At 37.1% G+C, this 122,188-nt stretch overlaps 8 protein-coding genes across 16 annotated transcripts; 5 read left to right on the top strand and 3 right to left on the bottom strand.

Annotated features, from left to right (window-relative positions):
• The first annotated feature begins 9,760 nt into the window (after positions 1–9,760).
• Positions 9,761–38,477, top strand: LOC306864664 (brother of CDO-like). The gene is made up of 19 exons (XM_079408808.1): positions 9,761–10,349; positions 23,485–23,609; positions 23,779–24,060; positions 27,908–28,054; positions 30,134–30,277; positions 30,361–30,654; positions 31,672–31,944; positions 32,836–33,095; positions 33,197–33,362; positions 33,734–33,793; positions 34,101–34,310; positions 34,601–34,779; positions 34,897–34,996; positions 35,084–35,206; positions 35,322–35,504; positions 35,600–35,802; positions 36,695–36,783; positions 36,991–37,151; positions 37,299–38,477. The coding sequence occupies exons 2-19, from the start codon at positions 23,501–23,503 to the stop codon at positions 37,430–37,432; spliced, it is 3,117 nt and encodes a 1,038-aa protein (XP_079264934.1). The 5' UTR covers positions 9,761–10,349; positions 23,485–23,500; the 3' UTR covers positions 37,433–38,477.
• A 463-nt stretch (positions 38,478–38,940) lies between these two features.
• Positions 38,941–47,573, bottom strand: LOC306865219 (basic helix-loop-helix domain-containing protein USF3-like). Its single transcript, XM_079409693.1, has 5 exons — positions 47,515–47,573; positions 46,973–47,004; positions 46,783–46,865; positions 46,568–46,664; positions 38,941–46,370 (listed from the first exon to the last, which is right to left on the bottom strand). The coding sequence occupies exons 1-5, from the start codon at positions 47,559–47,561 to the stop codon at positions 39,508–39,510; spliced, it is 7,122 nt and encodes a 2,373-aa protein (XP_079265819.1). The 5' UTR covers positions 47,562–47,573; the 3' UTR covers positions 38,941–39,507.
• A 1,289-nt stretch (positions 47,574–48,862) lies between these two features.
• LOC306864877 (N-alpha-acetyltransferase 50) lies at positions 48,863–60,395 on the bottom strand. 8 transcript variants are annotated; one of them, XM_079409148.1, is made up of 7 exons: positions 53,752–53,908; positions 53,393–53,675; positions 52,472–52,604; positions 51,857–51,993; positions 50,880–50,999; positions 50,581–50,647; positions 48,863–50,385 (listed from the first exon to the last, which is right to left on the bottom strand). In XM_079409148.1, exons 3-7 carry the CDS (start codon positions 52,540–52,542, stop codon positions 50,208–50,210), a joined length of 573 nt encoding a protein of 190 aa, XP_079265274.1. In that variant the 5' UTR covers positions 52,543–52,604; positions 53,393–53,675; positions 53,752–53,908; the 3' UTR covers positions 48,863–50,207. The 8 variants fall into 8 exon arrangements, with proteins under 8 accessions (XP_079265274.1, XP_079265275.1, XP_079265273.1 ...); XM_079409149.1 differs by having other exon boundaries at positions 51,857–51,990; XM_079409147.1 differs by lacking the exon at positions 53,393–53,675 and having other exon boundaries at positions 53,752–53,917.
• Positions 59,830–67,600, top strand: LOC306864876 (V-type proton ATPase catalytic subunit A-like). The gene is made up of 15 exons (XM_079409144.1): positions 59,830–59,945; positions 61,169–61,261; positions 61,504–61,632; positions 61,737–61,951; positions 62,338–62,475; positions 62,552–62,703; positions 63,541–63,703; positions 63,784–63,892; positions 63,987–64,109; positions 64,202–64,316; positions 64,448–64,511; positions 64,644–64,847; positions 64,949–65,043; positions 65,137–65,308; positions 65,979–67,600. Exons 2-15 carry the CDS (start codon positions 61,180–61,182, stop codon positions 66,069–66,071), a joined length of 1,854 nt encoding a protein of 617 aa, XP_079265270.1. The 5' UTR covers positions 59,830–59,945; positions 61,169–61,179; the 3' UTR covers positions 66,072–67,600.
• Positions 67,601–68,167: 567 nt separating this feature from the next.
• LOC306864892 (protein Aster-C-like) lies at positions 68,168–79,225 on the top strand. The gene is made up of 18 exons (XM_079409175.1): positions 68,168–68,357; positions 68,855–68,956; positions 69,267–69,402; positions 69,539–69,639; positions 69,781–69,876; positions 69,996–70,076; positions 71,823–71,947; positions 72,058–72,217; positions 72,612–72,771; positions 72,857–73,003; positions 73,495–73,613; positions 74,709–74,851; positions 74,961–75,064; positions 75,954–76,124; positions 76,946–77,015; positions 77,614–77,733; positions 77,804–77,909; positions 78,120–79,225. Exons 2-18 carry the CDS (start codon positions 68,864–68,866, stop codon positions 78,186–78,188), a joined length of 2,001 nt encoding a protein of 666 aa, XP_079265301.1. The 5' UTR covers positions 68,168–68,357; positions 68,855–68,863; the 3' UTR covers positions 78,189–79,225.
• A 577-nt stretch (positions 79,226–79,802) lies between these two features.
• Positions 79,803–86,291, top strand: zdhhc23b (zDHHC palmitoyltransferase 23b). Of its 2 annotated transcripts, none has more exons than XM_079409706.1 (5): positions 79,803–80,072; positions 80,697–80,880; positions 80,961–81,641; positions 83,943–84,101; positions 85,079–86,291. In XM_079409706.1, exons 2-5 carry the CDS (start codon positions 80,744–80,746, stop codon positions 85,350–85,352), a joined length of 1,251 nt encoding a protein of 416 aa, XP_079265832.1. In that variant the 5' UTR covers positions 79,803–80,072; positions 80,697–80,743; the 3' UTR covers positions 85,353–86,291. The 2 variants fall into 2 exon arrangements, with proteins under 2 accessions (XP_079265832.1, XP_079265831.1); XM_079409705.1 differs by having other exon boundaries at positions 83,934–84,101.
• Positions 86,164–100,054, bottom strand: LOC306865227 (coiled-coil domain-containing protein 191-like). The gene is made up of 16 exons (XM_079409704.1): positions 99,821–100,054; positions 99,328–99,366; positions 98,851–98,980; positions 98,623–98,763; positions 97,621–98,017; positions 96,856–96,991; positions 96,583–96,773; positions 96,122–96,365; positions 95,617–96,050; positions 94,333–94,424; positions 89,824–89,906; positions 89,648–89,749; positions 88,531–88,674; positions 87,803–87,955; positions 86,675–86,829; positions 86,164–86,514 (listed from the first exon to the last, which is right to left on the bottom strand). Exons 1-16 carry the CDS (start codon positions 99,893–99,895, stop codon positions 86,343–86,345), a joined length of 2,688 nt encoding a protein of 895 aa, XP_079265830.1. The 5' UTR covers positions 99,896–100,054; the 3' UTR covers positions 86,164–86,342.
• A 1,770-nt stretch (positions 100,055–101,824) lies between these two features.
• Positions 101,825–118,581, top strand: LOC306865081 (queuine tRNA-ribosyltransferase accessory subunit 2-like). The gene is made up of 9 exons (XM_079409447.1): positions 101,825–101,903; positions 102,150–102,418; positions 103,499–103,554; positions 105,830–105,906; positions 106,122–106,331; positions 107,578–107,777; positions 109,388–109,539; positions 114,061–114,157; positions 116,633–118,581. The coding sequence occupies exons 2-9, from the start codon at positions 102,219–102,221 to the stop codon at positions 116,868–116,870; spliced, it is 1,230 nt and encodes a 409-aa protein (XP_079265573.1). The 5' UTR covers positions 101,825–101,903; positions 102,150–102,218; the 3' UTR covers positions 116,871–118,581.
• The last annotated feature ends 3,607 nt before the right edge of the window (positions 118,582–122,188 follow it).

The following is a 122,188-nucleotide window of genomic DNA, read 5'->3' as shown; positions in this document are numbered from 1 at the left end:
GGGGTCATTTATAGTAAATATCCTTCAGCGCTATCCTCTAGTATTTTTATCTAAAACTAATTTTTATCTTTATTCAAGCCCCCTCTCTCTCAAAAGAATCATATAGCCTAATTATAGCCTAATTGGGAAAATTGTAGATGGCTAGGATAGTAACTTTTTTGCTCAAGATGAGAACGTTTTGATTATTGTAGCTACTTTGTTTCTTGTAGATAATGCTTTTAAGTAAAATATTAAAATATAGATTTCAGGAGCATAACACGTACAGAAAAAAACAGTATTTTATTCTCTCACATGGCCTTGCATGGATCTAAATGTAAAAACACAATAAAAAAGGTTTTTTTAAAATTATTTTTTTAGCCTTTTTTTTGTTTTGTTGTTGTTTTTGTCCAGACCTCTGCTTGGAAAATATAGAAGCCATGCCTCTTGGAACTTTAATTGAATACCCTTGACTTATATCATAAAAAATACTTTATTTGTATGGTTTTGTAATAGCTATCTGTGCCACATATTTCCTTATGTGTCGTGGTAGATCGGACTCTTATTATATAATTTGATTACAGAAAAACTATAAATGGGATTTTTTTAAATTATAAATGGGATTTTTTAGCAAGCCATTAAATGACTTGAGACTCGACTCGTGACCAAAGACTCGAGACTTGACTCAGACTCCAGGTCAAAGACTACAGACTTGACTCGGACTCCAGGTTAAAGACTTGTGAACATCTCTGATGGGCATTATTGCACACTTTAGTGCTGAATGCTGGAACTGATCATTCAGAGTCAAGTATTTCAGCCAGTCGCGTAATAATGAAAATGCACAAAAACATGAGAACAGTAACAAAACCCCATAAAAATGTTTGTTATTAAGTATATTTACAACTATATAGTTGTAATTTCGTTTGATTAACTTACATCCAAGCTGCAGTCTCTTTATGACAGGCTAAGCAAAAAACTTACTGGTAAGAATTTAGTTGGATTGATGCATTTCACGACAATTAAAATAGAGAAGTTATTGCTTTACTGCGACTGAAAAAAAGCTATTACGATGTGTGTGTGTGCCTTTACAAGCCTGCAAGGAGGAAAACTGTGTGCCAGGTGTTTCTGATTAGGACGCCTATCAGAAAAAGCCAGAGGAGGGGGGAGTAATGGTCCAAAAGAGTCCAAAACTCTCCCTTTTAACTCTGTAGCCCATAGATCAAACTCCAGCCGGCTCCCCAGATAGGCTCATAAATACCTCCTCCAAACTCTCATCCCTTATCATACTGTTATTTCTACACTGATTGCAGTGGTTACATGGAAAAGGCCTGATATGTGTCACACTGTGACAGCGCTGACGCATATCCTCAACAGAGTGTGTGTGTGTTTGGGAGAGGATTTGATGGACCACAGTGTCTGTGAGGAACATGATGGTTGAGTTACAGAGTTCTGTGTCATTTGTGTAATTTTTTAAACGTTCTGTTCGGTAATCCTTGTATCTTAATTAGGAGACAAATATGGACAAATATACACTGGATCATATAAAAAATGACAAATTGCTCACAATTAAATATGTGTGGCATCTGAGTTTGTTTAATTGAACCAATTGAACTGATTCATTTGAACTGAGATAAAACATTTAATTTGAATTGAATTCAAATACAGATGAACTGTGTAATTTTTAGTAAAGAATTACCAAGAACACTAAGAAAAAGAGTCTGTAGAAAAACAGAAAAGTTACTGTTAATTTTCTTCCATGAAATGTTATGTTGAGCTTACAGACATTTCCTTTAACCAACACAACATAAAACATCATTCAAAATATGGGAAAAACACCTGTGAAAAATCAATACATAAAATTCCTTCATGTTAACACAGTACATTGGACCCAATTTTATAGACTTTATTTTGTGGAAAATATATGAGGTTCTCCCAGAAACATTATACATTTATTTATTATACATTTATATAATAAATTACCTTTCATTTTATTGGCTATGGTGAAACAACACCTTATTTTCCAGCTCTATATTTTACCCTCAATTAAAGTAATTTTTTTGCACGTTTAAGTCATTTTGTAGATTACAATGTTATTTTAATTTAAGGCACTTATCATGTAAGTGTGACAGCTGATTTCATTCAATTTAATTTCTGTGTATAGCAGGGTTGAATTTAATGATGTAGAATTAATGTATACATTTGTACATTAAAAATTTTAAAAATGTTTTCATTTAAGTAACTGATTAAAGTCATGTAGACTTTATACTTGACACTTGTATGCTTGTGTGCATTTGGCTCTGTTCAAAAATAGGTAGCGTGTGAGTGTGTGTGTATGTGTGTTTGTTTGTCTGTATGGGCTTCTGTGTGGTTTTGGGAAGCATTGATTTGTGACACTGAGTTGGAGTCAGGGGCAGAACCAGAGCGTGTGTGAAGCCTGTTGTTGGACAGCGCATTGTAACTCTGTCTGCTTATTTGATAAGAACTCGTCCATCTGGTAGGAAAATAAACAGTTGAGCTGTCTGTTGCGCAGACTTCAGAAAGGAGCTGTTACTAGAGCACAACACAATATTTACATCACTGTTTACATCATATTACACACCCCTCTCTCTTTCTCTCACTTCCTCTCTGTCTTAAAAAAGACTAACTGATAAGAGCAGATTTGTTCAGATCTCGCTGCTAACACTGCTATTTGACACTACACAGTGTGGTAATTGGCAGTATAAAAAATATGTATATGTTATTGTAAGAGCTTTACTAAGGAAAAAATCTACCAAAATGACCATTTTAAATGAATGATAGCAAACAAAGGTATTGTCATTATCTATAATATGGTCTAAAAGGGCTGTGTGGATAGCAAATTAAAACTGGTACTAAGATTGAGCCCTGTGGGACCCCACAAGTTAAGAGAATTGATGAGAAACAAATAATTCTAGTGACAATGTAATCAGTCAAAATGTTTGTCTAGGAAGTGTTTCAGGTGACTTTATGCTGGTCTGTGTAACCCTGCCTCTGGCTATGAGTGACAGATACAGATCAGAGGGGCTCTTATCAGTCAAGTTGCTCTGGAATGGTCAGACTGTTCTACAGTGCAGGGCCTCGGGAAGTCGTGCCGAGATGTTATTATGATGGCATTTCACTGAGTTCCGTGCCAAGACTTAAATATCTCAACACAAAGGAACATTCACAATTCATACATATTCAAAACAGTCTCTAAATATGCAGATTACCTACAAACTGTAACTTCATACCTGAAAAACAACATTGAAACACTCACTTGTGCATATTCCATTACAAGCTAAAGAATCGCGCATACATTTGTAAAATAAACAGTCTGCAAGCTCCCTTGGTGCTTATGGCCGGCACTTAGATTGAATGCTTTGTCAAAAGGTAATTTTGCTTGCGTGTGAGCCGTTGCTCCCAGGTTGTGTGTGAGGCTCTGTGAGAAGTCATTTTCCGAGCCTGTTATTTGTAGCGGGTGAGATCATGCTCCATTGCTGACACTGAACATAAAGAGGCATTGAGTAAAAAAGAAACCTAGTCCAAGAGTAGAGGTAAACACACACGTACGAAGAGAGGTAGACTTACAGAGGTCTGCGCACACACTTGCTCAGGTACACAACCATACACACAGACACAAGGCTACATTTATTCACAGAGGAGGACACACATACTGGGAGTGGACCGTCAGTGTAGTGCAGAACCAGAGGACCATGGGGACTATCGTTTTCCTCGTTAATTATGACCGTCTGGCAAGCCCAGGGTCCAGGAAGTGTGAAGGGGGGAGGAACGGAGAAAGAGTGAGGGTAAGACAAGGAGGGGCGGCACAGGAGAGACAGGAATCAAGATAGAGAGCTCTGTGTAGGAGGGCAGGGAATGTGGACGATAAAACCAGGTGTGTCTATGGAAAAGGGTAGAAGACAACTTAAATCTCCAGCAAATGTCGTCTTTACTCCCCTCTAATGCCTTCTGCAGTCCACCTTAAATCTTCTAGACTGCAACTTCCCCAGACATCCAACCTGGAAACCAGACTTCTTCCATCATGGGATAAACATTATTCTCCTATCACAGCCCCTCCAAACCGAACACCATCCTTTATTGTTCAAAGATGGTCAAAGATAGGTTCTTTCTTTTTTTATTGACCAGCAATATTGAATATAATGTTGAATGAGGGATAGTTCACATAAAAATGAAAATACAGCCATCATTTGCTCACCCTCATGTTGTTCCAAAATGGTATGATCTTGTGTGGAACACAACAGAAGATATTTTGAAGAATGTTTCTGGTTTTGTCTATATAGTGAAAGTCAACAGGGTCCAAAACGACATTTTTTATTAAAATAATAAAAACTTAAATTAAAATTAAAATGATCTTGTGTTGTTAATCCTGTTTGTTTGTTGTTAATGTATGTATTTGTAGAGCAAGTGTTATTTTAGTATAATCTATATAATGTTTAAGTATTAATCATTTTTTTATTAGCTTTTATGTTTTCACTTAAATTTTAGTTGAAGTTTTATGTGCTTTTGTAATTTTTTATTTTTTTATTCAGTTTTTTTTTCTGTTTAGCATTATTTTTATTTCAGTTTTAGTCTGAGTAATTTTACTTCTTCAACTTAAACTTATTTCAGTTAGTTGCCAAGACAATGTTTTTGAAGTTTCAAAGTGTTATTTTTAATGATTCTTTGTCTAAAAATTAAGCCTTTATTGCTCATAATAAAAAATAACCAATAAAAACACAGTAGGAAACACAATAACAAATGCGTACCACTTGATGAACGCAACATAAAAAAGCTAAAACCACATCATTATTTTTTGCAACCAGGCTGCAAATGAAAACAACACCTTTCTGTGAAAAAGGTCATTAAACCAGGTTAAGTCCAGGCTAGACCAGGTCAGGGTTATTCTGAAATGCTCACCCCATTCCTCTGCTCCGAGTCTAGTGGAGCGACACTGGGATTTGAACGGCTCCAGGTCCAATTACTGCAGTCAGCCGCATCTGGAGCAAGTTAACAGGCCGATCCAATCCAACCGCGCCACGGCAACACACGCCCCAGTTTTGACGACACAAGGAATAATAACAATAAAAGCATATTGTGCACACACACATAAACTCTTCCATCCAGAAAAATAATAACAGCAATAATACAGCAGGAAATGAAGAGTCACAGAGTCCAGGGCACAGGATCACAGAGTTTTGCGCAGGCCGTACTGTGTATGCATCAGCATGAAATGGGGCTTCGTGAAATGTTTTGCTGAGAGGATTGTGATTTATATGTTTTAGTAGTGTGCATACATGAACATTTGTACAATTTTGTTTGTTTACATGACCTTTCTAAGCTGCAATAATGTAAATACAATATATTTCAGCTATTTTTACTAATAGTTGGGTTAGTTCTATACATGAAGACTTGGCATAAAGTCTAGTCCTCAGTCCAGTTCAAGCTATAACTTCTCTTTTCTTACTCTTTTACTGTATATGATTAAATAAAAAGTATAAAGATAAAAGATAACATTTATGATATTATATTATCATGATATTATATTGATATTTTCATAATCATTATATTTTAAAAGTCCAATTAAAGGGACGTTCCCACCTAGAACGATAACTATAAAGATAACTGTACCTAAACAGTTTAAATAATTGTTGTCACGGTACGTTCACACCAAGGATGCTAACTATAATTATAACTATAACTTTAAAGTTTAAATAATCATAATTGTTGTAAAGGGACAGTTCAGACCAAGAATGATAAATATATTTATAACTATAAAGTTGAAATAATTGTTAAAAAGAGACACTAAGGATGATAACTATAACTGTAACATTTTAATAATATAGACATTTTAATACCACCAGGAACGATAAATATAAAGATAAATAATATAAATATAACAATAACTACATTAATGCCCACACCAATTCATTCTGTTTATTATAAGGCTTTCAATATTTTTTAATTCTGAAAAAAATAAATTCTGAAAGTGATTCTATAGTTGTGATGTGGACTTCCCTATTCTCATAGAATTATAACAGTTAATAAAATTTTATAGTTATCGGCCCTTAAGTGTGTAAATGTTTAGGGCAAGAGTTTAAATGTACCAGTAAACAGTGTTGTTTAAGCACTAAGTGTACTAGTGTGAGGCACTGAGAGCAACTCATTCTCAGTTTTGTCACACCGAGGAAGTGACACAGCTGCTAAGGTCAGCGGTAGACTCGGTGCCTGGGGGTCGTTGTCATGGCGCCCGTGTCGAGTAATAAGGTTAGACCCTGAGACTCTTAGCATTCCTCCAAAGGCACACGAGTACACACATGCACACTTCACAAATACACACAATTTAATAGTGCTGAATACTTTCAGACTTGCCACACTGCAAGTACTGTTCCACAACTACACAAATACAAGACACACACACACATACCGACACATTTATTAGACAAAACTGCCTTACATACCAGTGCTTTAAGCAACGAGTGTGAAAAGCCTTAGGCAACAAGAGCCCTGCTATTTTAAACGTATCCTCTATAATCACTGCAATCATCTACATATCAATCTGTTGGTCTTTATTATGAAGCTGTGAAGTTGATGGAGGTATTGGTGAGAGAGAGAGAGCAATGCATGCTGGGAGTAATGCATGCTGGGCCAGAGGCATTCTGGGAGGCAGCTCCCCTGCAGGCTTGGCCTCTGAAATAGCAGCATGGTTAATGGCCCTTTCATGGCTGGGCCACAAAGGCTTTTGTCTGTGCCTAATTCAGCCTATGGTGCACAGGGCAAGGAGGGAAAATGGCACCCAGGGCCTGAAATCCTCCCTGCACCTCTCTCTCTCTCTGGAATGAGAGACTTTTCACAGGTCTATAAAAAAAACCTTTAATATTTCAGCCAAGGTAAAGGAATAGTTCACCCCCCAAAAAATGTAATTTGCTGAAAATTTTCTCATCCTCAGGCCATCCAAGATTTAGATTAATTTGTTTCTTCATTGGAACAGAGAAACGTATAATTACATCACAGTGAATCCTCTGCAGTGAATGGGTGCCGTCAGAGTCCAAACAGCTGATAAAAACATCACAAACAATCCACAAGTAAAGCACACAACTCCAGTGAAGTGAAAAGCTGTGTGTTTGTAATAAACAAATGCATCATTAAGATGTTTTACATCAAACGGTTATATATGAATCCTCTGTCCATAATATTGCTTTCTCCAGTGAAAAAGCTGTCTCGACTGAATCAGTAGAGAAATATTCACATATCAAACATTGTTTACAAGTGAAAACAGTTCTAACAGTTTCACTGTAAAAAAAAAAATTTGTTGAGTCAACTTAAAATTTTAAGGCAGCCAGGTAACAAATTATTTTAAGTTGAAACCACTTTTATTTTTTTACAGTGTTGGTGGATTTTGGTGTGAGATGATTACAGGGGATGAACTTTTTCACTGAAGGAAGCGTTATTGGATTATGACTCATATTTTGTCCAGAAGTGACGTTTTAAAGTTAAAATGCCTTAATGATGGATTTGTTTCTTACAAACACAGATATTCACATCACAAGACATTAACTAATGGACTAGAGTTGTGTGGATTACTTGTAGATTATTGTGATGTTTTTAACAGCTGTTTGGATTCTCATTCTGATGACACCCATTCACTGCAGAGGATCCATTGGAGAGTAAAAAATGTAAATTTTTTCAATAAAGAAACAAACTCATCCACATCTTGGATAGCATGTGATTGAGAACAATTTCAGCAAGTTTTCATTTTTGGGTGAACTATTTCTTTAAATAAATAAGACATGTACTAATATCTTTTATATAGGCAATACAGAAAAAATAATAAATACATTAATTTTTCTAATAAATACATAGGATTTGTGTATACAGCAGCATATATACAAATGCTGTAATCCTGTGCATATGCAACCTCAGACCACAGATGCACCCACATTTATTTGCACTGCGATGAACCATAAATTGCAGCATAACATACACACTTCCAAACATCCGTAACTCTATCGTCAGAGAGCCAAACCGTGTACATCACCTATAAACTTCACAAAAACCACAAAAGACAAGCCACAGCCATTCCTTATTACTGCTGCCTCTCAGTTGTGGAATTATTTGTGTAAAAACAGCAAACTAATTATACATTATCACAGGCTACATATGACATCAGATATCTCCTATTAAAATTTACCTGAGACCAATCTAATTAGAAGAAAAGGGCAACAAGTCAAACTTGTCATCACTGCACACCAAATTAATGGTTATAGTAATGATACTTAATAATTTGAGCTTTTGATTGGCATCTGTATTTGAATTGTACCAAAGCTTCACGACCAAAAAAAAAAAAAATAAAATAACATCCAGATACATCATTCAGAGTTATCAACCCATGATCTTGAAGTTACTATTGCTATACTGTACTATTTGATTTCAGTTTTTTTTGCAGTCACTGTGTAGCCCCGCCCACCATGGCATCTCATTGGTCCAAAATCCAACTTCTCATAACTGTTCATGAAACATATTTTTTTAATGATTTTTTAATGAAGAAATGACTGAAGCTAAAACTGGAACAATTTACTGGAACATCAATTTGAACTCAAACACTTTCCTGGGTGTTATGGTAGAGTATGTTACAGCTAGGTCCTTTATAATATTGTTTTTATTAGTGGTAATAGACCCACCTGCATACTAAGACTGATGACATGATTAGAACAATGAGCAGTATTGAGGTTCCTCTAATTACTGGAGCAATTACAGCATGTGTGCATGCCAGCAGAGTGTGTGTGTAAATTGGAGAGGGTCTGATTGTTGGTGTGTCAACTGCAGCTGTGTCCACATGGGCAGAGAGCCTGCACAGCTAATAGGCATGGAAGTCTAATTCATCCTCTGCTATAACATCAGCTCTCATGCCAAGCAAACCAAAAAGAAAAACATGTGGCTCTGACATGGCATGCAAAAACCAGGCAAGGCCAACCACACACATCGCCATATAACAGACTCAGAGACGTTTACTTTCACCTGAGGAGCAACAGGTGACACGCAAACAAGGTATTTAGTGTTTTTAACGTACTAGTTTCTATTTTTATGCTACTAGTGTATATCCTAGTTAGTCATTTTCAGCAGTATCTTTTCACTAAAGATCTCTTCACTAAAGATCAGGGTGGGATTGACTTTGAAACTATTTTCTCACAGAAAGTGCTAATAAGTTTCACAAATAACTAACGCTGAATTAAACATGAAATTTTGACATATAAAACATATAAATATATATTATAAAGCAATTGAATTGTGATTCTATTCTACTAGTTTCCTGTACGACTCTCTCTCTCTCTCGCTCTCTCTCTCTATATATGGTGTCTTACATTTCATTTTATATGTAGCCTATACATTACAGTAGCAGGAAGTAGTAAAGGAAACTAATGAGAAGTGGTATTAGTACAGTAGGAAACATAGGAAGTAGTTCAGGAAACCAATAGGAAGTAGCAGTAGTATAGTTAGAAGTACTATTAGAATAGTTACTAGTAACTTAAAATATGTTTACTATTGAATATAATGAACTAGGTGAGATAAAAAAAAAAGTTATGAAAATTGTAGGCATTTAATATATATATTTTAATAATTTCATTTTTAGTTTTTAAGAAATACATATTAAAACACTTTGCCATAATTTTCCATGCTGAAATAACCGTTCAGGTAAATGGTGGGAGGTCTTGTAGTGCTTGACCGTGTCTGTAATAGTATGATGTTTGCCAGAATGGTCGGTTATTATGAATGAACCCGGTGGCTCTGAGAGACACATGCGGGGGTCCTCACGGTGAGGTTTTCCTGCACAACACGGCACAGCTGCGCTTGCGGGACTGTCGCTTCAATAGACGGGGGTCAATACAAGCCCTGCGGGGACGAGCGCATACCAAATCAGAGAGGCAGCGGGAGGGAGAGGGGCTGGGTATCCAACTTTGCGAACGTTTCGGTTTCGCGCGAAGATAACGCAAAGTTCTCGTCACGAACGTTCCACTCAAGCTATAAAAGCCTATTTCTTTAGGCGAGACAAGCGTGAACTGCGCTGAGATTTGGGAAGGAATCTTTATTGTTCAGATCCCTCCTCCTTCTTGGGAAGTGGGAGGACCCGAGAAGTTCCTCGCAAAAGGGAGAATTGTTCCAGGACTCAGTCATCCAAAAACGTCCTTTCAATGCAAGAACTTGGGGAGCCGAAGAAAATGTCGGTGCTGCTGCAGCAGTGAATTACTGAAGCAGTCGCGGTTTGCGGGGAAAAGAAGGAGAGGAATTGCAGTTTTCTTGGATTAAACAGCGAGAAACATTGGAAAAAGACGACCAACCAAAAACTAGTGGATTCAACTCCAAACTACTGCACGTTTTTGGTAAGTCTCTCTCTCTCCTCCCCCCAAAACATCTCTTGTTTTTAGGAACCCCACCATGCTATTCTAATAGCTTACTCGAGTTTCCTTCACTTTTCATAGTATTTCCTACATTTTTGCACTTTTGAGAATACTCACCCTGTAGAAATGATCGCGTGTTGTTAATCTCAGAAAGATGATTTTTATATTTTTTGGGGGAAAAGATGCGGGTGTTAGCTAACTAACGTTAGCTATTTTGTTTCGACGTTCTCTTATCAGATTGCTGTTATAGATTCCCGACTCTGCGAGGTTAAGTTTGTTGTTTTTTCTACTTTAAAAATCATTTAGTTTTATTTGTAACGTTGTTTCAATAAAAGACGGCCAAATGGGCTTTGGCTGCGGCTGTGATGTTCATTTGTCCCCCAATGCTAATCATAGGCAAAATAAAAATACGTCTGTATTTATGAGATTTGTAATATGTTTGTATCAACGTATCATTGTCAGAGTGTCAGTAAATGTGTTATGAATTCTCTAAGAAGAATACATGAAAACTTTTGCATAGTTTACAGGCCTCATTCATCTGTAGTAGTTGACATTACTGTTCTCAACACAATTTTACACTGAATAAATCATGTTTGTTTATATATTTTGTCATTCTATTAACATTCTGACTTTTTATTTATTTATTTTACTTTTGAGTTTTTTATTTTTAAAAAACAAATTGGTCAAATGTTGATAATTGTTGGTCATTAGGACATTGTGCCCCAAATATTAAAGCTATTCGTTTGTAAACAATTACAAAGAAGTGTTGTAGCAGTTATATATAAAATATTTGCTTTATTGGTATCTCGTTTCACTTCATTGGGTCTAAAAAAAGAAGTTTTTATAGATATTAACACATTTTCTTCTTAATCAGTTATCATTTTGTCTGTTAGACGTAGCTAACTGTTAGGAAAAAAATACATTTGTGATTATTTAGACTGGAAAACAATATAATATAATGGATAATAAATATATAGCAATTAATGAATATAACAACAATAATAATAATAAGCAAAATGTTCATAATGCATATTATGTTTTATTGTTGTAGTCTAATGATTTACTTATTATAAAAAATGTCAATATATGTCATGAAAATTATACTGTTGATCTGTAAGATGTAATTTTGCTCAGAAAGCCTTGCTGTATTGTGGAGACAAAACCAAACCTAACTGATGAACTACTAAAGATTTGATTTCTGACATTTGATTTGCAAAATGTTCATACAGTCCCGCATGCTTATTATAGAGTTATAACAGGACAATACTGTTACAAAGCTGCTAATGTAGTTTATCAGGACCCCAAAATGTTAGCACCCAGGAGCTGCATTGTTCCCGAAAAAGAAAGAAAACAGGCCAACTGAGAGAAATGCTGGCTGACCTTGCATTTGTTTCAAACTAGTTGATAGATTCTTGCGAGCCAGATTGCTCTACTCGAATGCCAAGAATTCAATTTGAGGAAAAACTGTGGTAGCTGGTTTTTGCTCAAGATGATTGGTGGTCGGGTGGATCAAAGTTGTTCCATAATTGATTCCAGTCTGATTATCTTGTTGGCTTTCATAGTGCTCTGACCTTATTTGGTTATTACGCTGGGAAGGCCTATTAGCTATGCACAGATGGATGCATATATTTCAGATGACATGCCCTCACTGCTCCGCATTCTTTCATTGTAACAGGTATCCCATAGCTGAGCCAGAGAGGCTCGTCTGGGGATTTGGAAAGGTTGATAAAGGCATATAGACGGGTATCAGCGTGGTAGAGATGTCAGAGATGTGACATATGTCTTTAAACGCTCTTGTTTTCATAGAAAAATAGGCAACGAGGCTGTAGGCGTCAGCATTATGAACTCATTTCTAGTGTGTGTGACCAAATGAGAGCTGATTAGTCTTGTTGGATGTGAAGGATTTTTGTTGCCGCAGAGGTTTTTGGACCAGCTTATTGTTTTCTTAAAGGGTGTAACTTTTCTGTTAATTTGCAGAAGAAGCCTGTGTAATAAAAAACTCCTCCAGGTTGGCTTTCATGTCTGTTTCAGCGGGTATGTTCATGCAGTCATAACAGCCTGGAGGCAACAATCTGCGGGTTTGTGTGTGCGTGCGGGTAAAAGATGCTCTCCAATCAGGATTATCTTCTCATAGTGGAATGCATGGCGTGACAGTCTGCTATTTCCAAACATGCTCTGAATTATCCAAAGCTCAAAAGTATGCAGCTGTCAAGAGGCAATTTTTAGCCCGCAGTGAAGAATAATCATCTCTGAAGTAAAAAGTCGCTGTTGGGCCGCACCTGGTCGAGGTAATTTAGTTTCAGAGCTTTCTCCACTTCATTAGGCACCTGATAACACCTGGATGTCCAGGTGGCTGGTTGACTTTCCCACTTTCTCATGTTTGGTTCCTCTTGTTTTCTTGTAAAAACCCTAATTGTTAAAGGGATCGTTCACCCAAATATGAAAATTTGCTGAAAGTTTACTCTCCCTTAGCCTGCCCAGAATGAGTTTGTTACTTTATCGGAATAGATTTTGGGTGCCGTCAGAATGAAAGTTCAAACCGCTGATGAAAACATTGCAATAATCCACAAGTAATCCACACAACTCCAGTCCATCAGTTAAAGATTTGTGAAAAGCTTCATGTTTGTAAGAAACATTAATGGCTATTAATGGGCAAAATATAACATTAGTTATAAATAACTATACAGGTCCTTTTCAAAAAATTAGCATATTGTGATAAAGTTCATTATTTTCTGTAATGTACTGATAAACATTAGACTTTCATATATTTTAGATTCATTACAACACAACTGAAGTAGTTCAAGCCTTTTATTGTTTTAATATTGATGATTTTGGCATACAGCTCATGAAAACCCAAAATTCCTATCTCAAAATATTAGCATATCATGAAAAGGTTCTCTAAACGAGGTATTAACCTAATCATCTGAATCAATTAATTAACTCTAAACACCTGCAAAAGATTCCTGAGGCTTTTAAAAACTCCCAGCCTGGTTCATTACTCAAAACCGCAATCATGGGTAAGACTGCCGACCTGACTGCTGTCCAGAAGGCCATCATTGACACCCTCAAGCAAGAGGGTAAGACACAGAAAGAAATTTCTGAACGAATAGGCTGTTCCCAGAGTGCTGTATCAAGGCACCTCAGTGGGAAGTCTGTGGGAAGGAAAAAGTGTGGCAGAAAACGCAGCACAACGAGAAGAGGTGACCGGACCCCGAGGAAGATTGTGGAGAAGGACCGATTCCAGACCTTGGGGGACCTGCGGAAGCAGTGGACTGAGTCTGGAGTAGAAACATCCAGAGCCACCGTGTACAGGCGTGTGCAGGAAATGGGCTACAGGTACAGGTACAGGTTCCCCAGGTCAAGCCACTTTTGAACCAGAAACAGCGGCAGAAGCGCCTGACCTGGGCTACAGAGAAGCAGCACTGGACTGTTGCTCAGTGGTCCAAAGTACTTTTTTCGGATGAAAGCAAATTTTGCATGTCATTCGGAAATCAAGGTGCCAGAGTCTGGAGGAAGACTGGGGAGAGGGAAATGCCAAAATGCCTGAAGTCCAGTGTCAAGTACCCACAGTCAGTGATGCTGGTGTTGGTCCACTGTGTTTTATCAAGGGCAGGGTCAATGCAGCTAGCTATCAGGAGATTTTGGAGCACTTCATGCTTCCATCTGCTGAAAAGCTTTATGGAGATGAAGATTTCATTTTTCAGCACGACCTGGCACCTGCTCACAGTGCCAAAACCACTGGTAAATGGTTTACTGACCATGGTATTACTGTGATCAATTGGCCTGCCAACTCTCCTGACCTGAACCCCATAGAGAATCTGTGGGATATTGTGAAGAGAAAGTTGAGAGATGCAAGACCCAACACTCTGGATGAGCTTAAGGCCGCTATCGAAGCATCCTGGGCCTCCATAACACCTCAGCAGTGCCACAGGCTGATTGCCTCCATGCCACGCCGCATTGAAGCAGTCAATCCCGACCAAGTATTGAGTGCATAACTGAACATAATTATTTGAAGGTTGACTTTTTTTGTATTAAAAACCCTTTTCTTTTATTGGTCGGATGAAATATGCTAATTTTTTGAGATAGGAATTTTGGGTTTTCATGAGCTGTATGCCAAAATCATCAATATTAAAACAATAAAAGGCTTGAACTACTTCAGTTGTGTTGTAATGAATCTAAAATATATGAAAGTCTAATGTTTATCAGTACATTACAGAAAATAATGAACTTTATCACAATATGCTAATTTTTTGAGAAGGACCTGTATATAAATAAAATATAGTCCATGTAACCCATAAAAATGCTTCCCCTGTTGTCCTCTTACATCAAGATCCACCTATATATTTGTTTAAAACTTGTAAATGGTGTTTGCTCTGTGCATATTTCTCTCCTGATTCAGTCGAGACAGTTTTTTCACTGGGGAAATTAATATGGATAGAGGTTCGAAATTAAAAGACTTAATAAAAGATACATTTATTACATTACAAAACATACAGCTTTTTGCTTCACAAGACATTACTCAATGGACTGGATTTGTATGAATTACATGTAGGTTATTGTAATGTTTTTATCACCTGTTTGAACTGTCATTCTGACGGCACCCATTCACTGCAGAGGATCTATTGTTGATCTAGTGATGTAATGCAAAATTACTCCAAATCTGTTTTGATGAAGAAACGAAATCATCTTGGATGGCCTGAGGGTAAGTGTATTTTTCAATGAATTATTCCTTTAAGAGCAATATGTGCATTTACTTTAACTCTAAATCTTGTGAAATACTCGGTAATGTGTTACCTTGTCTCTTCACTAGTCGTTGTGAAGACTATATTAAGTCAAGCGCGTGTTTGACCCGAGTTGTCTCTGACATCAGGGAAACGCTCAAACATAGCGGCGCGTTGCTGTTTGTGTCAGTGTGTCTGTTGCAAGGTGGTGAGATCATTGATAAACTCCAGACCCTGGTAAGTAAGCAGCAACTGTTTGCAGGCAAACAGCTCAGTGTGTAAAGCTGATATTTGTACAAAGATTAAGGATCGTTTGACAATCACAGTGTAATGGAGACATTCTCACAAGATCATTCACACTCTCTCGATAAATCGTTTTTAGAGACTTATAGCTCACTGTCAGAGTCACACACATGCTCTGAAACGGTTCTGCAAACACATACTCCATTAGTTGTCTTCATTGTCTGTCCAGGGTAGATTATATGCCACTTTCATGTTCTGATAATTGGAATTTTATAAATAATTCTTAATTTACATCAAATTTACGTTTTTTTTCTCTCTCAAACATAAGGAGGTTTTAAAAGAGCTTTTTAAATAAACTTTTTTGATTTGCAATATACACTACTTTTCAAAAGTTTGGGATCTGTAAGATTTTTTAAATGTTTCTTGTGCTCAACAAAGCTGCATTGGTTTATTCTATTAATAGAATAAAAGAGGTATTAGTATTATTGATATAGTATTCCAATTTTAAACAATTTTTCTATTTTAATATATTTTAAGGTATAATTTATTCCTGTGATTCAAAGCTGATTTTTCAACAGCAATTACTCCAGTCTTCAGTGTCACACAGTCCTTCAGAAATCATTCTAATCTGCTGATTTGTTGCTTAAAAAACATTTCTTATTATTATCAATGTAATATTTTTTGTGGAAACTCTTTGGATTATTTTTAATAGAAAGTTAAAAAAACAGCATTTACATGAAATAACAAATCTTTTTAACATTATAAATGTCTCTCCTGTCACTTTTGACCAATTTAATGTGTCGTTGCTAAATAAAAGCATTTATTTCTTTCAAAAACAAAAATCGAACTCACCCCAAACTTTTAAAGGATTTTGTATAAACACCTGTCCTTCAGCATGAAATAAGTAGGATGTTTTCTTCATCTTTATGCTTTTTGGACTCCATGGTATGTTCAAAAGCCAAAGGCTACTGTATTGTTTTGCAGTTTAGGGTTTGTTTATTATGTGGTTGGTGTTGCTTTTGATGTGTCTGCAAACTGTGTGGTCATGGATGTTGCAGGTGTTTACAGTTGACAAGGGCTTCCTCTGCCAAAGCCAGACCTTTGGCTCTGAAAGACCCAGTTATTTGACATTCACCATACTAAACCTGTGTTTAAAAGATGTTTTAGACAATTTTCAGCTTTAAATGTCCTATTTTGTTTGCTTTTTGGCTGTTTTGTATCAGTGCTGTTTACAGCCATTCACTCAGGCAACAGAGCATTATTGCATGAGTGCGTTATAAATCGTTTTATGATGTTTTACTTTTATTATATATTTTTATTCCCCACCCCTTTCTGCTTGTTTTTTTTTTCGATCTTTGGAACTGGACTCTTGCTGGCGAGCACGCAGGCAGTCTAAGCTCACTGAGTTCCTGTTGAATAATGTGGAGAAATTGCTTTAGATTTATAATTGGTTCCATTCACTATGATGGAAAAGCTGCCAGAGCAACGGGGGCCCCTCCGTCCTTCCTTCTCTCCGCTCATCTGCACAGCTATAAGCTCTGTGTGATTTTACAAGAAAATATGTTCAGTATTAATTTCTATTCTTTATTTTGTAATGAACTTCACAATGGCTGCATATGTTTGAGAATTTGAAACATTTGTCCTCCATCCTGATTTGAAAAGTGTTTAATTCTGTTAGATTTGTTTTTTTATTATATTGTAGTTTGAACCGTATTCAAGCAGTTGGCTCTAAAAGTGATTATTTATTTGAATTAAAACAGGTTTTGGGTCCTTGTGCAAATGAGAATGTGCAACACACACACACACCTCACATATAACATATATCTTGTTAAAAATAACTGTTTTTGGGCCAATGGCTCATTTTCTCTTTGTAAAATGTGTGTGAAATGATCTAAGCTCATTGAACCCATTTACTGATTGACAATATTTTCCTAATAATCATCACCAAGGCAGTTTTGTAATGGATTTTTGGTGAACTGAACCTCTTATAATATCTGCCTTGGTGGGGAGCAGCATGAAAACAGGGTCAGTCTAATCCTAACTGACAGTTCCCATCGTCTGGCCAAATGGAGGTATGCAGTCATGTGACCATCCTGCTCAAAGTAGCCGAACTCAATAATTAGCATGTACTATTTAATGCTGCCTTGTTATATGAATTATGCAAATATCAGGGTGCTTAATTGATCAGAGCCCCTGAACTTGGCTCAATCTTTTGCTCGTTAATCCATTGAGTGGGTCTCGTTATTGTATTTTTTGGGCAGGGGTGGATGTTGCTCATTAATAGACTGAAGGGTACGGTGATGGCAGGGGTATTGGCCTTGTTAGTGGTGCTTTTGATGTTTAATTTTCCGGCATGGGAACGACTGATGTCTTTTGCGGTGAATTGTGGGAGTCTAGGCAGACCTGGAAAAGATTCTGCTTTGCTTACACCTGCTAATCTGTTCTGAGAGCCATGAGAACGTTCCAAAGGATTAAGTGATGGTGAAGAGCCCTGAAGGTAAAGTCATGGCTGTGGCAGCTGGTGAACTATGCCCAAAGTTTAGTTTGGGTGATATTGAATATTCATGATTTTGCTGGGGATATAATGACGCAATATTTTAAATAGTACAATCATTTCAGTGGCCTTTTTATTTGGCCTAAAGACTAAAAAATGTTGTTAGATTAGTTTCACAATTTTTCTGTCTTTCTACATGATTTTGTAGTTGCGCCACTGATTTAAACTTCAGGTCATTTTGAAGTATGAAATGTTTCTGTGAAAAAGTTCAAATGGTTCAGTAAATCACTTAAAAAATCAATTATCCGTTTACATCATCAATCAGAAATGTTCACTGAAGATTCTGTACTGCATTTGTTTACAATGCTTTTCCAAAAAAAAAAACAAGTTAAAAATTACTGTTTTTGGTGTATTTTTAGATTAACACATAGAAATGAAAATTCATTCTTCTGTTAATTTACTAAAAAACTTTTCTTTTTTTTTTACTGTATCTGTTTGGAGTTAATCATTTATTTACTTATTTTTGAAAGAAGCTATTCTATAATAGGCAGACATGCACTCTTTGTATGTTATAATGGACTGAACGCTACCTGCTTTGTCATTTGTCATAAACATCCTTTATTGTTACATATTGTTACATAAAAACATAAACAGAAAATATATTGTATGAATATAAATATATCTCTGTGTTCAGACACCAATGACAACAACATCTCGACATCCATATTCTTTGTATGTTGGTTGAAAGTCCTCTACTTCTGTGTTTTTACGCTCGTGCTCAATACAGTCTTCTGAGCTTTTAGCGCCACCGCGTTGACCTTTTGGCCTGGGTAACAGCAGTTTCTCTGGCCATGTGATGTAATGCTCAAATCTTATTGCACGGCCCGTGTCTTCACTTCGCGAAACTGAAAAGACCCGTCGGACTGGTTCGAAAAAAACATTCGCATGTGGAAGCATCCATAGGATTCTGTTGTTTTATTCCAGAGCGTCAATATGTCCGATATTCGTTTCTCTTTTTCGCGTTCAGTGTAATTTTGTAATAATATTTCGCAGTATTGCTTTTTTTTACTGGTATTTTTTATCAAATAAATGCAGTCATGGTGTAAGTATAAGTGACTTCATTCAGAAACATAAAAAAAAAAACTTTTGTACTTTTATCAGTGGAAGTTTGGTCAAAATGGTGGATCCTCTGATTGCAGAGAAATATATTTTCAGCCATTACAGAGCATAAATATTGAGATATTCTGTTTATAGAACATTCAAGTGTGCTGTTAATCTATAAGGAGGCCAAAACTTCAGTAAAACTCTCCCTCTGAACTGTACTTTCTGCATTTTTTGACTGCTTCAGCCAAATGGCCAGCAAACTTCAACCATCCACCATCTCAATTTCCCCCCTCACCGGTTAATCACCAGTTAACATCCACTCTCTAATTTGGATCCCTAACGCTTAGATCCCCCCTTCACCCACCCCCACATCCACTAACCACTTTTGGCTCTCCAACTCCCCCAGCCCAAAACTGCAACCCTCACTTGTCCATTGAGCTGCCCCCATCAGCTCTTCCTCTGGCCCTTCTGAGAAACGTCTCTCCTTTCACAGGGGGCCATAGGGTTATTGTCCGTGCGCCGGCTCACTGCTTTACAATGACTCTCCACTCTATTAAGGTGCGTTCTGCCTGTTACCGTCGCCCGGAGCAACGGGCCTCCCGCATGACAGATATGCGCTGTGGCATTGTGGGCCATGGGCCCGCGCGGGCAGTTGAACCCAGCACTCCTCACACTTGACACCGCATGTGTTTATCTAAAGGGGGGGTATTGTGATGTTTGGAGAATCGAGGATGGGTCGGGGGGGTCTGAAGGACATAAATAGGGTGAAGGGAGAGAGGGGTGATAAATATTCAGAAGGAGCTAAACCCCACCTCCTCCCCTCGCCTCCTCGTTACTCTTCTCTTCCCTCTGTGCGGAAAGCAGATGGAATGTGAACGGTACGAGGGAGGCCCACGGGCGGCCGAAAGCGGTTTTATCCAATTAGTAGGGTTGTCAAAATGAATTTCACACAGGCTGGAGGACAATAGTGACCAGAGTGGCCCTAGAAGAAAGGACTCCATTTAGTGACAAAGAGGCATTATGAAGTTACTTCAGTATTATGCTTTTTGTCTCTCTTTCTTTCTCCCTTTCTCCTATAAACAGTCTAAACGCACATGCCTTTGTACAGCCCTTAACCAGATGCTCAGATCAATGCGATCTCTGCTCTCTAAAGGGGTCACATACTTACACCACAGCATGATTTTCGCTTACAGTATCATTTGACTCCCCCTGCCTGTGCATCGTTGGTGAAGAAGGAAAAAAAATGGCAGTGCTATGAATTATTTACCGTTACAGTTGTGACTTGATATGAATGTGAAGTGTTTGTCTCAGAGGTGATGACATGAGCTGGATTGCACATATGTGTCTGAGTGAAGCATGTGTGTTCAAGGAGATAACTTCTGACGCCTGAGACAGGTGGCTTGACAGCCAAGGAGACGCTATTGCCGCCTTTTCCAAACCTATAGGGCAGCTGTCCTGTTCCTGTTGACAGCACAGCTTTATTGGCTCCAACAAGCCTGATAGTCTGAGTAGATGCAGTAGTTAATTTGATGCAAACATGTAGCCCGATTTTCACAATCCAGTGGGATTGATGAGGCTCGTCAATAAGAATGGTTTCAGGTTGGTTGACAGAGCTGTCATTTGCCTAGTCAAATCAGTTCTACGCTATATGTATGGTTTATGCCTCGCAAACATAAAGATTTTGTAGTTTGTGATGTATTGAAGGTGGTTGTTGTTACAAACTCTACTGATTTAAATATTTGGACAAGGTAAAGTTAGCTAGCTGGTTAACATATGAGATTTTGTTGGAAACTGTGGGAATTATGTTCATAGTCATCACGTAATTCTTAATTATTTAAGAAAACTTGATATTTAAAAATATTACATACAAATATAAAATATGTTTATTTATTTATTTAGGCTAAATATTTTTAGATAAAACAAATCTGAACTATGTTCTCAACCGGTCTAGAAGTTCTACCAACAGTTTTTGTTCACTGAAAGTTTGTTGAAATGCATTTTTAATGTTTCACAGGCTGAATGATTGATACTCAGGTACTTAACAGCACATGGTAATTGATTTAAATATGTGGTCATGGCAAAGTAATATAACTAGCTGACTTGGATAAGTTTGTTTTTTGACAGTTGAGAGAATAATTGAGTGGGTTTGAAAATATAAAATTATTTGCGATAAATATATATTTTGCATTCAGTATTAGGCTGTTTTTGACAAATATAAAATATTGCTAAAGCTATATATATATATATATATATATATATTTTTTTTTTTTTTTTTTTTTTTTACTTTTATATATTTATATATGTATTTTCTATATTATTAATATGTATTTTTTATTTTTATTTTTTTTCTGATAGAGAAAATAATGTAAAGGCTGCTTCTAATCTGAACTTTGTTCTTGACAAGTACAGCAGAAAAAAAAGAGTTCTACCAGTGTTTTGCCAGGTTTTTGTCCATTGGAGGTTGTAGAAAACACATTTTCAGTGTTTAATTGTTTGAGTGATTGACACCCATGTTCACAACTGCACCTGACTGTACTTCCACACCCCACAGTCACTTGCTGTGGTCAAAACACAAGTGTAACAATCATCTACACCTACAGTAGTAGTAATGGATGTAGTTGTAGTATTAACTGCAATGTCAACAGTTGTAGTATTAGTGTTCTTAGTAATTGCAATCAGTATCAGACATGGTGGTAAATCATTCATTTTAGTAGTAATATTAAAAAGAGCAGTGACATGAGCCAATCATTGACCTGATTAAAGCTGATGATTTACAGAGCTTTAACGAAGCATGGAGAACTTGACCAAGTGTTCACTTAAAGTGGTAGAAACTAGTTGCTTGTCAAGTTGACTGTTTGCTTAGGTCAGTATGATCTTGGGTTCCCCCGATGTGCCTGGAATCAGCATCACGCCGTTTCCACTTCAGAGACAAGAAACAAACAAGCTAATGTTGTAGCGGACAGCGGAATCCATCAGCATTTTAACACGTATGGTAATTAAAATGATGAGTCCAACATTTCCAAATCAGTCAGACTAAATAACATCTCTCTGCAGCGTTATGTAGACAGCATAACTTGTTTATTTCTGGTGTTGGAAACGGAAAAACATTTATTTAGGGCCAACCCCAAAGTCTGTAAATGGCACACATTCTATTCCGTCAGCAGAGTTTGGCTAATAGCTAATGGCTACATTATGTACCTACCAGCTCCAGAAAAACAACTCCAGATCCCAAGACGCAGACTTCATTTATTTTTGCAGGGTTTTTTCTAGAGTTGTGTCGTGTGGTACCCTCCCATGTTTGAGCTCTCAATCTTTCTGTGAGGTTTCATTAATCATTACTTATAATTGATGGGAGTAGAGTTGTGTGTGTTTGTGTGTGTGTGTGAGAGCGAGAGATTTGCAGTCTGGGAGCAATGGACCACCCTCCTCCTCCTGACGGGAAGTTGTTAGTTTAACCTGACAGGAAAGAATTCGGGAAACTTGGCAGTAAGAGTCGAGGGAGAGAAACGCTCCCTTTCCTGCATTAACTGTTAATACATTAACCATTACTCCTTTTCTCCTGCTTGCTCTTTCTCCCTTGGTTTGCGTCTTTGTAGGGATCACATTACACTACTCAATATTTCCAGAAAATACAAATTATATCACCCCCACCCCATTGTCCTTTGTGTGCAGGGTTTTTTTCTTTTGAACCCGCCTGTATCAGTTACACCTGAGTGAGGGGGCTCAGATTTCCCCCTCTTCTTATCCGGGCACCCGTCTCAACAGTTGCACCCGCTGAATGTGGGTTCAAGCAGATGTGTGTTTCAGCATGTGCTCTGTGAACTTGTAAGGAAAGATTGTTTCATGAGTAGCAGAACACCATTTTTGCGTCCTTAAAGTGGACCATGGGATAGGAAAGCTTCTTGTAGGGTCATTAATAAGATTTCATGTTTTTGAAATAAATTTTATTAATGCTGATCAAGGCTGCTTTTATTTGATCAAAACTATAGTGAAACTATTATATAATATAATAATAGTATTACCATTTTAAATAACTGTTTACTGTTTTAATATATTTTTAAAAAATAATTTATTCCTGCAGTGACAAAGCTGCCATTACTCCAGTCTTCAGTGTCACATGATCCTTCAGAAATCAGTCTAATGTGCTGATTTAGTGCTTAAGAAACATTATTTATTCATCAGCATTGAAAACAGAGTTTGGTTTTTCAGGGTTTCATAAATAAAAAGTTAAAGAACAGCATTTTTTTTTTAAATATTATAAACCTTTTGTTACATTATAGGCTAAATGTCATTATTTTCACTTATGATCAATTTAACTGAATAAAGTACTATTTCTTTCAAAACAAAAAAGTACTTAATGGCTCCTGACTTGTAAATGCATTTCACTCTAAATTTGGTCTCTTTTCTTGTTTTTGGCAACTGTATGACTCAGGTTGAGGGTTGTGTCATTATTATACTCACCACATGCACAATGTAATGTCACATTAACTACATTTTCAGCTGATAACCTCTTTCTCTTTCTTGCTCTCTCTCTCTCTCTCTCTCTCTCTCACAGGGGTAGTATATGGAAAATGTCTGGGATATTGGATTGGATACCCTGGGAAAGAAAGCGGAAGATTCGAGTGCTGTGTGCCCTGGGTGCACTGCTGTGCTGCCTGCAGGATAGTAGAGCTGTTAGAGGTGGGTTTCTGACGTCTTGGTGCTTCTCCATCCCTTACAAGACCTATTCCCACCAAAACGTCATAAAGTTGGCTTCATTTGAGTTCAGATCCGGCACCTGTTATAGCCGTTTGTTTTGGACAACTGATATATTTGTTCACCATTATTATGTCCCAATTTCTCTTTCTAGATGACGTCCCAATCTTCACCGAGGAGCCTCCCTCTTTGGTACAGAAACTGGGGGGCAGCGTGACCCTGCGCTGCAGCGCCTTGCCTAACCATGTCACCATCAGCTGGCGTCTGAACGGCAGAGAGCTGCCAACTGGGGAAGACAAAGAGCTGGGAGTGCTGGTGCGGCCCGGTTCGCTCTACATCCCCTCCCTTTCTAACCTCACCGTGGGCAGATACCAGTGTGTGGCCACCACCAGCGTCGGGTCCTGCGCTAGCGTGCCAGCCAATGTTACTGCAGCTAGTGAGTACACACACTTACATTTGTTGTATACATATTTACACACAATGTTTTGAACTTTTCTGTGCTGAAGTCAAAGGGGCATTTAGTGTGTGGTTGTGTGCCAGCTGTACTGCTAGTGTGTGTGTGTTTACCCTAAGTTAGTCAGTGTTGGATCACAGGAAGGGGTGTGTAATGTGACCCACCATAATGCCTGTGCATGTGTGTACGGTTGAACCACGGGCCCCGTTAGTGAAAGGGCCTCCTCCCTGTTCTCCATTGCTTCCCTCTTTTCATATACATAGACGAAACGGAACGAGAAAAAAAAGCCAGAAAAAGAAACATATACTACACACTGCATATACTACCATTTAAATTTGGGGGGTTGTTGTAATTTGTAAGAATATTTTACAATAATACTTTTTTACTGTATTCTTAGAGTAATATAAGAGACTCAATAACCTAAAAGAATGTAAATCCTTAAACTTTTGAATGAGGGTATGCATTGGGGTTAAAAAATCTGTTATCTCTACTGAAAGTGATTCTATTTTGTATTTTTCTCATTTATTACAGTGCTTTAATTACGAATCATATTACTAGCATAATAATTTGAGTGAAAAGTTGAACAAAGTCTTTATGTCTTAGTATTTGGTTTGTCTCCCTTTTACTTTAAAGTGTTAGTTAATCCAAAAATGAAAATTCTGTCATTAATTGTCCCTCGTGTCATTCCAAACCCTTCGTTCATCTTCAGAACATCTTCAGAAGATATTTTTGATGAAATCGAGAGCTTTCTGTCCCTGCATATACACAGCAATGCAACTACCATGTTCAAGGCCCAGAAAGGTAGTAAGGACATCGTTAAAATAGTTCATGAGTCTTTTTTTAGACATGAGGGTAATTAATGACAGAATTGTCATTTTTGGCTGAACTAGCCCTTTAATCGCAGCAGCACTAAAGCTGAACTCCCCAAGTTTGTGTAAAACTAATGATCATCTTCTCCAGCATGATTTGAGATAATCTTGAGCTTCAGTGGAAGCGAGAGCAACTGACCGTCTGTACAAAAGTATACACATGATCACAATTTTTTTTATTTGTGGTCTATAAAAATGCTGAATTTCTTGCTAATTTTACATCATAATAAATGTCAAAATCCTAATACCTTCAATTTATTTAGTTTTATTTTCATAAACTGTTTGTGAATATGTGCCACATATGAAATTCTAAAGAACTGTGTGCATGCATGCGTGTTTGTGTGATAGTGTGAGCAGTGTAGGTTTGGCAGGACTAGTCGAGGCAGGATCTTCTGTCAAGATGAGACGCGACATGAGATTCTTGACACCATCTTCACCTCCCCAAAGCAGGCTTTACATCATCCCCACCCCCCCGATTTCCCTCTCTCAAACTCTGCGTTTCTCCTCATGGCATTTTATGGTGCATTGGATTTCAGTCCTCTCAAAGCTCATTTGCTTTGTTCTGACTTTGAGCCTCCCTCATTTAACTTTGACTCTCGTACATTTGCGAGATGTAATTGATAAGGACTATGAATTAGAAGTTGAGGGCTAGGGGCGCGCAGATGCAAGCTCTTAGCTGGGGCCCCCCGTCTCTGATGATCCCACGTTGGCCCCTCGCGCTAATTTAATAAAGACCTCCTCCCTTAGTCAGCCAGGGTTTGGACGGTTCCTCGGGGAGGGCGCTGCGTGTGATCGCGAGCCTGTAGTTGTCTCACGTCTCCCATATTTCAAAGCTCTACCCATTTGTTTTTGCTCTGTGAAAGAGCTTGGCTCTCCCTGGTATCTGTCTCTGTAGGAATCCTGTCTGAAGCGTCTCCCATCGGGGAGGCTGTTGCCTGCCTGAGCATTATTTCAAACTCTCCTCTTAAATTCCTCCACAGACAAGCGAGCCTCCCATGTCCTTCCAGCCAAGAAACATTCCTTCGGCGCTCTCTCTCCCTTTTCTTCCCTCTCTCGCGCACAAAACACACACCTCTTCACATATGTTTTTAATACATGGTAACTAATTCTCAATAAACTCTTGGGCGAACTTGTTTTTCTTTGTCATCTTTTAAGGCTACACGTAGTCTGGCCAGCGATATTCCACACAATAGTTACTGTATCATATCAGTATGATTTTAAATGTCATACAAACATGAGCACTCAAACACACACAGGCTCAGCGGCCCCAGACATAAAAATGATGAATGCTAAGTAACCATGCAGCATGTATGAAAGTATTGCCAAGTGGAGTTGGAAACATGTCTGATCTATTTTATAAATACTATTAATCCTGAATGGCTCCCAGCATTCCCTGCTCTCCAGGCCTCCAGGAGACTTAGAAAGTAGCGTATGCACGCAAACAAATCACACATTCACCCTTTACCTCCTCACATGCACTCACAAACATATTAGAGGCATATAAACATTTGTTTCACAGTTTTTCCTTGTAGTCTGCCACTGTTCTTTCATTTATTCTTGTGAAATATTACAATTAAAAATAACTGTTTTTTATTTTAATATTTTAAAATGTATTCCTGTGATGCAAAGATGAATTTTCAGCATCATTACTCCAGTAGTGACACATGATTCTTCAGAAATCATTCTAATATGCTGATTTGGTGCACAGAAACATTTCTTCTTATTGTCAATGTTGGAAACAGTTGTGCTGCTTAATATTTGTGTGCAAACCCATTTTCTAGGATTCTAGGATGAATAGAAAGCTAAAAAGAACAGAATTTATTTACAATAGAAATCTTTTGTGAGTTATTCAAGTTTTTAATCTCACTTTTGATCAGTTGAGAATTAGTATATATGACTTTTATTTTTGTTTAAAAAGTTTAATGTTACTAATTGAATGTTTTCTCCCTCTTTCCCCTCTTGCACACCTGAGGAGGGGAGGAATCTTTCAAGGACAGGGAGGTGAAGGGTAGTCAGTCAGAGGAGGGGTTAAAGGTGTGCACTAAGGAATTTAGGAGAGGTGTGGGGTGGTGGGGGATGCTGGCAGGGGTGGGCTGTAAAAAGACCCTGATTGATTTAGCAAATGGATCGTTTCCCCCCCAAAAACATTCTCCACCCTGCTCTCAGCCTCATATCCTGGAAATCTCATCTCCCAAGAAATGATTTCAAAAAGAAATTTGACTTCAAAAACCAAGCGATGCTTTCTTTCAGAGTACAGATGCATCTGGTGTCAAAGAGTTTATCAGATGCTGATTATTTAAGTGCTCATCTCATCCATCATTGCATGTCTTTTGGTTCCAGGAATACTTAACAAAAAGCTTTTTTTAATCTTTACCTCAGATCTTTTGGCTCTGTTGTACATAACTTTGAGACGTATCAGACGCCAAGGAATATAACTAAACTCTGGAGAACAATGAAACGATTTGATTTGTGAGAGGAGTAATGAACAGTTGGGGAGATATTTGATTAAGTTTGGGGTTTTTTCAGGACAGCACTGTGCAATTTTCCCCGTCTGCCTTTGGAAAATATTCCCTTCACAGAATGACACACAGACTCACTTAGACGGAGTTATTCCATTTTATTGAAATCCAAACTACTTTTCCTCCCTTGAAACTCAAGAGATGGCTGACCTTTAGCCTTTGACCTCATTTTAGCCTGGGCTGAATTGAGCTTAAGGAAGCTAGACTTTCTGTCTCTGTTTTTCAGAGCTATTGGGTGTCTGCCCATTTGATATCCCAGTAAAAGTCCTAAGCATATGCACTCTAAAGCTTCTCAGTTTCCTGAATGGAATACAAAGAGGCTTTCAACTTCGAAATGCTCAAAACCAACACTTGGACTTTTGAGATTTCTTTTGCTTTTCTTGGTTTAGTGTATATGCTATATGGTTGAAAAACTAATCATTCTTGTGTGTTTGCGTGCAGAGTTGCGTGATTTTGAGCCAGATGACCAGCATGAGATTGAGGTGGATGAAGGCAACACAGCAGTGATCGAGTGTCATCTGCCTGAGAGTCAACCCAAAGCTCAGGTCCGCTACAGTGTCAAACAGGAGTGGCTGGAGACTTCTAAAGGTACACATTACTAATTTTATGGCTTAACATAGTTATTCACAGTTTTGCTCAATAAACATCAGTTGTTCTTAATCAAGCGGCCTGAGACCTACTAGGAAGCTTCAGAACACTTTCACTTGATTTTCACAAGATGGTAGTCATGTAAATTAATTGAAAATGAAAAGTTAAAATCTTTAAGAACATTGTTTTTGAGATTATGGAATTTAATTGTTTTTATTTTTTATAATTATTTTGGTAACACATCAGTATAGGGACCAATTCTCACTATTAACTAGTTGCTATTAGCATGCCTATTATTAACATATTGGCTGTTTATTTGTATGTATAAAGCACATATGACCCACATTCTACATCCCTAATCCTACTCAATACCTAAGAGAATTAGACCTCGAATTGTGTGACCGTTATTTTAATATATTGCCACTCCTAGTTTCTGTAAATGAGTCAAAAAGGTTGAGAACCACTGCTCTGTTTAAGTACATGATTGCAAATGCACAAAGAAAGTTTCATTCGGAAATGTCAGATTACAAGGTACAATACAATGTAAATGTTTGCTTCCTATCTTCCTATCTTTGCCACAAGAGGTGCTATAATCACTATTAATGTTGACAGTCTTTTTTTCAACTACTGAAGACAATGTTGTTGAACAAATTAGTTAAATTTGTCATGATTCTTGCTAGCTACCTTAGTTATAATAACACATCCAGTTCAATGACATAGACATTTGACTGTAACTCTATAGCATACTCTGCAGAGGTCACAAGTAAGTCTCGAGTCTTTGCATTCAATTCTCGAGTCAAGTCCCGAGTCAAAATAGGCAAGTCCAAGTCGAGTTGCAAGTCCTCAACTTTTAGCTTCAAGTCTTAAACAAGTCATTAGTGCTCTTTGCCCAAAGTCTCAGTATTAATTACTATATCAAATTTATAGTAATTTATATCAGGAAGTCAGGTAGAATATGTTTTACATAGTTTAATTTCATGTGAGATGGGTGCCCTTAATCTTAATAATTATTTTGCAACAAACTTTAAACCTTTAAAAATAAGCAGGTCCTGGATCTTGATCCTGGATTTAAGTAGCCTAATAGTTGCACCATAACTTTAAACTCAGATTTAAATCTTGATTATGGATTAACTTTAAACTTAATGGAGGTTTAAATAAAATAAAATGCACATGCAATTAAAATATGCAACTGATTGAACAAAAACAGTGAAGATCTGACAAAAAAAAAAAAAAGGTCTTGGAGGTGTTTACCAATAAAAATGAAAATTAAAGCACATGGAGTTGGTAGAGCTGCGAGGGTCGTGGCGGGATGCGGATCCATCACTCATGGTGCACCTCGGTGTCGGACAAACAAAAGAAGTGAGGAATATGTTTAGCATTTCACAACAGCGGTCACGGTGATGATGAGGCGAGCACCAGTGATCGCAGCCGCACCTCTCGTTCTTCATGCCCCCGTCTAGAGTGATAACGACGCTGATAAAGTCGTTCCGAGTCACAGGGCTCAAGTCCAAGTCAAGTCTCGAGTCATTGCTGTCTAAGTCGAGTCTCAAGTCTTCTTTAACTGTCGAGTCGAGTCTCAAGTCATCAAATTTGTGACTCGAGTCCGAGTCAAGTCTCGAGTCATGTGACTCGAGTCCACACCCCTGATACTCTGTATTAACTATATTATGCGGTTCACATTTATGGCTAAAATTGAAGCTCTGTTTTACCTGAGCCATCATTAGGTCTGTTACAATCCACATAATGGAATTCAAATACGATTTGCTTGAGTTATTTCTGCCATTTTTTAAATGAACACTAGTTGATTCTGATATTTGGGTGTTTGACAGCTCTTGTCTTGTTGAGAGTCATCAAGTCTTTGTGTGTTTTCTAGTCTTGTCCACTCAACAAATCGCTGACTGTTAGCATGATTGTCTTTGTTGCAGTTACTCTTGCTATTCGTATATTTAGTTAAGTGATGAAGATTACAGCTTAGATTTAAGAAATGTTGCAGATTCTTAAACTAGATTCTGTTGACAAATCTGTTTATACTAGCTTGTCCTAAAGATGCCAATCATTGGTTCTCTGATTGTGTCCTAGGGAATTACTTGATCATGCCATCAGGAAACCTTCAGATAGCCAATGCTACACGGGATGATGAGGGTCCCTACAAATGTGCTGCTTACAACCCTGTCACACAGGAAGTAAAAACCTCCACCTCTACCGATCGTCTTAGAATACGACGTAAGTGGATACCAGAAAACACACACGCACAAAAATGCATTTTTGTTGATATAAAATTGAGTAAAATGTATCATCCCATCTAGGTTCGACATCTGAGGCAGCACGTATCATCTATCCACCTGCGTCTCGGTCCATTATGGTGAATAAAGGCCAACGGCTTGTGCTTGAGTGTGTGGCCAGCGGCATTCCCACTCCACAGGTCACATGGGCTAAGAATGGTCTGGACTTGCGAAATCATAACAACACCCGCTTCTTGCTCAGCAACTTGTTGATTGATGCTGTAAGCGAGAGCGACTCAGGCACTTACGTGTGTCATGCTGATAACGGCATCGGCTCTGTGAGTTCTGCTAGGGTGCTGTACGACGTGCAGGTGTTTGGTGAGTATGATTGCTAGAGAGGAAGAGTCTCACACTATTGTGCTGCAGGAGTCATATGTTAATTTCCATCAAATGTTAATATTTTATCGAACACTTTACAATACACTATCAATTAATGCATTAAAGCATTTTAACTAACTTTGTTTATAGAAAAACTAATATTAATTAAATATTTTAAAATGCAATTTATTATTGTGATGACAGCTGAATTTTCAGCATCATTACTCCAGTCTTCAGTGTCACATGATCCTTCAAAAATCATTCTAATATGCTGATTTGATGCTCAGTAAACATGATACAGAATTCTTTGATGAATAGCATTTATTAGAAATATAAATCTGTTGTATTATAAATGTCTTTACTGTCACTTTTGATAAATGTAATGCATCCTTGTTGAATAAAAGTATTGATTTCTTACTTGAAAAAAATCTTACTGACCCCAAGCTTTTGAATGGTATTGTATCTAGATTAATAGATAAAAAAAAAAAAACCATTACATTAACTGACATGAAGTGGGGTATAAAAAGCAGGAACCAGGGCAGTGGTGGAACATTTTATGTGTGTGATGACACAATTTAAATTTCCAGTAATTTAACGCTGATTTAAGGTAATAAGCATCTATCGGAACCAGAGAGAAAATTGTTGATAATAAGCATCCAAATGAACTCACAGTACATTTACTGAACAGAAAGAGTGTGTTTATGAGTGTGCGTAGGATTGAGTTTCTGAGACATTGATGAGGTTGTTTTTGTGGGATCGTCTGACGGCAGCTGTGATTAATTAAGCCGCTCTTGCTGCTGCGCTAATGAGCTCGAGCTGATTCACTGCCAGCCAACCATCAAGTTTTGGAAGAGGGTGAGAGAACCCAGTCTATCCCAGACCCCTCTGCGGCAGCATGCCATCACAAACAGCACTCATGCTTTGTGCTGTTAAGCCATCAACATGCTTGTTGGTTTATGCCATTCAGCATTTGTTCTGACATACAACTGTCTGAAACTCCTTTCTTTTGTCTTTCAGAGCCTCCCCAGGTGCGTGTGGAGCTGCAGCAGCAAGACGTTGCATGGGGCGACACAGTGCGTTTCAGCTGTCAGGTGAGGGGCAAGCCAGCACCCACTGTGGTGTGGCTCCACAACGCTCAGCCCCTGAGCCCGTCATCACGGCATCGGATGTCCTCACAGGTGCTGCGTGTGCTCAACGTCGGGCCGCAGGACGATGGCATGTACCAGTGCATGGCGGAGAACGGTGTGGGCAGCTCGCAGGCAGCCACAAGACTCCTCACTGTGCCGATAGGTATAATACTTCATTAAAATATTTTATTTTATATTATTTAACTATTTACTTATTAAAATAATTTTATTTTAATGTCCATTTATTTATGCTACTACTGCTACTACAAATAAAAGTAATGATGGTTAGTTATTAAATTAAAAAGGTATAAATAAAAATGAATAACAATTATCGCTTAATTTATAAATGTTATTTTATTAATAATATTTTATTAATATTTTATTTTTATTGCTGTTAGTAGTTGTAGTAGTACTATTTGTTTATTTTTATAATTAAAAGTTAATAAAATAGTTAAAATGTATAAAATAATAAAACTTATTATTACATATTACGTTTCATTATATTAATTTTATTTATTAATTTTATGATTTTTTTTAATATTAGACAAGGCAAGTTTATTTATATAGCACATTTCTTACACTATGGTAATTCAAAGTGCTTTACATAAAAGGAACTAAAACAGTTAAGAATACATAAAATTAGCCGTTTTATTCAATTTTATTTTTAATTAAAAGATAATAAAAATAGTTCACAATTTATAAAATAATAAAATGTGTAATAAAATTTGTATTAGTATAATAAAAAAAATATATTATTACATTTTATTTTATTTACATTATTTTTATTAGTAGTATTATCATTTGTTTTATAATTTTTTACTTTGTAATTAAGTAAATAAATCATACTTCACAATTTGCAAAATAATAAAAAGTAATATTAATACAATTAAAATGAAATTGCATTAAATTGATTGTATTAAAATTAATACAATTTATATTTTTTATATTTTATAATTTATAAATGCATTTACTTTAATAATTTATGGGCCATTACATTATATAATCATTTATGGGACATTATAAAAATGTTCTGCTTTGCTGTCTCTGGTTTCAGTGCCCTCACGATCAGGTAAGCTGCCCCTGATTCGACCGCTGAGTCCAGATAAGGTGTTGCGGGAACAGCCACCCTTGAAGCCTGTGGCCACCAGTGCTGTGCTGCCTTTCGACTGCTCTGAGATCAGAGTCTCTGTCGCTGAAGCGCCAGTCATCCTGAGTCAACCACGCACGGGAAAGGCCGACTACTATGAACTTACCTGGAAGCCCCGTCATGATGGAGGAGCCCCTGTGCTGGAGTATGTCGTCAAGTACAGAAAGGTACAACACAGCTCCGTTCATTCTTACAGTGTGATCTACTTCATTTCACTCGACAGTGTGTTTGTCATGTGATTCATTGTGTGTACTTTTCTCTCTCACAGGCTGGAGAATCTCCCGGAGAGTGGACCACTAACACCATTTCAGGCTCCCAGCACAAGCTTACACTAACCAAACTGCAGCCTGCCAGTCTCTATGAAGTGGAGATGGCTGCTAAGAACTGCGCTGGACTTGGGCAGCCTGCGATGATGACTTTTAGAACAGGCAAATGTATGCAGACATATGATTAGTTCAAGATTACCCTTCTCCATTAACATCTGAAAACTTTTTTTATTTTCTTTTATTTTTTATTTATTTATTTCTTTTAATGACCAATATTTCCTGCATATTGCTTGACTACTTTACAAATAACTAAATAAATTAGCAACAAATATTGATTTGAAATTTAAAGTCATGCCTAAGACAGCTTTTTTGGACAGCAATCAATTATATAAAAAAGTATTTTGCTGCAGAATTTGCTTTTCAGAATCAAGTAAGAGTTGTGCAGACAATGTCACTTTTTTTTCTCTTTGTTTTTTTAATATCTGTTCAAAAAATAATTAAGTAGTGAAATAAAATGTCTCTTTAATGTTGGTCTGCAGGGCGAAGAGGAGGACCCATAGGCCCCCAAAAAACACCAGTGGTGCCACCTCGTCTGTCGCGTGAGTATACTTTTGCCAGTGAGCTGCAGTAAAGTAGTGAGAAACTGTAATATTAAATACACACACGCGTATATATGTGTGTGTGTGTATTAACATTTATTAGTCCCTAAGAGTTCTGATCAGTACTATTCTTATTATTAATTATGCTAACATGACTATTCTCTTGATTTCTTTCAATCATAAATGAAGGATGACATTACAGTAAGTGTGTTATGTTTTAGTGTTTGTGTATGTGCAGTGTGCATGCATACACACACTCACTGCAAGTATGTGTTGTTTTATTGATAACCTTTTTTTGTCTTTTCAGCTCCAGAAGCTCCAGACAGACCCACTGTCTCCATGGCCACAGAGACCTCAGCCTATGTGACGTGGATCCCTCGTGGGAACCGCGGATTCCCCATCCAGTCGTTCCGTGTGGAGTACAAGAAATTGAGGAAAGGCAGTGGAGAGTGGGAGGTGGCTGTGAACAACATCCCTCCCTCTCGTCTCTCGGTCGAGATAACAGGCCTGGAGAAAGGTGAGATTTGCGTCAGTGAAGATGATCAGTTGATGTTTTCAGTGGCTGATGCAGATAGCGATAACTAGGATTATCACTTATGATGAAAGAAGCAATTTTCAGTTTATTAATAAAAAATGAAAAAAAGTAAATAAATCAATCAAGTTCAAAAATTTATGAAATATAAAAAAACAAATACTAAAAATATATTTAATAATACGTAATGTATTTAAATAAATAATAAATTGAGAAATGCCAGTGGACACGTGAGAAGTTGACTTTGTATGTTTTTCTTTCCATTGCATTTGCAGGAACATCATACAAGTTCAGAGTTTTGGCTGTTAATGTGTTGGGAGCGAGTCCACCAAGCGCTCCCTCTAAAGCCTACACAGTGGTGGGCAGTGGTCCACCAAACCGACGTCCCATTGATGGACCCTACATCACCTATAATGAAGCCATTAATGAGACCACAATCATCCTTAAGTGGACGGTAAGCATTTTCTTTATGCATAACACTTTTCCATGGTCAAATTCAAGAAATGTGAGCTGTTTGTTGTCACAATGGCATTGTCAGACCTTGATCTAAATATTTATATTCTTTCTACAGTACACAGCGGTCAATAACACTCCCATTTATGGCTTCTACATCTTCTACCGACCCACCGATAGCGATAATGACAGTGACTACAAAAAAGACGTAGTGGAAGGTAAGTCATGTACTTCCTTTATTCTTTAATTTTCATATAAATATATAGTAAAGAAATATAAAATATAATTGTGTGATGCTCTTTTAGGTGACCGATATTGGCATTCCATCACTGACCTACAGCCTGAGACAGCTTACGACATTAAAATGCAGTGTTTCAACGAAGGAGGCGAGAGTGAGTTCGGAAATGTCGTCATCATGGAAACTAAAGGTTTGTGTCCTTTTCCTCTCAATCACATTGCGAACTGCACCTCAGCCAATTTCTAGAACAAAGCTCTCTTCTGACAACACAGATGTTAAGTGTGAACATCTGTGTGTAATTACAGCTCGCCCTCACCAGAGGACCACACCTCCAGAGACCGCGTCTTCCAGGCCTGACCATCCAGGAAACCCAGTTCCCCGGCCTGGTGATCTGCCTTACCTCATTGTGGGCGTTGTTCTCGGGGCATTTGTTTTCATCATTGTGGCCTTCATCCCAATCTGTCTGTGGAGAGTTTGGGCCAAACAAAGTAAGTGTCCTTTTAGAAACATGAAAACTTAAGAATCCAAAAATAAGATAGAAGCATGCTCATGAACCATGAATTTTGTATTTATTTTATTTCAGAACAAACTTTAGACATGCGCTTTCCAACATTGGCAGCTACAGTTTCTCCATGCCAGTACACCATGGTACCTCTGCCAGGATTGGCTCTTGGTCGACCCTGTCCTGTAGACCCCCACCTGACCCCTGCCCATACAGTCTATGCTCCAAAAGGAGAATACATTCCCAATGGGAAACACACTACACAGCACCTTCCTGGACGCCAGGTAATTTTGGCACTTTCAGTGGTGCTTAATAGGGGTTTGCGATATGACCAAAAATTTATATCAGAATATATCACGAAATAGTTATGTTGCTTTAAATAAGGTCTTTATGATATCAAAATATTTGATACCATAGAAATAAGATAATCAAATGTTTAAAAACACTGCATATTCTTCACTGTGTAAATTAATTATATATTTATTCTTATTAAAGTTACTAAAGTGATTGTCAAAAGCAGTGAGAGATTTCTCTTTTGTTGTTTGATTAAAGGTGGGGTAAGTGATTTCTGGTAGCCAATGTTGATATTACAAATCACCAAAACAAACACACCCCTACCCCAAAAGAGTCTCGCACCTATTTTGATAGCTCCGTCCCACACATACATACGCAACCCAGGCAACGATTAGTTCTGTGAAACAAAGCAAACTGTCACTTTAAGAGCTGCCCAGATCCAGTACTGTTAGGTGTTTTCTTTGTCAGCTGTTAGCTTTCAGTTAATACTCCTGTGCTCTTTGAGTCTTCACGTGTGAGTGCTCAAAAACCGTCTCTCAGACAGCGCGCGCACATATAGTGACTCCTTTTTACTGCTGATTGTGTTTCAATGACTTAAAATCACTCGTTTCTGACCACAATGCTTAAAAACGTGAGTAAATAATTTTTTGTGACACGCAGCACAGCAATGTCTCTTGAGCGTTTAACTACGATAGAGACGATAGTCCAAAATCTCTACCAGTTAATTGTGTCTGTTGATATATCGCCCACTCCTAGATCTTAATGTTTTGTGTTGTCCAGCACAGTGGTTGTAAGAATAATAAACCTCTTCAATTGCTGTTTTAGGCCAGTGAATGAAAATATTGCATTGCATTGATATTTAAACTCTTGTCTCTCGTGTAGGAGGATGCTGACTATGAGCAGGAGTGTGATGCATTGTTGCCACAGAAACTTCCCAATCGGCAACCACGTGTCCACAATTACTGTAATGGGTAAGAATTCTAATACTGCTTTCATTTTATTATAAAACACCCACTTTTAAAGTGCCCCGTATAGTATGTGTTCTTGTATGTTCATTATTGAATATTGTTTGTCACATTATGGAAGTAAAATGGGTTGCAAATGGTGATTTGTTATACTGAGACATTTAAGTTTGTTAGGGAAACAACTATAATTTGAACTTTTTTTCTTGTTCTCAGGGTGCCTGGCTGTCCTGAAGAGGGATGCTGTGTGTCTGATGATTCCCCCTTGCAGGTCCTTAGTTTATCAGATCCTACGCAGCCATCTCAGAGTCCTGACTCCATGCAGGTTGATCACTCCCTCACTGAAGCAGTTCACATGGAAGGGGAGCTCACTGCTGGTACGTTCAGTTACTTCATGTATTACAATAAAGGTCAAAAGTACCTGCAAGAAACTGTCAAGCTTAATCAAATTTAGCTTTTGAAAATACACCAAATATTTTATTATTTTGTAAAAGTTGTCTGAATGCAATATGTTTTCCCCACAGACTTGTCCGTGTTGACAACAGTTGATGCGGGAATAAACCGGTTGCTCCAAGATGCTGAACAACAAGAAGTGGGAGTAACTCAGAACATGAAACAGCTTGAGGAACAAGGGACACATGATCCAAAAGATGGATAAAACTGTAGAAAATACACAAGAAAAAAAGAAAATATTTATTTTTGTATAACAGATGCTATATTTATATATTTATGTATTTGTACATAATACAATTTTTTAGAATTTGTATATATAGGTTGTTGCAATACATATTTTGGTATGTTTGTCTGTTACCACCAGGACTTTTTATAAGCATGCTGTATAAATGATCCTCATGTGAGATGAGAACAACCTGACACCTCAACACCATACATACAGTATCAGTAATAAGCTCCATATTTTCCACTGGCAAGCATCTGTTGATGTTTGAAGTACAGCTAGTGGGAAATATAATGCTTTTAGGGCATTATGATTATGATCCATTCATTATGAATGTTGTAATATGCAGTGCTTGGGGACAATTGACTGTTTAAAGACACTTTGCATCAAAAATATTTGTAGAAAATGTACGCCTTATATGCATACATATTTTATGCACAGTATGTTGTATCCACATACATTTAGTGGCTTTTTGGCATGTAGACTCTACTGTGAGGTTTAAATACTCAGATACACACAACAAATAAACAGTTTAAGAACCTTGTGATTGTAACTTGTTCCAGGTGCGTCCTCAGTTTTAAATAAGGTATTTTGATTGGTGTGCATCTTGTCGGTACAGTGTTTTACAGCTTTGTACATATGTTACTAAGATTTATCTATTTTCATCATTAACAAAAATGTTAAATATATGCAAAGTATATGCATTCTGTGTGTAGTAATATTGACTATGAAAAAGAGACCATATATTGTAGGTATTTATTTTGTTTCAGTAGCCTGGATGCGAGACATTCTTAAAATGAACATGCCTACCTGCAATATGGTGATTTTTATATTTTAAACTGATTTGATGTAGTCTGCTTGTATAGTTGTACTTTTGGAGACCTGCAGTTCTCCTGCATCAGTATTAGCTTCTTCCCACTGTTATAAACATGAAGGAAATGATCAATCTCCAACATATTCTAGAAGTGTAGCTGCATGGTTACATGGATTGAGCACTATTGGCTGTAAATAAAGCAAGAGAAATCGTATTTTCTGTTGTCATTTTCATCTATGTTTTTACTTACAGTAACTAACACATTTGATGGCATACTGTTTGAGCATGATTGGTGTCAAGGTGTATTTTTCCATTATTTTTAAGTCAAACTTAGAAAAGTGCTAGTCTGCAGTTTTGATATTCAATAAACTTACCTGAACCTTTTTTTTTTTTTTTTACTTTTAACCAGCTGGTCTCAAGGTCATGTTCCTCTCAAATTCACAGAAGTAGAATAACTAGCTTAAGTGGCTCTAGTAGAATTGACCGTTTTTATTTTTTGTAAGACCATCCATAAGTAATAAAGTTGAACGACAAAATCTTTGAAAGGTACTGACATCTGGTGGATTTAACACGCTAAAACAAGCAATCTGGGGGGGGGGGGGGGGGGGGGGGGTACCTTATGCCCTCCGAATCAACAGGTCACAAAATTGGAGACAGGTCACAAACATTTCAATTTAGATTAGATAGAAACTTTAATAACTTTTAAATTTTTTACAAATATCTACAGACCACACATCCATTTTCATAAATAAGTGAAAGTTCTTCTGGAATGATATTCTGCAGTAGAAACATTTTACAGATGGAAAAATATTTATAAACCTTTGAAAACCAACTGATATATCTACTGTAGCAATAAATGCAAAATCATAACTTTTTTTTTGCTTTCACATTTCATTATTGTTGCTACAAAGTAAAAGAACAAAAACGCATTAATTTTTCTATTAAACAATGTGAGCTGTTCTAAAGAAAAATAAAGTTATACATCATGTAGAACCATGACTGCCCAAACTATCCACAAACAAGCAAAGCAAAAGAAACCAACCCAAGGCTAATAGACAATCGTTAATATATTACTTTCCCCCATAGTTCCGGAGTGATCCTGACTAGGGAGCTGAGAACATTCCACGCTTTATTTGCTTTTGAGGAATTAAAAGTCTTTACAACATGGCCATCCTCTACAAAATATATGCAGAGGTGAAGGCAACTAAGTTCTGTGGCAAGGGATGAAAAACCCTTTAAAACCTTAAACAGCAGAAGTCCCATCATGACCCAGGATATGACTGATGTTGTGGGCTGGGCGATTAGATTGTTTATTTGAGTCTGAGGAAGTAGTGTTGGCAAGAGACAATAAAGGTGACATTGGCATAGAGGAGCCATCCGGAGGCATTGCTGTGGCAATTTCAGGGAACAAAGAGGTCAGGTTAAAGTTGGATAAATGAGGTGTGATGCCCGAAGAGTTTGAAATCTGCATTGGTGTTATATCTGTGAGAAGTGGGAAGCTAGCCTGCGCAAAACCTACAGGTCGAGGGGGAGAAAGAATAGAACCGAAGCGGTTGTTCAGTGGTGCACTGCCACTCTTGTCAGTGCTTGGACTTGTAAACATCTGGTTTGAGAAATACTGTAAAGGAATCTCACTTGAAAGGCTATGAGCTGCAGGAGAATATGAAGGATAAAATGAAGGTAAAGTGTTCTGAGGTTCTACAGGGAGGAGGGCTGGGGTGCGAGAGGCACTGGGCTGTGTGACTGGTGGGATGAAAGATGCGTTGGCATTGATGGGAGGCGGTGGGTTCATTCCTCCTTCAGCAATGAAAGGAAAGCCAAAGTTCTGGGTGAGATCAGACATGGCACAGCGATCGGACACTAAATTGTTGTCACTGCTGACCTGTGCACCATCTGCCATGAAACGCACAATGCTACTTCTTCTAGCTTCACTACCTGTTTGTGTACGGCCGAGAATCACTCCTCCACCTGATGGAAGGGGCAAAGAATTTTCTGGTTCAAAAGGATTTCCAGGTCTCAAGTTGCCTGACCGTGGTCGATCTCCTGGACGAATCTTAGTGCTTTGTGGATCTGGTCCAATATGATGGGGGCGTTGACTAACAGAGAGTGACCTGGTTGAGCCTTGAGTACGTCCTGTGTCTGAACTGCTGTGTGGTGTTGGGGGATGGGGTGGACCTGTTCTCACAGGTGGACCATGCAAATTTGCACTGACCTGAGAAATATGCCCTTTGTTGTTGTCCCCTAGACGTATGGGAGCAGCTTTTTGTCCAGGATGCAAATTAGGACTTGAGGATTTAGCCTGAAGTTCTCCAGCAGAGGTCCCAGGAACACAGTTGTATTCTATACTCCCTGGGGTACACCCCTGGGCTGCCCTTTGGTGCCCATTTTGTTCAGGGATATGAGGTGCCAAAAGGCTTTGCATAAAGCTCTGGTGGCATCCCTCCTGTTCTCTTGTCAATCCTGCTCCAATGTGCACACCTTGAGCAACAGGATGCGGACCTGAATATGTTCCACGTGAACGCCCATCCCCTGTAGGCCCTGCACCCATTCTAAATCCTGTTTGTGGCTGATGACCTCTCTGGATTTGAGGTACAGACTTGCTGGACATGTTTTCACTTCGAGACACTTGCACTTCAAAGTTACTTGGCTGATGCCCACTAACCAGAGCTTTGAAAGGTCCACAATCTGGTATTCTTTGGGTGTCTGTGTTATTAGCATGGTCGGGTGGTAACCTGCTCTGAGAATTATGAGTAATGTTACTTTTACCACGTGATGAATCTACATAGCCTCGCAATTCTGACTGGTCTTGTGCATTGCTTCGAGGTGCTTGCAGGTGCACGCCCATACGTTGTTCACCAGTAGCAGGGGTCTTGCCTATCAGAGCCTCTGCTGAGTAGCTAGAGAGGCGGTGGCGCTCCTGGCGTGATGAAGTACAAGCAAGATCCGAAGAACGCGAAACAGAATTACTAGCCTGAGAGGTCATCTGCTGCTGTTCTATTGAACGAGACCCCATTAGTCTTTGCATAGCCCCATGATCCTGTCCAGATGGACGTTCTGGCTGACCCAAGTGATTGTTTTGATGTGCCCTCTGACCTGCCTGTTGGGCCTCACAGTTTTTGTCCTGTCTAGCCCCAAAGTGCTGCTGCTGCTGAATCTGCTGCTGAAGATGCTGATGACGTGAATGTGAATTCTGTGGTGGCATCTGTTGCTGTTGTTGGTGTGACTGTTGCTGCTGTTGAATCTGTTGTGCTTTTTGCTGTTGTTGCTGTGATTGTTGCTGTTGATGGTGCTGTTGTTGTTGTTGCTGGGATTGTTGTGGATGCTGCTGTTGCTGTTGTTGGTGTTGCTGAGGAGGCTGCTGTTGCTGATGCTGCACGCCACTCTTTTCCAAATGATGTTGCTTCTGCAAACCAACATTTGGTCCGGACTGCCCACCACGCACTACTCCTCTCTTTTTTTGCACATGCTGGTCTTGCAGCAGGTTTCTCTGATGAATACTGTGGATCTGAGATTCTGGTTGGGTCAGGTGATGGTGAAGCTGGTAAAGGTGTCTTTGTTCTTGTTGTTGTTGATGTTTGAGGTAGGGGTTTCCCACTAAGTTCTGCCCAGATTGCGGTGCATTATGTTGTGTGTGTCCTTGCTGCAGGTGCACCACACTTTGCTGAGTTTGTTCATGTGTTGGAACCTGAGTAGAGCAGTGTCCATCAGTAGGGCGGAGCACAGTGCTCATGAAAGTATTAGCAGAAAACAGAGCCCCAACACCATCAGAGTGATTTCTTGGCATAACTGCAGAAGTACTTGAGGGCATCTGACCAACCATCATTTGCACGTGATCTGCACCCTTGATGTCCACTCTTGCAACATTCCCTGCTGGGCACGGTTTTGAACGCTTATTTGGAAGAATAAGGTCATCTTGGGCAGACCTTTTTGGCATATCCTTCTGATGACGTTCAACCATTCCAATACCAGCATGTGTCCGCATCAGAGCATTCTTTAAAGGTGCATATTCATTAGGTTGAGAACAGGTTGGGGGAACTTGTGAGGAAGACTGAGTCACCATGACAGCAGCACCTCCTGACGACGGAGCAGAAACCTGCTGTGTAAGATTGGGTGATCCTGGATAAGGTTGGTTAGAGCTTGGTCTGATGAGGTTATTAACATTAAGGCTGGTGACAGCACTAGGCTGAGACTGAGAGTAAGCTATGCTCTGTGGAAGTCTGATGCCAGTAGTACCGCTGGCTAAAGGCTCAACTGGAGGTACTCGAGCAGAGACCTGAGATGACGTTTCTGACACCGGTAAATCAGCCTGCTTTGTCAGTTTAACCTGCTGGTCAGTCAAACTACCCTTGTTAGAAGGGACTGGCTGCATTTTTGGAAGATCCCACCCTGTGGAAGCAGTACTTGTTGGGTTGTCAACACTGCATCCTGAAGTCCTCTTGCCTGAGCTGTCCTGTTCAAATATGGCTCTTGCAGCCATTGCTAATATTTCTGCCTGCTCAGAAGTGAAGGTGAATGCACCAAATGTACTTGAAGAGGCATTGATATTGTGGCCTGCTGGAAGCAATGATGCAACAGAAAACCCTCTGCCACCTGAACCTCCTGCAAGAGGTGAATCAGTCTGTCTATTGTTTCCCAGTGTAGGATCAAAGGAATCATTTTCCAATGAACATACTTGTTGAGGAGTAACTGTCTCTTTTTGAGCAAAAGCACCCATTTCTGTCAAACCCTTTTCCGTGGCACCATCAGATTGTCCATCCTTGCCAGGTTGTGTGTTCATATTTGAATCAGGCAGTTTGAAGTCTGCACAATTCCCTTGGTTACTGGTTGTCATGGACATATTCATTGTGGATGGTCGTTTTAGGGACTTGAAAGGATCTGACACCCTAGAAGTTTCTGGAATCTGAACAGGTTGTGTCGACATAGTGTCTGAGCCAGGAGTTGAAGTTGAGGGCAAAATAAATGATGTCTGATTTTGAGAAGAGTCAGTCAACTCTTCTCTTCTAGCAAACTTATCTTGTGTTTGTGAAATGGCCTGACTTGCCATGATGGAAACCATTGACCCACCCTCTGTTGAATTAGCACTGATACCTAATTGTTGACTTGGTGTAGATATATTACTTGGAAATGGAGGCAGACAAAGGTCTGAATTGACAGATTTACCTTTTGAATTGTTTTGGGCAGAGCTTACAGTGATCAGTGGAGAGGAACTCTTTGTAAAACTGGGTCTTGATTCTGTTGATCTGCTTTCGCTACTGGTGAAAACATTACTGCTACTCACCTTATTCTGCTCAATAGTTTTACTACAAAATGTCACACTGCATGAAGAGTTAACATCAACTTCTGATGAGGCAACTGATAAAGTTGCAGCAGTATCCACAGAGCTACACTGCGACAAGAGGGCAACACTAACAGCTGAACAATTAAGCTGGGGACCAATATCTGGAGTGAAGATTTCTTTACTCAAGCTGCCACAATTTGTAGAAACAACCACGTTACCCTGAGTAGAACTTACAGTACTGATACTACTAACTGTTACATTGTTATGCAAGTGGACATCATCTATAGATTTTGCTTTAGTCTTTGAAACTTCTCCACCAGCCAATGTGGGCATGGCAATGGACCCATTTACTGAAGGCATGACAGAACTGTCTGCTGATTTTTCACTGGAGGATCTGACACTAACGATTGCAGAACTACTGCATGTGGAACTAACACTGTTTGGGGCAGGTCCACTCTGCGTGTTAACATCATGAGTAACCGTATCTTTATCTGAAGAACTAACCGAATCAACACCTTTTGCTACAGTGGATAACTCAGAACATGTATCATTTACAACAAATGCCTTGCTTTTGACAGCAATTCTATGCAAACTTCTCCCAGGTTTAGGTTCCTTTCGTTTCACCAGTTTGGTTCTCCTGACTGAGTTTTGTCTGGTTCGATTTCCAGAAGTCCCACAACCTTTCTTTGGCAGAATTTTAACTGCACTGCCAACAGCAGTTGATGGTATATGTACAGAGGAGGAAAGAACAGTTTCAGTAGAAGCGCTGACCTCTGAACCACATGTCGGAAGAGGTTGCACAGTAGTGTATGAAGGTGGAGCAATGGAGTATATCTGAACATTGCTTTGACTTGAGACCTTTGAAATGCTCTGACTAAGACTAGTTAGAGCACCTAAACAATTCATGGCAACATTGGAGGTGGGTTCCTCAAAGGTGGGCTGAAGTATCGGAGTTACACTTTGACCAGATTGAGAGTTTCCCTTATCTGGTGACTTTGCCGGCTGCAGAACATAAACTTGTCCATTCACAGTGATAGTCTGAGGCGCTTGTGCTTGCAACTGGGTTGAGGGCCGTGGAAGAATATGTACCAACTGCTTTGTACCAGCTGCCTGCATGCTAGCTGTACAGGTAGTGTTTGAAGTGGTAATTTGACTGGATAACGTTGGGGTTGCAGTTGACACAATGGCAGTGTGATGACTCTGTGGCGCAGGGGTCAAAGTAGGTGCCTGAATTATGACAATGTGCTGGCAGGGTGTCTGACTAGTGACATCCTCTCTGAGAACCTGTGGTGCTGGACATGAGCCTCCCTGTTGAAGAATAACAACATGTGAGTTACTTGGAGGAGAGGAGGTTACAGCAGCTGGTGTTTCATCAGAATTCACCTGCAATAACTGCATTGTCTGTAACACTGGCAGTGTGGCAGCTTGTGGTTGAGGCACAAGGGCAGGCTGAGTTGGTGGATTTATGATTGGCTGAGCTTGAGGCACCACACTGAGATGCAGTTGAGGCACAACGGCAGACTGAGCTTGGGGCACCACTGTAGGTTGGGAATGAGGCTGGCATGGCAGAGCAGGCTGAGCTGGAGTTTTAGGTTGTAGGGTGGGGTTGCAGGTGGTCATCAGAGTGGTGTTGAGTTGGGGTTTTGGTAATAATGCAGGTTGTGCCCGAACAGATGATTGTGGATGGGTCAACTGTGCTGTCTGTGTTTCAAAAGGCTGATGGACCACTACGGCTTGGGATACAACGGCTGGCACTGATAAAATTGAAGACTGTTGTGCTACTGCTCTCTGAGGGCATGGCACAACTGCTGAATATATCTGAGGAGGTCTTGGCCCAGATGGCTGAACAGGAATGCATGTTGGTGTTGGGGCTTGCAGTTGCACAGAAGCCTGTGGTTTCAAATGGGTAGAAGCAGGCTCCTCAAAGTGTTTTGTTCCAGTTGAATATACAGAAAGTTGCTGAGGATTATGTGAAATGCTGGCACCGTCTGTGACGAGTGCCTGAGACACAGGTTGCACTGTATTTCCTGCAAGCTGTAGTGTTGTCCATGTAGTCTGAGTGCTACTAGTTGCACTGGTTCTAAGAAGGGTAGAGCTTGATGGTAATATAGTACTAACAGATTGAATTTCAGTGGATGGAGCAACAGGAACCACTGAGTTACTGATCACAACTTGAGGCAGCGAAGATAGGCTAAGCATATGCTGAAGTCTGAGGGGGGTGGTTGGACAGGTAACAGAAGTGAGACTGGGGATTGGGTTATCCGGTTGAAGTTGTGGAGGGACTGGGGTGCTGACAACAGGCTGGGGACATACACCTTGAAGAGCAATATAATTCATAGGAGGGTTTAATCTTGGAGTAGCAGGTGCCAGAGGAGAATACTGTTCCAAGACTGTAAGACATGGCTTTGACACAGCAGGAATAAGAGTTGCTACAGGTATGTGGGAAGATGCAGAAGAGACTACAACTTGATTTACTGGTGCTTCGTTCGTAATACCAATAGACTGGCCCATACCCAGTGTTATATCACATGCAGGTTGGACTGTTACAGCATTTGCTGGTTGTTTTTCAAGATGAGAAACTGTATTTGGTGGCACTGGGCCTTTGCTTGTAGGACAGGAGCTGTTGCCATTAGAGTAGACAATTATTCCCTTTGACATCAAGTGAGTTGGAGTGACTTTGGCTACTTTTGCACAGCGCTGCTTCCCTTTCCAGTGTATAGTGGGGTCATCCAGGAAATTGATGCCATTAGCTTTGAGGAGTTCAATATAATGAGCACTTTCCTTGCGCAGGTCTTCCATCTGGTGCCGTAAGCGCTTTATCTCTTCCGCTGTGGAGACATATTTAACACAGATGTCAAAATGAATGACTGCACATAAGCTTACAAAGAATGCATTGGCTGGCATTTAATTCAGTACTTATCTTAATAAAACTATGTCCCCATAAGGAATACATAAAATGTTCATGGATCACATGTAAATGCACTTAAGTTATAGAATTAACTACTGTAATTAGGTCATGGCTTACCTTGGACTTTGTCTCCTCCATTAAGCAGCATTTCATCATTTTGTCGCTTTAGCTCAGTGATGTAACGAAAAGCCTCTCCCAGAATCATATTTTTACTCTATAAGAAAAGTCAAAATATTACAAAGTGAAAACTCAGTAGAAACAATAAAAAAACAGCACTTTTTGTTTAAAAACAGCACTTTAGTGTTTAGTTTCTAGTTCTATTACACATTTACCTGCTTCAAGGCCTGAGAGCAAGGCAAAAGTTCTCCAATCCGATTTATACCAGCATTGATTTTCTCTTTACGATGTCTTTCCACTGATGTATAAGAAACAGTATACAAAATATTACTTATAAAAATATTCATTTAATATTAAAATGAGATCAAGAAAAAAAAAGACATTTTTACCATAATGTTTTCTCACCTGCATTATGGATCTCCTTGTTTTTCTTCCGCCTAACATTTCACAGAAAATTATTAAATGATAAACAACTTGAGCTCATAAGTAAATAAAAAAATAACAGTAAACATCAGAACACTACTACCTAACTAATTAAAGTCCATACAAACATAAAACTGCAATACTTTCCTCTGAGAGTCAATTCGTTAACATTAATGCATTAGGTATGATGAACTAACAATAAGCAGCTATTTTTATAAGTATATTTATTCAAGTATATGTTCATTTATACATGTTCTTTCATAATGCATTTACTATCAAAACTTTATACAACAATAATGTTTAATAATAAATGTTATAAAGTGTAGGTTACTGTTACCTATTGCATTTACTGCATTAAAATAATTAAATTACAGAACATTAAAATACAGAATCTCATTGTTAATTGTCAGCTATAAAACAAACATAGCCCAAAAACTGTAAATTTAATGAAGGAATAATTTACTGAGTTATATCTGAACTGCCATGACATTCAATACACTCTTTAAGCAGGAACTGATCAGTACCGTGGCGGTTTTGTTTTTTTTGTTTGATTCTGTACTATCTCCGGCATCCTGGCACACTTTACAGCCTGTTAATACCAAAACACATTAACAAAATCTTATTTGAAAAGAATGCAACTCAAAATATATGTAAGGGGATATGTTGTGGTTGGGGGTAAATGCAAAATTACCTTCCAGCACTAAGAATGCAGCTATGGTGTGTGAGCTCAGCAATGTTGGAGACCATAGATACATGCACGTCCATGCTCCATAAGAAACTGCAAAAGAAAAAAGAAAATAATTCTAGATTATGACATACATGACACCACTTTACATCAAAGACTATTACAGGATTGTGAGAATGTTATTGTCTGCTTGTCTTCTATATTCTTCACAGATTGTTACTGACACTGTGTTTTTACATAAAGGCTTGAAGATTAAATGAGATGGACAATGTATTTACTTGCAAGTCCTCAAAACAATAACTAGGAATCAAACTGTCAAGTCAGGGGTTAGCAACACAGACTAAATACAGATCGCACCTAACTGAGCTTGTTTATTAAATCAAAATTCCTATGCATGTAAATACAGTACAAGAAGGCCAATTTGACTCTTCTGTCACAACTAGCATGAAAAGCTCTTTAACACTGAGCTGGCTAACAGACTTAGCTTATTAGCTTTGAAACCTAGACTATATCTGTTGAGTTCTGAGCCTGAATAGAGAAATTGAATACAACACAGACTGAGGAGAACAAACCTGACTGTACACCTATAACGGAACGACTCTTTAGTTCTATCTTTTTGTATGCCCTTAAGGTACAAATATGGCTTGAGTGGTTAACTGGCAGCGAGCTAACACGACAGCTAACACATTAACGTTACCATGGTTTACGATTACTAACTGCAACACTTATCTTTAACACAACATGTCAGAAGGTCTGTCACTTCAGAAGGACCTACCGACTGCTTGTCCATCCTTCGAGCCGATGATATCCCCGTCAAAACTTTGTTGATCCTAAACAATTTACTCCATCTCTGACCTAGCATGAAACTGCCAGTCAAAAAAAAGTGAGGCGGGATTTCCGTTCTGTCCAATCACAGCGAAGACGAGTGAGATTGTATCCAATCAGATCACGAAACTGTGCTGAAGGGGCGTTATCGTTGACGAGGACATCGGAAAACGCACACAACGCAGGAGACGTGAATGTTTGTTAGTGGGGTCGTTTTGTGGACTTTGTAACCTCTTAAAATAAAATAAAAATTTAAAGAAATCTTAAGAAATATAAAAATATTTTAAGTAAAATACAAATTTCTATTAAACACTGAATACAGGATAGCATTCATGTCCACAAAAATAATGAAAAACGAAAAATAATGCAAATAGTAATTTTTATTTAGAGGTTTAAAAGTCATACAATATAGAGCTCCAGAAAAAGATAAAATTTTCCAAATAAAGGAGGAACAAAACATGCTTTTACTACAATGGAGAGGGCATGTCTCCTCTGGCATGCACTGAGTCAGGGCTTTTCCTGGGATCTGGTTCTGTAAGTCCTATAAAATAACTTGTAGAACTAACCTGTAACACTCCCACGTTGTGTATGGGAAATAGGTGGTGGTCAGTGAACATCACTGAAATGTAACTGTTGTATTGTGGGAGGATTATTTCTGCTGCGGTAACACGTGAGAAGCTAGGATTCAAATGTAGAAACACTCTGGCAGATAATGGGGAGGGAGAAAGGAAACGTTCACATCAAAAACATGACTAAACTCTAACTTCAGTCCCGGTGGACTAAAAAATTATTAGGGAACCACATTCACTGTAAACAATGCAACTGTCAAGGCCCATAAAAAGCCATTCCTGTTTGTTATATGAAGCCTTACCATCTCACCAGCAGCAAACTGTAAACCCTAGAAAAAGCCCAGACTCAATCCACAAAAAAAAAAAAAAAAGATGGGGATTTTAAATAATGGCTGAAAAACATAACATTCACAAACAAGTGGAGTTTACTCCGCTTAACCTCCCCCTTATTAAAACAGTTGTACCACTCTCTTCCTCGAGGGGGCTCTACGCTCCATTTCCTCACTGGTTTAGCCTCAACTCAGACTGAGGCGGCTGACATCACAAGGAGCCATTGCATCACATGCAACCCTCCAACATTGCATATTGCCTGTATGGTGAAGTAGGAGGTCTCAGCCACCAGTAGATTCCCTTGCCGTGTGTCCGAGGGCTCAGGTGGCAGGGTGATGGACTTCTGCGGATCCCACATGCCCCTAAGACGATTCAAACAATCCCTCCAAGGTTGCCAGCTGGGACGCATCGAGTCATATTTGAAAAGACTTTACCTCTTTAGTTCTATTGTTTTGTCCGAGCAAAGCCATGTCCCCTTACCTTAAACAAATCTAAAACAAATGCAAACGGTATGCTCTGAAAACATAACCTTCACCATATCAGATCAATAAGTCAGCAGCTTTTTGGAGCACTTATGAATTCTGCTTGAAAACCTCCATGTAATTTCAACTCTCTAAATGATGAAAAAAAAAAAAAAAAAAACAATTGAGGGGGGACTAAAGTTTTTGCACAATAAATGCAGCAAATACGTCATTGACTTTTTCTGTCTAAAATGTCCTCTGAAGAAAGTGGTGAGTGTGTCAACCCTGGGGCATCTGTTACAGTTCCATTTGGGGGAAGAGACCAATCTGGTGTCGCGCTTCGACCCCTAGTCGGCTTTCTGCAGCTCTCCTGCTGGGGGCGCACATGGGCTACGCAGGCTTTTCTGAAGAACATGGGCATCTGCTGGCTCTATCCTCTTGTAATAGTTCTTTTTTGTCTCGATGATCTCGAAGCCAAATTTCTGGTAGAAGTCAATTGCAGACTCATTGCTGATCTGCACGTGACTGCGGAGACACAAAAGAGAAAGCGAAAGCATGTTACTTTAGCATAGAGAAGACTCCTTAATTTTTCAGTGATTAATTTTCCAGCAGAGACTTGCAATTATGTGGTTACTTGAGTTTCAACATTAAACATTATGTGAATGAGACACAGATGGAGGTTTCACGACAAATAAAGCACAAGACTGTCTTCAGACTCACAGGTAAATGTTGTCAAAAGTGCCATCCTTCTCACAAATGTTCAACACATGGTTCAGCATTTTTGTTCCTTCAAACAAACATGGCAAGATAAATATCAGTAACGGGAAAAAGTGCAAAGATCAAAATTCAAACATTACTGCTCTAGTGGATTATACAAATCTTCATGTCAGGCATCACTCAAAGACAATAAAACTGATTATGCACTCATGCATTCAATCCAAGGGAATCTGACCCCTTTCTGCCCTTTGGAAAAAACGAGGACACACAAATGCATAAAACATCCAGAAAAGTGATCTTACCTATGCCAAGTCTGCGGTAAGGTGCTAGGCAACCCAGGGTCATGATGTAGAGTCGCTTCTGGTTCTGAGAGTGATCCACTCTACAGCACACGGCACCAACTGCGATGTCGTTGAAATACGCTGTAAAGGTTCAAACGGTTAGCAGGAATCTATTTATACTACCCACATGAAAAAATACTATAGTGCTTTTGAACCATACCATAGTAAAGTACTTGAATGAATTTGTTGTGGTAATTCTACAATTGCTGTGGTAATATAACAACTATAGTAACAAACAAATTACTCAATACTATACTAAGTTTTCTACAACTATAGGGTATATTACACTACACTACAATACACTAGTTTACTGTAGTAAAAACTAATGAATACTACAGTATTTACTACAGTTTATCGGTTCACTACCAAGTATGCTGTAGCATTCATTAAAGTGCTGTTACAGTATAATACACTACTATAGTATGGTTCAAAAACACTACAGAATTTACTATAAATTACTCTAGTATTTCTTCATGATTGGGTAAGCAAGTTTTTTTTTTTTAAAGAAATTAATACTTTTATTCAACAGCGATGCATTAAATTGATCAAAAGTGATAGTAAAGATATTTATAATGTTACAAAAAAATCAAACTTTCTGGTGTTTCTTTTAAGAATGTTTAACATTCTTGCACCAAATTAGTATCTTATAATAATATCTGAAGAATCATGTGATATTGAAGACTAGAGTATTGGCTGCTGAAAACTCAGTTTTGCCATCACAGGAAATAATTACATTTTAAAATATATCAAAATAGAAAATAATTTAATATTTAAAAATATTACTGTTATTACTCCATGTCTGTGCAAATAAAGGCAGCTTTCCAAAATAATAATAAAAAAAAAATCTTACCAACCAAAACTTTTGAACAACCTTTAACATATGACCAATATCAAAACTATCAACAGGAAGTCAGTACAACAGTAGCTTTGTTTCTTACCTAGTTTGGCAAGCTCTCCTACTTCAAGGACATCTTTGTAGAACTTGTCGTTGTAGCTGACAGGGAAGATCACTTGGTTCAGACGCTTCAACTGTTTAATGTTGTGGGGTGTAACGTCCCCCAACTCGATCCGGCTACTAGAACAAAAGCAGAATGGTCAACTAGCTGTGCACAGACTCTACACATCAGAAGAACATACAGCCTCTAAAAATACAGTAATACAGCTTTACTAGTAGGGATGCACAGTATATTGGTACCATACCAGTTGATATTGGATATATAGCAAATGTATGCATGTTTATAATTTTCCCTATTTTAACATTTAATTACCTTTGGCATCATGTAACAGTCACTTTAAGTCATTTAAATAACTGTTTAGAAAATCTCATAACGAATATGCAGTTTTTATACAATAGCAAGTTGTGATGCCTAAATTATATTGAGATGAAAAGTAACCCATTTATTTTTGTTCAGACCAAATAGCATAGAATTATAATATCAGCCATAATTAAATTTTTGGCTTATTTTATCAGACTTTTTTTTTTTTTTTTTAATATAAGTGCATCCCGATTTACTATTTTCTTTCTAGCTGTGACATCCAAACAGGGCACTCACAAAAAATGTCTTGAGTCAACTTGACAGTAAACTAGCAATGTGTAAAGTTGGTATTTATAGGAGGTCAGCATGCTGAAGCCCAACACCAGCACCAACACAACAGCTGCTGGTCATGTGCTCACCGCTGCCACAACTAGTATGAGGTGACAGGAGAAAAACACGGACGCTAAATATGGTTTACAGAGGATGACCATTACTATTACACAACAAAACCTTGTGATTCAAGATCATCAACTCAAAATGCATCGTTTTAAATGACAAGCTTGAGTGGGGATAAAGTCTCCCATTTTTTGGGTTAAAAAAATCATGACATTTCATATAAATACTATCAAACAGCCTTCTAGACATAAATACAAACTGTTAAAGCAGCGGATCCCCAACCTTGCTCCTGGGGGCCCAAACACACCTGATTCACATCAGAGACCTGTAATGGGTGTGTCAGATAAATGTGTACTGCTGGAGGCCCTCCAAGAACAGGGTTGGGTACCACTGTGGTAAAGATTTAAAATGATAATACTTAAGATGAAAGGTACTTAAAGAAAATTAAACAAGCAGCATTCCTTAATTTTATCTTTACACATCGTCAAAGCAAATCACTTCAGTGAGATTGCACTGTGACGCAACAGTGTCATAACGCAACATTGTGTGTTATACATATTTATTACGATATATGTATTATTTCATACACCAAACTTCAAGCAACAACCTTCATGATGCGTCTTAAAACCATACGAACTTGTCATTTTCAGTATGCTATGCGGCTAAGCTCACTCCAGCACGTGTGTCACATATTTCCGTTTTTACATCACACTATTCATACATATTAAACTCAACGTGACAGCAATAAGCTTTAATGGCAAACTAACGGCCTCAGGATCCATGTGAGCTCATTTCAGAAAGATATAAGCATGGCAGGCTAACCAAGATAGCAACTTGAAGACTGACTCAACATTTTCGGATTTAGATTCGACACACGATCCAGTTTGGCACGGACTTATTTTTACTGGCATATGCTTTAACCTGACGCTAGATTATATGAGGCATTTTAATGCGTTTTCGCAACATTGGCGAAAAAAGTGATGGCAATGTCTAAAGGCTGGGTGTGAAAATGCGGCGCAAATGTCTCTCCTCCACATTAAGCGCGCAGAGAGCTAGCAGCTAGCATAGAGCTAGCAGCTAGCATTAGACCAACTCCACTGCCCCCCTGCTGGAAAAAAGAGAGAATAGAGAGGGGAAAACTTTACTTGAGATGAAAAGGCCCTTCGTAGTTGTTTACTCACCCTTTCATGTTGAAGAAAACACGTTTGTTGTGAGGGATACAGGGGCAATTGGCGGTATTTGGCAGTCTAAAGGGGAATTTGGGCAGAGTTTGGGATGTGATCCCCTCCACATGTATGTTACTAGCACACTAGCTAAGCAGTCCGCATTTGCCTCTGTGCTGTGGCCGACGGTTGCCAGGTCTTTTTGATTAAATCACCACAATCAACTTAAGTCAGATTGAGAACCTAATTAAAATACTTTATAGCTGTTTTGAAATATAACTCATTTACTAAAATAGTTAATGTAATTTGGATAGATGTGAGCATGTATTCAATCTTTGGAAATGCACTTAAGTGGTCGATGGTTGAATAAACAGAGGATTTGGCAACACTAGTTCTGGGAGGCTGCTTCTGTCAACCTTCACCACTGACAAGCAACAGGAAACAGAAAAACGGGAAATTGCGTTAAGGTAATTTTATGCCTTAAATACAACTCATGTCCTATTATATTAATCGAAATAAAACAATGTTATTATTTTAAACAAGACTTATTATTATAAAAATAGATTTCCAAAGGTCTCTTCGTGTACACAGTGTAATAAAATACATATGTACTATAAAATGAATAAAAATTAAATTAATGGAAATATTTAGTTTTTTTTATATATATATAAAAGTTTTAGAGTCAAATAATTTAATTCAAATTACATTTAAACACAAGATTTTTTAGACTGTGTTCAATTTAATAAATAAAAGCCTAGGTTCCAGCCTTTGAATGATTTGATTGAATGATAAAACTTCTTTGTATTGTTTAGATGTTTTTATTCAGGAGACAATACTTATATAGCCTTTTTATATTTCTAAACAAAATCTGAGGAGCTCCAATGGGATAATTTGCAATGTCTCTTGTCCTCCTCCTCTCGTCTCTTCTGTTCTGCCTTTTCTTGCTCTTCAAACTCTTTTCTGAGAGTCTCCTCTTTTTCTCTGAACTGATTCACCATTTTCATCCTTTCCTCATCTGCTTTTATTTTCTCTTTGTCTAGTCTCTCCATCATGGTTTCCATTTCCATGTCGAAATTTGTCTGGATTTCACTTTCTTTTTCATTCAGTATTTCATTTCTTTCAGTATTTCTCATTTTTTTAATGGACATCTCTTCTTCCTCAAACATGCTGTTTGTGAAATATTGCCCCTTAGATTTTTTTCACCTCTTCTATCATATTTAAAAGCCAAGTAACTTTTGCGTCATCTTTTCTGTCTCTGTTATTAAAAACTAGAAACCTGTTTCCACAGTCCCTGATCAATTTCTCGAGATCTGCATTTTTACTTTTCTCTACATACTGTTCTATTGTTTCATTTTTCAGATCATCTCCTCTAGTGAACAGAACAATGCTGAACTGTGCAGCACTTGGACCAAAAATCATTTTTATCAGATCCACAGTGTTTTTCTCTTCATTGGTAATGAATCTCAAGACAATAATGAAGACATGTGGTCCAGGTGCTGACAGTGAAACACATTTGACAATTTCTTCCTGCACTTTTTCCTTTCACAGTGTGGTGTCAAAAAGACCTGGAGTATCAACAACAGCTACTGATCTACCCTGAACATTTCCAACTCCTTTCATGAAGACATTCGTCACAGAATCTGAACTGAGTTCAGTATGAAACTCTTCTCTCCCCAGGATGGTGTTTCCTGTTTCCCTTTTTCCATTTCCATTCTTTCCAATCAGCACAATTCTTACATTGTAATAACCTCTGTAAGACTAACAACTGTTCGAGATTCTGTGGTTGTCACAGAATGTCTCACACTTTGGTCAACAGTGAGATCTGTAGTGAAGAGCACCATGAATTGCTCTTTGTAGTAAAATATCTTCTGGATTTTCTCTAGTTCTATTTTGTCTTCATCAGTAAGTGGACCAACAGGAATAATGAGGAAGAAAATATGAACTCCAGAATCAAAGAGAGACACACAGCGGAGAGTCTGGCACATCGCTTCCTCTTCTGAGTGAGAGCTGGAAGCTCCACCACAGTGATGTGCCGGCCATGTACCTTCACCTCTGTCTTTACACAAAGTAAACTAGACTCTCTCTGATGTGTGGATGAAGTTTTGCCTTGTAACATATCAGACATGGAGGCCTTTGGCTATGTATTTCTTCCACACAGCACCAAGTTCAATTTTGCTTTTTCAGAAGACTTTGACTTACTGTTTGGATGTTCAACATTTAGACTTTTCCGCCTTATAAGCCCTAATGTAAAACACACAGAGAAACTGTTTTTAACAAATGTTTTTTTGTGTTATGACTGCATTGTGTGAGCCAAAATCATCATGACTGACTTTGAATCGAATGTGTAGACAGTACACATTTAACAGATTTAAAACTGTAAAGTGATAGTTACCAAGAAAGATAGTTGAAATGATAGCTTCAAGACTGTGATTGTTTCCTTTTTGTTGTTGCTATTTTCAAGATTTATAAACACCCACTTTGACAAGTAATTCTCTGTTTTTCACATAATTCTGTTTCAAGTCTAGACAAAACCAACCAGAGCCCAAAATAAACACACAATAAAACAAACACACTACTAAAGCAGGATAAAAATCAAATTTTTGCATATTAAATTCAACAGATTTATTGCTATTTTTACCCATTGTGGACGGTGATTTCATCCTCATTGCCTTCAAGTCTTCAAACTGAATGACAGTGGGGGGGGGGGGGGGGGGGGGGGGGGATTATTTGATCCCCTGCTGATTTTGTATGTTTGCCCACTGACAAAGAAATGATCGGCCTATAATTTTAATGGTATGTTTATTTGAATAGTGAGACACAGAATAACACAAAATCCAGAAAAATGCATTAAAAAAAAATTATAAATTGATTTGCATTTTATTGAGTGAAATAAGTATTTGATCCCCTATCAATCAGCAAGATTTCTGGCTCCTAGGTGTCTTTGGCAAGTAGCTGAGATTAGGAGCACTCTCTTAAAAGGAGAGATCTCCTAATCTCAGCTTGTTACCTGTATAAAAGACAACCTGTCCACAGAAGCCATCAATCAATCAGATTCCAAACTCTCCAGCTGGGACCATAGTCACCAAGAACACAATTGATAACACTGCGCCTCTGTAACAGAGCCAAGGAGATGTGAGGCGTACGGATCCATGTGCAAGCTTTTATTAAACAGAGACATGGTCAAAACACAGGCAGGGTTAAACATCAGTTAACAGATATGTTGAGGACAAGACACAAGAATATTCAGAGGGCATGCGTGGGTTGTCGATAGGCGAACAATATCCAAAGGGTTTAGACAAGGGGTAATCCGAGAACACGAGCAATAGTCCAAGCAGGGACAAACAGAGTCCAAACGGAAAGACGAAGGGTAAATCCAGCAAACACGGGCAAGAATCAAAACACGAGAAAACCGACAAGGCAAGACAAAGACAACTAAGCGGGTTCCGTATCGCAGCTAACACTAGGGTAGTGCTATACGCAGAACAATACTCAGCAACTAGATCAGGAACTGAATGTGTTTTATATGGTGTGTGTAGTAGTTCTCAGGTGAGCGTGTGATTAGTGCAATCAGCTGTGTGTGTGTTGTCAGTGCAATAGATGATGGGAATTGTAGTCCGTGGGTGACGTTCGACAGTAGTGTAGTGCAAGAGTCAATTCGATGGAAGGGCGACCTCTGGTGGCTATCAGGCAGAAGGCCACAGACCGGATTCGTGACAGCCGTGAAGGACTGAAATCCTGCAGCGCCCGCAAGGTCCCCCTGCTCAATAAAGCACATGTACAGGCCTGTCTGAAATTTGCCAATGATTCAGAGGAGAACTGGGTGTGGTCAGATGAGACCAAAATCCAGCTCTTTGGCATCAACTCAACTCGCCGTGTTTGGAGGAGGAGGAATGTTGCCTATGACCCCAAGAACACCATGCCCACTGTCAAACATGGAGGTGGAAACATTATGCTTTGGGGGTGTTTTTCTGCTAAGGGGACAGGACAACTCCACCGCATTAAAGGGAAGATGGACGGGGCCATGTACCATCAGGGCCAAGTCATTGAAGCCAGCCAGGACATTAAAAATGGGTGGATTGTATTCCAGCATGACAGTGACCCAAAACACGGCCAAGGCAACAAAGTAGTGGCTCAAGAAGAAGCACATTAAGGTCCTGGAGTGGCCTAGCCAGTCTCCAGACCTTAATCCCATAGAAAATCTTTGGAGGGAGCTGAAGGTTTGAGTTGCCAAACGTCAGCCTCAAAACCTTAATAACTTTATGAGAGGATGAGAGGATCTGCAAAGAGGAGTGGGACAAAATCCCTCCTGAGATGTGTGCAAACCTGGTGGCCAACTACAAGAATCGTCTGACCTCTATGATTGACAACAAGGGTTTTGCCACCAAGTACGAAGTCATATTTTGCGAAGGGGTCAAATACTTATTTCTCTCAATAAAATGCAAATCAATTTATAACTTTTTTGAAATGCGTTTTTCTGGATTTTTTTTGTTGTTATTCTGTCTCTCACTGTTCAAATAAGCCTACCATTAAAATTATAGACTGATCATTTCTTTGTCAGTGGGCAAACATACAAAATCAGTAGGGGATCAAATAATTTTTTCCCCCCACTATCGTTTTACAACATAATGTAGGAAACACACCTGTAGGAGCATGAATGCCTAAATCAAACCTGTTTGAGCCTCCTTAATACTGTGGGTTTTGAATGTCATCTGACACACCTATTTCTTGTCTTGGAGTCTCTAGAAATAAAGACCTGAGTCAGGTGTGTTTGATTAGACAGACATACAAACCGTGCACTTTTGGGGACCACTTTCACAGGGAGATCGGGTATGGTTATAACATGGGGAGAGCTGTAACAACACCATTTCCACCTATCAGGGATAAGGAGTCCTATGATAATGTCATTATTTACAATGATAAATTACCCCCCCCCCCCTCCCCGAAAAATGATTTTGGTGTAAGAGTCCTTTTTTTGTTTGACCAAAACTATATTTTGCTTAGTACTTCAACTGTTGCAGATTAAATCATATAACTTACACTAGAATAAATTGTAGATTCTCAGGCAAAATGTGATGCATTTTTAAACTGCTAATTTCAAACCATTATGCTAATACAGCTAACTAAATATTGGATGACAGGGGTGGGGTAAGTTGTTACATATTTTAGCATTCCCTTGCATAGAACTGAGATATTTCATGTTTGGCAGCTCAAAGCCAAAGGAAATGTGGGTAAAATGAGCCCTATGCAGTTTCTGGATCCACCAAGCCTGCACTCTAGGGTTAAAAACATTGGTTTAACACCATTGTGAATCTGATTGAGAAAATTCATACACAATCTCACACACAAATTTACACAGTTTTTGTTAGATCTACATGTTCTTTACCTCTGTATACTGGAGTTGAGTGTTCAGTAAGCATATACTGTTAAGGAGGTTTGTACTAGTAGTCTGATTTACACACACACGCACACACACTCCTGCATCAAACATAAAGTGGATTTGAGGTGTGATCATTCGTAGAAAGTGTGACATTGTATTGTATTGTTCTTTTACATTGTTTCAGTAAACCTGTTTTTGAAGCAAACTTCATGAGGTGGCTGCTGTTTTTGTCTGACTGTTACAACTTACCCCAGTATGTGTTCCTTACAACCTACCCCAGCAGTGCGGTAGATTGTAACAAAGGCACTCGTGTATTTGACATAAATTTATAAGGTCTGTGATATTCTTGCAGAGGTTTGAATTTGTGCCTATTGTAGTGAACAAATGTGGGTGTTTTGTATAAAAGTTTGAGCACTCCAGCTCATAAATTCAGCGAGTTACAGATGCTGAAACAAAAAGTGTTACAACCATACCCGGTCTCCCCCTAAATGAACATTCATAATCATCAACATGTTTTAAGTGGAGATTTTGACCAATTCTCAGCCTTAGAAACGAAATTATTTAAGTGTGAAGAAGGAAGATTTTGGTTTGTTTGGTGGATCGGTATAGAGCTACCATACCATGGATATTTATGCTTATTATCTCGAGGTAAATCACAGAAGTAACACTCTTTTCTTCACACAGTAGGGGCGATAGAGAGTTTTCTGCACGCGCTGTTCACTCTGCAGAGGGAGAGCTTGCTGTGACGACAGCTCTCGCTCTCGACTGAATGAAATCAGCTGACTTTTCTCATCTCACCAAAGCGTCTGGACACAGGACTGTCTCATTATCTGAGGTATTTACACATTTTTTAATTATAATCATATAGTTTTTTTTCACGCTGAGACCACTGTATTGCAGAACTGTAGTTGTTTGGTTAATCAAACATAAAATATGATTTTCTCAGATTCTCTTTGTAATTGTTTCTTTAATAATCATATTACAGCTAATTTTACTGATGCACATTGTGTGTTGTGTCGCTGAATCTTTGCTCGCTTGGCCTCTGCATGCAGCTCATTCGTATCGTTAACATTGTATGTTTATTTTGCCTGCAGCACTGAGAATAATAACCCACTTGGATGCTAAACAGAAGAATTTCATTATATTATCTGTATAATCATTTCAAGTGTTCACGAACACATGAGATGGATCACATTACTCGCTTTAATTGATGGGAGACAAAAATTACCTTAGATTTTCAGCAAAGGTCAAATTCTGCGTCGTGATCATGTGATCATGCAGCAGCATCTCTTCCAGCTCGATATCCAGTGCACATAACAGATACAAGCATTAAACGATCTTTGAATGCATCTGGTCTCTGGAGAATATATATTTAATATCCTTTATTTAATCCTCTAATCTTTGTCTCTGTAGAAATGATTCGTCCCCAGTAACCCAGATGTCATAGGAGCATCACGTGATTATAAATTCACAAAAACCTGGAAGTTAGTTTGCTTCCTCTTGAGGAATAACAAGAAATATGGCTATTTTTATGAATGAAGGTGTCGGTGTCATGCGTTGTTTTTACAGAACATTTGGGGTGTTTAGTTGGCTAAAAAGGATTTATGTCATAAATTGGCACTAAAAAACTGTTTTTCCAGAATTGATTAACTGTCTGTTTTCCTGACTTCCTCACATGGTTTCATGTCAGTGTCATGTGCCCTTGGTCATGTGACTGTGTTCCATGTTAATCCTACATATAAATATAAATGGGCTTTTTACACAAAAGACAACCTCCTGTCCTGGAAATTTCTATTGTTACTACTGCAAGTCTTTCTGAAATAAACATGAAAAGGAAACATGATTAATTGAAAAATAGTACATAAAACACATTTATTCATTTTTAAACATATTTAATCCATATTAAATATATAAATGAATCACAATAATAAGCAGTTTGTGTAAGTGAGCAGAATGTTCAGAAGTGTAGAAATAAGAATAGAAAGTAAGTTTTTTTTTTTTTTTTTTTTTTTTTTTTTTTTTTTATTAATTTATTTATTTTACTTTATTTTGTATCAGACACATTCAAAATGGACTTCTCCAAGCTTCCCAAGATCCAAGATGAGGAGCAGGAGGGACAATTCGGATATGTGCACGGTGTATCTGGACCTGGTTAGTAGGAATTCAGATGTCATAGTTTTTATTTTATTATTTAGATATTTAATTTAATTTAATTTATATATGTATATATTTTAACTTGGCTATTGTTTAACTGTTCAATTATATATATATATATATATATATATATATATTATTATTTTAATTTTTTCATTTTTATTTAGCTATTGTTAAAATTTTACTGTTTACAAGTAATTTTTAATGATCACTTTACATACTCACTAATTGTGTTATAGTGGTGACGGCCTCCAGTATGGCAGGAGCTGCCATGTACGAGCTGGTGCGAGTGGGCCACAGTGAGCTTGTGGGAGAGATCATTAGACTGGAGGGTGATATGGCCACCATTCAGGTCTATGAAGAGACATGTATCCTATTCTTATCTTAGTACAGGACATACTTTCTGTGATTTGTTGTACACAATGCGTAGAATCTGTTAAATAGTATTGTAGTCTTCCTGAGCTTTCACCAGCTGGTGTGTCGGTTGGTGACCCTGTCCTGCGCACAGGGAAGCCCCTCTCTGTGGAGTTAGGACCAGGAATCATGGGCTCCATCTTTGATGGTATTCAGCGTCCCCTCAAAGACATCAATGACCTCACCAAAAGCATTTACATTCCTAGAGGAGTCAACATTGGTGCCCTTAACCGTGATCTGAAATGGGAGTTCTCTTCATCCAAGAACGTGCGAGTAAGTGAAAGATTAGTTTTAAGTTAAGATACTGAATTATTGGTGTTTGACCAGTTTAGTTTTGGTTATGATAGTTGTGATGTATGTTTTTTTTTTTTTGGTTATGATTTAACATCCTTTCAGGTTCCAAGAAGGCAAATCACTCAGTAGCTTTAAGGGGTCATATCATGAGTGTATCAACATTTTTTGTAATCTTTTCCGATTTTAAAAAGATCACTGTACTACAAAATCTTAGAAACATGACAGTTTGTGCTGTTCCTGGCTGTGTGTAGCACCTACAGCTCTGCGTATATCCCAAATATATAACCTCTTTTAAAGAAACTCCAATGGTGTCAGGTGATTAATCAAAAGATTTAATGATTTTAAGCTGTTGTTTCTGTGTCCAGGTTGGCAGTCACGTCACTGGAGGTGATATCTATGGTATGGTGTATGAAAACTCTCTTATTAAACACAAAATAATGTTACCACCAAAAAGCAGAGGAACTGTCACATACGTAGCACCACCAGGAAACTATGATGTCTCGGTGAGGCTAATAAAATGTACATGTTTTTCAAAGACAATAACTGTGACAGAAGTCAATGGGAATGTGTGTTTGTCAGGATGTGGTGTTGGAGTTGGAGTTTGAGGGGGTAAAAGAGAAGTACACCATGGTGCAAGTGTGGCCAGTGCGTCAGGTCCGGCCAGTCACTGAGAAACTTCCTGCAAATCACCCTCTGCTGACTGGTCAACGGGTACTGGACGCCCTCTTTCCGTGAGTCATGCTGTGTGAAATGATTCCATAGGAAGTTAAATAATATAAGTTTTCTATAAAATTTTTTTTTAAAAATAAGTGATTTTAACTGTATTTTTTCAGAATAATAGGCACAATTTTCAAATGAAACAATGGACACATCAAGTATTTCTAAAACTTTATTTTCCCCAAAGGATTTTTTTATAATAATAGAGGACTTTTCATAAACATCAACCAACAGAAATGGTAGTGAATAAATAATTGATTTAAATAATTATAAGGAAAAAATATGCAGTAGTAGTAGTATTGTGAAAGTGGATGTTTTAAACATTGCAGAGATAACAGATATACTCTACCATTCAAATGTTTGGGGTCATTTGTTTGTGTTTTTAAAATAAGCCTCTTATACTCCCCGAGGCTGCATTTATGTGATCAAAAACAGTAAAAACTGCAGTATTGTGAAATATTACAACCCTTTGATAAAAATACAACAGTTTTCTATTTTCAATTTATTTTCAGCATCATTACTCCAGTTTTCAGTGTCACATGATCCTTCTGAAATTATTCTAATATGCTGATTTGCTGCTTAAAAAACATGTATTGTTATCAATGTTGAAACCATTTATTCTATTTAATATATTTGAGGAAACCTTGATACATTTTTTTCAGCATTCTTTTAAATGGAATTCTTTTGTAACATTTTAAATGTCTTTACTGTCACTTTTGATCAATTTAATGCATCCTTGCTGAATAAAATTATTAATTGCTTAAAAAAACCTGTGAACAGTAAATGTGTAAAAAAGTGTAAATGGCTGATAGTTAAATAGATCTTTCGACTTTCACTGTTTGATTTAACAGGTGTGTGCAGGGAGGGACCACAGCCATCCCTGGTGCTTTCGGTTGTGGTAAAACTGTGATCTCTCAGTCCCTGTCAAAGTACTCCAACAGTGATGTCATCATCTATGTGGGTTGTGGAGAGCGTGGTAACGAGATGTCTGAAGTACTCCGAGACTTCCCTGAGGTAAACAGCACTGTCATTGTACCAACAGCAAAAACACTGTAATAGATGGTAGGGTGATTGATAGCTCTCTTGCCCTATAGCTCACCATGGAGGTGGATGGGAAAGTGGAGAGCATCATGAAGAGAACAGCCTTGGTTGCCAACACATCCAACATGCCTGTGGCTGCCAGAGAAGCTTCCATTTACACAGGTTTATTCAACATTTGATACAAAAATAATGTGTGCTTTAAAACCCAGCAGCTGTGATGTCATTATTAATGGGTGTTTAATGGGTGTCCGTCCAGGAATCACACTGTCTGAGTATTTCAGGGACATGGGCTACAATGTGAGCATGATGGCTGACTCCACCTCTCGATGGGCAGAAGCTCTGAGGGAGATCTCCGGTCGTCTGGCTGAGATGCCTGCTGGTATGTGTGCCGTGACTATCTCAGTCATGACAGCAAATATTATAAAGTACAAATTCTAAACTAAATTTGTGCTGGTGTGCTTGTGTTTTCAGATAGCGGTTATCCTGCCTATCTCGGAGCACGTCTGGCTTCATTTTATGAGCGTGCTGGTCGAGTTAAATGTCTTGGCAACCCAGAGAGAGAGGGCAGTGTGAGCATTGTGGGAGCGTAAGTATATCTGTTGGACTTGTTTAAATGCTTTTTCAGACTCAGTCATTTGCTTTTGTAAAGTTTTGATTTATTATTTACGACTGCTGCATTGTCTGCAGACTCACTGAAGCTTTTTGTTTTGATTGCAGTGTGTCTCCCCCTGGTGGTGATTTCTCAGATCCTGTGACATCTGCTACTCTTGGTATTGTACAAGTAAGTGTAGATTTCCTTCACACAGCAGTCTTAACACACTGGCTCAGAGCAAAATAACATTATTTGTTCTTCTTTCAGAAATAAACGGTCCTTTTTTGTTATTGTAATCCTTCCATCCTTTCTCACTTCCAGGTGTTTTGGGGTCTGGATAAAAAGCTGGCTCAGAGAAAGCACTTCCCTTCAGTGAACTGGCTCATCAGTTACAGCAAGTACACACGAGCATTGGACGAGTACTACGACAAGCACTTCCCTGAATTTGTGCCACTGCGTACCAAAGCCAAAGAGATCCTGCAGGAAGAGGAAGACTTGGCTGAGATTGTGCAGCTTGTGGGGAAGGTGGGTTTGTGGGTTCATGCATGTTTATTGTTTGTATACATCACTTTTTGTGGTATTATTGCAGGACTTTTTCATTGGTAAAGCACATTTATTTTTTTTAGGCATCTTTGGCTGAAACGGATAAGATCACGCTGGAAGTTGCCAAATTAATCAAAGATGATTTCCTGCAGCAAAATGGATACACGCCATATGACAGGTATTGAACTGATTGAAACTGAGGATCATTCAACTGCTTTGTCAAATGACATGTGACAGTATGGATCTGAAATGCTCAATTTCTCATTTTCAGGTTTTGCCCGTTCTATAAGACGGTGGGTATCTTGTCCAACATGATTGCGTTCTATGATATGGCACGTCATGCCGTAGAGACCACTGCACAAAGCGACAATAAGATCACCTGGGCCATGATCCGGGAGCACATGGGAGAAATTCTCTACAGGATCAGTTCTATGAAATTCAAGGTACAGGATGTAAACATTGTTTGTGTTTTGGTCTCCCATGATAAAATTAATCATGCCTTGGTTATGTCTAAACTAATAAACACTTTAATAAAATTATTTGAACACATTATTTTATGTAATTAAGTAAACTTGCAGCCCTTTTGGAAGTTTGCTGCGGTTCCCAACTAGTGTCCACTCCTCTACCACTTGATTTATGACTTCCATTATCTTGGTTTGCCAATAGCTTGGTTCCTCTTTTATAGTGATCATTCACAAATCTTGTGAACATGCTAAACAGTGCAGTTTAATCACATTATATGGCCAAGGGTCAAATATTATGTCTTGGTATTATTTTTTAAAGCTAAAGTGTGTTCTTTTTGCGAAGATAAAATACTTTCTTCTATCCCAGCTTAACATGCTGCCAGTTATAAGTATTCTGTTTGTTGACTTACACATTTGAAAAGAAATGACACTTGTCATTTTTAAATTTCATTGTTCATTAAAGTTGTAAAAATATTGTAATTGTTTGTAAAACAGAAAAACATGCATTAATTTAGGAAACCGTTTCTTTCAGCTAATTTAATTTAATTTAATTTAATTTATATGTTATCTTGTTTTATTTTAGCAATTAAAAAAGTTGTCATTTAAAAAAAATAAAAATTGTCTTTCAATGTCTGTAACTGTATTTCAGGACCCAGTAAAAGAGGGTGAGGAGAAGATCAAAGCTGATTACGGTCAGCTCCATGAAGACATGCAGAACTCCTTCCGAACACTGGAAGACTAAGAGTCTGTCCTTTTAGCCATCATTCTCAGGGCAGGGCAGCAGAACCCCACATCCCCTCGTACGCACACACTCAATGTCCTTTTCCTTTGTCTTATTGCTGTCTAATACATTCCACTGCTTTTTGTTCATCTTGTGGTGTTATAGATGCTCTAGTGTTCTTGAGGTGTCTCAAAATGCCTTTGTTTGTGTGTGTGCGTGCATTTGTGTATATGTGCAATCTGTATGATCCTCTTCAAAGCCTCTGCTCTGCCCCAGTTCTTTATATTTTACAGATCATCCTCTCGATAGATGTTATTAAATAACTTGATTATTGTTCTATTTTCATCTGTACAGAAGACTGGAAGTCATGACTTCAGAGATTCACTATATTTACTGCTGGAATATTTACAGTTTCAATGGTTGCCAACATATTTCTTGTTGTTTTTGGTATGGATGTTTATTGCAGTATTGTCCTGTATATTTCTTTGAGGACACTTCCTCTTCATTGCTCGCATGAGTCCTGGAAAAATATAAATAAATATTGATGAATTTACAAGTATTGTGAATAACAGTATTTAAGTGGATGTGTTTTAGGGTCCTGCATTTTTTAACAAAATGCTTTTTAGTAGTTAGTTTTAACCAAATATATTTGGTTAACAGGGTTTTTTCCCCTTTTTTTGCATAGATTTTTTTATCCTTTTCAGATAAAACATGAGCAAGCAAGATTATCATGGCTATTAATATGAAATATGTGGAAATGATTCCTCAAAAATGGAAAACTGCTGCCCTACTTTCAAAATTTCTTCTTCAATTTCTCCAAATGAAGATGTTTTGTCACTCTTAGTCATGTGCTCATCATTTTAGGTATGTACTGTGTAAACAGTGCTTTAAAAATAAATTGGGTGGTGGTGTGTTTGCAGCCTTTTCATCACTCTGGAGAAAGCAGTTCCTCAAGTATTTCTAGCTTTGTGCAAGTCATTGTGCATCCAAAACCTATGCACTTCTTACCGATCTCATAGGAGCTGGCATGTAAAATGGCATATCATAAAAGCAATTATTCCCCATATTTATAAGGTAAAAAACAGTTTTGTCATAAACTTATATCTATTTTAACATCTAGATTACAAATGTAGTTATTACGATAGGAATGTCTCAGATTTAGTATCTACCTGCACCTGTACTATTCATCCAAACAATTGATGGGTCTATTTTTTGTGGCAGTGTTACACCTTTCTTCCATTTCTTATCTTTTAAGTTTGGTTTGGTCTCAGAGGTTGATTATCATGTTCATGCAGAAGTGTCTGCATTTAAATGCAATCTATTTACCTAAGTATGTGTGCATGTTAATTATGTAAGTTTGTTTAACTGGTCTTGCTGCATTTTCTCATCTTGAAACTGGAATGTGGCTACATTTCCCTGCCCTGGTTTCTAGTCTATCCAACACTTACTAGTCTTATCTCCTGTGTTGCATAAACTGTCACAACTAAATTTTGTCTAGGTTGTTTGACTTTATCTTGTTACACATCATATTAAATGCCATAGATGAATCTAGCCTTAATCTGATATGACCTTAAGTGTCAGAACCTCATTAACCAATATAATGTAGCTATTCTTTTAAGATTCTTGGGTCTTTTAATAAATGTTCTCTGACTCAACTAATGCAAGAGCGCTATAAAAGGTTAGAACCCATCATGTTTGTTTAATACATTGTTTAACTACAATTTCATAAATTTTATAAATCGAAATTATGAGGGGTCTGCTGTTGATATGCTTACCTCAACTGAACGCGATTTGTTAGCAAACTTGCATGAAAATTCCGAAATGTTTGTATAAACATACATTAGGCCTATAGCCTACTTTATTTGTAAAAAGATATAGTATTTTGAACATATTTTGAATTCTGAATATGTAATTAATAAAATAGCTACAATAAATGAATAATAATATAAATATAACTGTCTAAAATAAATTAAATATTTTGTCAACTTCTTAATATTTAATTAAATATAAGCGTTATAGCCTAGATTAAAATAATAATAAAAAAAAACCTGAAGGAGGCTCCTCGATGTCATACGAAAAATATGCAAATACAAAAGTGTGCTTTTGTTGCCAGGTGTGAGTAGGACGGTCGCAACTATCGAGACAGACAACACCGCAGCACGCCAACGACACTATCACTTCTGTCGGAGGTTTATGAGCATTTGGAATATCTGCGACGATCGAAGTCCATAATAACCCCCTCACAACCCCAGTTTATAAACGCCTGGATCCCACATAACCAGGAATTACGGAACACTGCCTTCTCAGGTATGTATTTTGTAGGCTATATGAAAATAAGCCTTTGATAAGTCTTTCCTTCACACTTATGTTTTTTCTCTTAATGTTCTTGTTTCTGCCAATGCTCTTTATCAGCATCTGTGGTTCAATGATAAAATTAAGAACATTCAATTTTATAAAAGGTTCTTTATAGTGGAAAAAACGTTCTTTAGATAATTAAAATGTTCTTTACAAATAAGAAAAATGGTTCAAATGGTTCATTTAAAAGTTCTTTGAGGATCCTAAAATGGATTTTATTGGCATAGCTGAGAAAATAGCTTTTTTTATTTTTGAGAGAGAGAGAGCTTTGGGAGAAAAAGTACTATTTGTTCTAATTTGCAGAAAGAAATTCTAAAATATTTGTGGCACGGTCAAATAAAATACGTTTAGTGATATTGGTTTCGTTAATAGCCAGTAATTCAATCTAACTTATTTAAAATGTGCTATGCAAAAAAACTTTCATTACCACTAAGTTTTTACTTCACCAGGTGAAAGACATGACCCAAACACCCAAACAAGTGACAGCCAATGAGCTCACACAGGACAACAATCAGTCTGGGGAAGGCAAATGGAGCTCAGAAGAACAAGAGGTGAGAATGAATATGCTCCACGCTTTTGTTAAGATAAAATCTGTAGAGGTCACATGGCAGTACTATATTAACTTGATATTGTAGCAGAATGATATTGTACAGTTTGCTGTACTTTGTCCTGTAAAAGATTACAGACACTGTATCATGAGATTACACAAATGGCATTGATTGCTAAATGTTGTGAGATATTAGTAAGCTCTTGGGCATGTGAAACACGTTCCTGGGAGCGTGCAGTTTTTATAGTTTCAGATTCACAAACATTATTTCACAAGTTAATTTATTTATTTATTGCTGTGATTGTACCTCACAGGGCCTGGACGTCAGTGGGCAGTCCATAGCAGCACCTCAGTCACCTGAAGCATTGCTCTACACTAGTTATAAACAGAAGAGTGACGAGTTTCGGAAGTTATTCAAAGAGGTGCCAGAGTCTGAGAAACTAATTGCAGGTGAGACTGATAGAGGGAGACAGAGAGATAAAAAACAAATAAACAATGTAAAAATATACTCTACTGAAAATGTTTGTTGGCAGAGCCACAATATTTGTATATTAGATGTTGTTTGAATGATCCTTCTTTTCCCTAGACTACACCTGTGCTCTCCAAAAGGATATCTTGTTACAGGGACGCATCTACCTTACTGAAATTTTTTTATGTTTCTACAGTCAGGTTTTTCGTGGTACAAAAGTGAGTTCCACAGAAAGATTATATTATATATTCACTGTACCTCTTAAATGCTGCTATTTGAGCATAGCCAAGATACAATTTCTTTTATAGATTCCATCGCTCTGCTTTGTGAAAAATGACAATAAACTAACTTTATCTTAGATCACAGTAAATATGCAGGATATCATCTCAATGTCACGTGAGAAGACAGCCAAATGGATACCAAATGCCATCCAGATCAGTACTAATTCAGAGAAGGTGAAATTCAGAGATCAAAGGTTTTACATTCCTATTTTTTCTTATTTATGAAGATACATCAAATCTTATTTTTAAAAAAAATATAAATATATATATATATATTTTGTGATTTTCAACAGTTGTTCTTCAGCTCATTTTCAGCAAGGGAGAAAAGTTACCTTGGCATGTTTCGGCTTTGGCAGAATGTTCTAATGGAGAAGGTGATTTCTTTCTTTTTAACCACTATCGTTCAAACATGTTTCCACATGACAGATTATTCAATTATTCTTTACATGTTTAGGCTACAATATTGTAAAAAAAATACAATAGAAGCCCAATAGAAACCATCACAGAAATTCTAATGGTTTCCATTAAAATACCATTATAAACCACTAGCTTTTTCCAGTAAAACCATTACAAAATTCCTTTTTGTAGTGTGTTTTGGACATTTTTCCAATAGGATTTAACATCCCACCAATAGAATCCATCACATACCAGTAGACACCATTATAGCTTCCATTAAAACCAATACAATTCCCATCATAACCATTAAATCTATTACATTTTCTATTGTGTTTTGGGCAGGGTTCTATTGTTTTTTTCAGCAGTCTACTTGCTTGGTTGTACAATACTGTACATTTCTACTCTATTAATATATATTCTCAAGAACCCCTCCTTTATCAATTTTAGTCAATTTAGTCCATTTTAGTCCTATTTAGTCAGTCTCCATTGCTAACACAACTATTTCTTTGTATTTGAGCCTAGTTGGTGGTTACAAATGTGGCATATTAATACCATGTGAGGAAAACAGACAGAATAATACCCTATAGACCTAAGGTCAGGGATATCCTTAAGTGTAAACAACCTAAATATGTAGGGTACACTTGAGGCAGCAAATGAATGTATAGTTCATTGACCCCACTGAGGCGTGGCTTTCTTCATCTGAAAAGAGAAAATACTGACTCTTTCCTTACGCAAACGCGGAACTGCAGAGCTCAAATAACAGGAAAATTAGTATCGAGATATGATAAAGCAGATATGCTGTTAAAGGCAATGAATAACCCAGCACTAGGCGGCGCGGTTGTAGCTTGCATTGGCTTCCTGATCTAAAGAGCACAGGTTACTGGCGTCCAGCAGGTAGGTGACCAGACTTTACCCACCGTATAATTTAGAATATATTACACGCTGTGCTCTTTCTTTAAACATGTTATGTAATTATGAGTAGGTGGGGAAATTTTAGAGCTTTATGAAACCATCAAATGTTTTCGCTTTGGTTTGTTTTGTAAATGTGTCTGTGTCAGACGGCCTTGAAACAATGTTTTGCATTTCCTTGTGATTGTTTGGCCGCTTTTTTAACACGACGCGAATGTGTGTGAACTTAATACTTGAAATTATTTTTTCCATATGGCTTTATTGGCGTTTTTCAGTCACTTTTTGCCGAGTAACTCTTGCCTATGTCCGCTGATACGGTTTATTTACATTTACAGTATCGCTGTATGTCTCTACGCCTTATTTCCATGGTAACAGCAGTTTTCTTTTATTATATTATACAATTATATTTACGTCTACGGAACCATAAATTAAAATGAATTTCAGTCTCAGGAAAAATCCACCTTTTTATTGTAGTACTGTACTGCAATTTGGATCGATACTGGCTATATAGTACTTGTTTACTTATTCATTTTAGGGTTGTTTATTATTAATATTTTGTGCCAAATTAAGTCAGTGGTGCTTGTCATTTGCCTTCCAACAGATTTACTCCCTCATCAGTGAGGTGTGGAGCAGGTTAGGGCTGTTTTATCTTCAGGTTTAGATGAATATCTGTACAGGAACTTGAGGAGGCTTCAGCAAATTTCTTTTGTTTTCTTTTTTTTGTTTTCTTTTTATCCGATAGAAGCAAATGTGCCAACGGGTGGGGCGGAAACATGTGAATGTACATTGCTCAATGCAACTTTCCTGTCTTGCAGAAGCTAACCAAGTTGGAGCTGTTGCAGATGGTTAAGCAGCATTATGGCAACGACTTAGGATTGAGTCATGATGAAATGGAAAGCTTTCAAACATCAGTAGATACCGTCACACCTACCGTGCCCAGGTTAACTACATATGTGCACACACACCCAGTCACATCTTCACATGTCAGCACCTGTTTGGACAACTGAGACATCAGTTACTTGGTTTTTAGGCCCCATCTCTTTGTTGCAGTCTGAATATGCGTGGAGAGGATTACACCGGGAGGCCAGAAAGGCCCACATCGCTTCGTCTTCCCCAAGGGGAGCTGAATTCTTATGAGGCCACCACACCACAGGGAGATGACACACAGTCTTCAGTTGGACTGCAAAGCATGCTCTCAGCAAATGGAGGGGTACATTGACAAATATAGATGGATACAGATGGATTTTTCCTAAAATTGTTTGTGTAATGACTGGTGGGGTTGGGTGATACAGTGGGCAAAATTCTCAATACATTTCAGTCTTTAAACTATAAAGTTTAATGTTTAAGATTTTACCAGAAACATTTTAGATTTTTTTATGAACATTAAACATAATTATTTTATTTATTCCAAGTATATTTCATTAAAATATTATTTAAAATGTGCAGCAAAATCACTGTGAATATATTGTCAGTATTAAATATATCAATGGTCAACCCATCTAATCTTTTTTGCACTCTGCATTTGTTTTGCTTATAAAGAAAGAAAAGCACAATGTCTTTGAAATAAAGTTTAAGGTTTTGAACTTGTATTAAACTCTCAACAGGACGACACTCTTAGTACCCCATCCCATCAGCGCAGTCCAAATCTATCATTAAACCGCTCAGGGTCTGAACGAGTCTCTAAACGCTCCTCTCTCTCTCTGGATCTAAATGCCAATGAAGACCAGCTCTCGGATAACAGCAGATCAGACAGCCTTGAGGAAGGTGAGATGTGTGTGTGTGTGTGTGTGTGTCTCATTCCATGGCTGTGTTGATGCATTTTGCTTACATCAGTATTGATTTCTTGTAGTGGAAGAACGTGAGACAGCATCTCCAGTGTCTCAGGGAAGGCTGTTTGTGAACAGGGTCTTTCACATCAGTGCTGAGAAGATGTTTGAGCTGCTTTTCACTGATTCTAGTTTCACGCGGAGGTTTATGGATATCAGGAAGATCATAGGTTGTTTCTCTTAACCTTTTACCTCTCTTACTAATGATCTACTTTAGTAATCAGTCTGATTCCTATGTAGATGTGATTGGTAAAAATAGTGGTTTTCGTTTCAGCATATAGGCCTAGTAGATTTTGGTCCTCCAGAAATATTGTCATATTTTAGCATTTTGTTTTGTTAGTATTATTTATGTGCTATTATAATATAATTTTTATTAAAATGTAAAAAAAATGTTTGATAATTTTTTTTATTTTAACATTTGTGGTTTTATAATTTTTATATTTAGATTTAGCTTTTATATTTATTTATTTTCAGTTACATTGCAAGGCAACATTTCTAAGTTTGTTTTTCATTTTATTTATTTATATTAGCGCTATTTCACTAAAATACCAAAACTATGTTTTATAGGTATTTTAGTTTTGGTTAAAAATAACAACATTGATTTTTACATTTTATTGCTTTGCCATTCTGTTTATAGTAACAAAAGTGTATTACCTGACAGGTGCAAGCTCTACCTCTTGGCAAAGGGAGGCCTCTGGAGGTATGAAAAGGACTTTGAAGTACACCATCACCATTAATAACCCCCTGGTTGGCAAGTTCTCTACTGCAACAGAAACCCAGGTTAGAGTCACAACTCTATGGCTTTGCTTCAAAATCTAGCAAGCTGATTTGCGTGTCAAACAAATTGACAAAATTGTTGTATAACCTCATGGAAAGGCTGTGTTTAGTTGGTTGCACTGTCAGTTAATGTGCAGTATTTGGATATGTCAAATTTGTATTTAGAGACATGGCAGGAAGGAGCTGCGATTGTGGCTCTCAAGTTTCTGCGAATTCTGAGTAATGATGGGACCTTTGATAATTTTTTTTTTTATATTAGCACCTGTTGTTACCACTTTTATCTTGCGAATCTGACAAGTCGCTATATCTAGGTTAGTCAACTGTGCTTTGTCAGTTGTTTTTGTGTGAAATTAAATCCATGAAACAGTAAAGTAGTTTGCCAGAACCATTTAAACTGAACTTAACATACACTGTGGCATTTCAGCTCTTCGTTTGTGATGCATAGAATAATTTAAAAACATGTAACTGCTATTGTGTTTAAGACAGTTAATTAGACACTAAACAGCTTTTGTTTCCATTTATATTTTGCAACAATTAACATGTTTAACAATAAAATGACTGTAGGCGTGCTGCAATTACAAAATCACCTTCATCCAGTTATTTGATCTGATTGTGCTAATTGCATTTTAAAGTTGATGTAATCAATTAGATTAAATAATCATGTTTTACGCAATAAGGATCTGTCTGATGACTGTCTACATTCATACAATGAATATGTAGGATTAATTCTCAAATTTTCTTGTACGTACAGCAGAGGATTAAATAACATTGCATAATATCTATATGGACATGTAACTAAAGTCAATATAGCCTTGATTAATGGCTGTAAAAATTGCTAGTAAATATAGGCTATAGACTATATGGTTTCTTTAAAGATTTAATTTGTATATTTGCAAATATATTTGTTTATAGTCATAGTCTTGAATATTTAAGGTAGTCACTTTGTCCAAAATTTAAAGGAGAAAGTGTATTTCAATCCTAAATAAACTGAACAGAACCATATTTTGCAATCCTGACATCTGTATTATGCAGCTGTGTAAATTCATCCTGTGCATGTATGTGGAATATTTTCTGATTTCTCTTCTTTGTGTACTTTAGACACTATATAAAGAGTCGAGGGAGGGTCAGTACTACATGATAGATTCGGAGGTCTACACACATGATGTACCGTACCATGACTACTTTTACACCCAGAATCGCTACTGTATCATCCGCAACTCCAAGCACAAGTGCAGACTCAGGTAAGCTCATATCTGCACATCTAACTGCTTTTATTATGACTATGACACTGACATCACTTGATGTAAAAGCCATTTAGTAAATAGTTGAACTCATTATCGCTCTGTGCAGGATTTACACTGATGTCAAATACAAAAAGCAGCCCTGGGGTCTTGTTAAATCCTTTATCACGAAAAACTCCTGGAGTGGTCTAGAAGACTACTTTAGACACCTTGGTTGGTATAATGCAATTTATTTTTATCTTCCCTAACCCTCTATTTTCCCTCTTCACTTATCCATTTCACTTCTTGGTTTGTAGATCATGGCCATGTTTTACATGACTGAATGGCACTAATTATATCTAAGTCATATTTGATCTATATTATGTCACTAATTATATCTTTAAGTGTTACTTGTTTCACTTCAAAGGGTTTTCTTGTCCTTAACTTTATGTACTAAAATAATTAAACTAAAACTGGAATAAAAATTATATAGCAATTAAAAAATAAATAAAAAGACAAAAACACACTAAAAACTAAACTAAAACTTTAAAATTAAAACAAAATGTAAATATAAGGTCTTTCAAAATGTTAATGAATATTAATAAAAACCTATAAAAGCACAAGTAGCACTGCTTTATAGTGGCCCAGTCTGCAATCCATTGCCTTGTCTGAGTCTATATCTTCACTGCAAATCAAATCAAAGCAGAACAGCGTGTAAAACACTTCAAAACAAAATAACGATCTAAAGCTATAGCCCAAAACTAATGTAGATAAATTCAAATGAGCATAACTGCAGACTGTGCTCAATGTTTTTCTCATCGACTGGAAAAAAAGATGGCTAATAGCTTCTCTGCCATGGGATGTTGGATTAGGGAATCAAGAGTAATGAACATTAGTGACCTGATAAGAGTGCCTAGGGAGGGCAATTAGCAGCATGGATATGTCCGTTTCCTATTGGTGAAATGCATCAGTTAGATCCATTGCCTGCAAGGCCATTTAATTACTAAACTACAGGGTTGCCAAAAGCCAGATCCCTAATCGATCCACTGACCTCAAAATAACCATTCTGGTCTCACAGATTAATGCAGTTTCAATTATCTTCACCTCACAATGCACATTCCAGAGGCAGAGCTGCTAGAAGAGGAGGCAGAGTTGACTCAAGGAAGCGGAGATGCCGGAAAGACGGGTGGTTTGCGCAGGAGACGAAGAACTTACAGTCGCACCCTACAGGAACACATGAAACCAGGGAAGCAGTACAGCACAGACTCAGATCAGCAGAGAGCCGGCACCATGGGTATAAATATGTGTATTTTTAATCTCTGAATCCAATATCTATGCTACTAGGTAGTGGGTAGTACCGATTAAACCACCAGAAATTGTTTTCACACTAATAAGATGTTTATTTTGTGGTCTATGCTTTTTAATACTTAAGCAAACATTGAAGACATTAGCCCCTTTCACACAGTAATACCAGTAAATTGCAGTAAAATTACCGGAACGACAAAAATGCTCACACAGGTAAAGACGTTCCGTCTTTTTTCCGGTAAAGCGCCGTACACGCATCCGTTTCAAAATACCAGTAATTTCTGTGACCTCATTAACTAGAAATAACCTCTAAAGGGCTGCGCCTCGGAGGGGTACTTGGAGGGGTATACGCAATCAGTGTTTTTGTTTATGTTTTAATTTTTGTGTCAAACGTTCACATTCATGCAGCGCTTTTGGCCCAGAGACATCACATTTCAAACACGATTTCAAACCAAAAAACACAGCGCAGTGTAAATGCGTCATCTGCTTAAGAATGTTGTGATTGTCCCAGACTAGACGTCTTATGTCACTGCGTTCTGAACTTGTACGTGCTCATGCCAGTAATGTTTATTCTGCATTCACACACAGCATCATTCCAGCAATTTACTGGTAATGTTACAACTTCTCATACCGGTAAATTGCCCGAATGAATTTACCAGTATTTTTTGAAAAGGTCCTGTTCACACATGATCTCTTAACAGTAATTTACCGGTAACTTATCAGTAAAGTCTGAATGTGTGAAAGGGGCTATTGTGTATTAGACTTATAACAATTGGACATGCATTGCATGATTTGCATCTTACATTACAGGTGCCATGGATATAAAGAACACGGAACACAGATGGAACATCACTTTGATTGTATTTGGGATGAGCTTAATGTAAGGCTTTGTTCACTATATAAAGCGTATTTCACACCTCATGCATACAGTAAGCTGTGTGTAAGCTTAATGCTATGACACTGACAAAAGAACTTGTTTAGTACATTGAGTTTTTCCTCATTGTTTGTTAGAATGATTCTTAGAATTTGCCTATTGAGAGTTAATACTCTTGATTTGCACAAGGAAGGGGGGTACATTTACATTTAAATGGTAAATAGTCTACACCCAACAGAATTAGACTGCATATTTGACCATTAAATTCAGTCAGATTCACTGAATGGAAAGTGTGTTTGGAACTAAAATCCCTTAACCTTTCACTGTGTATTTCCTATGTTGCTATTTTGGAAAAGATTACATTGATAAATAGGTTCACGGTGCATGTTCTCAATATTTTCTGCTGAGTTCAGTGTGCTGCAGTGGCAAAAATAGAAACTCTGCTGTATGAATGTTGCAGCCTTTTAGCATGGTTGCCAAAATAAATATGTGCAGCTTATGGCTGGAACAATGAAGAAAAACTGCCAGTTTTTACAATGATGATTTAGAATGATGACTTAAAATAATAATGTGCTTATGAACATCACATTGTTTTGCCTCTCAGACTTTTTGTTCTGGTGGTTCTGAATTTGGGGCTGTTCTTTAAACTTTGGGCCATGGAAGATGTCGCTCACCGTTTGTATCAAAACACCAAGCACAGAATGAAGGAGAGAGCAGAGTCCAGGTAAAGGCTCTTTCACATTGTAAATTTTGTTTATTTTTATGAACAAAACTGACTTAATGTTTTTATATAGTTTAGCACCTGACTTAGGCCCCAGACATGGTATGCCACACAAAAGTCGAGAAGAAGCGCATTTACTGAGGGCAGTACTGCAGGACTCCATTAACCTTCTAGAACAGGTATGTTTGGGTGTTTTATTAAACACACCGTGGAATTACATGTAAATGCAAAATAAATCTGGTTGTTCACCATTACACATCAGTTAGAAGGTCCTTCCTGTCTAATTTGTCAGTTCTTTTGTTAGTCTAAACTGTAGCTCCATGCGGTATCCTGTTTGGCTGAGAAGTCTCTTATGTGATTGTTTATTTTTGCTGGTTCCTCCTCCACAGCTACGCAGTTCTCTTGTGGTGCTTCAGCAGAACTTTCAGGTCTACAACAGATCCTCCTCTCAGCTTTAAATGCCATTTAGTTTGGTGACCTGACAACACAAGGGTATTCTTCCCTTAAGACCTGTCCTCGCTGAGGAGCGTTGCCATAGGTACTGTCACCCCAGGGCACACTTGTAGCCATGTTCATCGTCTCTCTGGGCTATTTTGTTATGGTTGGATGTTTTTTTAATTTATTTTATTTTCAGTGCTGTTTTTGTCTTGGAGGGGATCTTCGCACTGGTACACTCAGTTTTGCGAGTTTCCTCTTGGATTTACTAACGACCTCGAAGCTGAAGTTGAAGTTAAACATTAAAGTAACAACAATGTAGCAGGTTTAAGCACAAGAGCTTCTCACAATCATGTTCTCAACTGCTGGATGCTACTGTAATTTGATGGACAGATTTTTTTCTGGACTACAGTAGAAGCCTTATAAAAGTAAAACGTCTCAGAGATGTAATGGATTCAGTGCAGTTGCACAGGGTCTTCACTGTAATTATGAAGGGGGCAATGCAGGCCCATTGCCTCTAAAGATCTGCCTAACATTTAGTCATGTGGCCTTTTTGTCTTGATTTAGATATTGATCTTGTTCTAAAATACCTTTGAGAATTTGTAAATGATTGCACCTTAAAACCTTATTAAAGCAGGGATCACTAATAACAAACGATTGTGCTTATTGAAATTGTAAAATGTTTGTAAGTTCTGAATGTTCATCAGAATTTTTACTGTAAAGAAGGTTTACTGTAAAGGATGAGTGGTGATGTTTTAAATTGTTTACACTCTTGGTCTTTAAAATACCACTTTTGTTCAGCTTTTAGGGACTGTATTGTCACTGTGAACTAAATTTGTAACACATTCATGTAAATTATTTCCAATGGGAAAAGTGTGGTAATTTATCAAAAAGAATGTGTAATCCTCCAGCATTTAATTCTTTCACAGAAAAATATGTAAGGGGTGAATGTGTATAGATGTCTATTTTTCTGCATAGATTGAACATTTTCTTAATTTTTTTTTTTTTTTAAATAAAATCTCTGAACCTATTTATAAATAAAATTCCCATGGCATTACAATGTTCAGTTTGTGAAGCTTATGCTTTTTGTTGAGATTTTGATTTTGGTAACCTCAACATCAAATATCACAACATTGTTACATTATGACTATTCATCCACAGGGAGGTGACAACATACGCCTTTCCCGTCTGTCTGGGTCTCTAAAACAAATTAAAAGTATACATTTGCATTTTATTTATTTACTTTAAAGTGTGTTTATGTAAATAAACAGAAAATGAACAACATTTTTAGGTTTTAAAAGGCTGCAGACGTGCATGCTCAGGTCACATGTACGTTCTGTCAAGGAACTTTATTATTATTTATAAATAACTTGAAATATGTTGAATTTTATGTTTGTTGAGAAGCAAAAAAATATATTGTATTACTAATACTTAGTGATTATCTATTTTAACCCTTTGCATTTTCAATTCAATGTTGAAAAATTCTGAAAATAATCAGACTCTGGAAGCATCTGGAAACGGTGTTCTCTGTAACAAACCTTGAGCATCAAATAAAGTTTATAATCGGAGGAAATGAAAGGGTTAGTTTGCGCTGACGTCAGGAAGACTGGCATAAGGGCCGTTTCCATTCGCCAGTCACAAACTCAGGGCGGTCAAACGCGCGTGCTGTGCGCTGCTGCTGTTTGTTACGCGACTTCCTGGTGCTCTTTGTAGTAAACGTCGTAGTTATGGGCTGCTTTGTGTAGTTTTTCTTGGGCAACTCTTCGTAATTTCTGTGGAGTAAATGGCTAAGTAAGCTATAATGCAGCAGCGGGGTAAAAACACTCGAATGTTCCACTAAATGAGACTAACAGCTGGCGCTCACACTGACAGTAGGAACTGCTTCTGCGATATGAATGTGTTCTACTGTAAGTATGAATTTTTTTTATACATATAATCGTCATTTTGTTGAATGACGTGTTCTAGTGTCATCAATCAACCTCATTACTTTAACTTACATCCGACGAACTTCACAGCGTAACCTGTGGAATTTATTTATCTATCTATCTATCTATCTATCTATCTATCTATCTATCTATCTATCTAGTGGAGCTTATTTACTTTATTTATACATGCATACATACCCAAGGTCATAGGTTAAATTCCTAGTGAATGCATGAACCGATAAAATACGCAGAAATAAAAAGTTTATAGTTTTTATGTGTCATTTCAGATAATATTTTACTTTAAATCATGAAAATGCTTTTTATGCTTTTTGGTTATATATAAATAACCCTGTCTCAAATGCTCAGACCTGGATCTATTAATAATCTACTTTTAAACTGATTCCCACACCATTTAATATAATGTGACTCAAGCATGTGCAAACTATAAACCATACACACCACATATAGAAGAAATTGTCCCAGATAGTGCATCCCATCCATTTACATACAGGATATTCTAGGATATGCCAGATTAATGACAAATACAGTGTATATTTTTGTCTACCAATATAAATCTAATAAACATGCAATCTGGTTTCCTCACAGGAATTCAATATCTTCCCTCACCTTCATTTTATCGGCTGACATCCATCATGAAGAAGAGAAGCCGTCGCACACTAGATCAGGATGATTCTCTGTGCTGTTGTGAGTACATCGATCGTCATGGCGGACGTAGTCACATGGCAGCATGTTGCTGTGACTGTGAAGATTTGGATGATGCTTGTGACAGGTGAGCACTTTGGATTCATAGATTTCTACTTGTTTATGGGTAAATGATGAGTGTGACTTAAAATGTTAAACATTTTCCAGATGGATGAAGAAGAAGCCTCAAAGTCCAGACTCTCTGTCCCGGGTTATAAACACGATCAATGATCGTCTGCGGGTGCCCTGGATATCCGGAGCCCGACAAGTTGATATATCAGTGATCCCCCCTCTTATACTACTTCCTGTTTTTTTGCACATTGCAGCTCTGCACTACCTGCTGGGTATTTTAGTGCTAACAGCAGTGCCCATCATGGTCCTTTGGTACTACTATTTCACTCACCGAAAGAAAGGACGCACGTTATTCTTCCTCAGCCTCGTGCTCTTCTCCCTCTTCTACATGTTCTACCTCTTCATCACCGAAGTCGTTCCTCGAGGTGATGTGAATCATCTCCAGTTGGCCGCTGTGACGTCGGGTGTTGCTCTTACGGTCATTTCCCTCATAATCACTAAGAGGGGGCCGGGCTACGTCAGGCCTCATCCAAATGACACTCATAGTACAGTGACCTATCACAAACCTCCACCTGACGTAGATGCTGCCTATCTAAATGGAGCACAGCACCAGGTGGTGATAGCCAATCACGAACAAACTGGTGAATCTGGGACAGAACAGCAGGGTGTTCAGAGGAGGAACTGGTGCGCCGTTTGCAAAGTGGTGCGGCCCCCAAGAGCAGGACACTGCAGGATCTGTGGAGTCTGCATCCTGCGTCTGGACCACCACTGTGTCTGGTGGGTTCATTTAAAAGCACTGCTTATTCAAGAGGGTCTCAGTCATTGTTTTGTGGGTTAATTTTACCAGTCAGTAATACAGTTGTGGTCAGAATTATTGAAACCCTTGGTAAATATGATCAAAGAAGACTGTGAAAATTAACCTGCTTTGTTAATCCTTTTGATCTTTTATTTAAAAAATTCACAAAAAGCTAACCTTTCATTGGATAATAAGAATTTAAAATGGGGGGAAATATCATTATGAAATAAATGTTTTTCTCAAACACACGTTGGACACAATTATTGCACCCCTAGAAATTCTTAAGAGTAAAATATCTCTGAAGTATACTCCCATTCATATTCACAATTTTGAGCACTCTAGGGTGATTATGAACATGAAATTATCCAGCCATAGCTTCCTGTTTCACAGAAATATAAATAGGAGGGAAAACAAAGCCCAAATTCCCTTAATCATCCATCACAATGAGAAAAAACAAAGAATATATTTCTGATGTGCAGCAAAAGATAATTGAGCTTCACAAATTAGTGAAGTGGCTTTAAGAAAAGAGCTAGAGCAGTGAAAATCCCCATTTCCACCATCAGGGCAATAATTAAGAATTTCCAATCAACAGAAAATGTAATGAAACTGCCTGGAAGAGGACGTGTGTCTATATCGTCCTAATGCACAGTGAGAAGGAGAGTTTGAGTGGCTAAAGACTCTTCAAGGATCACAGCTGGAGAATTGCAGAAAATAGTTGAGTCTCGGGGTCAGAAAACCTTAAAACAAAATTGTCAAACAGCCCCTACATCACCACATGTTGTTTGGGAGGATTTCAAGAAAAATTCTCCTAGCTCATCCAAAAACAATCTCCAGCATATTCAGTTATCAGACACGACTGGAGCTTCATATGGGACTGGCTTCTATGGTCAGATGAAACTAAAAAATGAGCTTTTTAGCAGCAAACACTCAAGATGGGTTTGGTGAACATAGGGATAAAAAGTACCCCATGTGTACAATGAAATATACTGCTGTATTTGTGATGTTGTGGACCTATATTTCTGCTGGAGGTCCTGGACATCTTGTTCAGACACATGGCATCATGGATTCTATCAAATACCAACAGATAAAAAATCAATAAGTGACTGATTCTATTAGAAATCTTATAATGGGCCATGTTTGGATCTTCCAACCGTACAATAATCCAAACACAAACCTCAAAAACAACACAAAAATGGGTCACTGAGCACAAAACCAAGCTTCTGCTGGCCATTCCAGTCCTCTGACCTGAACCCTGTAGAAAATGAGTGAGGTGAACTGAAGAGAAGAAGCACCAACATGGAGCTGTGAATCTGAAGGATCTGGAGTGATTCTGGATGAAGGAATGGTCTCTGATCTCTTGTCAGGTGTTCTCTAACCTCATCAGGCATTATAGGAGAAGATTTAGAGCTGTTAAACTGACAAATGGAGGTTTCAAAAAGTATTGAATAAAAAGGTGTCGTTAATTGTGACCAATGTGTATCAGAGAAAAACATTTATTTCATAATGATATTTCCCCCCATTTTAAATTCTTATTATCCAATGAAAGGTTAGCTTTTTGTGAATTTTTTAAATAAAAGATCAAAAGGATTAACAAAGCAGGTTAATTTTCACAGTCTTCTTTGATCATATTTACCAAGGGTTCCAATAATTCTGACCACAACTGTATGTTTGGGTCATATTTCACCCCCAAATTTTTTGCATTGTGAAATATTTTTATGAAAATTAAACACATTTTCTCTGAGTTCTCATTACTGTGAAAAATATCTAATTGTGCAAAAACATATATTATTTAAAGTATTCAGACATGTATTTGTGCTTAATTTGTTGATTATATTTTTATATATATATATATATATATATATATATATATATATATATATATATATATACTGCATGCATAGTGAAGTCTTATCTGCATGCTAATTTTACCTTCCCTGAAACTAAATTTTCATTCATCAAAATTCATGGAATCAAAAAGTGCACAATGACCAGAATTCCTGTATCAGTTGAGTTAGTTTATGTGCTATGCGCTGAATGTATAGCACATAATCCAAATAATCTCAGAACATTCTAGTTGTCCGTTTATGATATATTATGGATTAATATGAATTAATCAGACTTTGTGGTGTTCAGCAGAGCTGTAAAATGCCTTGTTCTTCATGTAAACATATGTGTAATGGAGACAGTGAGGTGATCTCACCCTCTGCATTCTCTTCACTCTGTGTAACTGATATGTGAAAATGATCTCAGTTTGGTGTCTTGTTTGTGTTAAGGATCAACAGCTGTGTGGGGCAGGCCAATCACCGCAATTTCCTTCTGACACTTGTTTTCTTTCTGCTGACGTCGCTGTACGGGATCAGTTTGGTTCTTCGAAGCGTGTGTCCCGACCAGAATGTAATGACTGCACTGTTCTACTGTCCTGATGTCTACAAACAGTTCAGGTGTGGATCCAACTACACAAACTCACAGAAATGCTTTCTCTTGCATTTAATTCAGTAGGTTCTGACCCTATTTTACCACCTCTGTTCCTTCCAGTTGATTAGTTATTCATGGGAAAAAAGTCACTTTGCTGCTTCAAATGCTTCACTATATTTGCACCATATCAGTACTCAGCAGAATTGTTGAGGGTTAAGGGAAAAAAACTGAACACAAATTTGTCTTTCCCAAACATCATCTCCCATTCTTCACACAAACACAAAATCCTGCCCAAAGCTTATGGCACTGGTTAAAGGAATGAATGAACATTTGCTGAAAATTCACTCATCTAAGATGTAGATGAGTATGTTTCTTCATCAGAACAGATTTGGAGAAATTCAGCATTACATCACTTGCTCACTTATTTCTTTGACAAATGTTGTGGGCTGTAGTGTTATTTTAGTATTTATTTTTAAAAGTTTTTTTATTATAATTGTTTTTAGTAAAAATTTTATTAGTATATTTGTTTTAATATTTTCCAGTTTTAGTAATTTTTTAAAATATATATATTTTTTAATTTGTATTAATTTTATTTTTTATTTTAAATTATTTTGAAATAAAATTACATAATTAAATAATAAAAATAATTATTTTTTAATTATCTTAGTAACTGACATAAATTATGTCAGTTACTAAGGCAACGTTTCCAATTGTGGAATTTTCCAGTTTTTCAAGTGTTATTTTTATTTCAGCTTTATCTCAAATAACAAAGAAATATTATTTTTAGTAATTTTAGTTATATTTAACAACATCAACATTGGTTTTAACATGGTTAAGATTTCTTTAACATGAATAAAATTACACGGATCACCTTTAACTTTGGATTCTCAGGTTCACACAGCTTCAATATGATTGTTCGTAACAGCATTTTTATTGTTTAGAGTATTAATAATATAGTATGTTAACTAATGACCCGTTGTTCCTCTGTTTTTCTCTTCATCAGCTCTGCTCTGTGTTTCACCTGTGCCTGGTACAGCGGTATCGTGACTGGAGGTTTGCTGCACCTGCTGCTCTTACAGCTTATCAACGTCAGCTTCAACGTGACTGAACGAGAGGCGCGTCTGGCTCTAAGAGAGAAAACCGCTCGCAGCCTTCTCTGGGGTCTGATCATCGACACCGGCGTTTACTCACAAGGCTTCCGTACTAACTGGACTGAATTCTTGACCATGAGCAAGGCTTCAGAGACATCAAACCATAAACCATCAGATCTGGTATAGAAATTCAACTGTCAAGTCTCTACTGACGGAAAAACAATTGAACTGGTCTTTAAAGTGAATTATCGCTCATATTTAATCCAGTGAAGTATAATGTTGTGCTACTTAATGTCTTCAATATCCATTCCAGAGTCAGTTTTATGGCTCTAAACATTGTGCTCAAGGTCTCATCAAGAGTTGAGTCGTGTGAATCACTAGATGGCAGTGTTGTAGTATGTTACATCTCTACCAGTGTATTTCAAGTACACCATTACTCAGGTGCGGTTAGTGTTTACACAACTTCTATATTATAAAGGTTTCACAAAATACTTTTTATGGTTAATATTAAGAATTAATTAATGAGAATTAATGAAGTATTAAGAAATATATGATGAAATATATTTCCCTCCATTGATTACATAAATCATGCATTTCTGGTTTACATTCACTGCTAATTGGACCAATTATGGATTTGTTTAATATTTGTTCTCTCAACTCCAAAGTGTGTCTTATGTCAATGCACATTCAGAATTAAGCCTTATTTAGTGCCTTTTTGAGACATCAGAAGTGATGCAACACTGCATCTATATCCAGACAGCACACAGCTTTAAAGCTGTCATCTCAGTATGAATGTTTTATGTTGAGCTTCATGTTTGTTATTCGAGGTCTTTGTGCCTGTGTGTGTATTTTCTTTTCATTTGCATCAACTGGGGACAAATCTGTGGCATGTACCATCCAGCTGCATTTTGATGTGCATGAATTATCGCAGCGTTTTTGAATCAGAGTTGTTTTCCTTTCATTAAATGCCTTCTAAAGAAACAGCTGAGAAGCACTTCAGAATCTGGATGTTTATTTGTCTCATGTGAGACAGTTTTATAATGTAATGCATTTCATTTCATTCTACAAGTTGTTCAATTAAACTGTAGCATGGAAAAATAAACGAGCGTAAAATGATTAAACACGGAGGCTCGTCAAGCTGCAGATGTTTTCAATGTAAATCCTGTGTGTGTGCTGTTAAAGAGGATTTATGGAGCGCCACAGGGAGTCAATGGGCGAGGAGTGGAAGTCAGGCAAAATCTCCGCCACTTTACGTCTGAGCTGCTCTCTGCGTGCCTCTCTTTCCTTCTCTTCTCGCAAGACAACAGGAAGTCGCCTCCAGCCAGCAAAACACTTCTTGACAGCTTTCCTACAAAGTCCAGAGAACCAAAGTCAGCAAACATTTTCTTTTTTCTAAATACTGAAAATTCTTAACCCATACATTTCTTTTTCTACTATCTTCAGTATCTTTAGAAAGGATGTTTGGCCTTATGGTGCAGTAAAACTGTCACAATGAATGACGTGCTGACCTGCTGCTGTGCTCCTCTGCCCGTTGCTCATTGTCCCAGGCTGTGATTCGCTGCTCTGTAGCGTGATCCAGCAGGACCGTCAACACCTTCCTCTGGGTCCGTGTCCTATGAAACCGCTCGGCTCGTGCTTCCAGTATAAAGCGCAGATCTTTTAACTGGTGAGAATTGAAATCAAACATAGATAATTGCTCATAATTAAGGATAAGTAAATTAATGAATTAATTAAACTGACGGTAAGTTCTTTTTGCTTGGACCAGTAAGAAACCACAGAGCAAGAAACCCTGGTGGGGAAGCACAACTGATAATTTCTTTAGAAAATGTAAAGATAATAAATGATACATTTTTATTTATATGAATGTAATAACTTATTTGAAATTATTTATTATAAGTAATACAATTATTGTCCATAGATTCTCTATAAGTAAATATGTATTTACAAAATATATATTGTTCTTCTATTAATTCATATTTATTTTGTATTTATAATTTAAATTATTATAAAAGTTAAGAAACTGAATGAATAATAAATATTTAATTTATTTATTAGTAAAGTTAATTTACTAAAACTTATTATTGGATGGTAAATAATTTTATTATAGAAATTAAAATGTCTCATTTTTAATTACATTTATTATAAACAATACAATGACACGTCTATGAATAAATATAAACCTCTATATTTATAAACACTAAATTGATAAGAGCTTTAAATAAATATTAAGATTAAAGTAATGAATATTAAAATTATGACTAAATACATCATTTAATTTGTTATAAATGTATCAATTAATTTAGAAGTCAATAAGACACTTTTGGCTATATCGACTTCAATTTTTTTAATTGAATATTAATTTTTAAAAAAATTAATTACATTATAAATAATTTTATATGTAAAAATGTCTACAAATGTCTGCATATTTATTTTAAAAGACTATTTTTAAATAAATCTTAATATTAAAATTAGTATATTAAAATGATGAATAAATAATATTTAATTTATGACAAATGAATGAAATTATTTATTTAAAAGTCAACAAGAAGTTCACTACAGAAATGAAAAACAGAAAACCTGAAGCTTTTTTAATCCCTCACAGTTTCCTATCAGACTATGTGTGTGTGGCGTTTTACCCTTTTCCAGCTACACACAGCCCTCTGAAGTAAGATCCGGTGATACAGCTGGTTGGCGCTGGCCTCTCTCTCTGCATGGGCCTCATCCACAGACTGAAGCCAGGAGCAGAAGCAGCGTCTCTGCAGAGCCAGTGTGTAATGATCCACCGCTCTCTGGAAGAGACCAAAAAGGCGAAAGCACCCGAACATAAATAACTGCTTTAATTAAGTCCGTCATCATCTCATACATTCCCATGGCATTTATGGATTGCAAACTTTCCCCGGCGATTTCCTGTTGGTACTGTTAAGATGTTATAGACGCACATGCTATTTTTGCAACTAATTGGACCTTGCGGTTTTTGCTTTCATGGATGTGGATCAATAGCTAAACAACAATGCATATTCTGAATTCAAAGCCATTCTGTTTCTCTCTTTGTGTCTCTGTCCTTGTCAATCTTTCCCTCTCAGTCATTCCATCTCCCTCCTGAATCTCAGATATCCGCTCTCTGTTAATTTATTTCGAAAACAGGTGGTTAGCCAGGTGGAAACGCAACAGTATACTGTAAACATCATTAAAATTTGGGGAATGGACCAAGAGTTAATGCAAGGCAACAGCTGGTCTTCCTGTCTGTGTGTGAGCTGCCCATAACTCTTTGGATGAATAATTGAGAGTGGGAGTGTTTGACAGGAAAGCAGGCGAACGGCCTGCGTTGTTACTGTAGGCCGTGTGTGTTTGCGGTAGCGCTGACCTGTGTGTTGACATGGCTTTGCTCCAGCAGGCTTTTCCATGGTGCCAGGCCTCGGCGCAGTAACAGGGTTCTGAGGTAGTGCTGGGCCGCCCGATTTGACATTTCCTGTTCCCGTTCTGCTCTCTTCTGTTTCTCAAGTTCCCTCTAAGTTCACATTAACACACACAAGTTACATAAAACTTACAAAGTGAAGGCTGTGTGCATAAACATGAGGAATACATTAACATTTTTGCATTTTATAGATGCACTTGCTTATGCAAAACTCCTTTTCACAGTGCTACATTGTTATTTTGAGTGGTTTTTAGCATACTGCTAATCAGTTCCTAGGGTGTTCTGGGTGGTTACATGCTGGTATTCTGCAATGTAAAAAGTCAACTTACAATTGTTAACTTAAAGAGCTATTTCTTATGCAAGCCTGTTTCCAACACAGAATTTAAAAAAGGTAATTGTGACTTTTTATCTCACAATTCAGTTTATTTCTCGCGGTTCTGACTTTTTTTCTCAGAACTGTCAGAAACAAAGACTGAATTGTGGGATAAACACAGAACTGCAAGATATAAACTAGCAAGTCTGAATTTTGATTTTATATCTTACAATTCTGTTCTTTGTTTCCCTCATGGAATGAAAACGGTAATTGTGACTTTCTCTCACATATCAGACTTTTCTTCTTCAGATTTGCAAATTCCTATCTAACAAAAGTCTTAGTGAATTGTGAGATATAAACTCAGAATCGCAAGAATAAAATGAGAATTTTGAGATGAAAAGTCTCAATTACCTTTTTTATTTTCCTATTCTGTGGTGAAAATGGGCTACCATAATTTCTGCCTGATTTAACTCATAAAAATGTGTCTTGTTGGTATAAATGCATGTATTCAGATTGATTCAGTGATGTTAAATTATGTATTTTCAGGTTAACATTTTCTTCCTAGATAGGCTTGGGATTATTTCCACCCATTTCATCATTCAAAAAAAGCTGGACATTATAACACCTACTTAAAAAAAAGTAAACACACCCCTCTCCTCAATAATCTGAGCTATCACTCACATCCATAGCATTAACAATTAAAAGTAACAATCCAATTATGTAAAACCCATGATAATGTGTTTGACCGCACACCTTTCTTTGCTCCCTCTTCTCTTCCTTCTTGCTCTCTATCTCCTTTAGTTTCTCCTCTTCCTCAGCTCTGAGTCTTTCGTCCTCAGCTGCCTTCATTTGAGCCTACAGAACAAAAAAGCTGAGATTTGTTTAATCACATTCACACATTTCTCTGCTTGAAGAGTGGCACGTCTTACCAGTTTCTCCTCCTGCTTCTGTCTCCTCCGCTCCTCTATCTCTCTCCTGCGCTCGGCACGCTGCCGTGCTCGTTCCTCCATAGCTGAATGAAACATAAAAAAAGGAAAGTGACAGACAGAGTTGGTGGGGGACCGAGACATCAGTAAAGGGCCAGATTAAAGGGTCATTGTGAAGTTCTGTAGCATTTTCTTCTGACCTTTTAATCAGATTCTTTGGTACAAGTTTGTTTGTGTTGCTTGCATTTGTATTCAAGATGGTGCCCCGTATCACACCGACTGATTTTACTGAGAATCTCATTGTCATTTCACCAGTTAAGTCATGTATTTCAATCAGAAATTCACCATGGCTTGAGGCAAAAATGGCACCAAAAGTGACAAAAAAGTTTTAGAATATAGATATTTAAAATATGGGGAAAATACACTGTATGTAGCACATTCCCCTGTTTTTTTTATTATTTAATCATTTTTCCTCTCATAAATACTTAGCTAGTTGGTATACTATATATATATATATATATATATATACACATACACAGTGGGTACGGAAAGTATTCAGACCCCCTTAAATTTTTCACTCTTTGTTATATTGCAGCCATTTTCTAAAATCATTTAAGTTCATTTTTTTTCCTCAATGTACACACAGCACCCCATATTGATAGAAAAACACAGAATTGTTGACATTTTTGCAGATTTATTAAAAAAGAAAAACTGAAATATCACATGGTCCTAAGTATTCAGACCCTTTGCTGTGACACTCATATATTTAACTCGGGTGCTGTCCATTTCTTCTGATCATCCTTGAGATGGTTCTACACCTTCATTTGAGTCCAGCTGTTTTTGATTATACTGACTGGACTTGATTAGGAAAGCCACACACCTGTATATATATATAAGACCTTACAGCTCACAGTGCATGTCAGAGCAAATGAGAATCATGAGGTCAAAGGAACTGCCTGAAGAGCTCAGAGACAGGATTGTGGCAAGGCACAGATCTGGCCAAGGTTACAAAAAAAATTCTGCTGCACTTAAGGTTCCTAAGAGCACAGTGGCCTCCATAATCCTTAAATGGATGATGTTTGGGACGACCAGAACCCTTCTTATAGCTGGCCGTCCGGCCAAACTGAGCTATCGGGGGTGAGAGAGGTAAAGAAGAACCCAAAGATCACTGTGGCTGAGCTCCAGAGATGCAGTCAGGAGATGGAAGAAAGTTGTAGAAAGTCAACCATCACTGCAGCCCTCCACCAGTCGGGGCTTTATGGCAGAGTGGCCCGACGGAAGCCTCTCCTCAGTGAAAGACACAAAAAAACACCTGAAGGACTCCAAGATGGTGAGAAATCAGATTCTCTGGTCTGATGAGACCAAGATAGAACTTTTTGGCCTTAATTCTAAGCGGTATGTGTGGAGAAAACTAAGCACTGCTCATCACCTGTCCAATACAGTCCCAACAGTGAAGCATGGTGGTGGCAGCATCATGCTGTGGGGGTGTTTTTCAGGACAGGACGACTGGTTGCAATCGAAGGAAAGATGAATGCAGCCAAGTACAGGGATATCCTGGACGAAATTGAGCATCTCTGGAGAGACCTAAAAATGGCTGTCCACCAACGTTTACCATCCAACCTGACAGAACTGGAGAGGATCTGCAAGGAGGAATGGCAGAGGATCCCCAAATCCAGGTGTGAAAAACTTGTTGCATCTTTCCCAAAAAGACTCATGGCTGTATTAGCTCAAAAGGGTGCTTCTACTAAATACTGAGCAAAGGCTCTGAATACTTAGGACCATGTGATATTTCAGTTTTTCTTTTTTAATAAATCTGCGAAAATGTCAACAATTCTGTGTTTCTGTCAATATGGGGTGCTGTGTGTACATTAATGAGGAAAAAAATGAACTTAAATGATTTTAGCAAATGGCTGCAATATAACAGAGTAAAAACATTAAGGGGGTCTGAATACTTTCCGTACCCACTGTATGTATGTATGTATGTATATATATATATATATATATATATATATATATATATATATATATATATATATATATATATATATATATATATATATATATATATATACACACACTGAACAAAATTATAAACGCAACACTTTTGTTATTGCCCCCATTTTTCATGAGCTGAACTCATGTACACAAAAGGCCTATTTCTCTCTAATATTGTTCACAAATCTGTCTAAATCTGTGTTAGTGAGCACTTCTCCTTTGCCGAGATAATCCATCCACCTCACAGATGTGGCATATCAAGATGCTGATTAAACAGCATGATTATTGCACAGGTGTGCCTTAGGCTGGCCACAATAAAAGGCCACTCTAAAATGTGCAGTTTTACTGTATTGGGGGGGTCCGAAAACCAGTCAGTATCTGATGTGACCACCATTTGCCATCTCCTTTGCATAGAGTTAATCAGGTTGTTGATTGTGGCCTGTGGAATGTTGGTCCACTCCTCTTCAAGGGCTGTGTGAAGTTGCTGGATATTGGCAGGAACTGGAACACGCTGTCGTATACACCGATCCAAAGCATCCCAAACATGCTCAATGGGTGACATTTCCGGTGAGTATGCTGGCCATGCAAGAACTGGGATGTTTTCAGCTTCCAGGAATTGTTTACAGATCCTTGCAACATGGGGCCGTGCATTATTATGCTGCAACATGAGGTGATGGTCGTGGATGAATGGCACAACAATGGGCTTCAGGATCTCGTCATGGTATCGCTGTGCATTCAAAATGCCATCAATAAAATGCACCTGTGTTCGTTGTCCATAACATACGCCTGTCCATACCATAACCCCACCGCCACCATCAGCCACTCGATCCACAATGTTGACATCAGCAAACCGCTCACCCACATGATGCCATACATGCTGTCTGCTGTCTGCTCTGTACAGTGAAAACCGGGATTCATCCGTGAAGAGAACACCTCTCCATAGTGCCAGACGCCATCGAATGTGAACATTTGCCCCCTCAAGTCGGTTACGACGACGAACTGCTGTCAGGTCAAGACCCCGATGAGGACGACGAGCATGCAGATGAGCTTCCCTGAGATGGTTTCTGACATTTGTGCAGAAATTCTTTGGTTATGCAAACCGATTGTTGCAGCAGCTGTGCGGGTGGCTGGTCTCAGACGATCTTGGAGGTGAAGATGCTGGATGTGGAGGTCCTGGGCTGGTGTGGTTACACGTGGTCTGTGGTTGTGAGGCCGGTTGGATGAACTGTCAAATTCTCTGAAACGCCTTTGGAGATGGCTTATGGTAGAGAAATGAACATTCAATACACAGGCAACAGCTCTGGTGGACATTCCTGCAGTCAGCATGCGAGTTGCATGCTGATAATATATAATTACTTTATATAATATATAATTACTTAACCTTAATATACAAATTTTTTTTAGTGGAGGGAAAATGAATCAGTTCTGAAAAGCTGACCAATGTGAAGTTCAACAGCAAGATAAAAATAAATAAATAAATATATATATATATATATATATATATATATATATATATATATATAAATAAATAAAGGTATTTAATAAAAGTAGACTTTTTTATAAAAGTAATAATAGTAGTGTTTTTAAGAAAAAAAAAAAGAAATCAGTTTTGAAAATACAAACTCACCAGCGGTGAAGTTCACCTGAATCAGAAAATTACTAAATTAAATGGGAAAAATATATTCAAACATTCTTTGCTTTTCTGGTAAATTTAAACATTTTATTATAAATTTAAAAATAGCATACATGTAGTGTTTTTATACGTGGAAAAATAGTCAGTTCTGAAAATTCAAGCTTAACTGTGAAGCTTAACTGAAAAGAAAATGACTAAATTAAATGTAAAAAATATTTTTAATAAAAATTGACTTTTCTTATTAATTTATACTTCATTTTAACAGTAATGTATGTGTAGGAGGTGGAAAAACAGTTGATTACACAATCAACATGTACAACTGGCTGTGTTAGCAAAACTTGACCTCTCATTTGCTGAGGAAACATTTTGCATCAGATCTGAGCAGGACATTGCCTTGTCAGTTTTTCATTGTGAGAAAAATCTAATTGGTTATTGCCAAGGCCAGGACAGTCTGCCTCACAGATTGAATGATAATATCAAAAATAGTGGATGTCATTGATGAGTCAACAGGGCCTGTAACTCAGCAAGACGTTGATTCACGGAGGCTGTTAACAACCACCCGCTGAGAGACGCGACCATGTGCACAAACTCCCTCAGATACCACTGATGATTGAACAAATACGACTATGTATTCAATAACAACGAAGCTTAAGGTTTTAACACATGGAGGAGCCATTGTGTGGTTTTGGCATTGTTTTATTTTGGCATTGTTCATGGTTTACATATACCGTAGATGCACAAGTGGATTATGAGTGTATAGCGATTGTGTGCTGTATTCAATGCATTCAGTATCAGAGAGGATTTAAAACTAGGGCATTTTCCATGCTTGGAAACACCATAGTGACAGTTTTCCAACTGCTGGATTGTGTATGTGTGTGACTGACCTTGTACTGCAGGATGGGGAAGCGCTGCACGATGCAGAGATGCTGTTTGGTTGATGTGGCTGCTGGCGTTTTCCCCCGAGGCACTCTTTGTTCTGGGATTGTAAGGAGAATGAATATCTTTGTGAAATTGTGACTAATAACAAACATTGTGTCTCCCACGCGAGCACACGGATAGAACAGCTGTGGGAAGTGACCCTTTGGTAAAATCTAGAGGGATTACATTGAGTACATGAAACAAGCCAGTATTACATTCTGATCCACTCTGGTGCCTGAGGAGACAGATTTATTATATTTATTCTGTTCTCTTCATGCGAAGAAACTATAAAGGAAACGTCAGGGTCATATTTCATCCCATATAAAAAAAAAAAAAAAAAAAAAAGATGTTTCACAAAGAAAATGATACCTACTTTAATATTTTTTTTGCATTATTTTAATGCAACTTGTGCACATTTAAATAGTTAAATAGCAGCCTACTGTAATGCACAAAACTCTATTTCTCAAAGTAATAAATAAAAATAAATACTATGCAATAAAAATAATAATATTAAATTTTGTATATAACACACTACCGATCAAAATCTGTTTTTTTTATGTTTCTGAAAAATGTCTCATCTTAACCAAAGCTGCATTTATTCGATCAAAAATAGAGTGAAAACAGACCGTAATATTGTGAAATATTATTATAACTGAAAATAATTGTTTTCCACTTATACTTCACATGATCCTTCAGAAGTGGTGCTTAATATTTTTAATAAAATGTGATACATTTTCATGATTCTTTGATGAACAGAAAGTTCAAAAGAACAGCATTTGTTAATATATTTATTAAATACATTTTATTAGCAATTATAAATGTATATTATATTATAAATAATATAAAATTAAATATATAATATAATATAAATATAATATAAAATATATTATAAAAAATTATAAAAGTAACTTTTGATCGATTTAACATTTTTGCTGAATATAAGTGAATTTCCTACTGTAATATTAATATATTTTATAAGTTTTTATATAAATATATTTTAAGTATATATAAAGTAACACATTTGTAAAACTGTAAGTGTATATCAATCAATCATTTTTTATTTTAATTTATTATTTAATTTAATCAATTCAAATATTTAGAAACATTTTGTGATTTTCATTAATGTATTACACTAATGAGAAAGACTTTGGTATATGGGGGTTTGATTGTCTTTTTGCAAAAAAAAAAATATATATATACATTTTGATTTTGGGGTGAAATATGTCCCAGACAGGGTACCTGGATAGTACCTTGAGGGTTTTTCTGTAATTCCTTTAGCTGTCTCTGTGTTGGGTTTAGGTGGACGGCATGTATTTGTAGCTCCAGAAGGACCTGTTGCCAACAGTGCCGTTTTCTCTGCCTCATGCCTCAGTTCCAGAATGTTCTGTCTCTCTTGCAGATGCTGAATCTGCTCCTGTTGCTCTTTCAGAAGACGCCTCTGCTCAGCTACGGTTTGCTGCAGGGCCGCATGGCGGTGCTTGAACTGTCCAGCGTTAAGCTCTGCATTTCCACTTCGGGAGGTCTGATGCTGTTGCCCCTGACGGGCCTGTTGTAGCTCGGCCAATGAGAGAGCGGCATGACGACGCGTCACCTGCCAGGCCTGAGTGGGCGGGGCCTCTGAACGGCCAGTCTTGATAGTAGCTTGTGCAGTTGGTGAAGTGATTTCTGGAGCTGCTGCCACATCCTGTGGTGGAATGAAGAGGGTTTGTGTAATAGTTTAATCAGAATTAAAAATCTTACAGTATATGTCCTTACCTGATGGCTGATGTTTTCTGTTGGACTGAGTGTTTCAGGTGGATTAGTAACTGGTGGAGATTTTTCTGCCCCTAGTTTCCCAGATGCTGCCGCATTGATCAAAGCAGCCATTTTCCGTCGAGTTTCTTCTTGTTGTTGGAGAAGCTCCTTGCGATGACGTTCTACTTGACACCACACACGCCAATCACCGAGGCAGCGCCTCAAAAGCCTCCTGCGGTCACTCTCCACTGCCTGCTGACAGTGCCTGTGGGAAAGACAGATATGACTTAAAACCAGTCTGACTGCCAACATGAATTAAAGCCTTTAATTAACCTTTAATTAAGCAATTAACATGCTCTTTTAGTCTAATCGTTTAGAGCATTGCATTTCTTTCAAATGTCTATCAGGCTGTTTAAGCCCTATGTTTAGTGAAAGGTTTTTCTAAATTGAGTGAAAGGCTTTTCTAAATTGAGCTCTCCTGCCTGTGCTCCAGTCTTAGCTCCTCTTCAGTCCTTTCAGCCTCTTTCTCCTCTCTTCTGGCCCAGACCAGAGCCCGCCATGCTCGCCACGCTCTCAGCTGCCTCCTCCAATCACACAGCGCCGCTGCTTTGCCCATGCGCACCCGTCTTTCCAATATCACAGAGTACCATGCTGTAAAATGCCTGTGCATGCACTAAAACATATATGCATTGCAACCAGTCAAAACCATAAGAATGTATTGCATACAATATAATTAAACTATAATGTCTTCTAACCTGCAAACTGAGAAGGTGAACTTTGGCTTCCAGCTTCTTCAGCTTAAGTTGAAGGTCTTTTTTCTGTGTGGAATTGTGATGTTTTGGAATGAGAGAGTTTTCAGTGGCCCTTTGTTTCTGAAGCATTTCCCTCTCCCTGTTCAATATTGAAATTAAAAAATGTCACGCAATCATCTCTTCAAAAATCTGAATGCCATTTAAATTAGAAAATAACATAATTGCCCTAAAAGTATCTGGACACTTAAACCACAATTAAAATGTATTAACGTGATTGCATTGAATAAGTGACTAAGTGACATAAAAAAAAAGGATAAATGCGCTTTTCAAGGAAAAAAAACAAAACACAAAAATATGGGCCTCAAGCATTGAGAAATGTGGAAATTTAGTCTGAATAAATATACGACCAGATCCTTCTAACTAGGCTACTTTTCACCAATGGTCTTGTCCTAAAACAGCAAATGAGGGAAAATAAAAAGTTAAATAATCATGCATATATTATTAGAACAACTGCAGTGGATATAGTGGGATGTTTGTGTCCCAAAGCCCCATGGTGCTTTGATCAGGCTCGCCTATGAGCGCTCACATGGTGATTTTTAGTCCCTAACTGACCTCATACATTAACTAAAAATCACATTGTGAGCGGTAAAGATGCAAAGTGGAGTTAGTTGTGAAAAAAGGTTTAGCATAATTAGTGTGCTTTTATTTTGACATTCATACATTTTTAATTGTGGCTAGAGTGCCCAAATACTCTTGTGGTTGTTGTACATGTTTCGTGCAAGCTGCTCCACACTCCTCTTCTCCTCCATCTCTCTGCGTAGGCGAATCATCTCCTGCTGGGTCAGTTCTTCCTGTCTGCGTGCCTCCAGCCTCTTCTTTCGCTGCTTCTCCTTTTCCAGTTGCCATGCATCCTCTCGTGCCTCCCTTAGCGCCTCCTTTTCTTTTCGCAGTTTGTTACGTTCAGCGTCTCGGCGCATGCGGTTGTCCTTCACCTGCTTGTGACGCACCTCCATGGTAATGCTAGGGTCCCTCCATCTCTTCTTATTCTGATCAGAGTTAAGGTCCTCCACTATCCCCAAGTCCAAAACCTCGGTATCCATCAGGTCCTGGAGAATATTGTGCACTACAGTGTTCTCCTCTTCCTGTGCTAGGTGAAAGTACATGTCTAATAATAATAGACAAACTCAGGATTAGATCAGTGTTTTTAATGTTAACTAAAACAAATGAAAAACTAATAAATTATTATTAACTAATAAAAATGTATTTGGTAACTGAAATAGAATTTATTATTTATTAATATTATTCTTTTTTTTTTTTTTTTCAATTTGTAGTAATTTTTGTCATTTTTAGTAGGTTTTTTACATTCATTTTTATTTCAGTTTTAGTCATTTTAGTGCCAAGTTAAACTAAATTAAAATGAGATGTTGCTTTGGCAACAAGCTGATTTATTTATTTTTTTCAAGTAAAATCATTTTTTCTTCTTTTAGTTTTTTTAATTTTAGTTGTATTTAACTATAATAACCCTGAACTGAATCTTGAACCATGAAAGTTAAGTTATACAGAAATATAAAAAACAAATAAAAATGACTAAAGCACATATAAAATTACTAAAACTTAAATTAAAACTGGAAATATAAAAATAAAAGCTAATTGAAAATATTAAGAAATATTATTATACTATATAAATAACACTACTTGTCTAGATTTCATGGAATTTTTAAGGTAAACTTCAGAAAAACAAAGAAGGTGCTTTCTTCATTTCATGTGTACCATCAAAGTTATTATAGCTGGATTGTGGATTGGATTTAACAAGTTGTTTGGATTCTTCCATCTCCTCTTCCTCCTCGTCATCACCCATTTCAAGCTCTAGACGTAACTTCTGGTTCATCCATTCACTTAGAATGGACTGAGCTGTGGAATACAAGTGGAACTGTGGAAAACTGATTACAAAATCCTGCACATGCATAAAGTGCTGAATATTAATTTGTTAAATATTACCTTCACTGTATGCATCATCATGATCCTGTAGCTGCTCTACTGTCTGCAGCGCCATTCTGTTTTTACCACCACATGGTTTCTTGATGGAAAACACCTCAGCTACAGCAAACTCTGAAGCCTTCTCCACCCTCTAAGAAGAATGAAACACAAAGTTTGATTATAAAAATAAAATGATATACATAAATACAGACCATGCATCCCTTGTAAAAAACACATTTCAAACACTTTCGGAGTGTTAACTGCAATTAATAAATAATAATAAATATTATGGAATGCACTAAAAAGTGCACTTATGTGTAAAGAAACAGTCACGAAAGAGTACGATACTTAAGTGCACAAGTGATTATTATATTATTTGCAAGTATGTTACAAGTGCACATTAAATACAATTAAGCACACTTCTTTTTCACAAGCAATGACATACATTTGCATTAATTTTCTGCATGACATGAATTCAAAGGATTGAAATGTACTTACCTTCACCCACTGCTTTATGTCATTCTCATTCAGCTGCACCTGCAATATGAGATATGAATTCAGCTCTGCTCATTGTTTCAATTCAAAGTAGACTGAGAATTTATAATGTATTACCGGCTTCTCTACAGTCATAAGCTGATCATTGGGTTAAACCAAGAGCTTTCCAGCCTTGTTAATGTCTGACCTTGACATAAACTGATATGAATATTTAGTCACACTGGCCTCACACATCTAATCCCTGGATAAATATCCCGTGTTACCTTAAACTGTCTCTTTTGTAGATACACCTGAAGGGGGTTTCATTGCACATTTGAGCTAAATCCTTCTGCTGAGCCACAAATCTATTCATTACTAATAACCAAAGATAACCTGAGTGTGTGACATTTATTTAGATTAATACCTCTGGCTTGATATTGTAAACGATGAAAAACACTATTCCGAAGCTAAATCTTTGAAGAACTGAGTGAGAAAAGAGAAAGCAGGTTTTACTTGCCTTATTACTGCCTGGTATTTTAGTCTTTGTCGTTTTCCAACGAAAAATATCCGGTCTGTGCATGGGGTATGCCATGGTCGCTTGTAGACTAACTTACATGGGCATGCATTTGGATTGTAAGCTATATAGTAAATCTAATATATTTTCACATGTTTGTAAAGTGTACGTAGCAGCAATTTACAGTGTAGGATAACCAAAAATTTTGTGAGAAACTTTAAGCCCAGCAATGGAATTGTGGGTTTTGTAGTTTACGCAAACTGACGCATCATGAGTTCGCGCCTAAAAAGAACTACATATCCCAACAAGAACTGACGAGAGCTGAAGCGTCTACTTTGAAACCATGGAGACGGTTACCATAGATATGTATGTGGTTCTTGTTACACCACAGAACTCTTTGTTTAGATCTTACGATCATACACACACATATATATATATATATATATATATATATATATATATATATGCTTACGACCCTACCGGCTCTTGTGTGATGATATTGTGTGAAGACGAACTATTAAGCCAAATGTATTTATTTCAGATCTTAACCCTATAATTGTCTCTATATAGTCGAGATAAACCGGTATTGCAATATTTGTTGTTTATTGTGTGAAAATCAAGGTGTTCAAATTAAGTACAATTCCCAGTTCCCAATCTAAATGTGGCATTAAATATAGTAAAGAGTTTTTGTCTGTTTTAACTTTAAAATATAGAAGTTAAAATTAACTCATGTTTTAAAACTGCTACTATTGGCAAACAAAACGGTGAAATTAAATTTGTTACCAATGAATAAAGATTGCAATCATAATTTAATAATTTTAATTTTAAACTTTATATTTTATACCTTTGTAGTGTTTATTGTAGTAATATACATATATATTTATATAAATAAATAAATAAATAAATAAATATATATATTTAATAAATTATAAATAAAATAATAATTATTAAGAATGTAGGTGATTTTAAAATGAGTTGGTTTTAAGAGTGAAAACAATAGGCCTAAATGTTTTTTTAAAACTGTAGTTGAAACATGAAACTGAACAAATGGAGGATCCTGATCAAAGTTAAACATCCTGTCGAGAGAGCGCAGCTGTAAGCTCTACATCAAACAGCATTGAACGGTGAAACACAAAAGAAGATATTTTAGAAATGTTTCAGTGGTATTCTTTACAATGGAAGCCAATGGGCACCAATATTGTTTGGTTGCCAACACTGATATTATGAAGATATTCAACAAACGTCTTTCTGAATATGTCAGCTAACAATCAAACAAGCAGATTGTTAGTTTATCATATTATGTAGTATAATTTATATTATACTACAATCTTATACATTATAAATATCTAATAAATTATAGTATAAGATATTTATAAATTCATATTTACAGATTCACAGTTTAACTTTTTGGTACATTGTATTTTAGGCTAATTATTCATAGCAAATATCCAGTGAGACACATATAATATAAGATGAAAACAACAGGTTTTTTTTTTTTTTTTGCATAGGCTACAAAAGGCCCACCACTGATAGAGGTAAGGTAGAAATATCCTGGAGCAGTCCCCCCCAAAAATGATCTAAATTGGCTTAAAGTGTTAATAAATGTGTGTTGTCCTTGATAAATAAAAAATAAACATATTTTTTATTTTTGATTATACTGCAATCATATTGTATGCACAAACACAAAATATTTTAAAATATTCCATTAAAAAAATGCTTTAAGCCGTCTGGTCCTTACAGGTTGTCTCTGATTTTGTCTGCCATGTGCTGCTTTGTTTCTGGAGCTGACTCGTCCACACCTGTATTGATCTGTTGATCTGTTGAAGGAACAGACATAATAATGTAACGTTCAGATTTAATGAGTGATTCTTAGTAAAAATCTAAAGACACAATGCTTCTTCCATTTCAGTATGAGGGGGGTTTATGAATTGAATATATATATAAAATAGTTTTATTTCTGCGCTCAGTGCGCTGTAGAAATGTTATGACGTCGTAACTGTGAGACCCGAGTCAAAGCGCTACGAAATATTTCTGCGACCCGAAGTTCACACATGTCCTGCTCTCTGAGGCTGCTAACATCAAATTGGTAAGCTTGAGATGATTTATTGTCGAATATGACTTATTATATTTTAATTCACTGCTAATAAGTTTTCGCGGCGTACTGTGATTCGTTGTGTAGAAAACTTTGCTTTCCGTTATAAAGTACATAAATTCCTGCTGGTAAACTTGACAGTCATGTCTTCTATTTCATTCATAAGTGCATGTGTGCATCTCAAGCATTATATGTCTCCGGAAAATGACAGAATAAAGAGGATGAATGTTGTTTATGCAGGCGACAAGCTGTGATTTCCTCTAAATCTGAGAAACATTCACATTAGGAAGCTACAGCTCCACAAGTGGGATGAAACTGGAACTGTCTCGAGTGGTGCAGGGATGTCGCCTGGGAGTTTTGACTGGACTGGGAAAATCAGGGCAGCATTCACTGGAGGTGCCCGGCTGTCTCCTGTACACTCGCTGTGCAACTGTTCCCCATCTGACCCAGGACACATTACACACTTTGAGAGACCTGCCATCAGTCACGCAGGTGTCAGTGGATAGCCTGTAAGAATGTAGCTATACATATTATAAATTATAAATTCAGTTTATACATTCAGGGACAGGAATTCACTAAATAGTTGGGCAACAGTGTTTCTAACCAAACGTGGGTCTGTAAAACTGCAAGACAGATCTCAATTCACAAAATTTGACGTTGTGACAGTTTTCACAGCATTCACAGTGGATAGAAGTCTATGAGAGTAGTAATTTATTAGATTTTTGTGGTCCTGACTTTTATACATACCGATCAAAAGTTTGGAACAGTAATCTTTTTAAAAAAAATTTATGCTGTTTGTACTTTGTTTAAAATACAGTAAAAACAGTAGTATTATGAAATATCATTACAATAATAATAATAATAAAAAAAAAAAAAAATATATATATATATATATATATATATATTAATTTATAAAAATGTTCCTGTGATGGCAAAGCTGAATTTTCAGCATCATTACTGCAGTCTTCAGTGTCACATGATCATTCAGAAATCATTGTAATATAATGATTTGCTGCTCAAGACACATTTTGTACTATTATTAATGTATTATTAACAGCTTTTACTGTTTAATAATAATCAAACGTTTGGGGTGTGATTTTTTTTTTCCTAGAAAGGGCGGATTGAATTGATCAAAAGTGACAGACAGAAAAGACAGAGATGTAATGTTACAAAAGATTTTTATTTCAAATAAATACTGTTCTTTTGAACTTTCATGTGACACTGAGAAATGGAGTAATGGAGTTTGCATCACAGGAAAACATTACATTTTAAAATTTATTAAAATAGAAAAGAGTTATTTAAAATAGAAATAATAGAAACATTTGTGCTTTTACTGTATTTTTGATCAAATAAATGCAGCCTTGGTGAGCACTTGGTAAGACTTCTTTTATTGAAATATAAAAAAACCTTTTGACCAGTAGTGTAAATAAAAAATAAAATTATTAAAGTATTATTAGGGATGAATCTTGCATTAAGTTTTGCAAAAAAATAAATAAATCCATGTTGGAAAAGGTTTGATTTATTTATATTTTTAATCATTTATTTGATATATCTACAGTTTTAGTTTTTAGCACTTTTTTCTTTTTCAGTGCAGAGCATCATGAGGTTCTGGAGGAATTCAAAGAGGGTGTCAGAAAGTTTGCAGGTTAGCATTTTACTAACGTTTTGTTATTTGCTTTCTCTTGGTTAAAAATGTCCTCAGACAGTGTCTCTATAAGGATATCTTTATAAGATATTTAATTATAAGTACAGGGTGCCTCATTTATAAAGTGTGCGTGCGCACAGATTTGATCTTAGAGTGTGCGTGCACTTAAATCCACTCCAACGCTCATATTTGTAAAAACTGCCTTTGACGTGGAAAAGTGCTTAGTGTCACGTCAGGGTCTTGAGCAGGCGTACACACTTTTTCTTGTCCGAGTACCACAGGTTTTTGGAAATGTAAGCTGTTCCAAATGAAAGGATTTGGACGATATGATCTTTTATATGTTAATGACGTTAATTAGGAGTCATTTAGAAGGCAGAGAGCTGAAACCATTCAATTGCACACAAGTTCAAGATCATTTGCGATTCATAGATTTTACATCTAAAAGAGAGGCAAACGTGCATTTTTTGTGTGTACGTTCATTCTATGAATCACTAGATGCATATTTGAGAGCTGGTTTCTGCACAACATTTTAAAAACGAGGCCCCGAGATGTCTGAATTTTTTTAAATGGCTTTTAAAAATTTGACTGTTCCCATGCATGCCCTTTTCTCAGCTAGTCCCACTGTTGTCATTTCCCGCAGTTCTAAAGTAATTAGTCAGGTGATTGATGCAAAAAGTTTTTTGGTCCTCAGCCTAATATGGCAGACTTAAATCATTTAATTCAAGTCCAGCAACTGCTATTGAGATGAATAGGAATGCTAACAGATTCTACTCAAAAAACATGCTGTCACTGGTAGTTTGTTCAAGATCATTGAAAAGTCAGTCCTTGAAAAGATCATCTTTGTTGCTTTTCTGCTATTTTCAAAAGCATTATAAGTCATTGCTATCCAGCAGTGTGGGAGTAAACATTTTCTCAGTTGGCTAATAGATCTAGAAGCAGTTCACACAGTTTGAAAATTCACACATCAAGTGGATTATAAATGGCCAAAGAGGTTCTGGAGCTGAGACTGTGGAAGAAAGTATTACACTTTTGAAGATGATCCCAATTTAAAAATAAATGTAATTGGCTATAGGCTGATTCTGCACAAGCTTTGAGACTTGAAGGACTTGATAAAATTATCTCTCTTTTGCTTGCAGTACTAGAATTTTTGAATAGTTAAACTGTTCTTGAAGGTGAAACCGCTAGCTGACAGCAAATCTTCAAAAATAAATAAACTTGAAACTGGTTTCAAGCCACTTCTATTGCTCCAACTGGTGCCACTAGTAGAAATTAAACACTGCAATATCCCAAACATAAGCTTTAATAAAATTTTAATTCATATTAAATAAAAACTTGTTTGGTTTTGAAATTATTTTAGCTTTCAACCAATCTAAATTTACCAGTGGGGGGTGCTCATTTTTAATTCTGAAGGCATGTTTTCAGATTCTCTCCCTCAGTAGCTGACTACTAAGTGACTATTTAGAAATAATTATGCATTCATACTTGGATGCATACCACAGATGCATTTTTGAATTTTGAATTTTTGAAGTTTAATTTTGCAACTGTAACGAAAAGAAGGGCACTGTTTCAGTCGTTGCCTTCAGCAATCCAACCAGAAATGAGGAAGGTAATTGCATTCACGATATTAAGATGTGTGACCGTGAATACATTTCAAAGGGTGACTTGAGGCGGCTGCTACCTCTCCATTTGGATAATTACAAAAATACAATTATTGTACATGATAATGTTGGTCACTGAAGTTCACCTCATCATTTCCATGCAATACCGCCAAATTTAGATTCCTCTTCAGAGTCATATCATACATGTTCACAATCGTCTAATCTACAGTTGAGAATTAGTTAGTACAAGCTATGCAAATGTACACTTTCGCCATCGACGACACTCATCAGTGCCCCAATTTGTCCTAATCTCCATATAAATGCATTTTTATATCTTCAGAATAATGAGTTGAGCTCTTGGTTATTTCGCCAGTAAACAGTTTTGTTATAATGAACAAGTGTTCTGCCTGATTGCATTGGACTGTTCTTATGCATTCGATTGCTGTTGAGGATTTAGTAAATGGATGAATAATACAAATGTATTTTGCAGTTCGTCATATGTTGTGTTTGCACTATTTATAGCTTTAAAATTTCAGTCTTTGAAACTGGTGTTAAAACGTTTTAGATTTGTATGCAAGACGTCTATTTTGATTAGAAGTAGCTTCTTGAGTTGTGCAAGTAACAATAGACGTCTGATAAGCTTTTTCTCTGACGTGAGCTAATGGTTTCCTACACAGGTCTTCATGATGCTGCGGTTTTCTGCTCTCTGTATGATTCTGCGAACACAAGCCCCGCTGGTCACGTCACCAACAAGGTTAGAGAACTGTATCGAATGATTGTTTTCAGCATCTTTTGTCACTGAGACTGACTCAGATTCCATTAAATCATTGCAAATATTCAATTTAGTAAAATCTCATTGGTTTTCAGCTGATGCGGTTTGGCTTATAGAGAGCTTTTGTGTCCTTTGAAGCTATGCCGTGCCTTTACTGTTAATTGTGAGGGATTTAATGGTTGTGTGTGATTTAACAGACAGTGTCAGTGTGGGGCAGCGGTGGGAGGATAGAGCTGACAGTGGCTCGGTTCATGGCGATTCAGGCAGCTATCCAGCCGGACTGCTATCAGAGCATGGCAGACGGCGAGACCTGGCAGGCCGGTACCTCTCGCAAGAGAGTCCGTAAAGCAGTGGACAGGACTCTGGCTCATCTGGATGAATGTCTGGTGTTGCACCAGAAAACTCAGGTTACTACACAAAAACACAGACTGAATACTGGAATACCTGTTAGAGATTGCAGGATACATTTCCCATAAAAATGACAAATGGTCATATTTTATACTATTCAGGGCTTGACTGCCTGGAAGAACAGCAGAATAAAGACTTTATACAAAAAGATTCTTCTAAACAACTTCTTTTTTTGAAGATTTTTCTAAACTGAATCTGTCTATACATCGCAAAGAGATTTTATGACAAAATTAGATTTTAACATAGGAGAGTGGAGTGAGTTGAGCCAGTTTTTACTTGGTGTGTTTAAAGTGAGCACATGAGAGTAGCTATGTTTCCATCCCTTAATTTGCAAAAAAGTTTTTACGCTCACTTGGGTTGGTTTTTGTCTTGTGCGAGAAAGGGTTAATGCAAATAATTGGAGTTTGAAACGCATTTGCCGAATAAATTCCTCCATGTACGTCAAAAAAAGTCATGTGACTTTGTGCGATGGGACGGCATAACCTGACTAAAAAGTGGACTGAGCTCATTGCACACACTCATTGCTTTTCTTTGTGATATTTAGTGCCAGTTTATCAGGAAGTGACAATTTTTTTCTCTTTGACACGTTAGATGGAAACCGTGCTTATTCGCAAATGTTTTATGGGACATTCTAATTTTGCGCACAAGTTAAAAACGCAACTTTGGATGGAAACCCAGCTAGTAATGTGTCCAACATAAATTTCAGGATGTGGTGTATCCTCGGGAATAATCACTTAGGATATAAAATAAACTGCTTTTAAAAAAAAAAGTAGTCTCTTGGCACAACTTGCCCCTAGTGAGGGGTAAATCAAGCCTAGGGAGAGGGAAAGTTGAGTATAAATGTTGCAGGCAAATACAGTTTCTTAAAAACGTCATGGTCAATTTTTATAAACAAGGTGTATTTCAAATTTTCAGAACAAAATCAAGTTCAAAACAAAGAACCAAATAAAAAATGTTTGGTTTAAAATGAATGAAATATAAGGTAGAATTACAGTCCCTTATAATCATAAGAAGGGCTGAGCCATTGGGCCAAAGGACATTTGGCTCAAATTACCCTACTCCTATCATTTGAACAAATTTCTATCATCCAGCAGTTTAGCACTAACAGTATAGCCTAATATTATAACTTCCTAAAGCACAAACACATATGTTTTTTCAGATTTGTCTGTAATTGTTCAGACACTATAAAAGCATGAGTCTTAAACATAAAAAATAACTTTGAACAGCAAAAAATATTTTTTACAGGAATTAAAACAGGCCGAGATATTTGGTGTTGTGGAGGGTGGAGACATTTTGGAGGAGAGGCTCCGGTCGGCACGAGAGACTGCCAAGCGTCCTGTGGGCGGATTTGTCCTGGATGGATTTCATTCTGCTGCCATGGAGCAGGATGTGAGGGTTCAGCTGATTAAAGCGACATCTGCAGAGCTTCCCCAAGAAAAACCCAGGTGAAAAAAGGCATCTATTTAAATTTCTGCCTCTCAGGCTCAGTCGTTTCTTCAGTCGGAGATTGAGTGGCTAGATCTTCCCCAACTTATTACTCTCTGATTATGCACCTCGATTTAAAGCAGCCATAGCAACACTCCATTCCACCGGCAGCCCATAGCAACCACCTCATCCCTTCCGGGGAACTGGAAGTGCTGGGGTTAGAAAGGTTTCAGGAACAGACTTCATCTTGAGTTCCTTGTGGTGTAATGATTGATTTCTCTGATCTCCCTCTCTTTGAGGTTGACTTGGAGGTTACAGAACCACACAGAGACAATGGCTGGAAGTAAAGCAGTCTGGATTTGGAAGCGTCCTTGTGGCACAGCAGGGTCTTAAGAGGGATGCTTCCCACTGGGCTTTATAGTTTTGTTAGAAACCGACATTTCCCTTGGGTATATCTCAGGTCACAAATAACTGGAGCTGGAGAAGGTTGTGAGGCAGACGGGCTGGAGGACAGGATATATAATTTAGGTATAGAGCAGGACAAGATGTTTCTGTCCTGCAGTATTTATGCTTTTATTACATGATGTATTTTCACACTGTTATGTTTTGTTGAAAAGTTTTGAAAAGAAGTTAATTCTTTTTTTTTTTTTTCAGCAAGGATGCATTAAATTCATCGAAAGTGACACTAAAAATGTTTATAATCTTATAAAAGATTTCTGTTTCAAATAAATGCTGTTATTTTGAACTTTCTATTCATCAAAGGATCCTGAAAACATATAATGGTTTCCAAAAAAATATTAAACAGTACAATTGTTATCAGCATAAGAAATATTGCTTGAGCAGCAAATCGGCATATTAAAATGATTTCTGAAGGATAATGTAACGCTGAAGACTGGAGTAACGACTGCTGAAATTTAGTTTGCATCACATCACAGGAACAAATGATACTTTAAAAATGTATTAAAATAGAAAAAATTATTTTAATTACTTAAACTATTTCACAGTATTACAGTATATTCTCATGAGACCTCTTTTAAAAACAAAAAATACCACCTCCTAACGTGTGTTTATGTGTGTGTGAGATTGTCTTTTTGTCTGTTTGTCCATGTTAGAATGTGTTATTGCTCCTCATTTTGCTTTGTGCAACTATCCAAACTTCTAACCTCAAAAACAATTTGTGTTCCACTGCATGGCTTTCTTGATCTGTTTGAGAGAGCTTTTGGATCTCCATTGAAATGCACTATACTGCCCCAAAAAAAAACTGCAGATTCACTGGTTTTGTATTAATACTTAATGATTTACCCTGGGCTGAACTTGGCTTTGATTTATCTTTGGGGTTGACTATAATCTGTCTTACTGAGGTACACTGAGAAAAGTATTACCAAACCAATAGGAAAAAATGCATTGTGAGATCTTACAGCTGAAGTGTGTAATTTATTCAATGTTTAAATACGTTTTCCTATCTTAGCTTTACATGCAGAGACAACTATGACCTTTAATTAACTTTATAGTTAACCTTTAATGAATAATAACTCCCATTAAGGCAAAAAAAACATTGCATTTGACTCGTATTGTATTTTAAGCCTGAACTTGCAGTGCATTGACATTGAGCTTTTACCATCTGTGTCAGGTTGGTGCTGGGGGTTGGTCGTCCTGATGAGGTCATCAGCTGTGTTGAAGCAGGAGTCGACCTGTTTGAGAGCTTCTTCCCCTTCCAGGTGACGGAGCGAGGCTGTGCACTCTCCTTTAACTACACCATTGATCCCGACCCTGAGACGGCAGGTAAATCAACCCTTACAGGTGTGCAGAAGCCCATAGCTATACTTTTGAAAAGATACAGGTTTCCTACACTTTCTTAACCATATAAAACCTACTGCATCTTATTTGATATACTAATTTCTAAGGTCTCTAAATTATAAACATTTGCAGGGAACAACTATTGTACACAATCTGCTACATGCCTTCTGTCATTTGATAGGTAAATCTTTTTTAGCAAGTAAAAGGCCTTTTAGTTTAAGTATAAAACTGTTCATCTTCATCTCATGGCACACGTGTCTATTTTTATACACATGCTGTTATTTTTATAAAGTAAACATAATAACTTTTATATTGTTATTAATATTTTTAGACATATTTAATATATTTAACATATATTAATATATTTAATTTTAACTTTACTTGATTATCCATACATAAAATCATGTTAAAAAAATCATGTTAAAATGTGAGCGTCAAATATGATACATTAGGTTTTTGACGAATAATCATTAGTAGGGGAAGTCGTGGCCTAATGGTTAGAGAGTCGGACTCGTAATCCAAAGGTTGCAGGTTCGAGTCTCGGGCTGGCAGGGATTGTAGGTGGGGGGAGTGAATGTCCAGCGCTCTCTCCACCCTCAATACCACGACTGAGGTGCCCTTGAGCAAGGCACCGAACCCTCATCTCCTCCCCGGGCGCCGCAGCATAAATGGCTGCCCACTGCTCCGGGTGTATGTTCACGGTGTGTGTGTTCACTGCTGTGTGTGTGCACGTGGGATGGGTTAAAATGCAGAGCACGAATTCTGAGTATGGGTCATCATACTTGGCTGTATGTCACGTCACTTTCACTTTCACTAGTACGTCTTAATCATCATTGCATTGCATTATATGTTTTCCACCACAATAAAAGCTATAGATCATAAAACTAAGCATTCAAATATTATCATACTAATATATATATATTATATATATTATATTATACATATAAGATATATTGGAAACTTTTATTTATATGCATTTTATGCAAGTAGTTGTATACTGTAATAAAATAACGGTGTACCAAATAAATATCAACTTTACCAAATTGCATATTTTTGCTCAGTTTGGCTCTGAATCAAATAGATTTTTTTTCTCTTCGAGTGTGAACTCCATATTTTCTTATATCATAATATATTTGCTATAAAAGCCTGATGTATCAAATGTTATACTCAGATTTTTTTTTTTTTTTACTTTGTCTCAAGGTGCAATTAAAAAAGAAATCTCACTATTTTTTCAAATGTCAGGATTTTACAGGGTTAAAAGGTTCTGTTTAGAGAAAATGGAGGGTGAGAATTGATAATAAATCAGTCAAAATTCAATTTAAAAACAATTGGCAGCATTTTACAGTTTCAACGTTGTCATAGTTATTGCATTTTGTCCTTGTATGTATAGACAGTATTTGAAAACTGAATCTTTCATTTTGAAGGAAGGCTGTTTCAGATTCATATTGTGATATAAAGGAGCTGTTCAGCACAATAATATGAATGAGTAAAGTTATATTTAAAGTGTCAGCTACCCGTTCACTGCCAGCAGAAGCAATGATCAGCATGTGGGACTGTTTTTCTCAGCATGGCTTGGTGGAAGTGGGGCTGTGCTTCTGCTGGTTGATTCAGATAATTAAGTGTGAGTTTAAATAATAAAGTCTTCGAGAGAGTGTGTGTTTGTTCAGGCCCCAGTCAAATTAAATAATTGTCTCGTTTCAAACAGAACCAGAGCCCTGGGAAATCCATCTTGTATCCTCAATTTCAGCAGGCACATGTATGAAGTCAAACCTCATTATGGTTTCCCACATTTTAATGTTGGTTTTTATTTTCAAAAGGCTGTTCTGTGAGAACAGATACCCCTGCATATGTCTGCAAAGTATCTGGATCACATGAAGAGACATAAAAAATTCACTATCAGGCATCAATAATTGATTCGGACTGTTTGGTGTGCAGCAGTCTGTTCTTAGAAGAAGCTAATCGATGTGTTAAGATGGTAATAGAGTTCAGGACAGGCACTTGCAGAATCAGGAAAGAAATATCCCCTCAGCCAATTAGAGAGCTCTGCAGGGAGACTGGCTGTAGCTTCACCCTGATTCTCACTGCAGGTTCTACTCTACACCGCTCTTCTCTTTCACACCCTCTCTACATCTCTAAACCTCCACTTTGTGCTCTCTTTTCACTTATTTTTCTTCTTTCTCTCTTGTGTGTTTTTTCCTGTTTTTCTGTACAATCTGTACAATTTAACACGCACTCAGTAATTTTAGGTGTAAAACAGTAAATATTTTTTAACATTTTTCAAAATACACTCACAATTAACTCATGTCATATAAATAGCTTATTAATTTATTAAGTAGCCTATTTATTTTACATGTAGTGGGTAGCCTTATGTGGGCCGCCCCATGTTGAAATCAAATGATTATCCTTTAGAAATACTGTAAGATAAAAACTTTTGGTCACTGTATAGTTATATGATTTTATTATAATATGATTTTCTATTTATTTATGATTCCACTAGTATTTTACTGAGCGAGACCTTCAATCTTTGTCATTCACTAACCACAATCTAATATAAGCATAAGGATTGGGACTGTTTACCTTTAATCAAATGTACAAGAAATGCTGGTAACACTTTAGGGACCAATTCTCAGTATTAACTAGTTGCTTATTAGCATTCTATTATTAATATATTGGCTGTTTATTAGTACTTATAAAGCACATATTCTGCATGACCACATTCTACATCCCTAATATTACCCAATACCTAAATTTGAATACCTAACTAGCTATTAATAAGCAGCAAATTAGAAGTTTAATGAGGCAAAAGTCATATTTAATGGTTTGATAATGGATAATGGACCTTAAAATAAAGTGTGACTGAAATGTTTTGCAGCCATTTTCAGCTGTTGCTTGTTTTAGGGAGTTTTTGCCTTTAGTCTCCTCTTCAGTTGGTGAAATGCATGATCAATTGGATTTAAATCTGGAGATTGACTTGGTCAATCCATTTCTTTGCCCTGATTAACTCCTTGACTGAATTGGCAGTGTGTTTTGGGTCATTGTCCTGTTGCAATTTGAAGCACTTCCCAATGAGTCTGGTTGGATTTTGAGCATTTGTAGCCAAGATGCTTTTGTACACTTCTGCATTCATTCTGCTGCCACCATCATTCGTTACTTCATCAATAAAGATGAGTGAATCTGTTTCAGAGGCAGCAATGCATGGCCATGCTATGACACTACCTCCACTATGCTTTACAGATGAGGTTATATGCTTAGGATCATTTGCAGTTCCTCCAAACGTTTGCTACTTTGATAAAGGTTAATCTTTGTCTTATCCATAAAACGATGGTAAAATTGCATTATGATATAAATGTTTTTATTCAATGCTCAATGACCACAGTTATTGGCGCCTTTTATTCAGTACTTTTAGCAACCTTCATTTGCCAAAATAACAGCCCTGAGTCTTCTGCTATAATGGCTGATGAGGTTGGAGAACACCTGGCAAGAGATCAGAGACTTTTCTCACATACAAATCTCTTCAGAGATTGTGGATTTTGATGTTTTTTTTATCATTGTTCTAATGGAAGATCCAACTACAGCTCATTATGTGATTTATTTGATTTAATGTGATTTTTTTTTTAATCTGTTGGTATTAGAATCTATGATGCCATCTATCTGAACAGGATGTCTAGGAAAATAGCACCACAACATTAAAGATCCAGCTGTATATTCAACCATGGACATTGGGGTTTATCCCTGTGTTTTAAACCCTTCTCAAGTGTTCCAAACAGCTCTTTTTTTAAGCTTCATCTGACCATACAACACAGTCTTGTTTTAACTTCCAGTCCTGTCTGGCAACTGAATATGCTGGAGTTTGTTTTTGGATGAGAGCAAAAGATTTTTCTTGAAGCCCTCTCAAACAGTTTGTGGTGATGTAGGTGCTGTTTGATATTTTTTTTGAGGTTTTCTGACTCCAAGACTCAACTCATTTTAGCAGTTCTCCCGCTGTGAGTCTTTGACCACTCAAACTATCCTCCTCATAACACAACCATTTGATTGCAACATTTTAATTATTGCCCTGATGATTGGAATTTTCAAATTCTTTAGCTATTTTCTTATAGCCACTTTCTATTTTGAAGCTCAACAATCTTTTGCTGCACATCAGAGCTATATACTTAGTTTTTTTCTCATTGTGATGAATGATTAAGGGAATTTGGCCTTTGTGTTTCTCATATTTACTCATGTGAAAGAGAAAGTCACGGCTGAATAATTTTGTGATCTTAGTCACCTTGTTGTGCTAAAAGATGTTAATATTAATGGGAAAATATTAATTGAGGCCAAAGTGTATTGGAGAAAAACATTTATTTTATAATTAATTTTTTTTGAGTGAAGGTTCGAAAAGATAAGCAATGTAGGTTTATTTTTACAGCCTTCCTTGCTCATATTCACCAAGAGGGTTAAAAAGTCTGACCGCAACTGTATGTAAAGCAGTTGTGCTGAATGTTTAATCATGTGGTATGTTTGAAACAGTGTTGGAATTCAATGGAGAGATGCCTGCTGTCAAGAAGCTGAACTCAAATGGAGATGAAAATACAACTCCTTACGAAATGAACCTCAAAGATAAAAGGTGTGTATGTACAGATTGTAATCCAGAAAGGATTATGTGTTTATGAAACACGTGAATGAGATTAAATTATATTCCAGTTTTAAATGTGCTTCTGATTACTGATAGCCTGGGATTATACAAGATTTGTATTTTAAAGAAAACCAGTTCGAAGGGAGCATAATTTGCTTTTTGGGTTAAAAGAATTTATTAATTTGAATGGTAAAACAATTAGAGAAAATTGAAACAGAAATTGAAATCTACACGTTAATACACGCTATACTTATAGTCAGGCAATGCTGATTTTGTTAACAATAATTTGAGAATAAAGTATAACAATAATAATAATTTGCACGGTTAGATGTGATGTGAGCTAACTGATCGTTAGATTTAATCACTATTGGTAGCACGATTTATTGTAATGCTTTTTTCCTCAGTTGGGCAGAACAAACGTGGCAGACTTGTTACTTACTTGACTTGATTAAGTAGATTTTCAGCATATTTTATTTTTTGCATGAAATATTTGACAGTTGTTGTTAGGTCCATATTATGGTTCTTATAACAAAAAATAAAAATAGATAAGTAAATATATAAAAATACTTTTAAGCTACAGAACATCTGTGATATCATCAATAAACAAAACATGTTTTATGGAATATGGAATTTTATGGAATTTATATGGAACTTTATTTTATCTTCCAGCTCTATAAACCACTATACAGATTGGTTGAAGATCACACTGAAGTGTTTAAAGCTGTTTCCTTTTTAATACCTGAGGGATTTTTATTCTTAATGAAATATTATTATTATTATTATTCATTAAATATTAATATATTTAATTATATATGAGATTTGTTTAATATGTTTAGTTATAGTATATATTTAATATTTATTATTTTTATATATAAATATTATTAATATACAGTGCCCTCCATAAGTATTAGAACAGTAAAGACAAAATTGCTCTGTTGCTTGTGGAGTCAAGACATTTGCAAATATGATTAAAAGATGAATATGAGACAAAACTACAGAATGTCACATTTTATTATTAGCCGTTTCAACACATACATGTTTTACCAAATAAATAGAACAGCACTTTTAGAGTTCATCCCACTCATTGATGTGAGCATAAGTATTGGGACAGTTGAACATAAGGCAGATATAAAAGATTAAAAGCTATTATTTAGTTGCAGATCCCTTGCGCACAATCACAGCAGTGAGTCTGCGACCCTTAGACATCACCAGACTCTTGACTGAACTGGCAGGGTGTTTTGGGACATTGTCCTGCTGCAATATGAAGCACTTCCCAATGAATCTGGAGGCATTTTCTTGAATATTGGTAGGCGAGATGGTTTGTACCCTTCCAAATGAATTCTGCTACAGTCATCATATATTAAGTCATCAGTAAGGTTGAGAGGGCCTGTTCCAGAGACAGCCATGCATGCCCATGCCATGACACCACCTCCACCATGCTTTACAGATGAGGCTGTATGCTTGGGATCACTGCAGTTCCCTTTTTTTCTCCACATTTTTGATTTCCCATCACTTATATAAAGGTTCATCTTCGTCTCATTGGTCCATAAACACAGTTCCAAAACTCTTCTGGCTCACCTTTGTGCTTTTTTGCAAACTCAAATCTTGCCTTTCTATTTTTGGTGCTGGTCAGAGGTTTGTATCTTGCTGAGTAGCATGTTATTCTGTGTCAAAGTCTCCTGAGGACAGCAAATTGTCAGAGCATCACCCCAGCTTTCTGGAAGTTGTTGTTGATTTTACAGACACGTCTTTTAGGGTTCATTTTCACAGCTTTTTTCATTTTCACAGGTTCATTTGTCTGTCATCAACTACTGTTGTTTTCTCAGCTGATCAGGTCGTTGTTGGTTGCTGGTGTCGCTGGTGGTTTCCTCTTTTCTTTTAGAATCCAAATTGCTTGCTTTTCTCTCAAAGTCAGCTCCCTCATCTTCATCCTGGTTTGTGTGCCATCATCGAATGCAAGATTCAGAATACATAAGTAATGGATATAACTGATACGACACATTCCCTGCTTTTAATATTTGAAGAATTAATGCAACAGGACACAGCTGCTCACTTAGAAAGACCTGTGAGGCAACTGTTCCAATACTTATGCTCACATCAGATAGAGGGATGAAACTCTAAAAGTGCTGATCTTCTTAGCTGGTAAAACATTTATGTGTTGAATCACCCAATAATAAAACGTGACATTCTGCAGTTTTGTCTCATATTCATCTTTTAATCATATTTGTAAATGTCTTGACTCCACAAGCAACAGAGCAATTTTGTCTTTACTCTTCCAATATTTTTGGAGGGCACTATATATATGAATAAATATATAATTTATTTTTCTTTTATATATTTTGTTTGCATGGCAGATTTGTCCTTAAAATTATTTTTATGTTTTGCACACTTAAAAGTCCTTAAATTGAATTCTCTTGTGACAGTTGTGGTGTGACAATTGGTCTCATAACACTGTTTGATTTTCAGGTATCAAGATGATTTCCGCCCACTTGTGGAGGGCTGCAGCTGCTACTGCTGTAAAAAGCATATGAGAGTGTATGTTCATCATTTACTGGTGACCAACGAGCTTCTCGCTGGTGTTTTACTCATGCTACACAACATGGAGCATTACCTTGGCTTCTTCAAAGCGCTCCGGGAGGCTATAGCCAGTGACCGTCTGCAGGACTTTAAAAATAGAGTCCTCCATTGCAGAGAAGGTGATTGAAAAGATTGAAGGACTTCAGGCAAAAAGAACGAACAAAAGAATATCTACATCAGAGCATACTTACGGCTTTGATTTTGGAGTATGTGTTTCATGAATATAAAGCTGGATTCTGATGCATGTGCTCTTGCCATGCAACATATCAGACAAAAAGTGCTAATGTGAGTGACCCAGCAAGCCTTTTAAGATTCCCATGGCTCATCTTAGAGTTCGCTTATGGATTTTAAATTTGCCGTCTGTTCCATCAAAGAACAGTTTCACTTAGAAGGAGGATTAATAATGGTGAAATTACTTTTCTGAAGAGCAGCACTTGCTCAGATTCTCTCTCTAAAGCCCTGAAAAGTTATGTTTTGCTCAGTACATATTTTTTCCAAAAGAGTTACATTTATTATTAGAAAAAGTGCTGCATTTTTATTTATTTATTACAATAATGGTATTGTATAATATTTTATTATTGCACATTATTATTATTATTGTATACACTTGTGATGTTTCGATTGTGATGTTGTTTTTCGAAAATTAAGTTTTAAGTTGACCATTTAATTTTAGACTTTTTTTTTTTCTTTAAACCACAATGCAAATCTAGCTTTTGACTTAATTGTATTGATTTTTTTTTCTGATCTTCACATTCCTATTCATATCATTTTTATTTTACGATAAATGCACAACTATGAACCTTTTAGCTTGGACCATATTCCCAATACGGCACCTATAGTACCTTTTGCTTTTACAAAAGTTTAGTGTTAAATCGGTGTATATTGTAGCACAGATAAAATGTTGTAGTTGACCTTTCAGCTTCCAGGGCCATAACTATTTGAAATGTTTTATGACCGTTATAGTTAAGCATGCATGAGTGAAATTGACAGTGAGTGCTGTAACACATATTCATTTGGTATTCTTTATTCCGTGCAGTCTACAAAAGGATTGCTACAGTGTAAGACGTTCATAAGGAGATAGTAACATAAGTGCAGCAATACAAAGTTTCAAAGTAGGCCATGTATTAGCTAGTACTGAAATGTAGGTGTAAAAGAGTGAAGTACAGGATATTCTTTTAAATACTAAAGTAAGGCAGAGTGTGCTAGAGTGGGAGTGTGTTAAAGAGCAGATGTGAGAAAGCCTGGGTTAGGTGCAAGCTGCAGAAATTGGAAATCAAAGAGGGAATCAATGGAAGATGACCTGAAATTGTTTGCAATGTTTTTATTAAGTAAAACTTTGTTTTCCGATAGTCTTTTGTTTCTCCGAAAGACTGAGATCACGTTTTACAGTTTGTGTGGAAATTGTGATACACTATGAATCAGAATTCATCTCCTCAAAACTGACAGTAAAGTCATTTATAATGTTATAAAATATTTCTATTTCAAAAGCTGTTTTTTGAACTTTATATTCATCAAAGCATCGTGACAAAGTTTCACAGTTTCCAAGAAAAACAATAAGCAGCAAAAACACAAAAGTTTTCAAAACTGATAACAATAAAGGTTACACTTTATTTTAAGGTGTTCTTTTGTTCAATGTATAATTACACTGTTACCGTGTAATATACATTGAAGACTGAAGAAATGGCTGCTGGAATTCAGCTTTGTCTGGAATAAATTATTTAAAATATATTCAAATTGAAAACACATTGTAATAATGTTTCACAATATTATTGTTTTTACTGTATTTTTGATTACAGTAATTATTCAAATTATTAAATGAATTATTCATTTTGTATTTTACTCATGAAATACTTTTTTTATTTGCATCTTATAATGTCAGCATTGATATAAATTTTTGAAAGTCTTTATAATGTTTACGTACATTTTCAGTGTGATCCCAGGTTTTTGAACCTCACTGTGTATGTGGGGAAATCTGTGTTCCATTTTAAAAGCTGCAGAGCAACTTTCCCAGCAGGTGAGTTCCTCCCCACGATTTAGCCAATTACCTTTTCCGAAGAGCCAGGAGAGATCATTAAAAAGAAAGGTTTGAACTGTTGGATGACTTTCCACTGCTAGTCCCTGCACTTGATTTTGACTTCACTTTTATCCCAACCCAGCTTCCACTCATCACAAGGGCTTTATCTCTGTAACTCTTGAGGGTTTGAGTCAAAAGTCAATTACGAAAATGTTTAATGTGTTTTTTTCTAAGCAATAACGGTAGAAGTGTTCAAGGAAAAATATGGCCAAGTCTTTGAAATTGACTTTCAATAACAGAAGTATTCACCGGAGAAAAAGTGTTACAACTAGCCCCATTCTCCCCTATTAATCATAAACTTGACATTCAGCTTTTAAGCTTTGCGTAATTAGCTTTTTTTTAGTTTTTTTACTCATTGAAAGCAATGTTTCAAGATTTACTTTTTACCTCTTCTCTGATGAACTTGTACGTTTTGATGTCTTTTTAATCGTTTTTATATTTATATATATATATATATATATATATATATATATATATATATATAATTTTGTGACCCACTTAGTATAGCAGGAGTGTCTGAAATGACTTTGAAAAGCTGTACTTGAGAAACCCTACACTATTTCTTTTTAGATTTACTGCTTGATTGCAATGGATTCTCAATGGCTTTGTAGCGACCCAAGGTTATATTTCCTGAAAAATGTTGGCCTTTTAAGGGTCATTCAAGTATGGACAATGTATAAATGAAGAGGGGGTGAGAGTATTAGTTTCTTTGGAGAGAAGTCTCAACGTATTTGAATTTCCCTGTGCATCTTGCCCACTTGATTTTTCAAGTATCGTGATCTGTTGCGATGTTGAAATAGACTACGCCTTAATATATAATCTTGCTCTGTGTTGTATAATATGAATTTTAATTTTAGTTGAGTGTCAATTGTGCTCATTGTCAGATTCACGTCAAAAGCAAAGAGGTGGTTATGGAGTAAAACTGAAGGGTTATTCTTGTGGGAAAACTTGACCTTTCAGTCTTTTTAAAAGCTCGGTTAAGTGCAAATCCTGTCTTCTGGCTCTCCACATGTCTTGTTTCTTGAATTATATATGAAGGCTTATGTTAATTTTTTTTTGTCAAATTGATGGCACTGGAGATTCAATTATTCTAAATCTAAGAGAGAAGTTCTTAAGAAAAGTGTTTAAGTTCTCCCTTCACTGCATAGCCTACTGTATGGCGTCAAAGTCAGTCTCCTCTTATTGTGAGTGGTTTCAGAGGGAATTAAATTCTAAATGTATAATTAAGGGTTTGATTGAATTACTGAAGAGGTTAGAGCACTGTAGCATTGGGATTTTAGGATGAAAAGATCCCTTGGCTTCTCACATTCCTTTACTGAATTTTATAAGAAAAGTTTAAGAGAGCCTGTTTCTTCACCAGGTCAAGCATCTCTTTCTGAGATAAAAGGGACCTTTTGAAAACAAATTATTCATGGCATATACAGTCAAATTAATTAAATAGGTAGGCTATTTGAGGTAAAAAGATTTTATAATTTTACCAATATTATTTTAAACCGATAAAAATATAAACGCTAAAAAATAGTCCCTTGCATTGTACAAAACAATCGATCTACCAACAAGACGAACTTTAGGCCATTATTACAGAAATAGTTGATTTTTTCACTTAAATCGATAACAAATTGTCCCCAATCGCGTTTGTATGAAATAAGCGCGAGAGAATCCGACTCCGCGGTGTGAAAAGTAGCGACGGTAAGTTAAGTGCTAGTCAACGTGGCGAATTTGCATTAAAAATAAATAAATCTTGGTGGGGAGATTTTTGTATTTTTTTTGAATGGATTTAGCTGCTTAATTACACCGGGAAACGGTAAATGTGTGACTAGCGGAATGAGATACAGCATTACTTTGAATAACTTCTGACTACAGGGGAGTAAAGTGTTACAGAGGTACTGTTCCACTTTTGCTTGTCTTTTTTGTTTTGTTTCTAGACTGGAAGATTAGTGATAGTTGAGGTAAAGGTCATCGATGTTGTCTGCTGTGCTGGTGAGGTGCAGCTGAATGGGTCAAACAGGAACGACCTACTCTCAATCCATCATCTATCTGTTAACTTTCTTTGGTGCGAATCGATTTATCTGTACCAGGCCTTAGGTTTTCAGGCCATTCCCTTTGATTAAATGATAACAGGTGCTGGACGCTGAACTTCCACAGGTGACAAATGTGTCTCACGTCCTTTGGAGAGTCTAATAGAGTTGTTGAGCACTATGGGTAGGCTATCAGACTCAGATTAAATCAGGACCTCATCTTGGAAATCATTTTGGTGATGTTCTGATCTCATTTTGCTCTGAGAAATGTATACACGCATGAAATAAATAAAAATTGTAGTCTTCCGCTGGTCTAGTTGGCCGTGAGGTCTGTTGAGGTCCTCAGGTAAGTTATTTTGTTAGTTTTCTCAAACTTTACAAGTCAAAATATGACCTAGCGCCAGGTTACGTATCTTTTAGAGATGTATAAAATTCACCTAGTTTATATAGGACGGTTTCAGTTTTGGAAGGACATACTGCTGTCACAAAGGCCAAGTATTCTCATAAAGCAGTCTGCTGCTTTATAGCCACTCTGTCTCATGTTGATATTTTGGCTAAACCCTATCAGCGGTTCATCCAGGCAGAAAATGTAGATGATTATTTAGGGAATGTATGTTGGCTTGCATGGAAATCACTCAATCTCCTACACAGCACGCACAGGCAGTGACCTTGAAGAGAGCAACACTGTTCTCACATACAAATGGGTGTCCCATTACTTAAACATTAGAGTCAGAAATGGTATGTTTTTTTTTTAAAGGGTTAGTTCACCCCAAAATGAAAATTCTGTCATTAATTACTCACCCTCATGTCGTTCCAAACCCGTAAGACCTTCGTTCATCTTCGGAACACAAATTAAGATGTTTTTGATGAAATAGGAGAGCTATCAGACCCTCCATAGACAGCAACGCAACTTAAATGTTCCCAGGTCCAGAAACGTAGTAAATACATTGGTAAAACAGTCCATATCACATCAGTGGCTCAACTTCAGTTTTGCGATGCTACGAGAACACTTTTTTTGGTCAAAGAAAACAAAAATAACAATTTACTATTCTTCTTCCCCGAGTTACATCTTCCACCATTTTAATAACTCAGGGGGAGAAAATGGTTGAGTAAATTGTTATTTTTGTTTTCTTTGCGCAAAAAAAGCATTCTCATTTTACCGATGTCCTTACTACGTTTCTGGACCTGGGAACATTTCAGTCTATGGAGGGTCTGAGAGCTCTCCCATTTCATCAAAAACATCTTAATTCGTGTTCCGGGTCTTACGGGTTTAGAACGACATGAGGGTGAGTAATTAATGACAGAATTTTCATTTTGGGGTGAACTAACTCTTTAACTAATCGTTATTAGATG

Source organism: Barbus barbus (assembly GCF_936440315.1).
Source record: "Barbus barbus genome assembly, chromosome: 46".
NCBI lineage: Eukaryota > Metazoa > Chordata > Actinopteri > Cypriniformes > Cyprinidae > Barbus > Barbus barbus.
The sequence above is the reverse complement of the archived record's forward strand: the minus strand, read 5'-3'. Positions and strand labels throughout refer to the sequence as shown.

Bases quoted from the DNA above. Each gene is read 5' to 3' on its own strand.
- LOC306864664 (XM_079408808.1), top strand. From the start codon at position 23,501: ATGTCTGGGATATTGGATTGGATACCCTGGGAAAGAAAGCGGAAGATT. The intron at 34,997-35,083 runs GTAAGTCATGTA...ATGCTCTTTTAG, and splicing joins CAAAAAAGACGTAGTGGAAG to GTGACCGATATTGGCATTCC. The intron at 35,207-35,321 runs GTTTGTGTCCTT...GTGTAATTACAG, and splicing joins CGTCATCATGGAAACTAAAG to CTCGCCCTCACCAGAGGACC.
- LOC306865219 (XM_079409693.1), bottom strand. From the start codon at position 47,561: ATGCCGGAGATAGTACAGAATCAAACAAAAAAAACAAAACCGCCACG. The intron at 46,866-46,972 runs GTGAGAAAACAT...CTTATACATCAG, and splicing joins CAAGGAGATCCATAATGCAG to TGGAAAGACATCGTAAAGAG. The intron at 46,371-46,567 runs GTAAGCCATGAC...ATGTCTCCACAG, and splicing joins TGGAGGAGACAAAGTCCAAG to CGGAAGAGATAAAGCGCTTA.
- LOC306864877 (XM_079409145.1), bottom strand. From the start codon at position 53,481: ATGCCAGTAAAAATAAGTCCGTGCCAAACTGGATCGTGTGTCGAATCT. The intron at 51,994-53,392 runs GTTAGCCTGCCA...CTTTTGTTCTAG, and splicing joins GTCTTCAAGTTGCTATCTTG to TAGCCGGATCGAGTTGGGGG. The intron at 51,000-51,856 runs GTAAGAAACAAA...GAACCTTTACAG, and splicing joins AGGAGAGCTTGCCAAACTAG to CGTATTTCAACGACATCGCA.
- LOC306864876 (XM_079409144.1), top strand. From the start codon at position 61,180: ATGGACTTCTCCAAGCTTCCCAAGATCCAAGATGAGGAGCAGGAGGGA. The intron at 63,893-63,986 runs GTTTATTCAACA...GTGTCCGTCCAG, and splicing joins AGAAGCTTCCATTTACACAG to GAATCACACTGTCTGAGTAT. The intron at 64,110-64,201 runs GTATGTGTGCCG...TTGTGTTTTCAG, and splicing joins TCTGGCTGAGATGCCTGCTG to ATAGCGGTTATCCTGCCTAT.
- LOC306864892 (XM_079409175.1), top strand. From the start codon at position 68,864: ATGACCCAAACACCCAAACAAGTGACAGCCAATGAGCTCACACAGGAC. The intron at 73,004-73,494 runs GTTGTTTCTCTT...ATTACCTGACAG, and splicing joins GGATATCAGGAAGATCATAG to GTGCAAGCTCTACCTCTTGG. The intron at 77,910-78,119 runs GTATGTTTGGGT...CCTCCTCCACAG, and splicing joins CCATTAACCTTCTAGAACAG to CTACGCAGTTCTCTTGTGGT.
- zdhhc23b (XM_079409705.1), top strand. From the start codon at position 80,744: ATGAAGAAGAGAAGCCGTCGCACACTAGATCAGGATGATTCTCTGTGC. The intron at 80,881-80,960 runs GTGAGCACTTTG...AACATTTTCCAG, and splicing joins TTGGATGATGCTTGTGACAG to ATGGATGAAGAAGAAGCCTC. The intron at 84,102-85,078 runs GTGTGGATCCAA...TCTCTTCATCAG, and splicing joins GATGTCTACAAACAGTTCAG to CTCTGCTCTGTGTTTCACCT.
- LOC306865227 (XM_079409704.1), bottom strand. From the start codon at position 99,895: ATGGCATACCCCATGCACAGACCGGATATTTTTCGTTGGAAAACGACA. The intron at 98,018-98,622 runs GTACACATGAAA...TATTATTATTAG, and splicing joins CAGCTATAATAACTTTGATG to ACATGTACTTTCACCTAGCA. The intron at 89,907-94,332 runs GTCAGTCACACA...TGTTTCATTCAG, and splicing joins TCCCCATCCTGCAGTACAAG to CTATGGAGGAACGAGCACGG.
- LOC306865081 (XM_079409447.1), top strand. From the start codon at position 102,219: ATGAAACTGGAACTGTCTCGAGTGGTGCAGGGATGTCGCCTGGGAGTT. The intron at 103,555-105,829 runs GTTAGCATTTTA...TTTCCTACACAG, and splicing joins GGGTGTCAGAAAGTTTGCAG to GTCTTCATGATGCTGCGGTT. The intron at 105,907-106,121 runs GTTAGAGAACTG...GTGATTTAACAG, and splicing joins CTGGTCACGTCACCAACAAG to ACAGTGTCAGTGTGGGGCAG.